Source organism: Vicugna pacos, chromosome 7 (genome assembly GCF_048564905.1).
Source record: "Vicugna pacos chromosome 7, VicPac4, whole genome shotgun sequence".
Taxonomy (NCBI): Eukaryota; Metazoa; Chordata; class Mammalia; order Artiodactyla; family Camelidae; genus Vicugna; species Vicugna pacos.
Window position 1 is genome coordinate 20,252,913 of NC_132993.1, and position 144,179 is coordinate 20,397,091.

Below are 144,179 nucleotides of genomic sequence, written 5' to 3' on the forward strand. Positions count from 1 at the left end.
CATAGGATGGAATAGTTTGCAACAGCTAAAAACAACAATATGAGCATGTGCTCATGGCCTAGTAGATGAAAAAAGTTGATACAAACTCATATAGACTATATACTTCAACTATGTAGAAAATGTGAACTTAAAAATGAAAATATGCCAAATATTAAGGAAGCTTTCTTGGGGAGGTGAGGTCACGGATGACTGTTATTTTCTTAACGTGTTGTAAGTTTTCCCCACTGGGAAGAAATTACCTTTTAAAAATGTTTTTTACTGAAGTATAGTCAGTTTACAATGGTATGTCAGTTTCTGGTGTACAGGCAATGCTTCAGTCATACATATACGTACATATACTCCTTTTCATACTTTTTCATCATAGTGACTAGAAGATATTGACTATAGTTGCCTGTGCTACACGGTATAATCTCGTTGCTAGAAATCACTTTTAAAATAAGAAAAATGTTATTACAAATGAAAAAGAATGATTTCAGGCCTATAAGCAGCTGTGGTTAAATTTTGAATTCTACGTTTTTCTTCCGTTTTCTTCCCTCTTCTTTTTATTTCCATTTGAGGAACTACGGGCCTGTAAGGTAGGGGTGAACATTTGGTTCAATAGACTTTGAGGGGCCTCCTGGCACCGGAAAAGAGCTGCTCCCCTAGGCTTGCCTGCCCTCCCAGGGAGGTGTGTGGGTGACCTCACACACCACATGGGCTGGGCAGCTGGCTTCCTTTAGGCCTCAGGAGGAAGCAAATGGCTCCAAGACTAGTGGGGACCTGGGGAGGGAGCTGAGGCAGGGCAATGAAGGGTCTGGGGTGGGGAGCAGCAGGGAAGGCTTTGGGGACTTTGCAGGCCACCTTTCCTGTTCTCAAGACAGGCATGCCCAGCAGTTACTGACCGCGCTCCTTTTCCTCCCTTTCAAGATAGGGGAGGAATATTTGTGCATCTGGGGGTAACCTAGAAGTCAAGGATGTAACAAGAGAACCATCACGAAGGATAGATAAATCCTGGCTGAGTCTGGGCTGGGCCAAGTGTTGTACCCAACTGGTAATCAGTGACAACTGGTCACCAGCCTGGTTGGTAGGAAGAGGCCAGGCTGGTGGTTCTGAGACCCTTAGGGTGTTTCAGAACCTCCTGGGTGAAGGATGTAGGAGGTCTACCAGCTGTTTATGCACTGGTCAAAAATCTTGGGTGAGAAGATAGTTTAGACAATGTTGTAGGTCCTGGGATCCTTCCACAGTGCAAGAGGGTCTTCTGTCTTTATTCAGTGCCAACAAATACCAGAAAGTTTCCTATCCAGGAGTTCAAAATTCAAGCAGCCCACGGATGAACAGGGCAGCAAACAAAGTCATAGGCAACAACTGAGGGAAGGAGGAGGAAGGTGAGGACTGGCGCCTCTCCAGGGAGAAGGGATAATTTATTTGGAGGCTGGAGGAAAAGGGAACTGGACTCAGGGGACCAGAAAGTCTTCCACTATCTTTAGGGGAGGCAGAGCCAGAACCTCCTCTATGTTATTCCTGCTACTCCTGAGAAAATGGAAATAATGAAGGAAAGGAAGAAAGATCTCTCAGGGGCTGGGGTGGAAAGGCCTGAGGGAAGACTCTGCCGTCCTGCTGTTCTTCCTCCAGCAAACCCTCGTTCTCCCTTGTCTCCCTTTTGCAAATGATCTCTCTACATAATCAGGTAAATTGGGTTTATTTCCCCAGAAGGGACCGCAGGAAGACAAAGGTTGTCTTCATTTTGTGTCATTGATTCTCTGATTTACTCAACAAATATTTTTCTGATCTGCTTCCTTTTTTTTCACTGAAGTATAGTTGATTTACAGTGTTGTGTTAGTTCCTGGTGTACAGCATAGTGATTCAGTCATACACACATATATATACATATTCTTTTTCATATTTTTTGTTATAGGTTATGATAAGATATTGAATAGAGTTCCCTATGCTGTACAGTAGGATCTTGTTGTTTATCTATTTTATATATAGTAGTATGTGTCTGCTAATCTCAAACTCCCAATTTATCCCTTCCCTCCCCATTTCCCTTTGGTAATCATAAGTCTGTTTTCTATGTCTGTAAGTTTGTTTCTGTTTTGCAAATAAGTTCACTTGTCTCATTTTTTTTTGATTTCACATATAAGTGATATCATGTGATATTTGTCTTTCTTTGTCTGACTTACTTCACTTAGTATGATCATCTCTAGGTCCATCCATGTTGCTACAAATGGCATGATTTCATTCTTTTTTATGATTGAGTAGTATTCCACTGTGTATATATACCACAGCTTCTTTATCCAATCCTATCAGTGGACATTTAGGTTGCTTTCACATCTTGGCTATTGTAAGTACTGCTGCTATGAACAGTGGGGTGCATGTATCTTTTTGAATTAAAGTTCCCTCCAGATATATGACCAGGAGTGGGATTGCTGGATCATATGGTAACTATTTTTAGTTTTTTTAAGGAGTTTCCATATGGTTTTCCATAGTAGCTTCACCAAATTACATTCTCACCAACAATATAGGAAGGTTCCCTTTTCACTACACCCTCTCCAGCATTTATCATTTTGACTTTTTAATGATTGCCCTGTTTCTTAGGTTAATAATTTCTAAACATTCTCAATTAGCAGGCCACATCAGGAAAGGCAAAATAGCCTTTATTAAAGTGTGATTTATCTCAGTGCTTGCCAGACTTTTTCACGTCATGGCACACGTTATGGTAAACTGTAATATTTATATGACACAAGGGATAAACTGACTGTGTAAAGCTGGATGCTGTCGTCTAGTGCCAGCTGCTCCAGGACTGCAGGGATTCATCTCCTCTGCAGACCTGTACCCCATGTCTTGGCACACTATTGGGAACCCCCAATCTGACACTTGGATCCTTGCCTAAATTAAAAAAAATCCCTAGAATTAATAAATGGAAGGCATGTCTATCAGCGACACAATGATGACATAAACTGTGTCTTAAATATTGTGAACACATTTTAAATGTATCCCCAAAGCAAAACAAGGACATTTTAAATGATGTTGTTATCCCTATTGCCAGTGCTGTTCCTAAGAAGTCCCCACCCGCTCACTAAGCCTGGACGACGCTGGGAGAGCCCCGGTGGTCTCTGGATGTCTCTTCTAGCCTGTGCGGAGTATTAGGGCTCATTATCATTATTGTAACATAACAGTGTCCTTCCTATCCACCACAGGTTCTGAACCCAATGAGAACAAGGCTTAGGAGTGAGAAAAGTTGAGATGAAAGTAGAGCCTTATTACTGATAAAGCTGGATTGGAAGAAAGTGGCTGGTACGCACATCCAAACGGGCTTCCTATTTTTGTTTCCCAGAATCAGACTTACCCACACAGTCTTCAGCAAAGCAGCTGGATTACTGCAGGGCAAACACCCTCATCCCTCCTGCCAAGACTGGCTGCTTACCCCTTGGAGTGCGGGAGGTCGGGAGAATTCAAGTTATTTTTCCAGTGCCATTCCCTCCCAGAGAAGCCCACAGAAGTTTCTGTTTAATGGGGCAAGGTAGGAATGCAGGGTGGTGAAAATAGCCCAAAGAGCCTTTGAGGGTTTATAAACCTTTTACTCTCAAGTAAATGCTGAGTGTGTCTTGGCTTCCTGGAAAACAGAGCTTGAGACAAAACCTAAAGGTTAATGTTTTAGTGGGGAGGTTGCAAGCCCAGAGCAGCAAGAGGGAAGAAAAGAAAGGTGAGGCAGGGAAGGAAGGGAAGCAAATCCAAGACTGTGCATAACCAAGCTGGCTTTGGCCTCACAAGAAAATACGCAGCATTGCTCGCCAGGAGGCCAGCTGGGTTGGACCTGGATGCTGGAGCTCCTGTGCCCTGGCTCCCCAGGCGGGTTGAGGCTGCACCTGACAGGGCAGCACAGTGACAGCAGCTCTGACTGCAGGGCCACAGAAAGAAGCCCGTGCCTCTCTAGCCAGGAGGCAGGGCAAGACCGGGCAAGATGAGACTGCAGAAAAAGTGGGGCTTAGCCAATCTAGGAAGGTGTATAACTTATGAAAAAACTGTCTTGATTTTGAGTTTGCTTAGGGCCCTGATGCTCTGGGCAGTCAGATATCTTTTGACTGCAACTTTGGTTAAGTGCTGGTTAAAAAAAAAAAAAGAGATGTGCTCTCTCCTTGTGATGAAATGATGCAACTGTCTGCAAGGGCCCAGAGGCCTTGCAAGTTTGAACTGGGCCTGCAACCACACAGCAGCCTGGACCATTGGTCCAACCACTGACCAGACAGCCAAAAACATGGCATTGAAACAGCATCATTTTTATATTTATTTTTTCAAGCTGTATATGGTTTTATTATTATTATGTATTGAAATATAACTTACATACTTTAAAATGCATTCTTCTGTTGGTTTTTTTGTTGTGTTTTGGGGGGAGGGGGAGGGGGAGGTAATTAGGTTTATTTATTTATTTATTTTGATGGGGGTACTGGAGACTGAACCCAGGACCTCGTGCATGCTAAGCATGTGCTCTACCATTGAGCTATACCCTCCCATCTAAAATTCATTCTTTTCACATGTACAATTCAGTAGTTTTAGATCATTCACAAGGTTCTGCAACCCACAGCACAATTAATTTGAGAACATTATTATTACTCCAAAAAGAAACCCCATACCCATTACTAGTCCCTTTCCATTTCCCATTCCCTGCAGGAAACCACTAATTTACTTTCCACTTCTGTGAATTTGCCTGTTCTGGACATTTCATATTAGCAGAAATACTCAATATGTGGCGTGTTGTGACTGGCTTCTTTCATTCAGCCTGTTTTCCAGGTTCATCCATGTTATGACATGTGTCAGAACTTCAGTCTTTTTTTGGGGGGGGTGGATTAGTAGCCCCTTATATGGCTATATCACATTTATTTTTCCACTCATCAATTAATGGACATTTGAGTTGTTTATACTTTTTGGCTTTTATGAATAATGCTGCTATGAATACATATATACAAGTTTTTTTGTGTTTTAATTTCTCTTGGGTATGTACCTAAAAATGGAATGGCTGGGTCATACATTAAGTACATGTTCAACTTTTTGAGGAACTGCCAAACTGCTTTCTAAGTGGCTGTACCATTGTGCCTTCCCACCAGCAATCTATGAGGCTTCTAATTTCTATGTATTTTCACCAGCACTTATTGTCTTTTTGATGAAATTCATTCAAGTGGGGGAGAAGTGATACCTCACTGTGATTTTGATTTGCATTTTCCAAATGACAAATGGTGTTGAGCATCTTTTCATGTGCTTAGTGGCCATGGAGAAATTTCTACTCAAATCCTTTTCCCATATTTAAATTGGGTTATTTGTCTGTGTATTGTTGAATTGTAAGAATTCTTTGCATACTCTGGATAGTATATGTCAGATATATGTTTGCAAATCCTTTCTCCGCTCTGTGGGTGGAGATATGTCCTTTGAAGTACAAAACTTTTAAATTAAAAAAAAGTTGATGCATATCTTCTTATTACTTTATGTATGCATCTATCAGTAGGTACTGTTTAAAATCGAGTTATAATTGACAGAACATTATATTCGTTTCAAATGTACAACACAGTGATTTGATATACGTATGTATTTCGAAATGATCATTTCTAACCAAGAAGAATGTGACTGAATCAAAACAATCATCTTAGAGTTTGGTAACATTCCCTTCTGCCCCAGCCATTGCCGGCCAGTCAGCTGAGGGCCCTTTCCTGGATCCTTTGCCGTGTGACCACTGGAGTAAGGCCAAGGCAGCCAGAGCGCCCTGGGGAAAACCAAACTGCCTCTTGAGACACTGGGAGAAAATCAGAGGAGGGAAATTTAGGAAGGAAAAGGAACAAGGAGTCCTGTTTTCTCACTTTAGCTTTCTTTTTCCTTTGATCAACTCAGCAAATTCATACATATCACTTTCCCCAAATGCAACTCCATTTCTCTTCCAGCAAAATTAGCAGAAGAGACCTGCCTGGTATTGAGAGGAATAAGGAAAATTCAGTTAAGTCTTTTTAGACTTACCCCCCAAATTTTAAAGGTCCTGGCTCAATGTAAACTCTCCAACGTGTGACCTTCCTGGTTTCAAGCAGTTTTCCCCCACAGTCTGTCAAGAGTGAGCAGATGAATTCCCCAGGCACCCCGTGATAGCTGAGACTGGAATTCAGAACCCCAGATTTTGAAGCCGTCTGCCTCAGGGCCAGAGCCTCCCCTTTCCTTCCCAGAGAGCCAGATTGGAGCCCTGGCTATGGAAGCCCTGACTCCACACATTCTGCCTTTAAAGTGCAAATGTCTGTTTTAGGCACAGAAAATATATAGATGTGTAAGAAAATTCCTGCTCACAGTGCAGTAGGGAAGCTGCATCGGAAACGAGTGGTCACTACGACCACACAACACCCACAAGATAGAAGTGCTGGGTACACATGGAACCTGGCAAGCCTGCCTGTGACTCCAGTAGAGGGTCTCAGATGGGCAGCTGTGTCTGCCTTTCCAGGGGACTGGGACCTGCAACAGCCCCACAGGCTGGGGGAAAGGGAACTCTGCCCCAAAGAGGGCAAAGTAGTACATTTAGTAAAAGTAAAATTTGTGCTTCTTCTCAGTTGGCAGACTAGAAGATAAAGGCCTTTCCCCTAAAGTAGGTAAGGCTTCCTTCTCTCCACTCCTTAATACCACGGTTGCCGCATTCAAAGGGGAGAAGAGGACAGAGGAGAGGAGAAGATGGGAGAGTAGGGAAGAGGATGTTTGGTCAACAATTGTTCCCACTGTGACCCAGAGAAACAGGGAAGAATAGGACTTTTTTTTTAAAAAAATAATACCTTTATTGACCTATAACTCACATATCATTAAATGTACTCAAAATGTACAATTCAATTTTTTTTTTAGCATATTCACAGAGTTGTGCAACCATCACCACAATTTTAGAACATTTTCATCACCTTAAAAAGAAACCTGTGCCCCTTAACAGTCACACCTGTCCCTCATATTTCCTATTCCTCCCACCTTAGGCAACTACCAAACTACTCTGTCTCTATACATCGTTCTATTCTGGACATTTGATATAAAAGGAATCATACAGTGTGACCTTTTGTGACTGGCTCATTTCTCTTTGCATAGTAGTTTCAAGGCTCATCTATGGCAAATCAGTATTTCGTTTCTTCTCGTTGCTGAGTAATATTCCATTGTATGGATATACCACTTTTATTTATTCATTCCATCAGTTATGTTTGGGTTATTTCCACTTCTTAGCATTCTAAATAATGGTGCTTATAAACATTTGTGTACAAGTTTTTGTATGGAAGAGTGGACTTTTCAGTTAGTCCTTAGTGATCATGTACTAACTGCCTACCATGTGTATAGCACAGTGATATGTGTAGGGATGAGGGAAGGTATATAGGAGGGCTGAGACACAAAGAACTATAAATATAAAATGTAATGGCCCAGCTGTCCTCTGACTAGAGGGATACACAATCAAAATTCATTCTTTGAATCTTCAATGGACCCTGGCTCCAAAAAAGAAGCCATAGAGGGGACAGTTAAGAATATCTAATTATACTACTCAGCCATAAAAACCGACAACATAATGCCATTTGCAGCGGCATGGATGATCCTGGAGAGTGTCATTCTAAGTGAAGTAAGCCAGAAAGAGAAGGAAAAATATCATATGAGATCGCTCATATGTGGAATCTAAAAAACAAAAACAAACAAAAACAAAAACAAACAAAAACAAAGCATAAATACAGGACAGAAATAGACTCATGGACAGAGAATACAGACTTGTGGTTACCGGGGGGTGGGGGGGGGTGGGGCGGGTAGAGGGTGGGAAGGGATAGACTGGGATTTAAAAATTGTAGAATAGATAAACAAGATTACACTGTATAGCACAGGGAAATATACACAAAATGTTATGATAAATCACAGAGAAAAAAATGTGACAATGAGTGTGTATATGTCCATGAATGACTGAAAAATTGTGCTGAACATTGGAATTTGACACAACACTGTAAAATGATTATGAATCAATAAAAAATGTAAAAAAAAAAGCATCATGAGAAAGGAAAAAAAAATCTAATTATGGACTGGAAACTAGATGATATTAGGGAATCGTTGCTCATTTTCTTATGTTTATGGTTATAAAGGAACATGCCCTTATTTGTAGGATATGCATGCTGAAGTACATAGGGTTGAAGTGTCACGTATCTGAAGATTATTTTCAAAAGGTTTGGCAAAAAAGAAAAAAAAAGTACACACACTCACACATATATGCCTAAACGCAAGTAAAGCAAATATGTTAAAATGTTAACAGTTGTTAAATCTGGGTGGTGGGTAATTGGGTGGTCATTGACCATTTTCTCAAATTTTCAGCATATCTGAGTATTTCCAAAGTAAAAAGCTAAAACAATTACAAAATAAAAAAACCTCAAATAAGGTAAGGAGATAAAAGTTAGAAGGTGTACCTTTCAAAAGAAGGTGGTAGAGGAAGGCCTCTTTGAAGACAGGACATTTGAATAAAGACATGGGTGCAGGAAGAGGGAGTTGGCCACAAGGACCCAGGGGAAGGGCATTCCAGGAAGAGGGAACAGCCAGCTCAGAGGCCCCAAAGTAGAAACGGGCTTCTTGTGTCCCTGGACACAGGCGCAGAGAGAGGCTGAGAGGATGTGAGGGAGGCAGGAAATGGGGTTGAAAACAGCCTCACTCCAGACTACACGGCATCACAGAATTGCGTTTAAGAATGACCTGCTGAAGGACTGTGAGTGGGCAGTGACTTGGGTTGAATTATATTTTAAAACATTTCTCTGGCTCCTGGGTGGAGAATACACTGTGAGGTTAGGGTGGGGATCACAGTGGGCAGAGAGGCTGATAAATAGAATTTATTGCAGAGAAAATGTTATCTCAGATTAGATAATGGCACCGGGCGAAGGGCTCAGGTTTGGCAAATATGTCCAAGAAGGGGAATTCTCGCAGAATTTGCTGATGGACTGGGTGTGGGAATGTGTGTGGGGGGAAAGAGTCAAGGGAGCGCCAAGGTCAGTCTGAGTGACTGGCCGGATGGTGGTGGCCGTTTGCTGGGACAGGGAACACTGTGGGCTGGGGGTTGGCGGGGAGGCACAGACTTTCTCTCTTCAGAGGAACATTAATTTGGTTTAGAATGGCCTGGAAGTCTTCATGGTCATGGAGGAGGTTGAATTTGGGTTGGGCCTTCAAAATGAGGAGTTCATCAATGTCAACAAATTAAGGCTTTCATGTGAGTTGACAAACAGAGTGATGGCTAGAGGCATGGCCTTTGAAGTTGGGGACCTGGATTTGAATCCCGACTGGCTATGTGACATTGGGCAAATTGCTTAACTTCTTTGAACCTGAGGTTCTTCATCTGTGAAATAGGCAAAATAACATGTGTCCTGTCAGGTTGTTAGGTTGTAAAACACCTTGGCACAGGGCCTGGCACAGAGTAGGTGCTCAGCTTGTAATGTTTCCTGCCACTCTGCGGAGATCATCAGGAAGAACTAACTTTGTGAGCTCCCAAGGGACTGCTTTAAGGGACTGTTAATCTTCTGATGCCTTTTCAGCTACAGCAGTCCTTTCCTCCTTTTATTCACCTAGTTTTTGAGCACTTAACTGTGTACCACATGCTGTTCTAGGCATTGGATGTACAGCAGTGAGTTTTAAAAATCCCTGTTTTACAGGGATTTTCTGTTGGAGGGAGCTTACATTCTGGTGGAGGGAGAAGACAAACATAGCCAAGGAATATACAGTATGTAATATATGAGCTGGTAATAAGTCCTAGGGAGAAAAACAAAACAGGAAAGGAGAAGAGGAGGTGCTAGGGTAGAGCTGGGACTGTAATTTTACAGAGGTGCCCAGAGAAGGCTCTAATGAGACAGTGAAATCTCTGCAAAGACCTAAAGGAGAGAAGGGAGTAAGCCGTGTTTTTATCTAGATGAAGAATGTTTCAGGCTGAGAGAATGGCTAGTGCAAAGGCCCTGGGGCAAGAGCATGCTTGGTGTATCTGAGGAACAGCAAGAAGGCCAGTGTGGCTAGAAAGGAGTGAGCTACAGAAAAGGGGAGGGTCAGCTCCTGTAGGGCCTGGGAAGCCTGTGATGGCTTTGGCTTTAACACAGAGTGAAATGGGAAGTCCTTGGAGGGTTTTGAACAGTGGGGAGACAAGGTCTGATTTACAGTTTAAAAGGCTCACTGGCTTCTATAGGAGGGAATTCAGGGGTTAAAGAGAGGAGGCCAGTTGGGAGGTAGTTATAGTAATGATGATGGCTTGGCAGAGGTGGTGGGGAAAAGATTCTGGATATATTTGATAGTAGAGGCAACAAGATTTCCCGATAGATTCAAGGTACAGCATTAGAGAGAGGAGTCAAGGATTTTTAAGTTCAAGGCCTTTGACCTGGGCAGCTGGAAGGAAGTATTTGGTTGAACCAAATGAAGCTGCCAATACTTAACTGTTCTTAACCTTTGAAAAAATGGCAACTTTATATATTTTAACTTAATAGCGGCCATTTACTGAGATGGGGAATGCTCTGTGAGGAAGAGGCGAGGAGGGTATCAGAAGTTTATTTTTGGACAGGCAATGTTCACTAGGCAGCTGCATTCACGTGTCTGGAGCCCAGGAGTGAGGCCCCAGTCAGAAATGTACTCTAGAGAGTCAGAGTATAGCTGGCAGTGAAAGGTCTGAGACTGGATGAGGTCACCTGGGGATAAATGTAGATAAAGAAGAACAGAGGCCTGGGGACTGAGCCTGGGTCTCTAGCATTTCCAGATCAGGGAGATGAGGAAGCAGCAAAGGAAACACAGGAAGTCACGACTGGAAAAACAAAGGTTCCAAACAGAGGTGCTGGCCCAGCTAAGAGCTCCCTAGATGTAGATGTGAATAATTTCCAACCTCACTCTCTCCTTGAGGCTTGGCATTAGGCAGTGTGTGTGTGTGTGTGTGTGTGTGTGTGTGTGACATGATAATATCTTATTCATGATAGAGAGTGCAACATCTCTTCTCCTATTTGATCCATTTCACAGATGAGTAAACTGAGACACAAAGGTTAGGCTATTTGCCCAAGATTCATCAATAACAGGTAGCAGACCTGGGACTAGAAGGGGTCAACTGTTTCTAAGTTCCATACTGTCATTGAATCACACTTGTTTGGTGGGGTTTGGGGGTAGGTGTTTGCCCAGGGGAACTGCTACCAGAGGTAGTAACCAAAGAACCCCCTGGGAATGATAGTAGTGCAGGAGATGCAATCTTGCCGCTGCCAGCTGCTGCCTGAGCTCCCACTGACTGTTTCTGTAGGGGCACATTGTAACAGGGTTACATGGAGATGACTTGAAATGAGTTTTAAGCCTTTATTTCCTGGCAGCAAGGAAACTGCTGATATTACTGCCCTCTTGAGGGATCTGGACCTGTGATCTCAGATACCAAGAGCGCCAGATTAAAATGAACCTATTTCTCAACCGAAATGGTCAGACTGAATCGGGAGGCCTTATTTGGGGGACTTTCACATTTGACAGGGACAGTGATAAATTCACTTTAGTTTTAGAGCCGTTGGGTTAATAGGGAGCTTCAGAGACAGAGTGGCTTCTGGGCTGGGCTCTTCCACTCACTCCATCAAATGATGAATTTCATCTTACTTTCTCTTAGCATCTTGCTCAAATCATAATATTGTCTGGGAACTTATTTTCTTGCCTTTGAGAAGCTGCTCCTGAGATCGGAGGCTCCACTGGTCAAGCTTGGCCCTGCCCTTGGGAGAGATAAACAGGCCTGAATACATTTCCAGATTGCAACACTTGCGAGTCAGGCAGGGCTGGACAGCTGTTCCCTAGCAGCACCCCTGGTTGTCCCTGATAAGGAAGAACACGGCTCATTCCAGCGTACTGCCGTGTGTGCACATATATAAACAGACACTCCCAGGCCCCGGTGTTGTTTTAGAGTAAATTATTGACATTCTGAATGGCTGAAACATTGAGGGGAAAGGTGAACACAAACTCACTCTGCTCAAGAGAAACTCCAGGTTCGTAAGCCAAAAATAAATCAACCAACACTATCATCTGGCAGCACTGTGGAGCCACCTTCTGAACCTACCTGGTCAAGGCTCTGAAGCTCTGGAAAGAGGAGGGAAGGGTTGCAGTGGAGGAAGGGGGAGGAAGTCAGAATAGGGAAGGTGGACTGATGAAGGAGCAGATGGCAAAATGCCCAGAGAGAAAGGTGTATTGTAAAAATGTGAACAAACCTTCACCACAAAGATTGACACTATGACATCTTAAAAACAAAAACAAACAAACAAAAAAAGTGAACACTCTTCTTAAATGACAGTGTGTAAGGAGTGGGGCAAATGGGAGATTGACAATAATAACACCACCACATAACATTATTACACCTTGTAATCAACACTTCATGTAACCTTTAGGAAAACCAATTTACAGTTTACAAGAGGCTTTCACATTCATCTCTTCCATTTACTCCATCAACCCACTCAAGTGGGTAGGGCATTTTAAGTCACATTTTACAGATGAGAAAACTGAGGCTCAGGGAGGATATAAGCAATTAACTGAGGCATAATTAAGAGGTGGGGAGGGGCTTGTTTGTCCTAAGTAATTCAGAGCTAAGATACTTACTAGGAAGGGTGATTCCTTTTCAATGACTGCTCAGAGGCTAAATTGCCATTGCATTCCTAAGTAGAGCAGCTCCCCCTTCTCCAGTGCTGTCCAGTGCTGTCTAACTAAACACTCCTCTGATGATTTTTGCCTGATACTTAGATCACAGCAGCATAACATCTGTGAAGATTAATGTGCCAGGGAAAATGTCTAGATCCACCCTATACCCTTCATTCTCAAATGCCCCATCCTTGACCAGTTCTTTCTGTTTTGGAAAAAAATACCTTGGGTCCTGTAAGCGTGCTACCTCGCTCTCAGGTGGGGCGGAAACATCCTTATTTGTATAGGATATTATGGAAGCACAGGACCCACCTAGAGGGGTCAGGTAGGTGTTTTTGAAAGTGCCTATTGGAATCTTCCAGCAGTGGTTCTCAAACTTTGGCCTGCATCAGAATCACCTGGGGAGCTTGTTAGAGACCTGGATGTCCAAGCCCGACCCCAGACCTTCTGAATCAGAATCCCCAGGGGGTGGGGCCTGGACATTCATGAGCTTAACAAGCTCCCCAGGTGATTCTGGGGAGTACACCAAAGCTTGGGAATCATGGGAGTGGGAGGTACTCAGGTGCAGGAGAGTAGGGAGCAGCAACAGGAGCCTGGAGAGTCCAGAGGAGACACAGTCAGGAACAACCCTCTGCTCTGCCCTTATCTCTATTTCCCTTTAACAAAGTGTCAAGTAAAGAGGGTTAGAAATCTCTTCCTTCAGACACATCCTCCTAACAGAATTGCTATGTGCAGAAGGAAAGAGCAACATACCCCCTTTAGAAGCAGTTAAAATAGACCATATTTTTCAGAAAGAAAAGAGGTTACCAAGGGCTGGGGAGAGTGAGGAATGAGTGAGGAATTATTATTTAATGGGTACAGAGTTTCTGTTTGGGATGATGAGAAAGTTCTGGAAATGGATGGTAGTGATGGTTGTAGAACATTGTGAATGCATTTAATACCACTGAACTGTAAACTTTAAAATGGTTAAAATGGAAACTTTTGTGTTATGTATACACTTACCCCCCGCACATGCACACAGCACACAGAATAGCTGGTCTTTTGAGGGATGGAATGATGGGAGCAAACAACATCCAATTTTATAGCAATTTTACAATCAAACAATGTTGATTGCTGCTGCCCCAGGTGCGTGTGTGTGTGGGTATGTGTGTGTGGTAGGTCACATAAGGGGATCCAACTCATAAAATACAAGTGTATATTCATGGGAACAAGGGAATAGATAAAAATTCTGAAAATAGATGGCAGTGAAAATATGATATAAATACAGAAGCTGCCTAGAACACTCTTTCCTGCCCCCTTTGCCTGGTTTACTCCTGGGTTTCATATCATTTCTTTTGGAGTGCCTTGTAGAGCAGTGTCTCTCAAACTTCACTACACAAAGGAATCACCTGGGGACCTTGTTAAACTGCAAATTGTAATTCAGGAGATCTGAGACAAAGCTCTAGCCTGCATTTGTAACAGGTGATGCTGACACTAGATCTAGACCACATTGGGAGGGCTGTGTAAATTTTAAGTCTTTCTTAGCTCATCAAGATAGTCTCATGTCCAGCAGAGTGATGACCACTCATTAGGTGCTCAATAAATATTTACTGAGTGAATGATGGAGTATATATGGTTGATATAGGAGTTTGGAGGGCAGAGCAATGTTTGTCCTGAACAACAGCATATTTGAGATGTTTCTGCTTTTATCAGTCATTCACTTTGTGAAATCACCTCATACTCTGTAGAGTAAGGATGTTAGTCGTAAATTATTTCTGGCCTTATCGCCTTGCAGCTTCAACTCTAATCCTCGAAAAAGTGACCCTACACGCATGGAGGGTAATGAACCCTGATTTGCAAGCTCTGAGGAGGCCTTGCTACAGTCTACAATCGCTGCAAACAAATTCTCTCCATCCAAGGAGGACGCAGGGAACCTGCTGCTGTAGGAATTTCCAGATTTTGGTGCTTGTCTTGGTTAATTGCCACCTTGGCCTCCTCAAATCAAGTAAACAGACATTTTAACAGTGTATGTGGGAAGGAGGGTCATCACCCTAAAACACATGAATGTAATATTGCCATGATTTAACCATTATCATTTATGATGATGATGTTAACGACACTGGCAGTTGAGCGAGTTAGTGTGTAGGGGAGTTGGGGGAGGGGGCAGAGGGCTGTGAGGGCAGGAGAAAGAGGGACTACAACTCCCAGAATCCCCCGAGAAAGTCCACGCCGCGGCGGCGGCGCCCCACCCCTTTCGCTGGCTGGGCCCGCCCCACCGATGACGTCACAGAGGTTACGTCACGGCGCCCAGAGCGAGGCTAGGGTAGAGAGGCCGACTGAGCAGGAGTCGTCCGCTTGTCGTGGAGGCTGCTAGGGAGCCGGCGAGAGGGAGAGCGGGCGAGCAGGCGAACGAGCTAGAGCAGGCAGGGGGGAGCGTCGCACGGCGCAGAGGAGCGCCGGGGCCGGGCCGAGGCAGAACCTACAGCCGGAGAGGGGCAGCCCGAGCCGGGCGACGCGGAGTCCCCACCCCCACTCGGCCGGACAGTGCCCGGTGTTCCCCCGTGCGGGGGGCGGCGGCAGCGGCTGACGGGTCCCGACAGAACCGTGGGGGTGTTGCCGCCTCCACCGAGGAGCCGGCGCGGCCGCGGGCTCTTCAGAGCCGGGGCCCGGGGCCCGTGACAGACGGGCCGAGGAAGGGAGAGAGGCGTCGGCGGCGGCGCAGGCGACGGGGAGGCAGCGGCGACACCATGTCATCCCCCAGTCCGGGCAAGAGGCGGATGGACACGGACGTGGTCAAGCTGTATCCTTCGTGGAGGGGGGATCCGGGCTGTATGTGGGGGGCGGTGTGGGGATGCCCAGGGCAACCCCTGAAACCTAAGCAGGGGCCCAGGGGCACTCCAGGCCACTGTCCGAGGCTTCCTGCCTCCTCTCCCTCCCCCCAGTGCCTACGGAGGCTCCTTGGCACCTCCCAGGAGCCGAGAGCCTTCTCAGCTCCCCCTTTATCTGCAGCGCCCCGAAATTTGGTGGTTCCACGCTCTTTCTGCACCCCTAATGCTCATGACTTTTATCCACGACGTTTTGACTCCCAAGACGGCTTTTTTTTTTTTTTTTTGGCAGGACCGGCCACCTCTTTTCACTAGCGAGCCCACCTTTTTCCTGTTTGCTCTCCCTGGATTTAGGGACTCGAGATAGAAATTCCCAGGAGTGAAGCCTTTCTCCTTTTCTTGAAATGCCTCCATTCCCTCCACTCACAATGCTTCTTGAACTGGGGTAACTCAAGTGACCTCCTTTATCCCTAATTCCTTTCTATATTAGGAAGAGAGTAGTCTGCTCGGTGCACCCTCTTGCAATAAAGAGCTCTGAGTGTTTTAAATCAGAGACCCTTATTAAGGTCTCTGGTCCCTAGAAGAACCCCACTGTTTTTCTTTGCACCGACAAAGCCTATCCCACCCATAGTTGTATGTGATGAGGACCCCCAGGCCCTCCAGCAAGCCACCCTCCATATTGTGGCAATGACAGCTAGGGGGAGGGAGAGAAAGAGGATCTCCTTGACAAAATAGCCCCTGTACTAACCACTTAAGCAAACTCCCTGTATGGGGATAAGGTTTTGCGGGAATAATTGCCCTGATCTTGCCAAGTGACACCCTTTATTTTCCTACCCCCCGCAACTTTATGTACTCTGGAGGTAGCAGTGGGTAAGCTATAACTGATAAGAGTCCTTCAGGCAGTGGTTTTGGTTGGAGTCCAGACTGATTATTTCATGACCAGCTAGAGAAATTCGCGAAGGTTCCTGTGACAAATCGAGACATTTTTTGAGGGGTAATTTAGAGGGTGGGGGGAAGAGAGGAAATGAGCCCAGTGTTCTGAACAACTAATCCCTGGGGAGAGGGGGAACCGGGGGTGGGGAGTGGTAGTGTGTGAAACGCAGTTAAAAAGTCCTGTCTTCTGCTTCTCTTTCTCCCTCACCCCCATCCCCCCACCATTTCCCCCTGTTGCAGGGTTTTGTTTATATAACTCAAGTTGTTTGGCTAGATTCTTCAGGTGAATTCCTTCTTTCTTCCTTTTATTGTTCCTGTTTTTGATTGGATGTTTTACCTCTTTAAAGAGATCGATGATTATTGTCAAATACTCAGTTATGGAATTCGCTGAAGTTTTTAAAAAGTAGTTTTTGCATTCGGTTTGGAAGTGGGGGATGGGAGGGAAGTTTCCTGGGCAAGTGATTTTTTTTTCCCCCATAATCTTTTCAGGAATAAGGTGTTTTTCTCTTCGCTCAGGAAAACTTGATTAGAAATTAGGCACAGAAGAGGAACTTCTGAGTTTTAGGGTTTGAAGTTTAGAATTTTGGGGGATATAGGAGTGGGGATTGGAAAGAGGAACGAGTAATAAAGTATGTATTATGTACCAAATATATGTCTAGGGACAAGTGAAACTGACTGTAAGCTGTTTGTGGCCGTGATTGAGTTTTGTAAATGTGTAAATGATACCAGTAATGTTGGCTTTTCATAAGGTGACAGGAAAACTTGTAACTATGGCTGTGTGTACATTTTACACAAAGCAGTTTCGGGTTTTATTTTTGTTTAGAAACTAGGAAATGACATGGTGGCAGAACCTGAGTTATTTTTATCTTGAATTGAGACTTACTGTCACACCTAATGCAGATTTCTACCTAATGTTTAATTGGGATGGGGGTGGGAGAGAGAATTCTAGCTGTCTTTGATCAATGTCAGATTCTCAAATTATATACTTATATATTTTTAGAAGACTGAGGATAAAGGGTGAGGCCTAACTTGACCTGATGCCTTTTCCATACAGTGCCTTTTGTTCATTTAGTAGTTGTGGCATCTAGAATGATAATCGTATTTAGGAGTGGGGTGTGGGGGGTGGAGAGGGAGAGGAAAACAGACAAAGAACAGCAGGGTGTCTTTCTTTTTTTTCTTCCCCTAAGTGGCTTATTTCATAGCTTATTTTTAGTAGAAGATGAAGAAAGGCAAAGATACATTGGCCTTCTGTTCTTTCCCCACCTTCCTCCTTTCTGACAAAAGAAACCAGAGGCGCTTTAAAATCGTGGGTGTCTGAGATAGGAGAACAGTCTCGGGATTTAAGAGCCAGATGTTATCTTTGTTTCGGGTTTGTTATTTTCTGGTGTAAGTTAAATTTTCTGTTATTTCCTTTTGTGTGTGTTGTGGGGGTGAGAGATTTTGTGGCCTCCTTTCTCTGTTGAATTCACATTAGTAGGCCCAAATGGAGACCACAATTTTTGAGCAAGGTGTATTTAGCAAAACATTTAAGGAAAAAATTCCCCAACCCACTACTAAAATGAATACACTTGTGTGGAAATGCCGAGGGTTGAAAATGAAAGATGGTGGAGAGGAAGTAGGAGAGGTCTGAAGGAATGTACTTGCTTTTTGCCCCTCAGTGCCCCTTGATGATTTCTTTGGTGTGGAAGCTGATAGCTGGTTTCATTGCAACCTCTTGTTTCAGCCCATTTTTGGATGTCTCCTGAGCATAATTATGCCACCACGATTTACAGCCTGGCAGGGAACCTATATAGTAGGAAAGTAGCGGTGTGGGGGTAGGGAGAGAAAAGGATGTGTAACTAATTGGCCACTGCCTTCCACCCCTAGTTAGGTTTTTTCCGAGACACCGTCTCTGGTTGTTGTTTGGAGCCAGTGATATTTCTTTTGTGATGGGTTGGTAGGAGGAGAGCTGACTCCCAAGTTATGCAGGGAGTGAGTGTTTTGCACCAATGCACTTAATAATCTGCTGGGCGATTATGTTCTGAAACTCTGACTCATTCATTGTTTCTTTTCTGATCCTTTGCTAAGGGTTGTGCAAACCTCTCCAGGAGCCTAGAAACTGATGTACATGACTTTTGGGCCCCGTAGGAATGTGTCCCAATCAAAAAACTTGCAGTGAACCCAACTCCTGTGGAATGGTGGGTTGAATAGTGTTGCCATTTGTTTGCAAAGTCAGGTAGATGGGTGATACTGTGCAGTTCCCAGCCTGGCAAGCTTTGAGGTTTCCATCTCAAACCCGGCTGATTATTTGGATTGTCTGAGAACTGGGACTCTGGTGACCTTAAAGCGTGATTTGCCCTAAAGGAATATCGGTTTAAGTTCTCCTGGGTGGAGGAACAAACAGCTCAGATTACACAGGTTTCCTTGTTAGTGGGGGTTACTTGTCTCACCCTGTTGCACAGCCTAGTGATCCTTTTATCTGTGAACCAGTGGCCCCTGCTGAAGGCTAGAGCTGCTTGTTTTGGAAAGCGTATGCAGGCAAAAGGCCACAGGCACAGCTCCTCACAGCTCATTGGCTGCTCTGTTACTACCCGGAAAAGGAGGAGGGGCGGAGCTACCAAACAGCTGATGGAGTGTGTGACCAGAGTGTGTTTACATACAAAAGAAGTAGGGGCTGGGGAGGCCTTGCGAGTGGTGTTACTGGATCAAGCATATTTTCAAGGGGTAAAAAGAGGAGAGGAAAACCTGACCTGGGAGAGTACAAGATATGTTCAAGAAAAGTGGATCTGGTAATAATGGGGGCTTGGCCTACACTGTGTGTGTTACTCGTGTGAGATTTTGGAACTTCTATAACACCAAGAGTTTTCAGAGTCCCTTTTTCAGAGGGAGTGTGGTTACTTGAAACAGGATAGCCACTGCTTTAAATGTATTTAAGTGACGCCTGCAGGGATTCAAAAGTATGGCAGAAGTGTAAGTTTCTCTTGCAGAAGCTTCAAGAGTAATGGTTAGAGAGGAACAATGTCTTATGCTAAAGTCATTAACAGCATTAGTGAATCTTACAGGATCCTGGGTGACTGCCTTAGGGTTTCAGAAGCTTTCAGTAACAAGTTCATCCCCTCAGATGTTTCTGCACCCTGTTTGTGCCAAGCTTGGGGTGGCAGATAGATGCTGGGGGTTTAGTAGTGAAAAACTCAGTGTGTGTGGTCATGATGCTTATGTAACTAGTTAAAGAATTTTTTAAACGTCAAAGTACAGGCTTTTTATAGCAGGTGAGCACTGTATGTATCATTTTGTTTTTTGAATAACTTGTATTTACTTTGAGAATTGACTTTCCAAAGAATAGAAAGGTTAAAGTGACTTTTACATGATGGGATGTATGGGGATCTATATTCCTGTTAGTTAAAAAACTGAAACAAAAACAAACATTAAAATGAGTAGCCATTTGTCTTTGACTTCAACTTCAGTATTTTGCTGTTAATCGGTAGTTTTTCTATCCCTAGGTTGATAGTCTTTGTTGCTCTTTAATTTGTGCTCAAAGTGTAGACTGTTCTGTAGTCTTTTAACTAACTCCAGTGACAGTTGGGAACCAGTGGTTTGCCTTTTATTTCCTGTGGCCTCTGTTTTAGTGGGATGAGAAGGAAGGTGGAACAGTTTTATGGTCTTCAAGCTTAAAGTTAAATCTTTGGCAACTCCCAGTGTTCTGAATTCGTCTTCTCTGCCTAGATTTTGGTGACAAATATAACATACTGGTACTTATTTTGGTTAAGCAGAACGTACATGAGTAAGCATTCACAGCTTCAGAACATCTGATTCCTGCAATGCAGTTCTAGTAAATTACACACAAGCCTAAAAATTCAGCTTTTAGGGGAGAACAATCTTTTGCAGATGTGATCCATAAAAATCCCTTACCCTGGTTTGTGTGTGTGTGTTTTAAGAACCTGGATTTGTTGGCTTTCTAGTGTTGTGCAAATTCCCCAGCACCTTGACCTGCATTTTATATCTATGTATGTATATAATTATATATATATATATATACATATATATTTTTAATTTAGTATCTTGTTTCAGTCTTAACAGATCTGATGGTTCTAAGAATCATTGGATTTTTAGGCATACAGTTCAGTCCTGCAAAAGTGCTTATAGTGTCATAGCTTTAAAAACTGTAGACCTACGGTGTACATTTTAGTAAAATACTAAAAAAACTTAATTGAATTACACAAGTAGTAAGGTAATTGAGAAAAATAAAGGTTACAGAAACAGAAAGAAAACAGTCACCCATAATCCTATCCTTTATACAGTGGTTTCTCACACTTTAGTGTGATCTTAATTACCTGGAGCATTTGTTAAAACAGGTTGCTAGGTCCTACCCCTGGAATTGTCCAGTTCAGTAGGTCTAGGATGGGGCCTGAGAACTTGCATTTCTGACAAGTTCCCAGATGATGCCGATGCTGTTGGTCCAGGGACCACAGTTCAAGAACCATTGTCCTCTAATGTTAACATTATGGTGTTTTTTTCTTATCAGTCTTGCCTGAATATATATTTTTTCAACCTGCTTATCATGCTGTATGTGCTGTGTTTTTGCTTAATATTTTTGCAACAATTTTTCCCAGTTAAAAAGTCAGGTGGATAGCTCGTGTAATATGCCTTTCCAGGCCTGTACCATTGATTTAATTCTTTGCTTTATTTTCCGTGATAAGTAAGATTGAAATTAACATCTTGTACATAAGGCTTTTCTTACATTATTTGGATTATTTCTATTTCCCATAAATGGGATTCTAGATCAAAGAAGGCAAACTTTTGAATTAAAATATTTAATTAAAAATCTTAGGGTTAGTGGGCTCTCACTTTGTTCTGTTGCATTCTAGTTGGTGTCATTTCAACACTGAAGCAGTCAGCCTGTCATAGTGAAGAAAGATGAGTTCTGATCTCTCTTTAAACTTTCATGTTTTTTGTGATAATGGCGATTCTTAAATTAGGGATACTGCTCGAAGTACCTACTGTGAGTTGGTAGGTTATACATATATTCATGAACAGATAGATCTGACTGGCAAGAGCTACAGAATTAGTTTTTATATTTTGAGTTTTTTTCCTTTTGTTTTTTATTGAGGTATAATTGACGTAAAATGACTGTACATATTTCAAGTGATACATTTGGTAAGATTCAACATAAGTATCACCTATGTCACCTATCACCACGATCAAGGTAGTGACCATATTCATTTTCTCTAAGTTTCTCTTGCCTCTAGGTAGTCTTTCCCTCCTTCCCCTGCATAACCATTGATCTGATTTTTGTCACTGTAGATTAGTTTGCATTGTCTAGAATTTTATATAAATGGAATTATACAGTGTGTACTCTTTTTGTGTGAATTCTCTGTACTTTTGTGAAAAGGTAAGCACACTTTATGTTGATGGTGCCCTTTTCTTTTTGTAAAGTATTGATAAAGAATTTTTAAACATTAGTTTTACTTAGCACCTCCAGTTACGTTTACAGCATTTGCAAATATTTACACAGGACTCTGTTAAGGTTTAAATAGTATCGTCAAGTTTCATGTGGACTAAACTCAGATAAAAGGGACCAAATAGCAACTCAGTGGCAGAACTGGAAACAGATTCTGATAGTTAGGGTATCTCTTAATATGTTTTCCTGGAATCTTTTTTTTAAAGTTAATTTTTTGTGTGTTTTACTTTTTGACATCCTATGTGAATTATTTGATTAGTTAATTAATAGACATTGCCATAATAAGAAATTACACATTGCTTTGTAATAGTTGTTATTATCACATTCTCGTAAATTATGAACATTTGAATCTCTGTGTAGGTGTTTACATGCATGTTGCTTAAAAAGTTAACACCTTATTACTGACAGTTGGAATTTTTAGCTTGGCTAACAAGATGAAAGATAACCCCATTTCATGTTGGAGTCAGTGGCGGTTTATTTGGTGGCTAGACTTTGGTTTGGTCCTCAAACACGAGGATGGTGCTCTGAGCATATATATTAGAGTGTATTATTTCTAGATTGCCAAAGTGTAATTCAAGTGCAATGTAGAAATTTTATTTAATTTTATTTTATTGGTGGGGAGATAATTAGGTTTACTTATTTATTCTTAGAGGAAGTACTGGGGATTGAACCCAAGACCTCAGGTATGATAAGCAAGGGCTCTAACCACTTGAGCTGTACCCTCCCCCTAGAAGTCTTTTAAACACCAGGAAGTCAGTGTGGACTTTTGAGAGGCTGTTGTTACCTTAGTGATTCTCAGGTTGGGTATGAGAAGAATTGTTACATGTTTATGGGGGTCCTGAGGTTATGGTAGTTTCTTCTCTGTACCTCACCAGATGCTTGAGAAAGGTGGCTGGTTGTTGCAGGCTGGTGTTCATGGTGGCATCTGTCCATGCCTGGCAGAACCCAAATCCTCAAGAGCTAGGAGTGGAAAGCCCCGCGGAGCAGTTATTTATATGCACATGAGGGATGAAGGATCCTTATGCCTTCTCCTGCTTTTTAGATATCTAGGGCTTTGAGTAGGTGGTTTAAATAGGTGCTTCTGATCTTTTGACGTGGCCCTCCAGAGAAGTCGTGGAGAAGTAGGAAACTCATGTGAAGTGGAGAGGTTTGGCTGGATTTGGTCATCCTGAGGAAGGTAAGCATGGCTGGTGGGTCTATCTTTGGGTTCACAAAGGTGTCTGGACTGTAGCACTTGGAGGAACCATATTTAGGAATGTAGAATATTATTTAATTGATAGGGAATGGAATCTTTATGTCTTTTGTTCAACTTCCTGGCTTCTAACTTTTAAACTACTTTTAGGGAGGTATTATGTATCAAAGTAAGTAAGAGATAGTCCTTGCATGTATAATTATTATTAATGTTGTAGATTATGCATTTTCTTTTTAGTATTAGGCAAAATGTTTCTTTTTCCTTGTGTTGTGTTTTTTATCTTGTACACTTTTCAAGGTTTCTTGGACTATAAAATCTTAGTTGAGGTAATATAAATAGAAAATTAGATACAGTCTGTGCCTTGTTTGTGTTACCTCAGAAGCAATTGGGTTACTACTCAGCTTAGTGAATGTAAATTTAGTTTTGTCCAAATGGTGCCAGTATAACTTTGGTTATCTGGATATTGCTTTTTAATCAGTTAACTTTCTATTGTGTAGGCAGTTCTGAAAGGTTGATTAATTAAAAAATTTGGGTAAACATTTTCATTGTAGTGTCTTATCTGCAGAAGATTGATTCAGTTAGAATTCTGTCTGTAAGAATTCACCAGGTGTGATATAGTTAGATATATTGTTTTATGGTCTTTTAGCCTACTGAATGTTAGTACCCTTTTGCTAATCTATTTATATAAATCTGTAAATAAATTAGTAAATGTCTTTTTGGCAACAGAGCTTGAAAACTATATCACACTGTTTGTTTCACTCCGAAGGAAAGAAACTGGATTTACTTTTTTCCATTAACAAATGGTCACTTTTATATAACCTTGAGGGTCCCCCAACTGGGAATTGGTGCTTGGTCAGGTCACTAATCCAGACTAAAGCTCCTACAATGAAATCATTCTGTGATGTAGAACTTGGACATTTTGGATTTTTTTTTTACAAATTATATTTACATTGAAATGGATGAACACAGGAGGGAAATGTATTTTAAATGCTTCTGGCATTTTCTGACAAGAGGAGTTAAAACTTTAGCTCTTTATCTTAACTTGGTGGCTGATCTCAATGTTGCTTTAGAGTATATTTGAGTAAATATATTGAAATGTGGAACATAATTTGTTTGATAACAGAATCACTGATGTTGGCAACATAATTTGACATCATTAGCATCTGTCTTTTTTTTTTTTCTAATGATTTTAGCATCTTACCAACTAATTCATTCAATTCCCCACAGCCACCATCTTGATAATAAGCAGGGAAAAAAACCCCTCCATTTCACCTTTCTGTTCATTTGTATCCTTAGAGATTAGAAAAACAAAAACAAAATACTTTTAAGTCAGATTTGTTTTATGAGTGGCAGAGGAGAGGAAGTAGACCTTTGAGTGTGTTCTTTTGGTCTGATTATCTGGATTGCTTCCCATTTCTCCTGGGGGTAAGGAAAGGCTGCTCTTGAATGCTGTCTTTGATTGTCAGTTGACACACATTTGAGTATACCTGTATTGAGTCATTCACCCTTTTGTGAACACTCACTTGCTTTTATGTTTTCTTTCTACAGGCTCTTGGATTAGAACAGTTAGATACCAGATTCTGTCTGTCTTTGAGTAATTAATGTGGCTTTTCCTTTGAGATTTAGCCAATAGTTTTATAACATGTTAACCATAATATATCAGGAAGACTATTGGTAGCTCATAAAGACTAATTTCATTTCATATATTTCAGTCTATATGTCTGTTTTCTATTAGTGTGCCTAGCTTATACTTTGACTAATTTCTAGAAATCCAACAAGAGAATTAAATTTACTGGCAGGAAAGTACACAAGTAAACCTTTAGATAGAAGGTATTTCCAGATCCTTTACAGTATCTTATATTCAAGCTTAATTAAAAAAAAAAGATTCTTTTTTTTAGAAGATTGAAAGTCAAGAGTCTACTTGGCCTATTTCACTTTGTGTAGTTTGGCAATTATTTGTCCAACTTACTTATGCTAAAACTGTATAGTTGTTTACAACTTTGATATACATTCTCTGAATATAAAAATAGGCTATGCCTTAGATTTGCCTTAACTCTGTTCAGTAAAGTGAGACATGATGGAACTTGGCACCTGAATTTAATGTTCTTAAACTTATAAAGTCCTGATCTCTCCTTGGTTTTGGGTTTTTTAAGCCACTTTTATATAATCTGGCCAATGTTTCTGAGATTCAAAGCTGCTAAATGACTGTATTTCCTTTCAGTCCTCAATGTAGGAAGTCTAGAGATCTCTACCACCCAGCATCCTCGTGTGCTCCTCAGGCAAGTTAAATGGGAGTAGTCCCCTGCCCCGCGGGCGTTTATTCCCGGGATTAAGTTTTAGCCCTTTTGCATCTTGTAATTCAAAGAATGACTAATGGAATACAATGTCTACGTGTGCTTTTTTTCATTTTTTGGGGGGTGACCTGGTATATATGCTCAAGCCTTCAAACTGGATTATCTTAATTGACAGAGATACATGTTTTATCTTTCTATTCGCTTAATGGGGAATAGAGTTAGAAATCCTGTTTTTTATAGTCAGAAATTAGTGTATGACTTACGCTTTTTTGTTTGTTTTTTCTTCTGTTTTATTAGGTAGAATTATTACAGTTCGACTGCACATACACATTATGTTTCATGTGAATACATATATGCAATATACTGCACATTTTTAACTTATGCTTTTAAATGGGGGCTTATTAATTCATTTGGATGAATTGGATAAAATGATGATTTTAGTCTGTCACTTCTGGCTGTTTTATTTCTTAAATGTCATTCTTATAGTGTTTTGTCAGCTCTGATGAAGTTCTGATGAAATTTTTTTATTTGAAGTTAAATTTTAGTAGGTATTACGCTTTCATAAATTTTAGCATATTTTTCTACTTGGAGAAGATCTGGAATTCAGATAATAGTATTATACAGCAATGTTGCTTTCTGTATATAAGGGCTTCTTGAATTGAAATTAATAATTGTGTTATTCATAGGCAGTATTGTTTGTGACCTTAAGTAACGATTTGAGAAATACTAACACTTGGCTATAAGTGCTTTAGATTTAGAAAGTAAATTCTGGTAACTTTGTTTTTACTATTGATAGGCAAAATAGAAGCCAAAGTTGAAATAAGGAGTCTGCTTTTCATCTGTGATTTATAAGATCAGTTTTGCTACTTTGTAGTCACATTTGTTATGTGAAAAATAGAATTAAAACAGTATGCTGTAGTTAATCTGATTTTATGAATGTGTCATAAAGAAAAAATCAAAATGACTTAGTAGGTTTTAGCATAAATGTTCTGATATCTCTTTACAATGATAGATTAGATAGCATTGCATTTTGTATTCTTGTCATGTCAGAATTGTATGTGCCCTACCAGTAATTTTGAAACAAAGTAAGCCTTGTAAAAGTGCCTGGTTTATAGAAGTTTTTATCAGGCTAGAATGGCAGCATGCTGTTCCTTTCAAAATTTTGTGTTATTAATTACTTAAATTATATTTTGTTTTTTTAAAAGGTAAACTTAGGGAGTGGGAGTATAATTGAGTAAAAGAATATGCCCAGAGCCAGGATAGGCTCCCATCAGTTTGAAACAGTTTAGTACTTAAAAATCTAAAATACTTTACCTTTGTGTCTTTTTTTTTTCCAGATCATATTTTTAATCTTGATATAGAGGTATTTCTGTTATGAGACCACAAATGCATTACTAAAATATCTTGCATTCTGCAAATAATGAAGTGGAAATAATAGTGCTTAAAGATACCTGCATGCCTTTTAATACTCTCTGGATACTTAAAATACATCTTTCAAAGAAAATTTAGTTGCCAATATTTTTGCTGATATTTAAACTGTCTATAGTGGATCAGTTTTGCTTTGTGTTATGGTAATTTTAATTATTAATCTCAAGACAGCCAAGCATGTACAGAAACTTTAGATCCTTAGTTTTTTAAAAATTGGGATGATTTTTGTAATAGAAGGCTTGGGATGTAAGCTGCCCTTTGCGTTTTCTTCTGTTTTTTGCCTTAATGTTTTGATAGTTTGTTTCTTTTTTTTTTTTTTCAGATAAAATTTTTTTTTCTTTTAGAGGTACTGGGGATAGAACCCAGGACCTTATGCATGCTAAGCACACACTCTACCACTTACTCCCCCAGATAAACTTTTAATTTTAGATTTACAGAAAAGTTGCAGAGATCATGCAAGGAGTTCTTGTACGTTATTTAGTTCTAATTATCCATATGTTGCTATTTTACAGTACTGTAGCATGTGTCAGAGCTGAAAAACCAACACTGATATGTTACTATAAACTGAACTCCAGGCTTTATTTCACCAGTTTTTCCATGAATGGGTGTTTTAGTTTGTTTGTTTTTTTCCTGTTCCAGGCTTCCAGGTAGGACACCACATTACAGTTATTGGTCATGTCTTCTGAGTAGTCTCTTTCTGGCAGTTTCTCACTTTCCTTACATGCATGACCTTGACAGTTTAGGAGTACTGGTCAAGTATTTCTTGGACTGTTCAGTTACAGTTTATCTGATTCCTTCCCCCTCCATGACTAGACCTCATAATAGTGAGGTATTAAAATTTGGTCAAACTCGTTTTGGGTTTTTGGAAAGAATACCAAGTGCCCTTCTTAACACAAACGTGGGGGACATCTATGTCCTCATGACATCATTGGTGATGTTAACTTTGGTTCACTTGGCGTAGGTGGCATTTACCAAGTTTCTCCACTGTAAAGTTACTGTTTTTCCTTTCTGAATTCTATTCTTTGGAAACTAGTCACCAAGTGTAGCTGACACTCAAGGAGGCCAGAGGAGTTAAGTTCCACTTCCTGGAGGGAGTTATTGTTACTGACTTTTGATTATAATGTAATAGTGTATTAATCTTAGTTATTAGTGGATTTTGTACAGAAGTTACATTTGATTTTGAATGAAATGCAAATTGACTCTGCCTTTTTTGAAATAGAAAGGGATGTAAATATATGAGGATGTGGTCTAGGAGCACACAGATTTGATGGGTTTGTTTAGCAATTTGCATGGCATATTTAACTTTCAATATTTGGCTGTTTTTAGACTTGAAATAACATATTGTAAAAGTGAAGATAAACTTAGGATGAGTTGCGAAGGTTAAGAGCCTCATAACTCCAGGAATTCTATAATCTTGAAGAGTTTTTAGACCAGGAAGAGAACTTGGGGGGGGGTGATAAAATGCTATTACATTGTGCTATCTTGTTATTAACTAGTTATATGATTCACTTATAAAAGAAGAATATATTCTTATCAGCTGTGAGTTCTAGTAAAGGGTCATTTCAGCCCATAGAAACATTTTATTCTGTTTTAAAAGAGTGTATTTTTCATCATTTTGGTATCTTAGCTTTTTTCTTTTTAGCAGTTCTAGTTCTAGTTTCAGTGAAAATCTTGATATAATTGTAGTTGGAGGTTTTAACCAGAAATTCAATTATTATAAGAAGATTAACTGTATAGAACTTCACTTTTTCTTGACTTGAGAATTTTCTAAGCAGTTGAAGCTTACTCCTTTAAATGAGAAAACTTGTTTACTTTGACAGTTTTTGGTATATTTTTATTTTGGCTGTGTTTTGTTTTTGTTTTTGTTTTGCTGTTTTCTCCTTTCTCCCTGGGAATAATACTGATTTTCATATGATGAAAGTTTTAAAGTATGTACAATACATTGGTTTCTCGATCAGGGTATATTTATAGTTAAGGTTATTGGGTAAGTGACCTCTGGAAAAGTAATAGTGGGATGTTAAAATTTGGCCAGACCCATTTGGTTTCTAGGTGAAAAAGTTAAGCCAAAGTATTTATCTCTCAGAGGCTTCTTTGAAAATAGTGAGAAAGGTAGAAATTGAATGTTAATGGCAAATACCTTGCTAGTTATAAATATAGTGGTAATACATTCTTTTAAGATTGTAGAGAGTAGTTCAAAATTTGATATCAACTTTTGGGGACACCTGGGCATTCGTGTGATATGTAAGTCAGAAGTGTTTGTAACCAACTGTTTATTGGTTTAGTAACCCTGCTGGTGCATTTTTAGACCTTTGACCTTAAATAATGCAAGCACCTGGATGTCATGTGGGTGCTAAGAGTCAGTAGTGTGGATCTTAGCTCCATCTTACTGGCTTAATGACTCTGGGCAGATGTTCAGCTGGTTCTTTTGTACCAGTTTCCTTTGCTCATTTTCTTAAAGTTTGAGTTCCCTAGAGGGCCTTTTTTTTTTTTTAAATCAAGTCTTTTTTTTTTTAAGAGCAGTTTTAGGTTCACAGCAAAACTGAAGAGAAGGTACAAAGATTACCCTTATTCCTTGCACCTACTCATGGACAGCCTCCTCTCTTATCAACATCCCCCACCAGAGTGGGGCATTTGTTAACAGCTGGTGGACCTACACTGACATTATCACCTAGAGTCCACAATTTACCTTAGCATGTACTCTTAATGTTGTGTATCTGTGGTTTTGGACATATGTATAATAACACGTACCCATCATTGTATCATTCAGAGTATTTTCACTGTCCTAAAAACTCTCTGTGCTCCACCTATTCATTCCTCACCACCCCACCCCTGGTGAGTACTGATATTTTTACTGTCTCTGTAGTTTTTACCTTTTCCAGAATCATGTAGTATGTGGCCTTTTCAGATTGTCCTCTTTCACTTGGTAATATGCATCCAAGTTTCCTTCCTTCCTTGTTTGTTTGGTTTTTGGTGGGTTTTTTTTTTTCTTTTTGGCTCAATAACTCATTTCTTTTTAGAGCCAAATAATAATTCATTGTCTGGATGTACCATAGTTTGTTTAACCATTTACCTTTGTAAGCCATTTTTAGTGAAAAGAGCTAATAACTCTTCAATAGTTTATCATTTTTCTAGATTTGCCTTTATACTTTTTCTCTTAGTAGCAGGTAGCTGAATTTTATACTGCTGGCCCATTCTGTCCTCAGTTATACCTTTCTTGTCCCCTGATACTTGTTCTGTAATGTGCTACTTTTCATTCTAATATATTTCACATTTATTCTGGTAGAATCATTGCTTGGAAATGTTATGACTCTCTTTATATGAGTAAAAAATCTAAACTACACAAATTGGTTGAAAGTGCTGAAATCATAGACTTAAGTCCTTCTAGTAATGAGTCTGGACAGCTTTTCTCATGCTTTTGTCCCTTACAGCACATACATAGCTTTGCATGTGAAGCAGGTGCTCAGGAAGCACCTGTTAAATGAATTTTGATGAATAATATACCACAGGTTTCCACCAAGTCCTTGGATCAGTTTTAGATTAAACTTTGTTTCTATGTAGAAACAATATGGAAATTATGTAGGAGAGAGGCAGATCTTCCTCAAATGATGGGGGCTTTATTCTTTATATGCAGATGCCATTTGCCATTTCATGTACACTGTTCATTTTTCCACATGTAACATGTGCATTTGTGTTCTGAAATTGTCCTAAATGCTAATACTTTAGTTTATCAAATGTCATTTTCAGATGAGTTCTTTTCAAAGATTCTTTGATTGCTGGTTTTATTTAAGATGAAAATAAATGATTAAGGTTGGGGGCTGGGGAAAGAAACAGCTGAAACTTCTATTACTTGTGAAATAGAATACTCATCAGAAATCATATTGCTAATTAGTACTCAATTTTGTACTTTGCAAAATGTTTCAAGTTCCCCCTTACAAGTTAGTGGTTCTGAAGGTGACTTTTACTGGCTTAATATTTGATACTGTGAACATGTTGGTCTGCTCAGGATTTCATTGAAGACCTTTCTTTATTTTGTGTTTGTTTTTACTTTTTACCCAGACTCTGTGAGGAAAGGGATTTTATTAAAGAAATACTTTAACAGCTCACATCTGCTATAAAAATTATATGTGACCTATTTTTAGTTACTCAGAATAATGGGAGAGGTAGTTTGTAATAGCCAGATATTTAAAATCTCATTTTACAGATGCAAAACTTGAGGTTTAGTAATATACTTAAACTGTATATACACATGAGTATACGTTTTACTTTCTGTGTGTGTGCACAGGCTGTTAGGAAAGAAGAATTGTTTGCTCCTTAGGCTATTGGTTAAGTTCTTCAATCATTTGAACCTTCTAGCACAAAGGTTCCAGAAAATGTTGCCTGCAGACCCCTGGGGATCCCCAGGAAACTTTCAGGGGGACTATAAAGTCAAAATTAACTTCATAGTTAACATTAATTAATTTTTTTTGGCTGTATTAACTTTGTGCTGGTGGTACAAAACCAAAACCAACCAATGGATAAAACTGTTGATGCCTTAGCACACCAAAACCATGTTAGTAGTCATCATATTCTTCACCACCACACACCTACAGCTTTTTAAAAAGGCAGTTTCACTTGAACATGCTCTTGAAAACAAGTAAACACAATGAATTTTGTCTCTTGAGTACATGTCTCTTTAATATTCTGCGTGAGAAAATAGGAAGCATCTTTCCTGCCTACTGAAAACATGGTGGTGTTTTCTAGAAAAAGCACTTAGGTGATTTGCCAACCAAACTAGCTGGTTTTTTTTAAGGAACGCCTTTTGTACTTGAAAGTATGACTGACAAACTGTGGTTATTCAGACTTAGATGTTTGGCAGACATTTTCTCAGAAACCAACAAAGTGAGCCCTTCACTCCAAGGAAAGCTGATAATACATGTTGCCAGTGATAAAATACAAGCTTTAAAGTGACAGTCAGATTTGGGGAAAACTTGTATCTGCTGCCACATGCTTGACAGTTGTCTAATACGTAGACATTTCCAATGAGGTCAATGGTGATATTAATGTGATTTTTTGATATTATGTGATGAAATATGTCAGCATTTGGAAGATCTATATAAATTAGTGAACCAGTATTTTCTAAATGGCCAGTGCATGATAAAAAATTGTGCTTAGGTGAAAGAGCCATTTGAAGTGCAAAGTAGACCAGTGGATTTTAATGTAACAGGATGAAAATTTCACTGGAATAATTTAGGAAACTACCACTTTTCTAGTTTTGGTGTAATATTAATGAAGAATGTCCAAAATTATCTGAAAAGCCCATTAAATTACTCTTTTCTGACTACATTCAAAACATACTATGCCAGGTTGAATTTAGAAGGATATTTGAGACTGCAGCTCTATTAAGGCTTCTATTAAGCCAAACATTAAAGAGAGTTGGTAAATTGTTTTTCATTTTAGAAATTAGTTATTTTTCATAAAAATATGTTAACATGCATAAGATTTATTAGTATTTTTAAACAAATTACTGTCTTAAAATTTTTAAATTGTAAAAATTGATAAATATTTCCACATAAAAAAGCTCCTTAGGGTCATCAGTTCTTTAAGTGTAAGGGGTACTGAGACCAAAAGATTTAAGAACTGCTACTCTGACAAATGTGTGTCGATAGAGAAGTTGTCATTTTGTTTCAAAGTCTAGGATGTACTTTATTTGTACCTAGCATAATGTTGGCATAATGGCAGGTTTTTTAATAAAATACTTGAATCAGATTGAATTGAATTATGTAGTACACCATGTAAATACACATTTAGCCAAGAAGGGAAATTGGTGTTGTGCAAAGATGGCAAATGTTTCTATGTTAGTAAATAATGTCAGGCTTACACCATATTTCATAGATTCTAAGACATTTTTCCCCTTAACATCTTCGAAACTGGGATGCCTTAGAATTGATGGTGAGTCAGTTTGATTGTCAGCTTTTTTTTTTCCTTGGTGTGTCATTAATGTGATGAAATAAGGTGGCACTTCTTGTGTGAAGATGAGGAGGAAACACATTGGATAGCAGTTTACTACTTGGGCTACAGGATATGCTGCATTAAATGTTTTTATCAGGCACTGAGTTGACTGTGGGCAGTTGACAATGGGTCCGTTGTTAGAATATTCATAAAGCAGTTACCTCTTTATTCCAAACTAGAAGACTAGACTCTAATGCTGGAATTCAGGCTTTTAAAATAAGATGTAAAACGTGATGTAAATTTTAGGTTTTTATATGCAGAGCTTTTGTTTTCTATTTAATCATTTTGTTGGTGGGAACATAATGGTGAGTCTTGAGTTATTCCCATTTCTGTTGTAAAGCAGGCTTTGATAGGTTTTACTGTGTAACTCTTAGAAAATGAATGAGAAGGGAGCAGAATTAAAATTTTTTTAAAATTTATTTTAATTAAAAAGTTTAAAATCTGTTAATACTTCACTGAAGCTTGAGGAATCCACAGGTTTTCTTTTGGCATCTGTTATTCTTAATCTGAGCATTATTGATATTTATTCTGCATGGTTTTATGAGGACCTGGGAGGTACAGATGCTCATTTTTTCATCTCTAGAGCTTTCTCTGTTCTCTTGAATAGGGCTATTAAAAGATAAGTTACTGCGTTCTGTTATTAACCTTGTGCCTCTGTTTAATTCTGTCTAAAAATGAATAGGACCATAACATGATGATAGAAAGATACTGTACAAACAAATTACATAGTCACCCTTAAAAATAAGCTTAGAAAGAGGATAGTAGCTTGGTAAAGTAAGGAGCTGAGCCTATTAGAAAAGGATTCTGGAGGAAGCTGAATGTCATAGAGACAAGAAGTAAATAAGCAAAAGGGCACCTGTGGGGATGGGAGGTGGTTGATGGCCTAGACTGATGAAAGGATCCGAGGTTGTAAATTAGTCACTGTAAGTATGTGCACACTCGAGTATAGTGTGTGTGACCAAGATTATGTGGGTTGCTATAAGGTAAATAGGCCGAGCTTTTTGCTATTTGTCATCTAATGGACACCAGTAGGTTCACACCTGATATTAGCTGGAGGTATGATCTCTCATCCTTAGTCAACCAAAGAAGGACTCTTGGTAAAGAATTTACTCACGTAGGTTGTTGAAACCTGATCGTGGCAGGTTGGCAGGGTTTTAATGGTGTTAATAGAAGGGAATGCATAGATTTTATGGCATGTTATATATGAGAATGATTAAGATCATATTTTTAAATGCATATACTTTTCCAGGTAGTTTTGAAAAGTGAAATATAGTGGAATGACCATAGGCTTTAGTGACGTATTTGGATTTGCATCTGCGTTTTATTTCCTCATCCAAAAAATGAAGAAAATACCACATTATAGGATTACTTGAAGGATTATTTGAAATAATGTATGTGAATACATTTACTATGTATTTGTTTAGTGGATAGCTCAGGAGTTGTAGTTGGCTGTTAATAACAGATCTGAAATAATGTAGCTGTAGCATGGAGTTAGTAGGTAGGCAGATAAGGGCAAGTTTGATATTGTCAGGGACCCAGATGCCTTCTGTTTTTTTACCCAGCCATCGTTAGGGTATGGCTTACTTTCCTAAAGAGGTTGCTCCTACCATCATGTTAATGTTACATTCAGGAGGAGGAAGAAAGGGCGATGAGTAAGGCAAAGGGATAAGAACTGGTGAAGACTCCCCCATCTCTGACTAAGGAGCTTTTCCGAGCGTCTCTCCCTACAGGTTCACTGACATCCTGGGCAGGAAATGTTGACTGGCCAATCTTACCTGCAGGAGAGGCTGGGAAACATTGCTTTCTGACTGCCTTTAATAAAATCAGAATTTTACTAGTAAGAAAGAAGAGATAATAGGTATTGGGTTGGGTAACCAGCAATGTCTGCCACAGTGAATTTTTTTTAATACATATTTGGGGGTATTATCATTTAGGCTTGGTTTCCCATGCCTTGAATCTTGATTCACAAAATTTATCTCTTACCTTTATTCCATGTCTTTTAGGTTCTGCTTTGCTTGGGGACTGGGCTTACAGCGTAAAATTATTTATTTGGGCATTAAGGGAGAAGAAAAACCATTAACTTGGCTTTTTTCATATACAGTTTAGCTGGTATCTCCAGACTTTCACTCAGAGGACATAATTTGGGAGTTTGGTCATTTATGGGAGTTTGGTAGAGGAGAGGCAGCATGCTAGTGTGAAAAAAGACTGCCTGGAAGACCATCCAGAGTTCATGTCCTTGGCTCTGGTACTCAGTGCTGTGAGACCTTGTGCCTTTCACTACTTGGGTATCTGTTTCCTTACCTGTCAAACAAGGAGTTGGCTTATTAGCTCATTCTAAGTCTTTGCAACTTGAATATTTTTATTTTATCTGAAGACATTTTGCATATAACTCTTAGTGTGTATGTGTGGATGGGTGGATGGATAGATAGATAGAAAAAGACTTTCACAGCCATGTGTTTACCTGGTGTTGCCTTCTAGGGAATAGAAAACAGAAAATAGATTTATAATACAAATTTAAAATCTTATTTTTTGTCAACTATTTTTGCTGATATAGATAGTAAAAATAAACGTTTTGTAGTTTGTTACTTTCTTGGACTTTTTGAAGTTTGAAGTAGAAAGCATTGATATCTTCATTTCTGACTTTGAAATATGGGAGTAGAGTGTTGCTTCATATATAGAAACCTGTATTAATGTTAAATTTGGGTAGGAAAAGCCTCTGTCATATACCCTTTCATTTCTAGAGGTAGATCCCTGGATTAGTTGAAGTATAACGAAGTTTTAATTACTCAAATGCCATTCAATATTAAGTCATCACCTGCTTACCTGAGAATTCAAATGCTTTGTTTACCATATTTAGATCAAACTTTGACCAGCTCTATGAATGAAGCAGTTGTTACCATTATACAGATGATGGAATTAAGGCAAGATGTTATGGTTCTTGACTGATAATGGAGAACAGCCAAGTTAAGAATGTCTTCTGATTTTGTCTTGTAGGGGTGAGTTTATCTGTTCACTGTATATTTCAAGAGAGGGAATCTTGTGGATCCTTCATGTCTTGTTTCAGTTTTGTTTTTCATGTGGAGTATATTTTGAGAGGCAGTATGGTAGATGGGAGAAAGCCTGTGTTAGAATTCTTTTAAACAATTCATGGAATTTCAAGTCAGTAAATTTCTTTCATCTGTATTTCCTGATCCGTGGTGTTAGGAACCAGACTTGAGAATGCATCCATGTTTTAGAACCAGTCCTGTCTAATATCAGTCACCTTAGATATTTGTAATTGATAATTGGGATATTTTTGCTAATAGATAAGAAAAAGATATATTATAAAGCCAAATTTTGGTAAAAGGATTGTTAGCTGGAAAGGTTGTGATTGAGAAAATTGGTTATCAGTTTGATGATTTTTCTAAATTAATGCATAATTTCTAATAACATAAAAGGGGTCTAAGTTTGTCCAGGCTGTTTTAAATTATAATTAGTAATGTTACATAATCAATTCTAGGTTGGCAGTAGTATTTACTGGTTAAAATATTGTGGTAGGCCTTTAATTGGCCATATTGTACATCTTTTTTGTTCAGCTGCCACATTTTTATGAGTAAAACTACAAAAGCATGTAAAACTTTATTTATTCTGAAAGTTAGTTGATAAGGGTAATTCAAATAGAATTGCATGATGTTGGCAATGTTAAGCTTTTTGCTTGACAAATAATGACTGGAAAATTTTCTTTATAGTTTACTATGAAAAATCTCAGATAGATAAACGTGGGAAGAATATAAGTAAATAGCTGTATACCTTCCCACTGTGTAGACTAAATAATAAATATTTTGCCATAATTGTTTCATCATATATATTTTTAGTTGAACCATTTGTAAGTTGCAAAGATAATGACACTTCAGCTTAAATACTTTAACCTTCAGAGAGTCAGGGCTTTTCCTATATAACCATAGTACCATTATCACAGAATATTAATAATAATTCCACTTATATAATATGATTTCCATAGAGGAAATATTCAAGTGATGATGTTAATTTATCTGTTTTCAGAGTAAGAAAGCGTATATTCTTACTCTTTGAACAGTTTAACACTATTAAAAAAGACAAAGTTAGTGCCAAAAGATAACTTTAAAACCAGTGCTATCCTAGTTGGGAAAATATTTTTCGCATAATAATAATTTATAAATTCAGCTTTAAATTAGTTTAAATTAGCTGTTACAGCTGCACATCTTTGAAAAATTTAGCAATTTATGTAGAATGCACTTGAAGTGTACCCATATTCATTGAATTTGTTTTTTAAAGCAAAGCGACCAAATGGAGCCTAGATCAGCATTCATTGTGTGTGTGTATGTGTGTGTACGCACACACACATACACACACATATATGTATTTTTTATACAAACTGCAAAGGTAGGATACAGCTGTGTAATTTTGGATTAGATTCTTTGGGTTAACTGAAAGTTGAACAGAAGGAACCCTTTTCATTTGAATCTATATTAAAATCTTTTCAAAAATAGATTAATCCATTTTTCTACCCTTAGAAAATGTGGAATGGTAAGTGCAATTGGACCCTCAAGATCAAAGGCCAGAGGCAGTGATGCAGTCATCTTGATAGAAAAATAATAGTGTCTGCCACAGAGGCCATTGCACCAGTTAAGTGAGACTGTGTACCTAGGGCCTAACACAGTGTCTGGTATGTAAGCATTCAGATGTTAGCTTAAGAAAATGTGGAATATGTATTGATTTGGAGCTACAGACACCAGGACATTTTCAAGATTGTTTTTTCCCCCTTTGGCTGTATTCTAGTTTTATGTGCTTATTTAAGAGTTTTTTTTAAATGATAAAATATTTTGAGCACCATCACAAATAATGAAGAATAAGATAGTGATAGTAAAAAGAAGATCTGTTACCCAGTTTTGTCAGATCTTAACATTTTGCCTTATTTTATTCAAAAGTTTTATTTTTAAGAGAGAAATAAGACCCAAAGTTACATTTCCCTCTGTGAAATCCTCCCAGATTCTACTTCCCTCCCTTTATTCATGAAATAGAGGTAACTGCTTTTTTGAGTTACCTTTACAATAGTTTAACTTTCTTACATATGTACATATCCATAAATATGTAGCATTGTTTTGCATGTTTACGTAAATGACATTATACATTTTAATTCAGTATTACTTTTGAGATTTGATGTTGATAGGAGTAGCTCTACTTCATTTGTAACTCATTTTTAACTCACTTGTAAAAGTTACATGCATGTACCATATTTTGCTTATCCATTTTGTTAATGTACATTCAGGTTATTTCCAATCTTTCACCATTATATGTAGTGCAGTAAAGAACATTTATGAATGTCGTTGAGCACATATGTGTTTCTCTAGGGCAGTGTTTTTCAGGCTGTTTTGTTCATTGGACACAATAAGAAATGTATGTTTCAGTGAGACCCAGTATATATATAAGTGCACATACATGTAATATATATGTGTACACATAATTATATATAATGTATAATATATGCATGTATATGTGCATAGCAGAAATTGTACTTTTATAAAAATATTTTCTCTGAAAAAAATGTTTACCCATACACCCTTGAGATATCTCTATATATCACCTCATTTTCAAAAATGCTGATCAGGACCTACATTAGACAGATAATGGCTCAGTATATGTAACCTGAAGCAGAATTGCCGGTCTTAACGGTGCACAGCTTTGCCAGAGATGAAAAATATTTACTTTTCAAAGTGGTTGTACCAAACTTTACATTTCAGCAGTATCTGAGACTTCCTGTTTGTTCATATCCACACCAATAGTTGTCTAGCTTTCTAATGCTTGCCAATCTGATGGATGAGAAATGGTATCCCAGTGTGTTTTCTAATCAAATATCTTGAGTACCTTTTCTCTGTCAGACCCTTTGCAAAGCAGGAAAGATGCTAGAAGCAAAACATAGCTTCTGTATTCTAGGAGAGAGAGTGAACTTTGTCAACCAATGAGTGGCAGAGGGACACAGAGGAAGGAGCAGTATGCAGTCTACTTGGAAACTGCTGTTGCAGGAAATGAAGCTTGACCTTGGTCTTGAAAGATGAGTAGCATTTTCAGACAGCACATAAGAGTTGAAGGACATTCCAGGAGGGAACTAGGCAAAGGCATAGAGCTGTAAAACCACATTATTCAAAGAACTTACTGAGTGTTAAACATTGTGCATAGAGTCCCAGGATTGGGAGACCAAGGGAGGGGCAGAGGAGAACCTGCAGACAGGTGGGCAGGCTGAAGGAGTTTAGTACTGCAAGCATCCAAAGTCACTGATGAAAGTTTTAAGCAGGGTAATAATAGGAGATTTTTTTAAGTCTAGAAATGAATTTTGGTACTTTAAAGGTTAATCTAGTTTTTGTTTTAATTTCAGTTTCAATCTCATAGCTTGGCTCTTATTTGTTATTACACCTTTGAAACAGATGGATAATAGAAATTAGTATTTTTCCTTTGAACTGGAGTTGGTCATTTGCTTTCCAAAATAGAAATAATTGTAGTTCAGCTCGAGATGCAGTTGCTATCATCCATGCTTCTTGATTTTAAGTGGGACAGCAGATGATGTTCACAGTATTTTCTATTTTCAAATAGGTATAGGTTTGTACAGGGTTGGTAATTTTAAGAATTTGTGGTTTTGGACAGTGTCTTTCATGAGGATATTTTCAGTCATGGTCTCTCTCGCTACATCCTATCAAAATTGAGTATAGTTGAAAGAACTTCCTTTAGAAAGCTTGAGAGCCTCTTGTTCGTCAACTCTGTGTGTGTGTGTATGTGTGTGTAGATGATTCGAGAGGTCTTTTTGGACTTCTTAGCACTTTGGGCATTCCTGAGCCTCCAGTCCTTTTTAACAGGAGCATTTGTTTTGCTTTAAGGCATGACAGTTGAGACCTGCCAGCACCTAATTTAAGTAGAAGCAATTTTAGAGACCAGATTGGAGAGAGGTAAAGTATTCTGAAATCCTCAGTGCCTTAAAAGAATAAGTGTGAAACATATAGCACAGAACCGTCAACACTTACAATAAATCTCACACTTATGTTGGTTTTAAGGAGAGTATTCAGAGTTGTGTCCATTGAGACTCTGGGGCAACACTGTGTACTACATAGATGTTACTTTTAATTTAGGAAAATCATGCAAGTAGGTTTTTTTATACTTTAGTTTTTAATTAAAAATGAACATTCACTATTTAATAACTGCAAGTTGATTTTTAATAGAACTTTTCTAAACTTTACAGTTCAAAGTTTTTGTTGTCTTTCCTATCTACTTGATACTGTAAAAAGTACCTGCTTCCCTCCATGATACCTCTGAAAGGCTTTTTATTTAGGACTTAATCCAGGGAGAGCTCCTCCAGTTGAGAGAACCATGCCTGAGATTAAAAGAACTAGACAGAAGTTTGTGTTGCCCAGTTATCCTGCCTGCGTTCTTTCCTCTCAGAAACCCTGCAGTGTTGATTCTGTCAGCTTCATCATCTCCTGTCACCCAGTCAGCCTCCAGCGAGCACACACACACACACACACACAGAGTTTAACAGGAGGGGAAGGAGTGGGGATGCGAGGGTCTGTTCTCAGAGTGGGGGCTGGGACTGTTGTATTTACTGACTGCCTTTAGCAGATATAATGCATGTTAACACCTTGGCAGCTGAAGTAGGCTGGATCAGTTAGATGCAGGGTGACTGTTCAAAAATTAAACACAATGAAGCAGCATAATCTTGAATTTGTGGACAACATGTGAGACTGAGCAAATGAGACTTTCGCAGGTGTTTTGACCATTAGCTGTGAGCATGCTAGGAGTGTGTTAGGCAAGTGGACAGGATGTTCTTTGTGTGTACTGTATAACCTTGAAGCCTTGCATCTATTTCCATTTCCCCAGGAATGAAATCTAAAACAGAAAAACTACTTCCCCCTAGCTTTCAAAACAAAAGTAAGGTTTATAAATCTGAACTAGACTGTTGTATAGTCCTGAAAAGGATGGCCCTGATCCTGGATTTGATTTTTGGTAAGGGTTTCTACTTGTTAATAATTCTGTTAGAACTTGAACGTAGATAAATGGTTAAAAAAAAAAAAAGAGGGTGGGGGAAAGCCCAGGACAGTAATCACTGTGCATATTCTTACCAAATGGCTGAGAAATTTAAACCAAATCTGTTAATGTCTATATAAGCTGAGCGTGTTGATTTCTGTGCTAGATAAAGCTAGTGCTGTATCTGAAGACTGTTTTCCTATTTTTCTTAGATCTGCCTGAAACTGGATGTGTTTAATGGCTGAGGACTTCTATGTTAAGCCAGTTATAGTGCCCGTCAAAACTTTGTGTTTAGGATGTGAAAGTCCTGGACTAAATAAATATGATTATCTGCCTATTGAAAAAAGCTGAAGTAATTTGAAGAAGAATGAACAGGTGCAGGAATATAAGCCATTTGAAAATGCACAGTGCATCTGAGAAAGCCTTCTGAGAGTTGGAGGGCTTTATGGATTTCTTCTGTCTTGTCATTAGTAAGGAAACTTGGTGTGGAAGACACATTTCAGCTGGATAGATTTAACAAGGCTGGTAAAGCACAAAGGAAGTTTTTCTTTATAGGTTGTCTTTGCATTTTCTTTGATCTGTTTCTATATCCTGAGCTAATGATTGAAAGAAAAATCTGTGGAACTCAGTATTTTTATGGTTTTTGAGATGGGGGTGGGGCTCAAGGTTGACTTGTGTGTTGGGGCTAGGGGGAGTTCTTTTAAAAGACAGGCAGACTGGGATTGTGAGCCACTTAGCCTGTTTGCTTCTGCTTTGGCCACAGGTGCAGGCAGGCTGTTTTACAAAGAGTTAAAATTCTGCTTCTAAACAGATGCCTTTCCAGTGTTTCTTCCTGGTGCTCTGAAAACCTTATGTGGGGGGGAAATAGTCTTGTTCTGTTTAAAGGTTAAGGGCGTTGCCTGCCTGAAAGCAGCAATAGTATTATTTAATATATATTTTAAAGATTGAGACAAGAGATGGAGAAAACTTCCTGACATTTAACAGAGTGAAGCCAAACCACCTTTTTTGGGGGGTGAGGTGGTTCTACTACTCCTTAAAGCTGTAAAGTTAATTTCATAGCCTCAGGGAAAGGTGTTGCTTCCCTTAAAGATCAGTTCTAATAAGGTTGGAAGTTGACTTGTCATTTGATCTATAACTTAAACTGGTAAGTTTTTGTGAGTATTTACTATGTGCCAGGCACTGTGCTTTTGGCATTTTAGATATCTTGCTTAATCCTCAAAATAACCCCAAGAAGTAGGTGCTGTTGTCATTTATCCTGTTTTACAGATTAGAAACCTGAGCTTTAGCCCCAGTCTCAGGTCAGGTAAGTTGCAGAGCTGGATGATAAACTCAGGCCATCTGACTCTGAGCCACTGAATTTTACACAGTAATACTGTATTTTCCCCAGGCCAGTCCATATGGCAAGGAGCATGGTCTCATTTCCAGGAGGGAGCAGGCTCAGAGAAGAGAAGTAATTTACTGTCATAAGGCTGGTGTTGAAACAGAATTCGAACCTGGGTCAGTTTGAAGTGAAGGCTCATGTTCTTTCCACTGAGTTTATCGTATTACCTCTTAGAGTACATGACTGCAATATCTGATTTACTAAGATCTCTTTATTTTTTGTGTTGCCTGCCCTCAGTTTCTAGAGGGGGTTGTTTAAAAGTTCATTTGTGAGGTGGTGGTTTGGAACTCAGAATACATTGTCTGCTGACAATAAGCGTTGTACTTGGTTATGTGTCTGAGGCCAGAGCCCCTTGGGACAATTGATACGCTTCCACCTGTGATACCAGCCTGGGTTCTAAGACCTGCCTTGAGTTGCAAGGCAGTAAGAGAAGCAGACATGTGGTCCTAGTTGTTTCCAGATTCCATTTGTCCCTTTACAGGTGTTATCTACCATAGCATGGGTAACTATAAAGTGTGGGCTTGAGGCAGAGTATGGATCCTCAGAGGTCAGACCTGGTTCTGGTTGTGTCTGCACAAGTTACTGGTTCTCCCACCCACTCTCTACTAGGTTACCTGAGATGAGGCTCCTAACCTTTCTCAGGCTGTTTCCTCATCTGTAAAATCGGTGAGTACCCTCATTGTAGGGCTTGAATGAGACAAACGGGCATTAGGTGCTCAGCATAGTATGTGGACATCAAAGGTGTTCATGAAGTGATGGCAGTGGTGATGGAGATGGTCGTGATTTATTCTGCTTTGTGGTTCATCTCTTCTGTTACCAAAGGCTTTTTGTAGAGGTGAATGACTGTTTTGTAACATTCAGAATTGGATGTAAAGTTTGGGATTCCCTTTATTTTATAGTCATGCAAATCAGTAAATTGTCCTGAAATTTAAATACTATATTCTCGAATTATATGTTATAAATTTTTATATACTTTAAATTTTTTATTTTAATTGAAAATACATTGGTTGATGAATGGCTTTGATATTAACAACTTTCATGAGCCTTTCAAGTTTTTGTTGCATTTAAACATAACGTACTTTTTGTTTCTCAAATTGGAAAAACTGAGATAGGAAGTAGGGATAGGCTTTGCCCAAAGGCTGTTAATTAACTAAAGCAGGCATGGGCCAAATAGTAAATATTTTAGGCTTTGTGGGCCATGCAGTCTTTTTGCAATGCTACTCAGCTCTGCTATTGTGGCACAGAAGCAGCAATCAGCAGTACTTTAATGGGTGGGCTTGGCATGGTACAGTAAAATTTTATTGAGAGTTGGGATATAGCTCATGTGGTAGAGTGCATACCCAGCATGCACGAGGTCCTGGGTTCAATCCCCAGTACCCCCTATTAAAAAAAATAATTAAATAAATAGACCTAATTACCTCCCCCAACCCCCCCAATTTTATTTGTAACAACACGTGATGAGCTGTAGTTTGTAGACTCCTGGACTAAAGAAACATACTACCTCATTGTGAAGCCCTACCTTGGTCCTGCATCTCTCTGTAGGTTGATGTGGATTTACCAAAGGTTGGTTTTCCCATGGGCTTCATCCTCAGTCTTCTTTTGACTTAACACTTCCTCTACCATAAAATGATTCATGTATATACATCTTCAGTTGAATTGTTTCCCAAACTCCAGATTAGTATAGCTGTCTGACTTCCATCTTCTCTCCAGGAATATTCCAACAAGCCCCTAAACATGTCTGATACTGATTTTAGTACTGTATCCATCAAAATCAGGGTATAGTCTTTTTATGTGTGTTCACTCATCTGTTACCCAAGTGGGAAACCTGGATGTCCCCTTAACTCCACCCGCATCTTGTTTATTCTGTACTCCCCTCTTCTGTCCATCTCTGCCACCGCTGCTTTATTCAGGTGCTGATCATCTACGTGGGCTGTTACAAATCATCTTACCACTTTAGGGCTCCCTCTAACCTCTGTCTCCTTCCAGTCCGCCTTTCATTTTGCTGCTAGAGTGATCCTGTTTTTAGTGTATCTGATCATGCCACTTCCTGCTTAAAACCCCCAGTTGTTCTTCAGTGCCTGTGGTTTAAAAGCCTAACCTTGCTATAAAAGTCATTTTGATAGAGAAGTATTGCCTTCTTACCATGACAGTCCACGCTGCAGGATGCCAGCCTTTTCAGAGGACAGTCCTTAACTATTCTACATAATGCCTTTCTCTCCTTCTGGCTTACTTTGGTTTATTCTGGAGTATTCACTTCAGGCTTTGCATCTTCCTCAAAATCTTTCTTGAGCTCCCTGCCCTGACTCCATGTTTGCCTTGGATGCTTTTCCTGTCTTCTGCATGCTTTAATAGCACCCTTTGTTTTCCCCTCAGATGAGCAGTTACTGCTTTATAAGCAGCCTGTGCTTGTGGCTCCAGCACCCACCTCTTTTAAGCTGCTCCTTGGAGGATAGATCCTGAATCTTCTGTACCTTTGTCCCTAGCTCCTAGAACTGTACCTTGTTCATCTGGGCTTAGACTTTTTTTTTTTTTTTGATTCTAAAGTTTGCAGTATTCAAGTTTGCATTCTCAAGTTTGTAATACTCAATATTTTTTTTAAATTGAAGTATAGTCAATTACAATGTATGTGTCTCTGGTGTACAGCACAATATCCAAGTCATGCATATACATACATGTATTCATTTTCTTATTGGGCTTGGACATTTTGAAGAATGGTAAGTATTCATTAATAAAAAATGTGAGGCCACATGTACAGTTTTCTTTCCTTTTGAGGGGTTCTTATTTCTTCTAAGAGGATTAAAAGTCTAAGGAGAGTGGCAGAAGAAAAAGACCCTTGGGCTGGAGGCTGTGGTACAGAGAATGCTCAGTGGACAGGCCTGGGGCTTAGAACTGTCCCTTGTATGCTCTTCACGGGGGGCAGCTCACTCCCTAGGGCAGTGGTGCTTCAAGGAGTGTAAATGTCTGATGAATACCTACCACCCACTATCCCCACCCAGTTATCAGTGGGGCAGGGAATGTTAATATCCTGGGATTCTTACACATGTGTATTTCTTTGAATTTCCAGTCATTTCTCCAGCCTGTCATTTTCTCCCTGCTTCTTACATTTCATAGTTCTTCATGTTGTGTCTTTTTACGTCTTACTTCCCTTCTGAGACAGGGGCTCTAGACACAGGTTCAAATGATGAAGATGTTAGCATCTCAGCTTACAACTGAATGCATTTGTATTTTGTAATAGAAATACTGTTATCCATGAGGGTTAATAATCCACAGTGAAATAGTGTACTTTAGATACAAGTGAGTTAAATTGGCTTTTATTTATGAGAAATTACATTCTGAGTTTTAAGAAATGATCTTAAGAACTTTTGAAACAGAAGTCTGTTAGCTAAAGACTTACAGAATCAGACCTGCTGTGGTGAAGTGAGTGTCATCCTTACCCTTTGCTGTACCCTCTCCTTTAGTACCCCGATTTCTTAGCTTTGCAGATAGTGACCTAGGAGCTCTGTAAAGGCAGCCTTTCTTGGGAAGATCCCTAGGTTGGCCCCTGGAAGGTGGGTTGGAAAATGGGAAGGAAGTGCACATTTGTATTTCTCTGGAGTTAAATCAAAAAGTTTCAGTTATTTGCTGTCATATTTAGAGTACACTTTGCTGGTTTTGAGATTGAGGCTATGCAGATAGCTGGAGCGTCTAAAGGAGAAACTTCTTTATTCTTAAGTGACTGCTTAGTAATCTACATAACAAATGAGCCATTTTGCTTCAGAGATGTGAAATAGGCATCTATAAATGAATAGTTTTTGAAACTAAAGTTGTTAAGACAAAGTTCATCTTTTCACAGTAGGGTTTCTTCAGAAAACCCTCTTTACTCTATTGAAATGCAGCTAGTTTGAACTAGAAAAGCATATTCCAATAATAGGCTCATGCAATTAGGCTTTACTATAATGGTGTGAATGCTGGAATTTTTTGTGTATTATCATCATCAATTGGTGTTAGTCCCAGGGGAACCACATAATAGCCAGAAAACCTTGATTGAGAGATGCAAACAAAGGTTTCTGTCTTATTCATAGGCTTGCTTTAGTTCTTGAAACTAAATAAATGTTAGGCTCTTAAATCTTACACATTTTTGTAACCATCTGTCGATGGTAAGATTAAGAAATAGTGCTTCTGAACTATGGCATTATTTTGAATTAGAAGAAAATGTTGAGGGACTCTTCGTTTAGTGCCATATTCATGCTAGACCATGTGTAGAAATGACACAGCGGTGTGCTAGTGAACGCTGAACTACCACCCACGGGGGTATAAAGCCCTGATTTGTAGCATTTACTGATTTTTGAGGTATAAAAACTTCAGACTGCAGATACAAGGTCGCTGAACTTGAAGTTGGGAAGAGATGCATATTATCAGCTGGCTTCATTCACCACACTGCTGAATTCGCCTCAGCTGCTAAATGTTCAGAATTTTACAGGCTGTATTTTTCATACTTGTCTCATTCTTGACTTTACCTTTGTCCTTTGCTTTTTGAAAATTAGCCTTACAGATGTATAATTTGTATACAATAAAATTTGACAGTTTCAAGTGTAGAGAGTGATGAGTTTTGACAAATGTATACCCCACCACAATTTTGATACCATATTACCCCTTCTACACATAGTTGCCAGATTAATTTTTACAAAATCTGCTTTGCATCCATCACCCACCTATGCATAAAATCACAACTGGCCATATACTATCCACAGGATAAAGTACAAAACTCCATGGCCTGGTGCTCACCCATCTTGCCTCTTGTCTGCTTCTCTGGCCTTATTTACTACTGCTTGGCTGCATGAATCTTATTCCAAAAAAAGAAAAAGAAAAAAACAAAAGCTGTTCAGCTGGTTCCTAGCACAGTTCCTGCATCTGTGCCTTTGCTCTTATCTGTACCCTACTTGTAATACTGCTGTCACCTCACATTGCTTCTTGTCTTGACTGTCTTGCCTTTCCTTAAAAGTCTTGCTCACATCCTGTTTTCTTCTTGTACAATCCAGTCTTTAGTGATTACTCTCTCATCTGACCTATTGTACCACTTTTGGGCATTTAACTTGAAACTTGTATTGAAATTACAGGTGTTTTCTGGAGTAGTTTGGTTTTCCCCAGCAAAGTTGTAAACTGTGATAGTATAGAAAATGTTATACACCTCAATTTTTAGCATTTGGCTTTGCTTAAAAAAAGACTTAATAAATGGTTCTTGATGATAATAAACTTTTCAGTGACTCTACTCAGTCACAACCATCAGTGACACTGTTGGGGAGAATAGTGCTGTGCTGTATCATAGATCTCTTGGAGAATGAAAGTTTGGTTTGTTAAAGAATATAAATTTATAAATGGGCAGTGAAGTCTCTCAAAACCAGTGTTAGTCATTAAAATGCACATTGGAGCTTTTAACTGTGCCTTGAAAATTCATCCAAAGGTGGCTAGCATCATGGACTTTGAACTCTTGGCAAGATTTAAACATTTAAAGTAGGTCCCAAAAGAAAATTCTTTGTTCCTTTCAACCAGCTCTATTTCACTTTTGAAGTGCTAGTAAGAAGTCAGTGGGGTGCATCTCATTGATTTCCTTCCTGTCCCAGGAAGCCATATTATGGTATTCTGAAAGAACTTTTGTGTCTTTTTCACAAAGTTCTATAGTAACTTTACTATAAGCCAATTGTTTTTCTTTTTGTTTCTTTTACTTACTCTATTAAAAAAAATTGCAGATATGCTTGTTGGAATCTGACATTGAAAGATAACCTAATAAATGTTTAGAACAATTATAGATGCCTGTCTATTTCACAGCCTATCTTAGAGGTTTCGTTTCTTCTGTCCTTTAAACAATGGGTTTATCAGGTTCCACAGTTGGTCCTCATCTCTTGGTAATTGGCATGTCTTTCTTCGGTGATTTCATCTATTATTGCCCAAATACTAGTGTCTCCAGATTTTACAAATGCCCTATCTCTTGAGTTCAGTCTTGGATGGCCAGATGCCTACTGGACATCTCCACTTGGTTGCCCTTCAGAGACCACACATTCAGCGCATCCTCAGTGGGACATCGCCTACAAGTCTTACCTCTCTTCTTGCTGTTGCTCCCTTGCTGAACGATATTGCCAGCCCCAAATAACTTGAGCCTAACACCTTGGAATCATCCTTGGTGTGTCCCTTTTCCTTCACTTGTCAGTTACTGCCTTCCTTCAGTCACTCTTTTCCTTCACTATCAGTCAGATCCACCTTGCATATTTTTCTTAAATCCTTTTCCTTCACTCTGAAGTCAGGCTAACCTCATGCTTTGTTGGGAGGGGGCCTGCCCCACCCCCCAAGTATTTAATTGGTGAATTAAGAGCAGGTCCACTTCCCTGGCCTTAGATTAACCAAGCTCATGAGTCTGACAGGTAAAATTGGAAAGCTAGTATATAATTTTCAGTGTGTACCAGTACGTTCTCTCCTAGACATAGCTAGGAGCCCATTCTATAACTAGGAGGTTATCTGAGAAGGAATCAGAACAAAAGCAGTGAAATGAGTCACATGTTTAATGGCTTGTCACAAACAGATGATGCCACCATCTCATAATAGGGAGCTGCCTTGTGACCAGAAAACTCAGCTCTGAGCAAAGGTGGCTTCTTTCCTGCCCAGTTACTTCAGTGGTCCCTGCCAGTCTTTCTCTGTTATAATTCTTCTTCAGTGCTTGCAGGACAGACCCTTATTGTTGAATACCTTGTTTCTTTCCGTGTATGAATACATTCATTCTGGCTCTCCTTGAATATTGCTATGCGAGAAACCAAGCTTTCTCTTTCACATGGGTTGTGCACCTCTCTTAGTCATTATTTGTTGATCTTAAGTTTAACTTTGAGGGCTTTCTTATTTCTGGTGTTTGGAGAAACCTTCATTGCAGCTGCCATGTAAGAACAAAAGGCTAATCTCCTCTTGGATTCAGCTGGCATTTTTACGTCCTGAAAACACCCTCTTCCTTCCCCACCCTCGTTGGGTTGGAGCACCCTCTGAATGCCTCCTTAGCTCCCGCTGAGTAACCCATAAAATAACACTCATATATTTCACTGTTTGGTGGTGGTTTCCCTGTTTCCCCATTGAACTTGAGCTGTCCTTCCGAGCTGTCTGAGGACAGGACCACTCTTATGTCCAGATCCCGCTGTCTAGCACAGTACCTGGCATCTGTTTACATTGTTCACTTAACCAGTGTTGAGCACCCACTGTATGCTAGACAAAGAACAAGTCAGATATGTTTCCCTGCCCTCATTGGAGCCTGGATTTGTTGGCGGTGAGGGAGGATGTAAACAAAGTAGTGCTGTGGTAAGACCTACAAGGAAACAGGCATTAGGCTGAAGTAGAGAATAGTTGGGGGTCTGTTGGGGTGTGTACCTGATTCAGGTGATGAGAAAGATTGCTGACAAGTGGCTTAAATTGTAAAGGATAAGAAGAAGCAAGCTATCTGTAGAATCAGGGAAGTCAGGGCTCACCAGAAGTAGCCATTGCAAAGGCCTTGAGGAGGGGGAGAGCTTGTATTTCAGGAAATGAGAGACCATTGTGGCCAGAAAGGCAGAGAGGAAGAATGTAGCATGACTGTACTGTCGGTCATACTGTGGGCTCGCTCGCATGAGTGAGATAGAGCTATTGATACAGCGATTCACGTAGGTTAAGATTTGTTTGGAACTAGTACTTAGTTATTTCTTAGAACTTGTGATTCTAAATGTTCTTTTTGCATATTCCTTTCTGGAAAGTTAATTTTCACAAATAATGATTGAAAGAGACCCTAGAATTTCAGTCTTACGTGAAACATAGCCTGCATAAAGTTGGCCAAACACTTGTAGGAAGTTCCTTTTTATGCATGAAACTCTATTCTTCAGGAACCTGTAATGCAGCCAGATAAGCCTTCTGGATCATAGCGAGAATTTTCACTTAGTCTTATTGACCATCATTATTTTCTGCTGGTTGATCTACTATTTCAACTCAACAACAGTTGAGTTAAATACTATTAATGTAATGTGATATCCTCATGTGAAAACCGATTCAGAATAATCACAGCTGAGTCATTTAGGCTGTAGTACATTAAAAAAAATTTGTTGATTGATGTAGCTGTAAAGGACTATTTAAAAAACTATATATTTTTATTTTTAAAACTATTTTTTTGGATTTTCTATGGGGGTAAGACTTCTCTTCTCACAAACCCGTTCTGTACCTTTCCCTGCCCTAGGCTACTTAAACATTATTGGGCTTAATGGGAATCAGAATACTGAGTAGCTAAACATTGAGCAGTAGCTCTATTACTTGTCAGCAGTCTTACCTTGGAAGGTGTCACAGACTGGCCTTTTCTTTTTTTTTTTTTTTAACATTTTTTATTGATTTATAATCATTTTACAGTGTTGTGTCAAATTCCAGTGTTCACAATTTTTCAGTCATTCATGGACATATACACACTCATTGTCACATTTTTTTCTCTGTGATTTATCATAATATTTTGTGTATATTTCCCTGTGCTATACAGTGTAATCTTGTTTATCTATTCTACAATTTTGAAATCCCAGTCTATCCCTTCCCACCCTCTACCCCCCTGGTAACCACAAGTCTGTATTCTCTGTCCATGAGTCTTTAGATTCCACATATGAGCGATCTCATATGGTATTTTTCTTTCTCTTTCTGGCTTACTTCACTTAGAATGACATTCTCTAGGAGCATCCATGTTGCTGCAAATGGCGTTATGTTGTCGGTTTTTATGGCTGAGTAGTATTCCATTGTATAAATATACCACATCTTCTTTATCCAGTCACCTATTGATGGACATTTAGGCTGTTTCCATGTTTTGGCTATTGTAAATAGTGCTGCTATGAACATTGGGGTGCAGGTGTCATCCTGAAGTAGATTTCCTTCTGGATACAAGCCCAGGAGTGGGATTCCTGGGTCATATGGTAAGTCTATTCCTAGTCTTTTGAGGAATCTCCACACTGTTTTCCATAGTGGCTGCACCAAACTGCATTCCCACCAGCAGTGTAGGATGGTTCCCCTTTCTCCACAGCCTCTCCAGCATTTGTCATTTTTGGATTTTTGAATGATGCAGACTGGCCATTTCTTCATCATTGTAGTGGGAAAAAAACACCTGCATGATAAGGTCATTGAGGATTAAATGAAGTAACACATACTAACATCTCTTGGTAGAGGCCTGGTGAGTATTTGGTGCCCATTAATCTTCTGCTATCCTGTGGGGTAAATATGATTATCTCCACTTTTGTACATGGGGGGAAAACAAGCCTTAGAGAATGTCGCTTGTTGTAGGCTGGTGCTTCTCAAACTTTTATATGCATGCAAATTAACGGGGGGACCATTTTAAAATGCAGATTCTGCATTTCTAACAAGCTCACCACCTTGAGTAGTTAGGGCCCTAGGCTACTTACCTAGGAAGTGGTGGAGCTGGGCCTGAAACCCAGGTTTGCTCTATTCCAAAGCTGCCTCCCATCCTATAGAACCTTCCTAACTCTCATTGGTGGAACAAAGGTTTTGTTGAGGGACCTGCAAGTTGGTTATTTAATAATTTCTTAGATTAATAAGAATCTGAAGTTGCATTTTATTTATTAGCTCAACATTTACTTAGAACATTTTATGTGCTATATCTACCCTTTTTAAAGAAGTGTAGGGCTAGATAAAAGGGGAATATTAACTTCATGTTGTCTACTGGACTGTTATTTGGGGTGTCATCACCTTACATGTAGATGTCCCATATTGCTCTTACCCCACCCCCAGTCTGCTCCTCTCCTGCCTTCCCTTTCATTTTTGTTAGAACAGTGTCATCTCCCAGGTTGGAAACAACAGATATTCTTGCCCCTCATGTATAATTAGTCATGAAGTTCGTTCAGTTCTTAGAAATCTCGTTGAAATGTGGCTTCCTCTCTAGCCCTCTGCTCCCCATCAGCTCTTACCTGTTCTTGCTCATCAGTTCCCTACTGGCCTTCCTCCCACCACTGTTTCCTAACTGCTGTGTAGTCTCACTGGAGCTAATCTTCCTAAATCAGGACAAGCCTGAGCACACTACACCCCTCCCCAAAAGCTCTGGTCTGTATAGACAGAAGATACAGACTTTAACTAGACTGCTTGGGTTTCATCCCTAGCTCTCCAGTTTACTGGCTCTGAGAGCCTGAGTGGGTTACTTAGCCTGTCTTTGTAATAATAACTTGTCTCCTTGGGCTGTTGTGAGGGTTATGAGTTAGTGCAAAAGGCTTAGAATGGTGCTCGGTGCATTGTAAGTGCTGAAAGGGCTGGCTGCTGTGAATATTTGTGATGAAAAGCGAAGTAGCAATTGTTTTTAATTGGGAAGGGTCTATACCAGCATAGAAGCTGGGCTGAATGCTATCTTTGGAACAAATTATAAGTTGTTAATACCCTCATTAGCAATTGCTAACATCAGTATATTAAAGACCTTAAGCATATTAATGGTGAAAAGTAATTGCGTACTTAACTTTTTTCAAAATTGAGGAACTGTAATTTCAGCTTTGTAGGTTAGTAACTAAGGTTGATTAGACTAACAGATGTACCTTGTGAAATCTGAGGTTACTGTTTTGGAGTATTAATGATAATAGCAAATACTGAGCCTTTCCTTAATCCTGTAACATATTTGCTGTTACTCCCTTTTTTACATTGAGGACAACCAAGGCCCAGAGAGGTTAAGTGATGCCCAAGACCCATGTGGCATCTTGAGGTTCCTACTAATGAGCCCACTCTTTAACCACTAGAATTCCAGACTTATGGTGAAATCTCTATTCTTGGAAAAGAGCCCTCTTCCTTTGGGGAGGCAGAGCTCTGAAACTCGGTGACTTGGTGAAACTGAGTGGCAGAGAGTTGGTTGATAGCACTTCTCTGCCATCCTGTCAGTCTCCAACATGTGCCTCTTCAGTCCTGGATTTTTCTTTCTAATGCTGGTTAGATACTTTCTGTTTCTTTTAAAGTGATATTAGTGGTTCCTTTTTTAACAAAAGTTCATTATTTCAGGCAGAGTGCAGTCAGGTCCTGTTCCCTGTCTGGCTTCCTTCTGTCAGCTGGAATAATCGTGAGTCACCTTCCTTTGCCGTCCAGCCAGCGTATGCTCAGGGAATGCGTACTACCTGATCAAGCCTAAGCGTGAGGAAGGTAAATTCGCAAGGGACAACATGCAGATACAAGTATTCATCTAGATGTGTTTGAACATGTTGAGACAGTTCTGTCAGTCGAGGGACAAATAGTGATAGATACTTTGGTTTCTTATTTGCATAGTTTTTTGAGGCAGTGATTATTTCCTTGGGGGAAAGAAACCGAAAAGAAAAAACTTAATCATATGATACCATATGGCCCAGCAGTGAATAATATTTACTTGGTCATTAAATTACTACAAGATCTCTCATTTGTCTTAAAAAGTCTATGGCTTTTGGTAAATTGGAGATTAACATATTTCTTTAAATGTTGAATACCTTGTTAAAGGATTCAAATCTATAATTCTTTTGAGAGAATTCATTATTTTGTACGCTGTAACAGCAAAAGTAGTTTGGTCCAAGGAGCTATTTAAAATGTCAGGTCCAGCCAAGAAATAAGAAATTAACCTCACAACCTATTTGGGGCATAAATTTAGAGTTACAAGTGCCTTGGGTATTTAGAGAGGTAGGTAAGATACTGCTCCTGTCTTTTGAGTGGTGACATGTCATACTAAACTTTTCCTGGTTTTCAGCTTTTTCTGCCCAGACTCTGGAGTTAACCTGTCCCGTGAGTTAAGTGAAATTTAATTGGCTAGCCTTGTCTTTGGGATAGTTAATGAAAGGTGCTTCATATCCTAGTGCGTTTTTGTTCATGAATCTTGGAGGGCCACCTTCAGATTCAGGTGTTGTGTTAGAGAGGCAAGAAGGAAGTTCAGTAGAGTTGAATTGGTGAGAAAGAGCACTGAGCAATTTGAAGTGCATATGGCAATTGGGGTAGTGTTTAAAGATTAACTTTGTTTCACTTGAAAAGCTTTAATATCAACGTTGGTGAGAGTATGAGGAAAACAAGTTGGCTTATATGACAGTGGCTAGAAAGTAACTGTACGCAGCCCTTTTTAAGGACATTTAGGTACTATCAAACTTAGGTATATATCCCTTTGACTCAAAAGTTCCAATTATTGAAATTGCAAGCAGAAACTTGAAAAAGTACAGCAAGAGACATGTACTGAAATGTTCATTGTAACATTGTAATAGCAAAACACTGACAACAACCTACCTGTTCACTAATGGGTGCAGGCATTTTTTTTTTAAGGAAGCTGAGATATATGTACTAATAAAGATGTACTCCATATAACATGATGAAAAGTGTTTACAGGACAGTTTACACCTGTGTGTCTGAGTGTACATAATGATATGAATATATATATAAACATTAATATATAAAATATGTAAACAATAGTAATATCTGGGCAGTGGGATTAAAGGGTTAGGGGAATGGGAGGTTGCTCTAAGCTGTACTCACATTTTAAAAGACAAAAAGACTAAAACTCAGTATTTCACCAGATGAGCTTGCTTACTTATATTGAAAGGCATTCTCAGAACTGCACTCTGCCCTGTGGTGGTGGCACCAGCACGCTGTTTGTCTCACTTAGTGGCACCTGAGCCTATCAGTCCTACTTGTCCCCATGGTACAAACGTGGGAGAGGGAAACCTAATAGTTTTGTCACCTTTTCAATGCCAAATTTTCTTGCTATATATACACCACTGTTGTGTATGTCTGGGTTTGTTTTCTCTTTGTTTTGCTGAATAGCTGGGTTTTTCCCCCCAACACTGCTTAATTATTCAGGAAAGACTCCTTGTGAGAAACTTGATTTTTTGGTTTCCTACTAATAGCTCATAACAATACAGCCTTTATTCCCTTACTGTTTGTGCATATTTAAATCTCAAACTTCTGTTTACTTTAAATTATTGGGCTTGTTTCCATATCACTTATCACTTTCGTATCTCTGAACTGTCCCTGACAACCCATTTCTTACTATGTGTTAGTCATTTTTGTGGGTCTCCAGCTAGCAGTCTTACTAGCATGGCAAGAAAGCTTCCTTTCTCAGCTCTATCACCTGTTACTTGTATGATGCTTAAAATATCTCCAGCCACCCTTGTGGTTGTATCACATTACACACCTAGTTTTAAGTCTACTTTCACCTCACATCTCTTGACTTTCCAGGGTTTTCTTTTTTTATTGAAGTACAGTCAGTTACAATGTGTCAATTTCTCGTGGTCAGCACAGTGTCCCAGTCATGCATGCACATACATATATTCATTTTCATATTTTTTTAATTAAAGGTTATTACAAGATATTGAATATAGTTCCCTGTGCTATACAAAAGAAATGAAAAAAATTTTTTTGATCTATTTTTATATATAGTGGCTAACATTTGTAGATCTCAAACTCCCGAATTTATCCCCTTCCACCCCCTTTTCCTGGTAACCATAAGATTGTTTACTAAGTATGCAAGTCTCTTTCTGTTTTGTAGATGAGTTCCTAGTGTCTTTTTTTTTTATTCCACATACGAGTGATATCATACGAAATTTTTTTCTCTTTCTGGCTTCTTCACTTAGAATGACATTCTCCAGATCCATCCATGTTGCTGCAAATGGCATTATTTTATTCTTTTTTATGGCAGAGTAGTATTCCATTCTGTAAATATACCACAACTTCTTTATCCAGTGATCTGTCAGTGGACATTTAGGTTGCTTCCATGTCTTGGCTGTTGAATATAGTGCTGCTATGAACATTGAGATGCATGTATCTTTTCGCATTGGAGTTCCCTCCAGATATATACCCAGAAGTGGGATTGCTGGATCATATGGTAAGTCTATTTTTAGTTTTTTGAGGAATCTCCGTATTGTTTTCCATAATGGCTGCCCCAAACTACATTCCCACCAGCAGTGTAGGAGGGTTCCCTTTTCTCCACACCCTCTCAGCATTTATCGTTCGTGACTTTTCTGGGTTTTCTGCTTATTCAGTCATATTGGTGTTTTCTTATGATAGGGTGTTTTCTTTAAAAGCAACTTTTTCTGTTTTAAAATTTCATTTCTTTTGCTTATTTTCACTATGGACTTTTTTTTTAAAGCAGTATTCCAGTTTCTGTTGAAATTTTTTATCCCAGTTTTTTCATCGTAATTATTCATAAAGATAATAAAGACAGCTTATAATAGCTACTTGAACATATCTAATGGGATATTTGCCTACTAACTATGCTTTCATATAGCTTTTAAGGAGAATTTCAATTAAGAAGACACTGCTGTTTTCCATATCACTTAGATTACTTTTTAATCCTTTTTTTAAATTGAAGTATAGTCGGTTTACAGTGTTGCATTAATTTCTTGTGTGTAGCATTTAATGCTTTTTTAAAAACACTTGTTTTTCCAAGCCTTTATTAAACTTCCAACAGATAATTGCTGCTACCTCTCAAGTCCTCCAAATGAGTAATAGAAACTGGACTCAATTGAATAAAGGCATATTCCTTTGTCTTGGAACACAGAGTTCTCTATGTGGTGGACTGCAGCTTAATTTGGTGTTCTATCCAGTGTATTCATCTGTAGTTCTGCTTTTTTTCAGTATAAAATCTTAACAATGATCTTGAACCTGTTTCTTATTTTTTGTACATGTATTACTTTAAAGACCCTGCGTATGTGCTACTCACTTCCCCCTTATCATTTTTATGAAATAGAGATTTAAGTTATTAATATTTGACACCTGCAATTTCTAGTGACTGTGGAATATTAAAGAGAACAGGAGGCATTGGTCATTCATGTTTTGGAGAAGTGAGGGAGTGAGGAGGCACTGTGACCAGAGCTCTAGAACAGTGGTTTATAAGGACAAACTAGTTGTTATCTCTCCCTCTTTCTTCTGGGTTTAAAGAGCTTGCTTTAAGAAATTCTCTTGGAGGTTATTGAAGTCATAACATTACAGTGGGGAATCCTTGGTCTCTACAGACACATACTCATGATTAGCCAGTACAGGAAAAGAGGAAGAAGAGCTATGGCCTGTGTTGTGGACCTGGGTCTTTCCATAGTTAGCTCCAAGACTTCAAGGTGCATTGACTGTTCTTTTTTGTTTTTTTTAAAGTGGATGACCATATATCCAAGATCTCCTCCTTCTCATTTCTGTGACCCATTGTTTTCCACTTTTCCATAATCTTCATCTGCTGAATGGGTACAACTGCTTGGTGTTAAGTTTTACACATCACTCTGCAGTTGTAATGTACTGTATATCACTTGGAGAGTGCCAAAGAAAGTATTTCCTTTGAAGTGTCACTGTTTACAGTGAGTGATTCACATATGCCTTAATTGGAGTGTCTGTGGGTAAGGATTATTGAACACTTGATTAACTTAATTCTGTTTTCATTGAGTGGCATTATAGCCTGCATACCAGGTGTTAGGGTAAGAACTGGTCTACTGTGTTTAAATTGAGTAAAGGAAGTAAAGTTCTCAAGGATTTTCCAAGAAGAGAACAACACTGGAAACGTGAATACAAATACACTGCATAGGTATTCCATAATGATACTGAGAAGTAAGTGATACTTAACTGAGAAGTTGCTTCATGATGCCCTGTACTGTGAATGGCTTAGTGAAGAAGCATACAGCCCAAAAAGGGGAGGTAGAATGTGTTTTAAATAGATGTTTCCATTGGGATTTTGCAGACAGCCCCTCAACTGTTTTCATGTTTCTGTATCATCTCTGGGGAAATTATATGTTGCCTGTGACTACGAAGTTTTCAGGTGCTGTTGTCATCCATAAGGTTGTGATTCGTTTGTTTTTCTCCTCCAGCCTACTGTGATTAGGTAGTCTGCCTTTGGAATGACAGGGTTCTTCCTGTTTGCCTCCCTGGCATGTGGACATAGTTTCATCTACCGCCACACGGAGGACAGGAAAACCAGAAGCTGTAATTGAGTACTGGTATCTTGTAATGTGTCCTACCTTCTAAAATTTTTCCCCAAAACAGTTTTTAAACAATTTTTCTGGGTCATTTATTTCGATTTTCATTGTGGGCTTGATGTCTCTGGTGTGTCTTGTGTCTTGAGAATCTTGCTAGTTTTAATTTTTTCTGTGTAGTTCAAAGTTGTATTGCAAGTTTACAGATTTAAACTGGATGTTTGATTAGCTGGTAATTCTTTGGCAGTGACTGTCCCTTTTCCACAGAAGTATAGTGTAGTTAAACGTATACAGTCTTCTGATTAAAAAAAAAAGAAATGATAGACATTAGAAAATAAAAAAATAATCTTATTAAAATTTTCAAGTGTACTCAAAATTAAAGATTAGTTTAATGACTCCCCATTACTCAAATTAAAGTTTTGCAATTATCAGTATTTTCTCACACGTCTGTTTTTCTTTCATCTTTCTGAAGTATCTTAGGGCAAATCCCAGACGTTGTTGTTTAACACCTACACATATCAATAGCCCCTCTTAAAAATATGGACATTTTCTTAAATAACCATCATGCCATTATCACACTTAAGAAATAAGCACTTCTTTTGGAAGATGCTTTATTTTTAACATGCCGTGGGTTTTGCCTTGGAATCAAGCTATAACAAGCCAAATTGTGAAAACTAAGCTTTTCATTAATATTTCATGTGTTATTTACAAGTAATATACTGTATAATTAACTAATACATTGTTAATTTATATATATGGATTTGTACATTTTCAGTTAAAAATAAACAAGGCGTTGTTCCCATAAAATAGCAAAGCAGCAAAGTTTGTGTATTAAAAAACGGTTTCTATTTTATCAGTAGCCTCCTAAATATTTGGTGCTTAACTGGAATTTGAACTTCTTAAAAAGTGTAAGTCTTATTTCTATTTTGACTGTATTTTCTTGATCTCAAGATGGTGTCATTTTTTAAAATTTATTTTTTATTGAAATGTTGATTTACAGTTTCAGTTACATAGCAAAGCAATTCAGTTATACATATACATTCATATATATACATATATTTTCAGATTCTTTTCCATTATATCTTATTACAAGAAATTGAATATAGTTCCCTGTGCTGTACAGTAGGTCCTTGTTGTTTATGTATTTTATATATAGTAGTGTGTCTCTGTTAACCCAAGCTCCTAATTTATTCCTCCTCCCCTCTTTCCTCTTTGGTAACCATAGTTTGTTTTCTGTGTCCATGAGTCTATTTCTGGTTTGTAAATAAAAATTTGTATAGATTACACATATAAGTGATATCATATGGTATTTCTTTCTCTGATTTACTTCACTTAATATGATAATCTCTAGGTCTGTCCACGTTGCTGCAAATGACATTATTTCATTATTTTTCTGTATTTCCCTTTGGTTCTCTCTCTCACTTCTGCAGCTGGGTCTGACTTTGTAAACCTGTTGTATACAACATTTTGTTGGGGTTGGAGTGGGGCTTAGATTTTCTGTATATTTTTCTGATACACTTCCTTTTTCTAAAACCTATTTGAAAAAAATGTTTTCCGTAACTTATGACTCTTAATTTTTCTTTTGAGTGTTTTACTTTGTTATTTGGGAATCTGGTAGCAGAATAATGTATCTAGGGAAAAGCTAAGTTATGATTTTCCCATTTAAAAAAATAACATTTTCTTAGATCTTGCCAGTGTTTACTTTGATTTCTGACATGGAAGCTTTAAATGAAAGCATGACTTAAGAACAACAACAAAAAAAAATTCCTTTCCAAAGGCAAGTGTGATTTATAGTCTGCTGGGTGGTAGTGAACATGCATGCTGTTTAAATTTTTGGACATTCTTATGTAAAATTAAATACATGTATGCTACTTTTTATCCCTTAGATAATGAGTATTTAAGTATTCAGTATGGTACAGTAAGTTGTCAGTTTTTTTTTGTTTTGCTTTTGGACAATACGTATTTATTTTGAAAAAGCTTTTTTCTTTCTGCTACTGCACTTCCTTTCTTCTTCCTTTTCTGCTGTTTTTAAAGTCACCTCTCCTTGAAGGGTGGAAAGGAGCTGGGGGCATTTGCCAAGAAGCCCCCAGGCCTGGCAGCCCCAGCTCTGCCTGTCTGGAGGTGGATACATTGGATTGAACTGTGAAAAAACTGTTTTTAAATAAGTGATACCTCCTTCACTTCACAGTTGTTGGGCTTAGTTGCAACCCACAAACAGCTAAAAAATTAGGTATTTTACTTATTGGAGAATGTCTTGTTTAGAATTATTTAACCTTATTTTTTAAATAAAATTTCATCAACTTTGGTTACCTGATTTTTATAGTCTACCATAGATACATTTTAAGGAATAGTGCCCAGTAACAGCTCTGAACCTGTCTAAAGAAGGAAGAGAAACTAGGAAAAGGACTTACCAACCCCTTCAGTCTAGCAGTATGGGGAATATCTGTTTCAGAAATTAAGTATATACCTTGTAGTTCCTAAGGGCATCATTGCATTCTGTAGTACCAAATAACAGCTGTTATTCCTGATGATGACTTAACATCAGGAGAGCAGTTTTTTTGTTTGCTGCTTCTTGTTGTTTTCAGTATTCTGCTTAAGAATGTAGAAGGAAACTTAATTTTTTAGATAATGTTAGAGTAGTGTTACGTAAGTAAATTTTACTCACGTGGAAATTTAGTCAGAATTTTGTATATTTATTTTACATTAAAAAAACTGAATTCTTGTTTTGTCTGTTGCTGGGCCAGGAACCTGTTGTGGATAGGTCATTTCATCTTCAACATTTCTGTGAGTGAGGTAGTAGCCCCTCCCCAAAGCACACCCCTGACTCCCCCCTGCTTTTTATCCTAGAGGTTAGGAAACAGTCTCAGAGTTACGTGATATACAAGATGACTCCTTTTAAATCACGAGGTTTCCAAGCTGCTTATAGCATACTGCCCCTTGGTTTGTCCATTTATACTTCAGATTTAGTGTGTTTGAAACTGAACTTAGCATCTTCCATTAAAAAAAAAGTATTCATTCTGTCCTGTGTTCCACTTTGCCATTAATAGTGTCACATCACTTCTCTGACAAGGCTGAGTCTATACTTAGATCTCAGACTGGCAGCTTCAGGTTAGGCCTGTCTTGCAGCTTCATTCATATATTCATTTTATACATACTGATTGGGTGCCTGCTGTGTGCCAAGTGCTCATCTAGGCTCTAGGAATGTGGCAGTAAACAAAATAGACAATCCCCACCATTACGGAGCTTGCATTATAGTAGTAGGAGACAGATAAACTAAATGGGGTAAAATATGTAGTATATTAGTTGGTAGGAATGTAGCAGTATTGGTTGTACGTAGGGTGGTCCCAGAAGGCTTCAGTGAGAGAGGCATTGGAGCATATCTGTTTTGTTTACATTTAGAAATTAGGAGATTGACATAGAAATCTCCTTTTTTGGTTTCTCATGAAACATTCTAGCAACGTTGGAGCTTTCTGCTGGCTGTGCTAGTGGCTAGTTAGTTGCAAAGCCTGTGAAAGTGTCTGCTTAATCCCTCGCCTCATTCCCATGGCTACTACCTTAGTTGAGGCCTTGAATGTGTCTTTTCTTTTCTGCTTTAATTCTGCTTAACACACCTTCAGCCCATCATACACACCACAGCTTGGTTATCTTTGTAAAGCCCAGCTATGTGCACTATGCATAGAAATATACCAGCTCTCTCTCAGTTCACCAAATAAAATCCATGCTTTGGGGCCCTTTGTAATCTGGTCTTGGTCTACTTTCTAATACTCCCCATGGTCCACTCCTCAAAATAAAAATGCACACTGCTCCCCAGTCTCTGGACCTATCCTGTGCTTTTCTGTCTTTGCTTTTAAATGCCTTCTCCCCACCTCTACATAATCACATGCTATTCTTTGGCCTGTGTAAATCCTTAACCTTCCCATAGCAAACCATCATTCTCTACCTGCAGCCTCTTCCTACTCTAGAAGTGCTTTATGCAAATTCTTTTTTTTGTATTTACTCCTTAACGTACAGATCTCTTGTTCTTTTGCTAAATTTAAAGCTTCTTGAAGGTAGGCTCTGTTTCAGAGTAGTTTTTGTTTGCCCTATGGTGCTTGTGTGGGAAGTTTGTACAATATTTAGTAAACCAACTTTAAATAGAAATGAAACCTGTGGTCTTGCATGGATTTAATTGATGCTAACACTGTATTCTCCATGGCTCAGCTTAATAGATTCCTATTAAGTCACATGAGAAGTATAAATACTTTTGGGGGGGATACAGGCAATAAAATTGCTGAGCTTAGGAGGTAATACATAAGTATGTATTTTTTTTGATTGCTCTTGACATTGTTGCCTCCCAGATTGAGATAAATGAATAAAAATGTGCCCTCATCTTTTATATATGTGTATTTCCCTCTTATTGCCTTTCATCTTTTTTCCTATGCTTATTTTCTCAGTAGCTTTTATTTCTGTTATTTTTATTGTTTCTCCTTTGAGTAAAAGTCTCCCCTCCTCCTAATATGAAGAGCACACATTAAAAAAAAACTATTTAAAAAGAATTTAAACTTTCATCTTAACCAGGAGCCTTTGCTTCTCTGCCATTTTGTTTCTTATAATTTAAACAAAGGCACATCTGTAATTATTGTTTGCCCGGAGGCTATTTATTATGGATATGCAAAAGCCATGCTCATCTTCCTTCATTGTGGTTGGATTTTCCTAGCCATCATTTTGAATCCATTCAAATTTGATTCTTCTGGAATTTGATTTGCTGTCTTGGCAGAGTATTCTCTTTAATCTCTCTTTGTTTTCTTAACAAACTTGCTATTTGTTTTCTTCCTCAAACTAAGTATTGGACCTCAGGAAGATGTTGAATCATTTCATAAGCTCTAAAGAGAGCTATAATAGCTAAATTCTTCTAAATTGTTATGATTGTTAAATGCTAAAATTCTGATAGCTGACTACATTAATTTTTCAGAACTTTTACTATGGAAAATTTCAAACTAGAAAGAACAATATACTGAACCCCCACATACCCATCACTCAGCTTCAGTAATTATTGACTCAAGGTCAGTTTTCTTCTCCTGTACCCCTCCTAACTATCCACACGGGGTTATTTTAAAGCAAATCCTAGATATGTATTTTAATTAGTGAATATTTTGATTTTTATCTCTAAAAGAGGATGCTTTACAAACATAACCCCAAAGTATTATTTTTATAATTTTTGCACATTAATGGATTAATAGACTTACTGTATTTTTTAAACATTTTTATTGCGTTATATTCATTTTACAATGTTGTGTCAAATTCCAGTGTAGAGCACAATTTTTCAGTTATACATGAACATAACCTATATTCATTGTCACATTTTTTTTCACTGTGAGCTACCACAAGATCTTGTATATATTTCCCTGTGCTATACAGTATAATCTTGTTTATCTATTCTACATATGCCTATCAATATCTACAAATTTTGAACTCTCAGTCTGTCCCTTCTCACTTCCCCCACCTTGGCAACCACAAGTTTGTATTCTATGTCTATGAGTCTGTTGCTGTTATGTATTTATTTATTTTTATTTTTTTAGATTCCACATATGAGTGATCTCATATGGTATTTTTCTTTCTCTTTCTCGCTTACTTTACTTAGAATGATTCTCCGGAAACATCCATGTTGCTGCAAACAGCATTATGTTGTCGATTTTTATGGCTGAATAGTATTCCATTGTATAAATATACCACATCTTCTTCATCCAGTCATCTGTTGATGGACATTTAGGCTGTTTCCATGTCTTGGCTATTGTAAATAGTGCTGCTATGAACACTGGGGTGCAGGTGTCTTTTTGAAGTAGCATTCTTTCTGGATATATGCCCAGGAGTGGGATTACTGGGTCATATGGTAATAGACTTACTGTATTTTTTTATCAAGAAAACTAGGTAGTGAATGCTGCTCAGTTTCTTCAGCTTTGTAATGTGACTAACCTCAACGAGAGTTGAAAGCAGACTGGTCTGAACATGTAGAGAGAAAGCCACACAAATTGCTTCTACCTTCTGCACAGATGCCCATTCTTTACCCTAGTCCCTTACTGCCATGGACACAGCTCAGAGAAGTCACTCTCTTTTATAAATGCGTTATCAGTAAACTGTCTGAATCCTAGGTCCTTGACCTGTTAACAGGCTTAGCCCTTGGCTTCCTTTCTGGAAAATTCCAGAACTATATAAAAATCATTTCTAAAATCCCGATAGACACGTTTTGCCAAGAGTGTCAGTTATCTCCTGACAGTTTGGCATTAACCTTTAAATATTAGGTTGTGTAATCATAAAGCCATTCAGGGAAAATAAGGTGGTGGGTGGCTGGCATTTTAAAAGTGACATGAACTTGGGTTCCTGGGAATGTTAATCATTATTCTACTCAAAATGCTGATATTCCTTAATAGTGAAATGCTAAGTAAGTAAAAACAAGTATTTTATGAATAACTTAGAGGTGAGTAAAATGTGACTTTTATCGGTTTACTTAGCATATTTTTATCTGAACAATATCTAAAGGATATTTTATATTTCCAAGCTTTGAAAGAAAGTAATGAAGGAACCTTCTTGTGAGTTCCCGCCAGTCTACTAGCCTGACCAGCACATCTCAGAAATAGATCATTATTTTTGTCACTGTATCCTGCCTTCTCATTTGCCTTCCTTGCCCTTGACTTTGCAGCAGAGAGGAGAAAGAAACTCATAGCCTCTACCATAAATACACATGGTAACAGCAGTCAAGTAATTTTATATTTTTTGTGGGCAAGTCATTCATTCGTGATGATGGAATGGCTTATTTTTAATGCACTGTTTTTCTTTCAACTAAACTTAAATTCCTTTTTTCCATCTGATTTAGTGTCTGGACCATTCCAGGGCATAAATATAGCACAGCTTCTTCATTTTACCAACTTGGTAGAAGTTTTAAAGGTTTCATTCAGTTTACTTCTAGCTTTTCGTATGAAATGGCCTATAAGAATTCTTTAATTCACAGTATAATGTGTAATTAATGACAGACCCAGTGTATCTGCATGTAGGTTGTACCAGGCGTCATGGGAAAGAGGAGGTTTGGAACATTAATTTCTAATCTCATTTTAACATGACTGTTTCGAAAGGAGACTCTTCTTTGGAAAGTAGGTAAAATAGCATGGACTAAATCCCAAACATCACAAGATGGAAGCAACGTAGATTTATTGCACCCACATAAAGGTTAGAAAAGATATCTTCAGTTTTCTGGAAGGGACATTCATGTGCATAACTTATAATTTTAAGTGATTAATTAAGAGTAATTGCTGTAGATGAGTGTCATTCATAGCAAATTAGTCTGTTTGATGGGGAATCCTACTTCTACAGATTTTTGTATTGCAAAATTAGTTTATGACTTCCTGTGTTAAACTCATTCAATCCTCTCCCTTTCTCAATTATTTATTTTCCTTGCAAATTTATTTAGTTTTGTTTAATGTCTGGGATATCTTTATCTGTAGTAATACAGTATATTCATTTCACTACTTCTGGATACCCCAAGGTGAGTAGAAACATAAGTCAGAGGAACAGCTGGGTGGGGAGAAGACCTTAGAAAACGTTAATAAATGCTAGTAGCAGCCTATTGTATAATGGCTTATAATTCATTTAACCAGTTTCCTATTGATAAATATTTAGATTATATCCATTTTTATTTAAAATGTTTATTTAATTTTTATATTAAAAAGCATAAACATATTTCTACATACCAGGTACACAGTCTTATTTTTAGTAAACTTTTTAAAAATAGTAACATATATACAAAAAAATGCACAAATCATTTTTGTAGCTCAGTGATAAATAGAACAGTAAATAGCACCCTAGAAACCCCCCTCAAACCCTATTCCAATTCACAGGTGGTAATTACTATCCTAATTTCTATCACCATAGATTTATTCACTTAGCCTGTTTGAAATGTGTGTAAATGGAATCATGTTGTGTGTGCTCTTTGGTATCTGGTTTCTTTCACTGACTAAAATATCTGTGAGACCTATCCATGTACATGTAGCAATTCATTTTTTATTGCTGTGTAATATTCTGTTGGGTGACCTTACTATGATTTATCCTTTTTATTGTTGATGAACCTTTGGGTTGTAAATTAATTTTTGAATATTACGAATAGCGCTGTTTGTGCTGTTCTTAAACATGTGTTTTGGTGAACATAGCCATCCGTATCTCCCGGGAGTAGTGCTGATGGGCACAGAACATACATGTGTGCAGCTTTACCACACCAGTAGTTTCCAAAGTGGTTGAAACCAAATCACAGTCCCACCAGCAGTGTCTGTTTTTTGTTTGTCTGTTTTTTTAAATAACTTCAAGAAGTGAAATTTGAGTAAAAGAGCAAATTCATTTTGAGTTTTTGAATACAGTGCTTAATTTGTCCTAAGGAATACTAATTTACACTCCACTGAATACTGAGTTTTATCTATCTCTTTCATCTTTATCAATTAATAGTGGAAAACATCTCAGTTTTAAACTACTTTAATGAATTTATAGCTTAATTTTGCTCATTTCAGTTTTCTTAATTTCAGTGTTCTGACCTTTTCTTCCTAGTTTGTCCTTTTTTCTAACTTCTTTTTTTCCTATTTTTTTTTAACAATATAGAAATTTTAAATGTCTGTCTGTGTGCTTACATCTGCTAATGTGTCCCTCTGTGGTTTCTGGCTTTGGTGTCATTCACGAGAAAGCCTTCTTATCTACTTGTTTTCTTTGAGAACTTAATTGTATTTAATTTTGCTTATTGTAACTATGTTTAGCTTCTTTTTCTTTCACTAATACAGAGGAAGTTTTTTGGTTGTTTTTGTTTTAAAATAATTTAAACTTGTACCTTTAATTTATTACATTAGTGTTAGCTTTGGAATATTTTGCAGGGGGACGTCAGAGGGTGACTGGTCAGGAAGAATTTAGTACACCAGAGCATACATGCATGCGTCACTTGGCCATAAGAAATAAAGCCAGTTTTCCAAGGTGGATACTATTTGAATCCTTTCAATGAACATGTTATTAAAGTAGTTAGTTTTCATTTAGAAAAGAATGAGCTCAAATAGACTAAATGATCTTAACACTCTGGTGGATACTGCTCATGGCTCTTGAGCAAGAACTTTGCCAAAAATACACGTGGCCTCTGTCTGCTCTGTGGCCTACAGGACAGAGGATTGGAGAGCCAAATACTTAATTTTGAGCCTTTTTAAAAAAAATACTTTATTTAAGAGATCATTTAAATTTTTCTTTGGCTTTTTTCTCTTTTGTATAATAGTACATATAATTTAATTTACACTACTGTGGGGGAAAAATGAGACCAGTCTATTGTATTTGGTTGTTGTTTTTATTAAATGTTACAGTGGGATTTGAAAGCTCCCCAAAGCCCCCACCACCTAAAATTTCTATCAGTGGAGTCATTATTGGGTTAGACTACAAAGGAAAGACATAAAACAGATGGTAAGCCAGCAGCTTTCTCTTCTAGATGTGGTTTGGTTTGGTTTGGTTTCTATAATTGAATGTTAGTACTTTAAAGGGTTGGGTCTCAGGACAGGTATGTTTTTGAGGAAGAGAGAACAGAAGTGTTACTGCTCTATGATTACAGCCCCAGAGCACGTAAGAATCTAGACATCAGTCTAGGAGGGTAGAGGTTTGGGAGGGAGGAAAAGAGTAGTTGAAAATAAATACTATAAACAATATTTTAAAAAAATTTTTTTTTTTTTTTTGCTGAACTTTTGCATTTGGCAGTACTACTTAGAGTAAGGTTGTATCACTAGTTATTTTGTATTTCTAAGCCAGGGAGAAAACTATGGGAACTTCCTTAACAAATCTATAATTTTAGGAGCCCAGCATTTCATTGATTTCCTGAGTGCTTAAATTTGACTAAAGGGAATGTGGATTTACTTTAAGGGATCATTGGGGTTAGGTTGACGGGGAGAGTACAGAGGGGGAAAAAACTAAAATTAAGTGCCTATTTTTCATTTATGTATGTACAGAATGCAGTCTTCACATGTTTTACATAATTAACCTGTTTAATCCTCACAGAAATTTATAAACTAGTGTTTTCCTGATTTGCGAAGGAGAACAAAGGCCCAGGGAGTAAGTTTACATTATTTCATCTAGGCTCAAACCCAGTAAAGGGCAGTTCTGGGTTTTGAATACGAGTCTCTCAACTAAAGCTCTTTCATATTCTTTGCACGAGAGTATATATTGCCTTCTAAATTACCAGAATTATTATGCATATTTTATATTTTATTGGTTTCATATAAAATGTTGGTGACACTTTAAATGGCATGTCTTGGGGATGCCAGCTTTAGTTCTTCTGGGTATATAAAGCCTGTGTAATTTCCTTTACCTCCATCTTAGCATTGAGAGTAAGCATGAGGTTACGATCCTGGGAGGACTCAATGAATTTGTAGTGAAATTTTATGGACCACAAGGAAGTAAGTATATGTGTTGGTATGTGTTTTTCTATTACAGTCTTTTACTCTGCTCCTTAATAGGCAATGAGAATATCAAAGCAGATGGTGATATGTGTAGTTTTTGAAAAATAAATTTAATTAACTCTAGAACCAGTGAGGGAATCTTGCTCTCATCATAATTACCTTACATGTTTTTCTCTTTTATCTCTGTGTGACAATATTAAACATGAATTGTAAATTCTAGGTTTTGTTATGGATGGTTTTAGGGAAATGTTTTTTGTTGTTATTTTGGCAGGGTATGGAATAGATTGAGATAGTAGGCTATTACTTACCAAATAAGTTAATAGTGTTTAATCTTTTAAGGAATCACACAATACTTTTATAAAGAATCATGTAAATTTGGGGGAGAAAATGAATCTTTGCAAACTCTAGATTTTTTAAAGAAAAGTTTTGTGATTGAACATAGAGTACCTACTAGTTACAAGAATTCCTGACTCTTGAAGGAATTAATTTGCAGGGTTCTCAAAAGAGATTAGAGTTTTAGCGTAACACTCAGATTCATTTTCTAATTTGAAGACATAGTTTTAATGTTCAACATTTTTACTTTTATTTCAGCACCATATGAAGGTGGAGTTTGGAAAGTTAGAGTGGATCTTCCTGATAAATACCCTTTCAAATCTCCATCTATAGGTATGTAACTGCCCAGTTCTCTCCTTAAAGAATTTTGAAATCAGAGAGAAAAAGAAAAAAACACATATGTTTTATGGGAGATAATTAATTGCAGAAATATTTAGTTACTTAACCGAATTTTTCCTTTTTTTCCTTTAATTAGTAACTTTGGGCGGGGGGACTTCCATAGTGTGATAGAAGATGTTTAAATCTCCCCTTTGCATGATTGTAATAACTACAACTCTATAGATTTTTCTGTCTTTCAGAGTCAGATTAAACAGTTTTAAGACCCACTGTCCATTCAGGCTATTAGTGAAATAATAAACATCTTAACTCTCATTTTAAATGCCAGATAGTTGGAATTAATATTATATAGTGTCTATTCTAATTCTTTCATTTAAAAATCCTCTATCATGCTTTGCTTTTTTATTCACTCCATCTCTGGGTACCCCTTTTCATCCTCTTCACTTCCGTCTTTTTAGCCTTCTAAACAGTTAAAGAAGGTAGAGTAGAAACCTCAGTGAGATTGTTTAAAGGGTCCTTTTTCCTCACCTTCATCTTCCTTCTGCCCTAATTGGTGATATTGACCTGTCACCCCCATTAAGGCTTTTAGCGACAATTTAGGTATTTTAGCAGATGCTACAGAGGTATATTTGGTTGAAGGTTGATACCTTTGTGGAATGGTAGTAACTTAGCTAACTTAAATCAACTTCTAAAAGTTTCATTCTGTAGATGATTTTAAAATATTATAAAATACTGACCAATTTTAAGAAGGAAGAAGAAAATAAAATGAATATTTTATGAGTGTTCTCTGCCGCACTGAACCTCATGTTCAGAATTGTCAAGAGTTCAGACATCTTGCTACTGCTGTGGGCTTGCCTTCAGAACTAATGCCAGAACTCTTGGAGTTTAGACTACCCCCTACCCACCCAAAAAAGGTTTGTTTTTTTTTTAAAAGAAGTGGATTAAAGACATTCTTAGCTTTATGTTTTGATTCTAGGCCTTCACATTTCTGTCTAGGATAAATAATGTGGAAAAGTTAGAACAGACTGATTTCCAATCAGATGCCCCAGCCTGTCTGCCTGACATCTATATATGTTTGAGAGTTTTATGCTATAAAAATATTACAGAGCATCTATAATTCCTTCTTAGGCTGGGAACTCTTAGTGCTCATTTTAAGAGTAGACACAACATTGTAAACTGACTATAACTCAGTTAAAAAAAAATGGGAAAAAAAAAAGAATGAACTAGGAATTTCCTCTTAAGTTCCCTTAGGTGAGTTTTCTAAACTCAGTAATTGAGAAGATACTTTATAGATAACTGAATTGAAGATCTCCCCATTGCTACAAGAATCTCCAAGTTTTAGAATTATCAAATGGTGATACAGGAAGAGTGCTGTGAGGTGCTGAGTCTTTGAGACAATCCCTGAGTGTATCTGACTTAATACCTTAGTACAGTTGGCACAGCAGCCCTTTCTCAGTTCCATTCCAGTGTGGTGGAATGTAGGTTCCACTCAGTTTGTGAAGGCTTTTGTGTCATGTCGTGGTTCCCTGTCCCCTGTTTATCTTTTAACTTTAGGGTGTTTCTTTATGTACAGGCATTTTAAACTTGTGTGTAGTTGAGTGGTACGATCTTTAAACCTTTACAAACAGAATGTCCAAACCATATAAATTCATTCAATAATATTTCATAAATACCTATTTACTTAGACTAAAAATTGGCTTGCTAGCTCTAGTTTTGTTACCCTTGATTCTTGGTCAGAAAGGAAATAGAGCCTGTTGAAATTAACAGTGAACCTGTGGACATGCAATTACTATCCTGTAGAAATGTAGTTATTTCTCAAATCTTGTCTTAACATATATTTCCAGGTAATACAATTTTACTTTGACTGTTATGATGAAACAAATATCTAAATTTCAGACATTGTTTATTAACTAATGACGTAACTGAAACCTATGTACTTTCTTCAATTAATGATGTAATATGAACTTGGTTAGGACAAATGACTAGGCTCATTTAACTTCTTCATAATTTCTCCTTTGCCTTTTTGTACTTTAGAACTTGGCAATACCTGCAAGTGTGTACTATCTTCTCTTAGGGAAGTAGATCTAGTTGAAATATTTGTACAAGCTGTCCTTGTTTCCTCCAAAGGAAGATTGCATAAGAGAGTTCTATCGGTTGTGTGGGGTGACCCATTTTCAGGTCATCAACAATGTAATTACTGTTGAAATGTGCTTTAAACATTTCGAGAGGTAGTAGCTCACTTAGAATAGGCAAGGATTCCTTTTTGAATTGTATAGGTAGTTGCAGAATTGTATGGAAGGCCAAGGAGATAAGATAAAGCCAACCTCTTCTTTTTAAACCCTGCCTCTATAGTATCTAGGCAGGCATACCCTTCTTTCTTAAGTATTAAGATGTGTGGATTTAGATTAAGCATCTTAATACTTACGTCTTGGAATTTTAAAACATATATATACTTTTCTGTTTAATATTAATATATTTTTTAAATGTATAAATGCTCCATATCCGTAGTAGGAATGTAAGGAAGTCCAGGTGAGTGAAAATAAAGAAAAATTAAAATGTTTCATAAGCCTATCCCTCAGTGGATATCATTTACATAAAGTTTATGAAAATGTACTTTAAAACATTTTTCTATGTATATTTAAGTATATATTCAATACAATTTGACATGGTCATCTTTAGGATGTACTCCAGATAGTTTCAGAGAGTTTTCAGTAGTTACATGACTGCTTGAAGTTTAACTTAAAATGCTTTTTTAAAAACAATTTACATCTTTAAATAAGTATTTTTTTCTCCCCAAAATAGTAATAAAGCTACCTCAGCTCCTCTTTGAAAAGAGAGAAGGAATATAAACAGACTCTCAGGAAAGTTATGAACTTACTCTTAAAATGCTGTCATTGTTCCAAACATCTTAAGCTCATCTTTTGAGATTTTTACATTCTCTTTGTATATCATGAGTGATGGCAAATCTTGATGCTTTAAAGCTGGATATAAATTTCTGAAATGGTTTAATCATTTAATTATAGAGAATAAGATGAATTGAAAAACCAAGTAACACCAATTGGAGTGTAATATTTGAATCTTTAAGTTCTAATTTATTTGGAAGTTCAGAGTTTTATATTTTTCATTCAGAAACATTTCTCGAATGCTCGCACTGCTGCTGGGTGTGTCACCAGCTTTGTAGGTAGGAGAGTGTGATTGGTCAGTGGACTGGGTATCAGGAAAGAGTGGTTCTGGCCTCAGTTCTCCTTGGCTATTAGAATGATACATATCTGAACTGTTGTTTCCTCTTCTAGAAATTGAGATACTGGAATTAAATGAACTCTGCATGTTTGATATTGACCTGTGTATTAAATACTCAGGATATATAATTAGGAAGGATGTGCAGTGCCTTCACTAGTTAGGAGAAAAAGTCATATATAAAATACTGCATTTGCTTTAAAAGTGACAGCTTTTCATGGCCTTTGGTGGAGGGGTGGGTAGTGGTGTGAGTCAGCACCTCAATTGAGGAAGAGAGAGTATATAGAGGAGACAGGCTTTTACAAGAAAGATTGTGTTTCGTGTATTCAGAGTAATCTTTACAAAGATTCCAAGATGTGATGGTGCGCATGGGACTTTAGAAATACTCTTTCAGAACCTTGAGTGATGCCCAGCCCGTGAAGTGTTGTTCTGTGCAAAGAAGTGGCTACAGAGACTACCTATTCCATGCCTCAGAATCGCAATTTTCAGCCACTTACACGTGTGTTCATCTCCTAAGAAAAAGCTTTTACCCATCAAAGGAAACAGACCTGCAGTTGCTGTTCAGGGGAAATAAAGATGAGCGATTTCATACATAAATAGGGTTATGTAGAGCAATCTTTTATAAAAATTAAAAATAGCCAATAAGCATAGGATACGAAATGGTTTTATGTCTGATCCAAAGAATGCAAAATAAAAACTGAGGGACTGTATGACTTATCAAATTGACAGGTTAAATATTGTTAGCAAAGGTATTATGATATGGCTAACCTATGAGTGACTTTACTTAAATTAAGGGAGTATTCAAAGATGTGCACTAAGGTTAAATTGCAGTGTTATTTTTAAAACTTAAAACTTGGAAGCAACCTAAATGACCCAGTTGATAATAAAGTAGTTAAATTATGGTACATTTTAATGGACAGAATGTTTCACAGCCGTTACTCATGTTTTAACACCAGCTTTAAAGGAACACACAGGAAAATGTCTAACATTATACAGTATATTTAAATACTATAATAAATAATATCTATAATAGTGTTTTTTCCATGCAGATTCCAAGTATGAATGCCAAATTTTGGACATAATTATCCATGGCTGTTAAGGGAATTAAAGATATTTTTTCTGTAGCTTCCAAATATTCTACAATAAGTTCCCTTTTTTTATAAAAGTAAATATTTAAAAACATATGGCAAGTGTGTATCTTTTGAATGTGCTGTTTGCATCTTTGTCTGAGTCTCAGCTTTTCCTATCTTTTGTTCTAGAAAGCCACCAGGCTATCCCTGACCAGAATTCTCACCTGGTAACTTGCTAAGACCCCATGCTGGCCCCCATGTTTTCCACTACCCTCCTTTATTTTTTCCTTTCAGTTTTAATTATATGTGCATGTAAGTGTACATACTGTTTCCTTTGTCTCTCTGCTTACAGTTTAGTTTACTCCTTCGTGGCTATTGTCTTTACACCTTTACATATAGCTATTCTCCACTCCTTTTCTTCCTTCCCCTTTTCCCTTCTGGGCTGTTAGCTCAAGCATTTCTTAACTGCGTCTTTTTTCAGTCTGATTCTCCACTTGTATTCCCCTTCTCTCCTTTTTTCTCTTCATGTGAACCAAAAAGACCCCTGTTCATAGATAATAATAACAGCAATACTTTTGATAAATCTAAACTGGGGGGGCAGGGGGAATTACATCTTCTAGTAAGGTACAGACCTAAAATACTAGATTTCAGGCTTTCAGCCTCTAAAGGTCTTGAAAGTACCTTGAAGTCTCTAGCACTCCAGAGAAAATTTAAAAGTTGTTGCTTAATCTTATTTTTAAGTGATTACTGGCTAGTATATTAATAGACATGAATTCTACTAATGTCAGATAGAACTATAGTGTATTTTAGAATCTTTTGTAAATAGCCTTAATACCAACCTGGGAACTCTCTCACCATTTATACTTTTTTTAAAATAGACAAAACTGTTGTAAGAACCAGCTGACAAGTCTAGAAACCAACTTTTGAAATACTACCTCTGTATATCTCAATGTTAAGTGAGGAGGACCCTCACTCTCCCAGGAGCAAGCTATATGCAATGTGTCTGGATTGCAATTTGATGATACCAAAACTGAGTTGTGTAAGAGGGATGGTTGGTTGAGAACAAGATTCTGGACAGACCACTCAATGGTTTGTTGATAGAATGGCCAGGAAAAAAAACTAAACTCATTATGCAGTGGAATTTTGGCCAAGCACTAGCCAAACCCATTGGAGTAAACAGAGAGAAAATGAAAGAGTCACGGACAATAACAAAAGTTAGAATGCTATATTGAGCTTTACCAACAGTCTGACCTAATTGTAAAGGCTATCATCTGAATAGGATGGTTTTGGGTCATTCTATTCTAAAGGAAACTAGACTAGATAACCTGTCAGAGTTCTTTCTAAATTTCTCAATCTGCCATTGGTTCTTAATTAAAAGATATTCTGATAATCAGTATACCATATTCTTTTTACTTATGCTAGCGATTAAGGGAAGTGATTTAACCTTTTTCATTGATGAAATAGCAGACTCTTCTGGCATTATGCATTTTTTATTTCACTATGACCAGAAATAACTTCACAATATTTTGGAAGGGAGTTTTATAATATGGTATGACTAAACTAACTATAGGGCTTAGAATATTTACCATTTTATTTTGTGTCTTCCTAGATGGAAACATTGTACGATTACTCCCTCAGGAACTAGTGTGAGTAACTTAAGTGAGCAGTGTTTAGTCAGGGGTGGACCAGGATTTCCAGTAGAGAGGAGTGTGTCATTCATGAGAGATTTTGGATTAGTCATTTAACAAAGACCTACTTGAACTACTGAATTTCCACAAATAGCATGAATTCTTAGACTGAGGAAGCAAAATTCCATTAAGATCACTGATACACTTCTCTACTTTCATGACCTTGGGTTTAAATTTAGATTCTGTTTCAAACAGTTAAGTAATTGTTACTGTGTAGTGATCTATATCTTTTGTATATGTGCTGCCGAAGCAAGCACAATATGTCTTTTGAATACCAGTAGAGAGAAACAAGGTTCTAGTAGAAAAATTTCATTAAAAAAATTTTTTTAGATAATGCATTGAGAATGTAAGCCATTGTTAAAATTTCTCTTTTTACTGGTATTCTGAAAATATAATTTTTTCAGGGTAGATTTTTTTTAAATGATTATGTCTGGCAGCTGAGGTAGAACCTGCTTTCTCAGAAAATGGATTCGTCTTACATCATTTCTTCTAATGAGCTCCACAAATACATTGGATACCAGCTGTGTGCAGGGGATCATTCTAGGTGCTAGGAATATAAAAGTGAAAAAATTGCTCTTGTGACCCTTACATTCTTGGTGGTGGGAGGGGTGGGGATAAAGCAAAATTTAAACTGTCTGATAGCTTTATGCAGAGAATTGATGTGATAGAATTGACATAATCACTACCTTAGGTTAGGTATTCAGGAAGGTCTTCCCTGACAAAGCAAATTTAAGCAGAAGTTTAAATGAAGAGGGAATAAAAGCCAGCCCTGATTCTCCAAGATCAGGAATGAGAGCATTTCAGGTAGAAGAAGTTGTAAAGAGACCCCAAGACAGGAGCTTAGTGTGCTTAAGGAAGAGAGATGAGGCTGGGAGGAGAGTGCGACATGGGAAGGGTCCAAGCAGTAGGCAGGGTGAGGTCCTGTAGGGCTTGGTAAGCCAGGTTGCGTTTTATTTTTAGTGTAATGGGAAAAAGTCATTACAATGTTTTAAACAGGTTCAGTCATCACTCTGCTGTTATGGGAAAAGAGTAGAGATACTAGTGGTTTGGATCAAACGGCCAAAGTTAAAAAACTCTGGTGTATGTAGATACACATTGCTTTGAAGAAATCTAGCTATATTGAGGAAAGCATACACACAAGGCTGGTACCTAGAGGAAGATAAAAAAGGAGGCTTTGTTTTTTATTTTATTTTATTTGAATAGGAGTTTCTGTAGCATGTTTATATGCTTGTTTTAGGGAGTTGTCTAGAAAAGAGGGAAACCTTGGTGATGCCAGAGGTCAAGGGGAGGATTAGAGGAGCAGTGTGCCTTTGAGACTGTAGGAAGGGACAAGATCAGAACACAAATAGAAGATTGGTACTTGAGAAGGCCATGAACATTTGAGCGAACTCTTAAGGAAGGAGGAATGAGCACGTATGGGGGGAGGATTTTGTTGGGCAAAGTGAGGGATCCTACCAATTGGTACCCATTTTTCCAAAGAAAATTGACAGGGCTCTCAGGTCAAAGTGAGACATGGAGGACCAAAGGGAATGGGAGATTTGCAGAATAATGGTAAAATGTTCAAGTCATTGGAGGAGGAGGAGCAAGCTACTAGAGAAAGGAGAGGGGAAAATTATAGGAGATGTTGAATCCACAAAAGTTTATAGAGCATACTTTTTAAAGTTGGTATATTTGTTTACTTATTTATGTCTTTCTTCCCTGCCAGCCCAATAAATACAAACTCCATGAAAGCAGTCCCTGGGTCTGTTTTATTAACAGTCCTCCCCAACTGAGGGCCTGATACATTGCCTGTTTCGTAGGAGAATATTTATTGAATGAGTTAATGAATGAATGAGTGAGTGAGTGCCTACTTAGTGGCACCCTCAAATTCAAGTATAGGGAATTGTGAATGATTGGTTTCCCCCAGTTGTCGATGGGAGTTTTGGTGGGAGAGGGCAGGAGATTTGCAGAGGATTGCTAGAAAGAGGTGATGGTAATGGCTCTTAAACCTAGTAAGAAATAGGGAAAATAGAAGGGTGGTAGGTAGGAAGAAAGAGGGAGGGTTAGTGGATTAGAGTTCACAGTTGAAAGGATTGTTTTAGGGTGAGAAGCTCTTTGACAAAGATAGGAGACTGGTGGGTGAGTTTGCAATTTTGAAAGTGAAGCTATTTGTAGAGATGAGAAAGTTCAAGGTATATCCTAGGAGTGTGAATGAAATAGAACAGAGGAAAGATCATTGAGGAGAAGCTGAAGGAACTGAGAGGCCAGGGTGTCAGGAGTGTGGTAATGTCACTAAAAATGACAGACAGGAAGTAGTTGGTGGAGGAGAGACTTTGGAGCTGGGTGCGGAAGTTCTCAGTGATGGGAGAAGCCAGGGGTCAAAATGACCTTATCAATGAAAAACCCCTTAAAAAAAAAAAAGAAAACCCCTTGTTAGCAGTCTAATATGTACATTCATTCAGCTTCATCTTGCTATGTAGCCAGAGTAAAAGTATCAGTTGGCTTTCATTTCCATCCCCAGGCCACCTCTAAGGGGTAACCTTGCCTTTGCTTGCTTCTATGAGAAGATTTGTCCATTTCCTTCTTGAAGCCGGGTCATTATGTCGATTTTAATTCTGCCTTTGGCAATTCATTATTGTATAATCTTTCTATTTGCTGTATAAAAATTCCACCTACCTTGCTGTTTGGGTTAGTTCCTACTTTAACTGTAGTAGGTGACCTCCAGCTTTTAAAAGTTGGTTATTCATTCTGACATCTTTTAGGCATTAAATTCATTCCTTCCCCTTTAGGATTGGAGGTATAATGAAAACATACATCCTTAGCTTCATTTTTCTTCAAACTGAAATTCTTTTAAAAACAAATAACAGTAATATTTTAGTTTCCTTGGAGAAGCTTGTTCACACAGTTGAAGATTTATTCACATTCTTGGTGTTGGTGAAAACCATTTTGCTGAAAGGAACTTTGGAGATTATATCATCCAGTTCCCTTATTTTAAGGTTGGTAAAAATGAGACGCAGGAAGGCGGAGATATATTACTACTGACTAGTTGCAGAGTCTGCCTTCTGGCTTCCAGTCTAGTGTTTTTTCCCTATACCAAATGGAATCGGAATGGTCTCTTGAATAATAAATATTAGAGTAACTGTATTTTCTATTTCCAGTGTGATACAGTTATATAAAGAAGGCCCTAATATCCCAATAATCAAAGTATCTTCTAGTACTCTTGACAATTCCTAAAGGATTAAGAGATGAATATGTAGGGGCAGATATTTTTGTTTTTAGGATGAGGAAAGTAGATGAAATTACTTGCCTGAGCTCGTTAGCTGTAGTAACATCACTGAGTGCTTACTGTTTGCCAGTTACTGGTCAAATGATGTGCGTATATTCGCTTAATCTTGATGATAGTCCTGTGATGTGTGGTTACCATTATTTAGCCTAGCTTTATGAATAAGGAATCAGAAAGGCGAAGAGATTCAGTAGCTCTAACTTGCCCAAGGCTCACAGTGGAACTTAGGCAGTCTGACTGGAGCCTGAGCTTTTAACCACGACTTTGTGTAATAAATGGCAGAGATTTGAAATTGGTCTCAAGATTTCAAGTCCAATGTGTTGTGTCCATACTCTTCTGGCTCTGACCATAGAAAGAAATCCTGCCTGATTCAGTGTGGTTATATGAATGACCAGGAGAGTGAAAGATAAACTATGGAGACAGGAAAGAGATTACAATCTTCCAAAAGCAAAACTGCAGGAGAGTAGATTTAAGGTGCAGGTTTTGGTAATTTGCTAGGTTGGTAGAGGGTTATGCTGTTGAAGGATAACACTCCTTCTCTGAGTTATAAATGAACTTTTCTTATCCATCCAGCCCATTCCTCAGATTCCATATTATCAGAGAGAAAAGAGGACCCCTTGTTGAGTTTAGATCTCCTGAACACACACAGGATCAGTTCAGAAGTTCCCATGACACAGGGCAATGAGAGTGAGCTCCTTGCTTAGTTCCTCACCCAAGAAGAGACCGGCCCAGGTCCATCTCTCCTGAGTAGGAAAGGCTCAGCTCTCGGAAGAGACTTCTGCCCGGGTGCAGGCTACCACGGCCTGGGCCTGGCTGTCTGAGGTAAGATGAAAATCTATCCCAGGGTGCACTAATGCACAAAAGCTGGCAGTAAAGCTGTTGCCAGTGAAGTTGGCAGCATCCCGACTCCTTTTTTAGCTGCAACACCCTAACTGTAATCACTTCCTGCATGCTAGGAATGGAAATCCAAGTTATTGCCCTTAAAAAATTTATAGTCTGAGATACTACTAGGGGAGATGGGACTCAACGTTTAATATATTTTTTTAACAATTACATTTATTTAAAAAAATAGAGAATTAATCAGTTTGATTCTGAATGATCTACTTTATGTGGGCATTTGTCCTCAAGATAGACTATCAGAATAATTTAAGGTATTTACTTACGGTTTTCTCACAGGAATTCATAAGCTTGTAATTAAATTGCATCTGCCTCAGCTGCCTCAGTCCAGGTTCATTTCAGGCCTGGGATAGCGCTGCCATTTTTGCCTTTGGTGCTTTTCACCCCTTTACCTCAGGGCAGATTTACCTTGTTTCATGAGTCACTTGTTTGACCTCTCATTGCTTCAGGATTATTCTGGGTAGGATTTCTGAATAGGTGACTGGCCCTAAGTATTTCATTCTATCCACAAATTTGAACATTAAAAATATCCCCACAATTAAAGGAAACAGAGATGGGAAATACAATTAATTTTTGCCTCTTTTATTTACATATCAATACACTATCAGTTATTTGAAAGTGTGTACAGCTTTGTAAAGATCCAAACCCCTGCCCCAGAATTGGACACAGAAACAGGCTGAAATCAAAACCAGTTTTCAGCATGACTCGGCAAGGCACTATTTACTTTCTCTGCCCATTAGTCTATGGGTCAGGAGATTTGCTATTCTAGAGTGGTTGAATATTTGAGTAGAACAAGCAAAAAAGCATGGCATATTTTCCTGTTTTAATAATCTGTGCTTTTATTTTTAAAGATACATAGTTTTGCATCAACTAAAAGCATGGTTTGGATCTTTCTCCAGAATTACAAATCTCCTGATTCCCTTCTAATAAAAGATAGAGGATAGAGATGGTTAACTTTTTAGCTTAGCATTTGTACCTGTTGTCCCCTTTTCACAAGAGCTTGAGCCACGTCAGAGAATAATTGCCCAAAAGATTTCAAACAACGGAGCTTTGAGTTTTATCTGACCAAATCACTGTGATTTATCGTTAGAAAATGTCTGATAGTGAATAAAATCTTAAATCATGTGGATTAAAAATGACTTGCTGCTTCTACTTATGTTTCCATTACAAACAGTTTTCAAAATATGTTCTCTTAAAATATCTTCAAAATAGTTCCTGGTCGAATGGAAACAAGTGTTGGGAAAATTCTCTTGTTGCAGACATATTCATTAGTGTGGTGATAGCATTGCCAAAAGGAAGGAAAACATGCCAGGGCAAACACGCTCAGTCCTGAGAACGTTCCTTCTCTGAATTCCTAGCCTGTTCTTTCTTCGTCTCCTCCCCTCCTTGTCCAGAAGTTCCATTGTTGTCGTCATGATCCAGAATGTAAATGGCTTTGCCAGAAATGCTGTCCACAGCTTGTCCAAGAACAAATATAAAGGAGATACTTACGCCCCTTTCCATTTATTTGCTTTGGGTATTTTTCTAACAATTGAAAAAGCCTAGCATAGGAAGAGATGGTTATAGTGTGGAAATTGTTTTTTGGTAGAATTGGTCTGGCTATGCTTGTTCCTCAAAGGCAAGGTTATAAACTGTTTCTGCCTACTTTGGAATAGTCAGCGGGTTTTGTGTCTCTTTGCAGTATTTTAGTATGTTGGTAGCTTTGTATTATATTCTCCAGAAGACTTCTGTACTGAAAGTGTGCCTTACATTTCCCCTTAAGTCCTCTATTCTCAGAGCTTTGGCTATTGTTATTAAACCCTAGATATTAGAGTTGATGGTCCTTTTACAAACAGGAAGAGTGGAGATTTTGGAGATCATATAATCCAACTATTTCTCTTTGTAGGTAAAGAAACAGAGCCACAAAAGTATGGTGACCTGCTCAAGGCCTGCAGTTAATAGAGTTGGGACTAGTAGCCAAGTTCCTATTAGTACTTTCCTCTTTCCAGTGCGGGTCTGCCCTCTGTCTCAGAGCTCAGATGGGGCTTTATATTTAGCAGGGGCACTGGGGACTGGGCTCCAACCCATTTATTGCTAGAGAATATGTTTACTAAGCCCTTTTTGGCCCTCTTTATTATGCAGTCTTGGACTCAACCAAACCAAAAGTCTAGATTTAACTGGAAACAGTGTGGAAACTATATTGATTCCAAATGTAATCTCCTTAATCTTTCAGAGACAGTTCTGATAAACATTTAAAGCTCTCTTCACCATAGCTGTTTGCTTATGCCTTTGAGGTTCCCTGTGACAACAGATTATTGAAGCTTATTCTTACTGTAGAAGAGACGGCCCATTCTGTTTTCCTTGAGATCTGCCATTCCCCAGCACTGAGGTGCTGTGACCTGATTGAGCTGTTTCCTGATTAGCCTTTTGTTTTGGAGATAAGCCTGTTGTTAAAAACAAACACAAAAATTTAAAGGATTTGTATGTCGATGTTCTAGCAGCAGTCTCATTGGCTTGCCACCTCCCTCAGAATGAAAGCCAGCATCCTTAATAAGACCACAAATGCTCACCACCTCTCTGACCTCACTTCTTGTCTTCTCCATATTCATTCCACTTCAGTTTCACTAGTCTCTGTGCTGGTCTTCAAACACATCAAGCAGACTCATGATGCACGGTGCACTTGGCTGTTCATGCTTTGTACACACTCTCCCCCCAGATGCTGAATGACTCCTTCACCTCCTTCAAATTGAGCCACCTTCTCAGTAAGGCTCTCCCTCCCCATCCTATTTAAAGATGCAGCTCCCACCTCAGCATTCCTATTCCAGGTCCCCTTCTTTTCTGTGTTTTCCTCCAGAAAACTTGCCACCTTCTCTTAACAGAGCACTTTTGTTTTCTAAAGAACTTTCCAGGTCATTCTTAACCTGGAGGCCGTATTGGGAACTTTTGCCATAGACAAGGTTGCTTCACTTGATATTACTTATGAGAATTCTTATCAGGGGCAGGATTTTAAGTATCAAGAATGAGTTTCAAGTTCTTAATTGTAGCTTCAAGCAAAATATGTTTTGCATAATAGAACAAGTCCCTAAATTAAACCCATATAGTAGCAACATTAATGTTTCCCACTCATCAGGAAGTTTCTGGGCTGTTGTAATAACAGTACATTCCTATATGTATCTAACCTTGAAGACTGCAGACTTTATAACCTGAGGATCTTCTGACTTTTGTAACGAATTAGTATTATTTAAACAAGAGTGTTTAAGATATGAGATCTCAAATAAAATAGCTGATTTTAGTGACTTCCTTAGATGGGTTTAGCACTAGATAACCTATGTATAATTAGGTCTACTTTAGAGTGATTGCTGCTATTCATAATTTTTCAATTGAAAGTTTTTTCCAACTATTAAAATTACACATTATAGAAATTTTGGAAAGTCAGAAGAATAGTAGTAGAAGAAATTATGGGAGAGTCTCTCAGAGTTGACTACTGCTGACGCTTGTTTCCTTGCAGCCTTTTTCCATTGCTGTGCTCCTGCTTCTGGTATAGGAGTGGGAGTGGTTTGAAAAGGATAACAGAGAAAATATTCCCACCAAGAATTAAGTGCTATTAATAGCTGTACATGTTTGCTTCCACTTTTTTATCTATGTGTACATACACACTTTTTTTAAGCAGAGCAAATAATATACAAGCACATTATCTCTTTTTAGTATATGTCCTGCCAAAGCAAGCAGTATCTCTTTTTTAAAGGAATATAGTTTTACAGATAAATTCTTTGATCACCGTTTCTCATTCTGTTCCCTTTTCCCACCATGACCTTGGCCCTGCACCCTCACTGAAGTAATTAACTCTTGTAAATTTGGTTTAAGTTGGTCCAGCACAGTTTTCTATACTTGTTACCATAGAGAATATGTAGTGTTGCTTTGTTTTAGTTTATGTAAATGGTATCATGCTATAAATACATCATTTTGTAACTTATTTTCCCCCCTCAGCTTTGGCTGTATCCAATTTGATACGTACTGACCTAGTTCACTATCTTGGCTGTGTGGGACTCCCAGTATATGGATGTACTACAAGTTGCTCCAGTCCCTTGTTGATGGGGTTGAATTTGGTTCTTGGCTTTTTTAAACAATGCTGCAACAGATATCCTTGTGAATCTTCTTGGACATGTGTGTTAGTGCTTTTCTAGGGTTACATAGAATTTTTATTCTGTTTTTTCTTCTCTTAATATTAAGACATGAAAGTTTCCATTGGCTAAGTATAATCTCTTCAGAAACACATACCTTTTAAATACAGACTTTGAAACATCTTTATGGTAAAATTAGTATGAAATAGTAATTGGGCACAAGTCTTTTTGCATCAGAGTAATTTAAACATGGCATAGGCCTCTCTTGATGTTAGAGGATAAAACATTAAGCTATTTCAACACAAAAGATTAAAAAAACAAAAGTTAGAAGCCTGGTTAGTACTTGGAGTGGCTAGAGCAAGTGAGACTGGAAATACCTCAGATTTCATAGTCTTAGCCTCATTTTCTAAGCTAGAGAATTTTCTTAGATTTTCAGAGATGACCACTGTCACCTCATCCTTGAGGATCCTCCTTTGATGCCACTTGTCTGCATCTTTCCTGACACCTTCCTCTCCCCAAATGTGCTACCCCGACTGTCAGTCACCTCTTTGTGCACATTGCAGTTATTTCTTCATGTCTCTTGTCCCACTGTTCCAGTGACCTCCTCCAGAAGAGTATTCTGTCTTATTTGGTTTTGTACCCAAAATAAACACTGTGCCTGACACATAGGTGTTGACCAAACATATTTTGAATGAATGAAAGAGAACCTATGTGAGGTGAAGGGGTGAGGGTGGGATTGGGACATAGTGATGGGCGCTTTAGTAAAGAACTTCAATTTATTCAAAGGATGGAACAGAATGAGGAAGTTGTAAAAGGAAGTGAGGTGATAAAGATGACAAAGTGACAGCTTTGACAGTGGATCTCTGCTTTAGCATGTTGTCATTTGTTTATACACAGACTGATTAAATCACTAGTTTTAAGTTAGAAAATAAATTAATTTCTCCTTGGAATTTAAATGTCAATATATTTGTTTAAAAGTATGTGTATGTATATACATATATATATACTTGTTTTTCTAGGAACAAATAAAAAAACTTGAATCTCTGACAGATATAGCCATCCTATGGAATTTTTTTTAACTCTTTGCCTAATTTCTTGGTTGCCCCAATTTTAATCAAAACTGGGTTTCCTGGAATGAATAGACTATAAAATTAAAGGAAATATTTTGGTCACTATTCTTATGCAATCATTTGTGGTTTGGAAGAGAACTTCTTTAGCGTTTCAACAGCTTCATTCATGTTCTGCACACGGTATAGCAGAATGATGCCAGTAACTGAGCTACAGAAGGAGAAGTTCAAATGCAGAACCTCCACATTTAGAAGTTGAACAATAAAACTTTTGGAAGGGAAGTCAAGAGTAGCTTAACTTTTTATCATGGCACTAGTTATAAGCCATTTAGTACTATACATCTTCTTGGCAAGTACCTCCATAGCTCAGAAAACAGTTTCTTTTAATGACGTTTTTGTATTAGAAGCCGCATTGCTCTCACTAGAGTTTTGCTCATTTGATTAATAGAACTCTGGTGTACTTTAAGCGACACTGTCAGGGGAGTATGTTCTTACCAGTAAACAAAGATCTAAAATTGAAAGTAATGAGTTACGGGTACCATCACCTTTTCTACTACTGAAATTGTTTCCAGCACTGAAATACTTTAAAACTGGTAATTCTCTGGATACTTTTTGCTGCTAATGAACATCTCTTTTTACAGGATTCATGAATAAAATTTTCCATCCCAACATTGATGAAGCGTAAGTAACTATTTAAAATGTTTAAAACTTAGCAGCAACCACTCTTGATTAGAGTTCATCTCTCTCTTCATTATAAAAAAAAAGCCTCAGTTACCTTTTTGGATTTTATCAACAGATAGAACTGTAAGAATGGTCATTTAAACTGTGGAATTCCGGGAATATGATATTCTAAACCACTTAGTTCAGAATCTACTGTTGGACTGCTTGGATTTTTCCATTGTCATGGATGGGTCCATCATTTCCCTTGATACCCAGCTAACATTTGTAATATTCCACTCTCCATTCTCTTTGTATAGACACAATTCAGAGATCTGTTTTCAGCTTACAGATTATTATTTTCAGCCCTTAAAGTATTTCTCAATTCTTGAGAGTAAAGCAAACATGAATAAGTAGTTTGATTTCAGTTAATGAATCTTAATTGTCCCTTTCTTCTGACATTTTATTAGTGATATTTAAAAATGTGATACTAATGCCTCCCACTTTGCACTTCCAGTGCTGTTTAGAAGACATTATTTGTCCTGCAGTTTTTCTTTCTCGTGCCACTAAATTTTGGTATTATCCACATGCATGTACATGTGAAGTATTACGAACTGTGAGAGTAGGTTTTACATATACATCACACCCCATTGTCCTTTAATGCTTTCCTGTATCAGTCATCCTAATGACAGAGATGTTCTCTTATGTAACCACAGTATCGTCCTCAGATTCAGGAACTGAGTATTAATGCAGTACTTTTTCATCTGCTGCCATATTCCAGTTATGTACTTTTTTAGCACCTTTTTTTTTTCGTTTATTAAAGGATCCAGTCCAGTATCATGTATTACACTTAGTTGCCGTGTTTCTTTAAACTACTTTAACCTGGAACAGTTCCTCACCTTTTTATAAAATTTTTAAAGAATAAAGACCAGTTATTGTATAGATGTCTCTCAGTTTGGGTTTGTGTGATTTTTCCTTCTAAGGTTCAGAGTCTGCGTTTAAGGTGAGAAAACCACACAGTGAGATTGTGTCCTCTTCAGGGTGTCCTGTTCAGAGGCACACAGTCTCTCTGTCCTGATACCTGTGTTAATTCTGACCACCTGGTTAAGGTGTTGTCTGGTTTCTCCGTTGTGTAGTTACGGTTTTTCCCTTTCAATCTGTAAGGAGACACTTAAGACCTTGTATATAGTCTGCTCTTCCTCATACTTTCCCCAACTGGGATTCTTTGGGGGTTTTTTAATATGAACTAATAAAAATATTTTTCCTGATAATAAAATTAGTTGCCAGATATATGCAACTAACTTTCTAATTTTTAAAAAAATGCCGTTCTTTCCATCTGTTTCAGGTCAGGAACTGTGTGTCTAGATGTAATTAATCAAACTTGGACAGCTCTCTATGGTGAGTTTGGCCATGGAATATTTTTTAGAGATGTTGAGACACTGCCTAAAAAAATGTTGTTTGGATTTTCTTCTCTGGTTTAAGATGTTTTGTTGGGAATGGGAAGGGATTTTGAAGTCCTGGTGGGAAAATTTGATCAGTGAAAGAAGTATTTTCTCATGAGTACAAACTTCGGGTTAGCAGTGGAAGTTTACAATCATCTTGTAAGATTCTGAAATAAAGGTATAGTGATACACATATGGAGACACATAAATACATATGCAAACATTTTATATATTTGTGTATTCCAAATACATGTGTATTCCAAAGCACACTGTATACATGTTTATCTGTAATGCCTTTTAGTTTTGTAAAAACTCTTAAGAATGTCCCTGTGAAATGAGATGATATATTAGGAGGTTTGGGGGATCATCTGTTTCAAAGGTCAAAACTTCATTATGAAGCAAAGAATAATTTAGCCTTACCTTCAGTTCTGAAATTGACATCTCACCTCTTAGCAGTGAATTAACACATAAATTGAGATCAGAGAGAGAGATTGTATTAGACTTTCTCCCCATGAGCTCCCCAGTTTGGTTGGGGAGCTAAAAATACTTCTAAATATTTTTAAAGTCAATTAGGGATACAACAAATCTGTCTGTCCTCTCCACGTGTCCAAGTCCTCGGGCTTCATAGACTCTCCATGCTCTCATGCCCCTACCCCATGAAGCGTTCCCTGATGCTCCAGATGGAAGTAATCTCTGGACATGCCTACATTTTATAGCTCTTTTTCTTGTGGCCTGCTTTTACTTTCTACCTTATGTTCGTTGTTTGCACCTACATCTTTTGTGCTACTGGATTATTTCCTGCCCTAAAGGCTGTCAGGATGCCCATCTGATTTGTGTTTAAGTCCTCGCACTCCCAGCACGGTGTCTCACACCAGTGTGTGTAAGAATGAGTGGCCCAGACAACAAGCGGTTGCTGAGAGGTACGGGAGAGGGAATCACTTCAGGTCAGGGTTAACCACAGATGGCTGTCTTTCGTTGAAGAGTTACGAGACCTTTTAGTGATCTTTAAGGTACTCAAGACCCCTTATTCCATCCAGTCTACGAGTCACCTTGTACTAGGACGGTGCGTGAGAATCACAAAGTAAGGCTGATCACCCACAGCACACAGTTAATTCTTTTTATCCCCCTCTCCTCCTGATTCGTTCAGGAGTTATTTCCTCTGCCTGGAGTTACTATCCCTGATCTTTGTGTGCCTGGCACCTTCTTTTCTCATCTGAAACATGCTTCCTCAGAGAAGCCTCCTTTCCTAGACATTCCATTTAAAATAACACCCCTCCATAGCACAGCACCCTCTTTGAAAAACCCTAAAATTTGTTTATTATTTAGCTTGTTCTATCGGATTGTAAGCTCCACAAGAGCAGGGACTTTGTCTCTCGTATAAGTGTGCATGTGTGGGCAAGTGCCTAAAACAGTGGCTAGTATGCAGTAAGGGTTCAGATATTTGTTGAATTAATGAGTGAATTGATCATGCCCAGTACTGTTATTAACATGAGCATTTTAAGGAAACAACAGCTTATGAGGAGATGAGGTGACAAGAAAGAACATATACTCTGAGATTGATTAAATGGATTCCTTTTAAGATGATATTTTTGGTAAAAATATCTTATGGCAGGCTGCCTGGAATATCTGATGTAATGATGTGTTTTCTTAAATTGCATTCACATTTTAGAAATATACATAAGGAAATACTGCAAGCTGGTTCCAATTACAATAAAGTAAATTGGATTTTAGTTTAACTAATTCTTTTACTATTGACCAGAAAAGCTTTGTGGAAGAGGTTTGCTTATTTTCAAGTACTTCACGTCTCAGAACACTTTTAAAAAAATAACAGTTTTATTAAATTATAATTCACATATGTAAAATATGCCATTTAGGTAGTTTTTAGTATATTCAGTTATGTACAACCATTACCACATTGTTATCATAGAACATTTTCATCACCTCAAAAGGAAACCCTGTACCCTTTAGCTGTCAACCCCTTATCTCTGGGCCCTAGGCAACAACTAACCTACTTTCTGTTTGTATAGATTTGCCTATTCTGGACATTTCTTATAAATGGAATTATACAATACATGCACTTTTGTGACTTTTTTTCATTTCATATGATGTTTTCAGCATCCATCAATGTTGTAGCATGTATCAACACTTCTTTCTTTTTTTATGGCCAAATAATCCTGCATTGTACGGATGTCATTTTTATCTGTCAGGTCATAATTTGGATTGTTTACACCTTTTTAGCCATTATGGATAGTACCTCTATAAATATTTGTGCACAAGTTTCTATGTAGACCTATGTTTTCATTTCTCTTGGGTATGTACCTAGGCATAGAATTGCTGGATGATATGGCAGCTTTGTTTAACCATTTGAGGAACTGACCTTTTTTCAAAGCAGTACTATTGTACATTCCCGCCAGCAGGTGTATGAGGTTCACAATAGACTTTGAAGCGAAAGGCCAACATGACTTAAGGTTTCATCACATCTATAAAATGTTAGAATATGTTCTTGTATTACCTTGCAAAGCATTTAGTAAGTAACAAGAATTAAACCACATTGGTCAAAGCGAATTTTGATTTCCATGTTACATGTGTATGAGTTACCGATAAGTGTTCATAATACAAGAGCACGGACACACAGGTAAGTTTAGGAAACCACAGAGAAAATATTTTTAGAGTGTAGTCAAAATTATACTCAGCATGGGAGAATTGTTTTGACATTTTGCACAAACCCAAACTATTCCTCAAGAAAATTCAATATTTCTTTCATGGAAAGTTTTAGGAACAGGTAAATACAATTTATGTGAATGTACTGGTAGAAAGGGTTGCTTCAAATAACCTTGAAGTTTCTTTTAGACCTATCTGATCTTGAGATCTAAACTGAATTTTTATTGCAAGCTGCTAAACCCTCTGGCATCGAAGGTTAGTTCATAATTGGTGAATTTTGAATCATTCAATTTCCTGCTGTGATTCTTGAGAGAATTTTAGTTCAAAGGACAAAAAAATTAATTTAATATGAAACAACTAATAGGAGAAAATTGGCAAGTTAACACGAATATTCAACTGAAAAGCAGAAGGCTTAGCTTGGTAACTAAAACTTGTTCCAACACCTCTACTGTATAATATGGTAGGGAGCAGGGAGTTACTTGTGAAATTTCCTGCAATTAACTTTGCTGCAGGGCATGTACTGTGCAATAGATATTCGTATTTTTTTATTATAACAGCAATTCCCAGTTGAAATCTCAGCTTTATACTCATCATAACCTGATAATAAACCATGTTTATGTTTATAGCAAATTTAGTCCTCTGTTCTTTACCTCCACCACCACCACCCGGAAAAAGAAAATTGATTTCTGGCAGCCCATTTGACTCATTGCTTCTGTTCTCCTCCTGTTTTCCTTTGCCAAGTGTACATGCAGTTTGTTCATTCAGAAGCTCAGAATTGGTATACTTGTAGTTTAATCACCCAGTAATTTTTAATTTTATGTTATTTAACCGTGTAAGAGAGCTAGTTATAGTGGGTAATATGGTTAATTTTGTAAAGATGTTTGTCATCAATATAAAGTTATCTATTGAGTATAAAGTTTCTATTGTTACTCTTTGTGACGTTAAAAGGAAAGTAGCAGATGCCATCACAAAATTGATTCATTTTGGCTTCTGGGATGATAACATCTTTTTTCACTTCTTTTTTTTTTTTTTTTAAATATCCCTTCCTGCTCTTCCAGACAGCAATGATAAAAGCTCTGGAAAACTTAAAATTCAGCCAAGGGGATCTAGATTTCAGTTTCAGAAGCAACTGTAATTTTAAAGGCTGATGAAAGGAAAGTTCATCAAGTCATAGGTAGCTTTATAAGATCCCCTTCTGTTTTCCTCTTTACTCTGAAATATAGTTTATCCATAGTTGTGTTTTTAGCCCACACTCCTGGAAACACCTTCACTGCAATGCACCTTCAGTTTCCCTGCTGCCCTTCTGGGCCACACATAACTCGACCCTCGCAAATTGTGCTTCTCTTGCCAGTCATTTTACTCATTTCTCGACTGACTCTGTAAATTACCTGTTTTGTGGATTAAGTTGTGGACAAGTAATATGGAAGACAATTTTCTTATGAAATTGAGCAGTTTATAATTTTATTCTCACCCTTAGGGTTGCTAGCCAATGGAGTGGATACTCCTCTTATTTTGCCAGTGAGAAAAATCAACATTTTGGAAATTACTTCCCCTCAAGTCATCTGAGGAGTCAATAACAGACAAATGAAGTTGACTGCAACAAAAGGAATGCTTCAGGGACTTTGAGATTGGAATTAGACAAGAGAAGCTGCTTTTTTTTTTTTTACTAGGCATTCAGAAACATTTTAAGTCATAAACTCATTTAATAGTACTGTGGCCTAATGATTTTAAACTGCTAAGTGAATTTAGGCCTCTCCATGTTGGAAATAAGTTGTTATTACGTCCCTCTTTTTAGTTAGGTAGCCAGTGAATCTTTCTAAACAATTCAGATTTTGGCTGAGGGTAACTATATCTTAAAATAATGCTTTATGTTGCATTAGTGTTTGCTAGCAATGTTTCTAGACATTTTAGTGTAGTTATACAGACAAGAGATACATTTATCTGCATGGATGATTGATTGGCCAACAACTAATGTTTGAACAGGCTTGAGAACTCAGTATTGATCCATCCATGTTGGAATCTCACAAACATCATCCTACTTTTGGAACAGCTGGATGTCATTATGAGTCTCCTAGAAAGAGGCCAGGTAGAGCAGTTTCTTTCTAGTGCTATGGGAGAAATAGCTGTAGTAGATAAAGAAGAAATACGCTGAGTTTTAGATTTGATGATTTGAACAGTGCTTGCTAGCTCCGTGATCCACCTCCTTTGTCTGCTTTTAGATATTCAGATTTGGTGTTGGTACGTGGCCCAAGAGTTTAATTAGCTGTACACAGAAAAATGGAGACTTCCTGGGTTGAACAACTTAGTGGAAATTCATTAAAAACACCAAATTCACATTCACTGGTGTTCAGCACTAGAACCGTGGAGTGGTTCAGGCCTTGTGGATCGTGGGACATGAACCAGGGTATGGCCCTGAAGGACAGCCACAGCTGTGTTCTTTTCTTTGGAGCTGTAGTTTCAGAGCTCAGTTGTGATTATATGGATTTGTTTTCTCTTCGTTTGTTTGTCATCACTATGTGTAAGGAAAGCCTTTCCCCCAAGCATGGCCACTTATTTTATAATTGCATCTTGTTTTTTTCTGACATTAAAGACAAACTAAATTATTGTCTAGTAATATAAAACTTTAATAATGAGTTTTAGTATGACTGTAAGAATACCCAACTAGCTAATTATACATTAACTGCCCTCATTTCTAGAAGGATAATAACAAATCCTATTACTGTGGTTTAGCTTGCACTTTTTTAAGGTAGTCAGGATCATACCAGGTTTAAACTAGGATGAATGACCTCTAAAGTACACCTAAGTAAGGTGGGAAGTGTTTTGAGATTGACATGGCAAGCGTTTTTGATGTACAAGAGCCTGTTTTCTTCATTCTGATCGGTGTAGTAGCATTCATTTCCTCTTGCAGATCTCTACAGTTTAAATACATTGGGAGGAGGGAGTTGCAGTTAGGCAGTGGGTGAGAGAGGATTTTCTCAGTAAGTGGAATTCTTTAAAATGTTCTGTGTTCTGAAATTACATACCTCTGATAGGTGACCTGGTGATCTGGCACTTCAAGGTATGTATCTGGTATTCCTCCAGGCTTTAGTACCCTGTGTCTTTCACAGTCCTCCTTCCTACATATAAAACAGGAGTACCTGTTTTTAGCTTGGAATACTTAAAAGCCTGTAATGCTGTCAGTGGTGAGATTAAGTATATCTGTCATGAATATTGCTGAGGGGAGGGTATAGCTCAGTGGTAGAGTGTGCTTAGCATGCACAAGGTCCTGGATTCAATCCCCAGTACCTCCATTTAAAAAATAATAATAATAAATAAATGCAGATAAAACCTAATAACCTTCCTCCCCTCTGTGGGGAGAAGGGGAAATAACAAGTGTAAAATACTGGGCTTTAAAAAGAAAAAAAAATAGAGGAAAAAAGAATAAAAAAAGTTCTTTTAAATGAAGTGACAATATAAATTGTCAAATTAAAAAATATAGCAAAAATTCTTCAGATGTTTAATTCTTACTAATTCTGCTAATTGCATACTCTCTTTTAAAAGGTGTGAGAAAGGAAGAGTTTTGTTTTATGCAGGCATGACCCTCTTTATGAGACGTTATTCTGTCTTTAAAAGATATCTATGGATTAACATGAGAACACGTGTAAATCTAATGAGTTCAGACCTTTTATATACTTTTATCCACGCGGGAGACCCTCTCAGTTAAGTGATAGGGTACATTCTTGAACATATCATCTAGCACAGTGGTTTGCTGGATTTCATTGAAGCATGTTGGAATTTGGTGAACTAAACACAGCATGGCAAGCCTTGTGGCCAGCTGGTTCTGTGCCACAGTGCCACAGCAAGTCTTTGTCGTGGTCTGCTTCAGCTTGCCATGTTTGTGCCCTCAAAAAGGCTTTCCTCATTGAAGTTAGGTTCAAATTAGTTAGTGTTTAGTCTCAAAGCCATTTCTTTTTAAAAGCCCGCCTGCCTATCTGAGGGCATTTCTCCTGATTGGCTTTATTGAAGTCTTCCTCTATGGGATGTCTGTCACCTTTTAGGACCCTCTGCTTACTCAGTCTTTCATACATAACACCTGCTTGGTCAAACGCAGTGCTGATCCTCCAGCTGAAGAGAGAGGTTTCTGGCTCCCCCTCCTTTTGTGAGGGTAGAATTTCACTGTTTTTAGTATTCACAGACTATAAGTAGAAGAAAAATTAAAGTGAAAAACTCAAACTCATCATTAATAGTACAACTTCTTAAGGGCTGACAAAAGAGTAGAAAAGTAAGGATCTGTTAATTAACCCCAAATTATTAAATAACCGGAGGAAATCTGGAGATTTTATTTTGCCCTGTTTCAATCTTATAAACTTGGACTACACGTATGTTAGTTAGTACATGTGTTTTTATACATATAGTAGATCCCCCCCAAAAAAAAAACTTGAATGAATGAAATGGAATTTTATGATTGGTTTTATTTTGAACACACGGCTATAAATCCATGGCTTGCTTAGCAATCATGATGAATTAGTTTCTTATAAGATGAGCAAAGTCAATCAATGGGATTTTGAAAGGTCAGCTGCTAATTTTCTCTAGCAAATCAAGGATAACATGGTTTTAACTCCTAGATAATCTCAACTTATTTAGCCATAAACTTCAACTATAATGGCCAAAAGCCATGGAAATAAGGAAGTCATAGAGTTACCAGTTCTGGGCCACTAGAATCGACTCCTTGTGGGTTTTGACCGTCTTTTTACTTCTTTAATTGTGGGGTTTTTCTTTCTCTTTTTGCAGCCCTGCTCCCTATTGATATGAAACATAGAATGTCTTAGGGAGCTGTGGCTAGCTCAGTGATTGTCACCTTGGGAGGCCAGGGGTCCTTCTCCAGGAGGGAGGGGGTCAGTGAAATATAAGTCTGTTTGGATAGCATGCTTCTGGAGTATGAGGTTTTGAAGGAAAACAAGAACTTGCTATTGATGAGAAATGACCTGAGTGATTGTTTTAAGGACATGTTCTCTGATTGCAAAGGCAAGAGTTTGGAGCCTGGAAGGCCATCCAGAGACGGTTGTCCTGATCCATGTCTGGAAAGATATATTGGGCTTGATGTAGTTACATGCCAGGGGAAACGGAAGGGGAACTAGAGGCATTTCATTAGGACAAGTAGTGACTCTGAGAAGTTGGCTGAGTACAAGGAATAAAAGAGGAAGGCCTAACTGAGGTCCTTCCAGAGATTCAGAGCCTAGGGACAAGGATGTTGCAGGAGAAAGGTAATAGGTTTTCAGAGAAATAATTTTAGGTGTGTCAAGTTTAAGAAGAGAAATATAAAGGACTGATTAGGAGGTTTGGTAGTTATCAACATAGACTTATTTCTTTGAAATTGAAAGATGATGAGCTTCCTGGAGTAACAGTATATAAAATATACTGTGTATTAATACAAAGACCACAGAATTCACACTGCTGTGCAAGTGGCTGATGTCTTTCCAAACAAGTTTTTCTGCATGTTACTTGTTTGGCTTTAAAAAGAAGGAACCCAGGGCATTGGGCATCTGGGGGACAAGGAGTAGGGTGAGAAAAGGGGGCAGGATAGGCGGTACTGGAGAAGGGAGGAGTGGCTTTGATGGCTGGTGGTGCCTGGCTGTGACTGTACTGTATGATGGTGTATTTTCTGAGTTACAGCATTTGGGGTGTTAAATATGAAAAAACAAGTGAAGATTATGTAAGTTCCAGTCTCTGAGAGGACTGCCTGGTAATTGTGGTTCCTGGTAGGGCTGACCACATCAGGCTTCAGCATCCACAGGGTTTTAACCTGAAGATAGCAGCATGCTTTGTAAAAGTTTCCATTTTAATGTTCAAAGGAAATAGAGGAAGAAGAAATAACTTATGGTCACTGGTTCGTAAACAACCGAGAATAAAACATGAGATATGTGATTCATCCCCTCCTGTGTTTTCTTTAAGCCTTGTACCCGTCTTTTTGTGAGTCACCTGGAGTAGGGTGGCTATACTTTAAGAATTGGTGCATTTGTGTGTGTGTGACTCATTTTAATTAACATGTATTCCTTGAGGGATACAAGTAGCTGAAATTTCTTCTGAGAAGATGGCATATCTGTATTAATATTTTAGTCTAGTCCTTTGATGCAGTTTGAAACCTGTTTTATAGTCATTTTTAGTAACGTGTACTACTTCTTGCAGTATTATACTTCTCTTTTTGCAGATGAAGAAATTGAGATGCAGAGAGGAAGAGACCTGCTTTCCTACCTATAGTTTGGAATACCTCCACCTGGAGGAAGTGATGGTGATAGCAGTGTGCAGAAAAAGAATGATGAGAGGGTCAGGGAGGGCTACTAAATTAGAGCCTCTTGTCAGCTTAGCTGCCAAGACCTCTGAACATTTTCTTGAGCTAGAGAACCTACAAGCAAATAGCTCTTTCCATTTGGTCTCTGAGGACAGGGATGTGTAAGGGAGGTAGTGCATTTCTGCACACACATCACACATGCAGATGCCAGCCTGTCCTAAGTCAGAATCTCTGGGGTAGGTTTGAGGCCTCAGCATGCATATTTGAAAAAAAAACTCCATGCGTAATTCTTATGGACAGTCAGGACCGAGACTCGCCCAAGACTCTGGACTGAGTAGGGTAAATGATGCTGCTTTAGATGAGAGATCAGTATGATCTGAGTGTTTTTAAAAATTAAATATGAATATAAATCATAATGTGCTTCAGCTGAAGTCTGAGTGTTGTAACATTGTTAACATTAATACTATAAGGTTAGGCTGAAGAATCAGTCTTAATGGACTGTATTTTGAGAAGTGCTGATTTAGTCCAAGGCAAAAGTAAGAGCTGTTTGCTCATCAGAATTTAGACTTCTCAGGGATCTTGGGACTTCCTTTAAAAATTAAGGCAGCCAGTAATGGAGCCAGCTGACTAATCTCTAGGTTGGGTAGCCTATGTCAGGCGCTCTCCCTTTCAAAAAAATGAAAGGTTAATGTTTTTCTAAAAAGAGTTGAACTGATTTATTAACAATTTCAGGGGAAAAAATGTTTATTATGATGGATTTTTTTCCAAAGATGAGTATCTTTAGTTCATTCTTGGTTTATAGTTTATGTCTCTTCTACCAGAACACTTATCTTGAAAGCAGATTTTGTGCACATCTGCATGTCTGAGAGATGTTTCTTTGTGGAGGACCCTCTCAATGGTAGTCACTCTGTTAGCCACTTTCAGGAATACTTTACTGTTTTAAAATGGCCATGACCACAACATCCTGGCCTTCAGAAGCTGTCATCTTCACCCCAAACTGGGCTGCGTACTTTTCCTTTTCTGCTCTTCTGTTTTAGAGTTATGACTCAGCACTTCTGTAAAATGGATCAAAAGTATGTTAATGCCTGAAGACAGTAGACACAGGAAGGAAAAACCAATCACTGAGGGTTCTTTTATTTGTTTTGGACAAATATGTAAGGCAAAGCCACTTATTGGTAGTTTGAAAACCTTGAAAGTAGTGGGGAAGGGTATAAAATCTTTTCCTGGAACACATGAAACACCTAGTTATGAGACATGTCTGCAGTATTTCTCAAATCCTGAAGGACTTCTGAACTGAAAGAGAGTAAAACCTGCACTTTATTGTTTTCTTCAAGTTCTTTGTTGTTTGATAGGAACATTCAGCTATTAAATCTTTTGGGAGCAGCACCTGTAATGCTGATATGGCAGGAGAGGCCCCCAGTTCAGTATGTGTGGGTATCTGTGAACAGCCACAGGCTGTTTCCTGTGTTTGAGCTACTTGAAAACAAGCCACACTGCCTCTGTGAAATACCTGACAGTTCAGCCAAGAAACTCTTGAACATTCTCTGCTTAGGGACCATCCTGTTGGCCTTGAACTTGTGAGAAAGGAAAACTTTGGGGAGGGAGGTGACCATGCCTGAAGGTATACAATTCTGATGCAGGGATGTGGGGAGCTTGTCCCTTCATGGTTGAGACAGTGTTCCTTTTATCTATTAAGAGAAGCAGTGTAATTGAAAAGCCCAGGTTTGAAACCCAGTTCCTTGGGTAAGTTACCTAACCTCTCTGTGCTTCATTTTCCCCATATGCAGAATGGAGATAGTAATGGTACCTATCTCATTGGCTGTAGTAAAATTAAGAGTGTCTATGTGAAGTGTTTACAGGGCCTGGCTTACAGTAAGGGCTGTGTAAGTGTAAACTGTTGCCGCTGTTACTATTACTGTTACTGTTACTAATGTTACTCTAAACTCTTCCCTGCTCTGAGGTCATGTTCAATTTGTAAAACTTCTGATTCACACTTTTTGTTCTCCTTAATTTGCTTACCGTTTGGCATTTTCTGCCACTGCCTTGGTAGCCCATCCACTTAAGGATAAAGAGAGGAAAATTTTTTTCAGAATTTTTGTGTTTTATTAAATGTTTCAAACATACGCAAAAGTTGAAAGGACATATTTATAGGAAAATGCTATTTTTACAGGTAAACGAAGTAAAATGTCATTTGAAGTGTGAAATGTAGAAATTACAAGCCTGTTGCTTTAACATAACTTTTAAAATATTCTTATACACACTGTGTACATCATAATTCTAGAGAATATACTATTTTACAGACTTTCCACTCAGAGTGTGAGCATTTTTCTCTGTCCCTTAGCCTTTACAGATAGTTCACAATGATTTTGTACAATGAATAATTATTGGTTTGTTAAATATGTTGCTTCATTTTTTTAAAAAAAAAAAAGTAAAACAGTGGTGAAAATCCTGCCACAAATTGTTGGGGTTGTCTTGGAATATCATTTTTCTGTGCTTTTAGATTAAGAATCTCTGCATTTGTTTCCTGGTATGTGAGAATTTTACTATAATGTGGTTCTTTAGAAAGCTAGCCTTATCAATAATACCAAGTCCTTAACTTGGGGTTGAAGGTAAACCTGCTCTTTGTACTGACAGATGAATGAGAACAGGACTGCTGGCTGTCATGGGATTGTCCATCCATCACTCTCTGAGTTGTTCAGTATGAGATCTGTGAGCCACATGTAGTTATTTAAGATTAATTTGGTTAGAATTAAATGAAATGAAAAATTCAGTTCCTCACAGTCAAACCAGCTGTATTTCACATGCTCAACAGCCACATGTGGCTAGTGGCTGCCATACTGGTAGCAGATACAGAACATTTTTGTCATTGGAGAAAGTTCTGTTAAATAGTGCAGCTCTAGGTCATTCTGACTGCTCAGTTTCTTAACTTTATAGCGACAAGGAAGAGCTGCTTCTTGCTTGTAGGATTTTCTAGAGCAGAGGTCAGGAAATGTTGACTGCCTGGTTTTGTGTATAAAGTTTTATTGGAACATAGCCACACCCACTTGTTTATCTGTTATTTGTGGCTGCTTTTGTGCTGCGGTGGTGGAGCTGAGTGTTGAGTAGCTGTGACAGACCAAATGTGGCCCACAAAGCCTAAGTTAGTATTTACTCTGGCCCTTTACGAAAAAGTTGGCTGACCCTTTTTATCTAGACCAGGGTTTTTGAACCTCTGCATTATTGACATTGTGGTTGTGCAGGGCTATCCTGTGCATTGTACTGTAGTAGGGTGTTAGCAGCGTCCTGGCCTCTGTCCACTAGGTGCTGGTGGCACCACCTACCCCCTCCCTCACCCAGTTGTGACAACCACATCTCTCTCCACGCATTGCCAAGTGGCCATGGGGGGGAGCAAAATCACCCCTGGCTGAGAACTACTAATCTAAAGTGATGTGGCTTGACAGAACATTCCCTTGTAATACTGTGTGAGAGTGCTCACTCTAGAACAAAATTCATTAAAAGAGCAGAGTAAATTAAAAGAGTAGTTTTTATGCTACTGTTCTTTAGCATTCCCTCCAGAAACAGAAGTGTTTTTTATAAAACATGATGAGTAACTAGAGTGGGCAGAGAAATGGAAGCCTGCTTTCTTTGTAAAACACTAGGTGACTGCAGGGGTTTTGTTGTTTGCACTGTATGTGTAGATGTCATCGGTGTACACCCAGCTGAATCAGGCAAGAAGGGAGTTAATAAATGTTTATTAAAATTAATATGAATAAATACAGTAAATTGGTACTTATCTGTGTTACAATTGTTTATGATTTTAAGTGTCCATATAGGTTCCCACCCTTATTACCCAGAATAATTGAAGAACTGGTTATATTCATCTCCATTAGAAATTAGAAGAATTGAATTAAATGTTAAGGCCTATAAAATTGTGTTCAGTTCTTTTAAGATGTGATGCTTGAATACTTCTCAGGGTGGGGATTTTTTTTCAAAGTTGTAGAAATGGTGATGTTAAGACATTACTCAGTTTGTGAGAATGTGGAGTACTATAGCATATTGGGCACAGGTTTTAATTCATAAGCACTGTATAGTAATGTTTCTCAATTCTCAGTTTAGAAAGTAGAGCGAATTAGAATTGGGACAACTGCCTTTCAAAGAGAGTATCAAGTGTACCTCTATCTGATTCTTCAAATTAAGTTTAAAGATTGGTTTTGAAAGGAGTATGTAAAATATAAGTCACAGGTAATGGAGCACTTTTATGGAAAAACATCCATGTGATTAAATACCTAGGAAGGTAAGACATTTTGACTACTAAATTCACATGAATTTTAGGTGAACTTGCTTGTTCCGTGCATGACGTATTTCTGTTTGTTTTTCAGATCTTACCAATATATTTGAGTCCTTCCTGCCCCAGTTGTTGGCCTATCCCAACCCCATAGATCCTCTCAATGGTGACGCTGCAGCTATGTACCTCCATCGACCAGAAGAATACAAGCAGAAAATTAAAGGTAAGGCAAATAGTTGAGCCTGGGGACAGAAGAACTTAAGTCTGTTGTGTTTTGATCATTAAAACCCTTCTTAGTTATTCATAATTTTTCTCAGGCATAAAAAGAGACGGCTGTGGGCTGGAGCAGAGTTCACTGGCCTCGGTAGCTAGGTTCGAGGGTCAGAGACACCTTTAAAAAGCTGGAGGTTTCAGCAAGGAAGAAGGGAAATAGAGAGAGAGGGAAAAAAAAAGGGAAGTTGAGGAAGAGGGGTGTTTACTAACTGGGTGGTAGTAGACATAGCCCTGCCCAGAAATCCCTGTGACCACCTGTATGGAAGAACCTTTGCCTTCATTTGCTTCCTCTTGTCGTGTAAAATTAGAAAATTGGACTTGAGAGTAAAGGATTAATTGAAAGGCATAATCTCACATTTGTTTACAAATGGAATTGTCCTGGCCCATCAGGACAGCAGTTAACTTTAGGAGTTGGGGAATAATTACCGAATTCATTATTAGACTTTTAAAAAATTATATCATGTTATCTGTTGAATAAAAAGTACCCAACTGGCTAACTGGCTGCTTTTCTTGGTCTCATACTGATATGCTTGTATATTGGGGAGTTTACATCTAGGCACATTTCTCTTCTACTGGCCCCAGTGCCCTGGAGCTGTGGATTTTTCTATTAAAACTTAAAATGTGCTATCAAAGTTTAGAAATGCGCGGCACTACTACATTTAGAAATTTGGTAGCACTAGTTGGCTCATCCTGTAAGATTTAGAATCCTGTTTTCCCATTCTTAGTTTACATGCTCATGGGAACAAACTTCGTTAAGATGAAAACGTGGTTCTGAAAGGACAGCTAAAGCTACACACAAGGTTGCCCTGTTCATCACATTGTCCTTTTATCTCTGTGTATGTTTGAGAACTTTCATAGTGAAAAGTCTAGATACATAAAGCTCCACCAGAAAGGAGAGAAATTTAAAGTCCATGAAAATAGGCCTGCTCTTCTTAACAAATGGCTTAGCATGACTTGTTCATCTGCATAACCATTCAGAACGTCAGCTTCTACAAGGTATATGGCCCCTCTGAGCACGTTTGCAAGAGATGGTAGTAGAAATAATTTATGAAAGCCCAGAATACATCGGTCTTCCCTCTTCTGTGATGGTATGAGACGAATGGGAGCATCTGAGGCTACTGAACTGTAGTTTTCCTTTTCTTCATTTTTTCATTCTTCCCTGGTCTCCTAGGATTTCATTTGGTACTTTTGTTGAGAATAAAGTAAAAATAAATTTACTGTAATTAATTTACTTAGGGCTCAGGTGCTTTGCAAATTAATATCTAATTTATGTAGCAAAATATCGATAAAGGCAAAGAAACATATATTTAAAGAAAAACGTAGTCATTTTCGACCAGATAAAATTCTGTTATGAGACTGTATTAAAATTTTGACATAGCAGTCACTTAACAGTGTCTGCAACCCACAGATACCTCGGTGCAGAGCATATTTCTATAGTTCTTATATTCATTATGCCTCACTGTTTAACACTATTCCTGTTTTAGTTCCTATCTGCTATAGTCCCAATTACAAATGGAACCCAAACTACGTTTTTATCTTAGAACAGCAAGCTCTAGCTTAGGCTCTAGATTTCTGAAACATTAGTGTTGGCTATCATTAGTGATCTGAGGTCTGTCAGACCTGAGCTCACCCCAACTTCCTACTGCTCCTTTATATATATTCCCCCCACCATCTTTTCTTTGTTGCTTCCTATGGAAAATAAGAGAGCCTGTCTTATTTCTCAGACCCAGGCCTCCACCAACCTGTGATCTTGGTCTCCCATTTATCCCCTTCTTCCTAGCATGTTGGTCTTCCTCCTCCTCCATGTTACCGCCTCAGAGGTATCCCCATGTCAGAAGCCTTTATCTGCTCCTGTGGACTCCTTTAAGTCTTGCTGTTTATTTCCTTTAGTTTTCAAACTTCTCACTTCCTTGCCTTAAACTCCTGGGGTCTAGTTTTGTTTCTCCTCCCCTTCTGAATTTGTGACCCTCTCTCTCCCTAATCATTTAGACTTTTCTCAAGACCCGTTTTCCTGGACCTCTCTGCAAATATGGCCTTCCTGGCTCTCACAGGCTGCAGTCCTTTCCTCCTGCTTCCTTCTGATGGCACTTAGCAGCTGACTGTTTTTATCTTTGTCTGTGACTCCTGCTTATTAGTGACCTTGCTGTTCATTTTTCTATCTCCTGAAAGGCCTTGTCCCAGTAAGCACTTACGACACATTGGTCTCTTTGAATGTACTGAAGAAGGCGCATAGCATCAAATTACAGTGTCAGAGTGCAGCAGCTTCTCTCTACAAAGGAAGAAAAAGTAGCCAATTTTAGAGAGTAAAAATAAAATTTCTAAGACTTTAATAAACACTTTTCTCACTCTAAAAAGTAAATTAAGGTAAGTTTCTACCTAGCCAGGGGCTTTTGAAGTCTCATTATCTCAGCATAAAATTTTGTTATAATGAATTTGTAGGGCTCTAAGTCAGAAGTCTGCAAACTTCTTCTGTAAATGCCCAGATTTGGCCACATACAGTCTCTGTCATGCACTCTTCTTTTTCTCTTCCTTTTTTTAACAACCCTTTGAAAATATAAAAAACATTCTTAGCTGGCCCTGCACTAAATTGTTCGGACTTGATCCTTTTACCTTCTCTTCTAGTCCCTGCAACTCCATAGGACGAAAAACAAAGCACGAGGACACGAGGATATATTTTTCTGGATAGGATTCTGTCTCGTCTTTTCCTATTGTGTGAATAGGCTATTTACTTAAACTGTCTGCACCTGGACTTTTAGGAAAAAGCTTAATTGTTTATTTGGCAGTTCTTAAATTTTTTTTTCAGCTAACCTAGATTCAGCCTAGGCTATAGCAGCATAAATCTTTAGGTAAATAAATAATAGGTAGTAATGTCACTCGGGCTAGCTGTGTCCCCAGAGAGCAGCTTGTTCCTGAGCAGCTGAGAGACTTTTTACCAGCTGCTTCAAAAACCTGACGGCAGGATCTGTTTAGACTCAAATCTCTTCCTAAAATAATAGACTTGGGCTGATGGTAATTATATAACTGTAGATCTAAATTGATGTGGGATTTCCTTGTAAATTACTGTGGAATCATAACTAGTCCTGTTCTATCTGGGGGGTGAATAGTTTAGTTAACCCAGAAAGTAAAAAGAAAGTGTAGGGCTTGCATTTCCCCAGTGCATCAAGTTTGGAGGAGTGCAGTAGCGTATCAGTAAGCAACAAGGGGCGAGTGAGAGGACGCCCTGGCTGGAGAACTGGGGGTTCTTCAACCCCAGACATCATCCTGGATGTCTGCCAGCTTTCCTGGGTCTTGCAGCCAAGGCCCGGGGTGGTCAGGCTGTCTTGTACACGTCTGTGAGGGAGGTGATGGCCCAGTGGTGATGCAGTGTATTTATTCCCCTGCAGATCAAGTGTTAAGCTTTGCCTCTTCTTACTTAAGGGGGCAAAGAGCATCAACTCCAAAGGCATCTCCCTGTGCAATTTTCCCCTTAGCTTTAGTGACTAGAATAACTGTCATCGTCTGCTTCCCCCCTGCCCACACCGCACGGGGAAAGCTTGGGGACTTGTCAGCTTTGGGGTTGTTGAAGCACAGGCCCACCTGCTCACTACCTTTGTGTTTTTTTTTATCCCCCAACCCTGTGCAGAGTACATCCAGAAATATGCAACGGAGGAGGCACTAAAAGAGCAGGAAGAGGGCACCGGTGACAGCTCGTCGGAGAGTTCTATGTCTGACTTTTCGGAAGATGAGGCCCAGGATATGGAGTTGTAGTAGAAAAAGCACCTGCTTTTCAGAAAGACTATTATTTCCTAACCATGAGAAGCAGACTATAATATTCATATTTAAACAAAGCAATTTTTTTTATTACTAAACAAGGTTTTTATGAATAATAGCATTGATATATATATATTATATATCACCCTTTAGATCTTGATTTCTTGGTCATTTCTCAACCTGAGGTGCATAGCATATTCCCACATTCCATTTTGGTAGCAATATGCGGTCTGGATGCATGCATTCATAAGTCCATTTGGCCAAGTCAGCCTGTGTGCTACTGAACTGTCAAAAGAAATAGCCGCTCTGATAGATAGACATGAGTAAAAATAACAGGAAAAAGTTGCTTCTTTTATTGATGGTTCCAAAGAAACATACCAAACCAACCAGCTCTTGGACGTGAAGATAGAATAGTGCTTTTTCAAAATGGAAAGGAAAAAACTGGGGAGGAAAAGGCCTGCTGTGGGAGCATTTAGAGCCAGCCACATCAGAACTGGAGCTGCTCCTTCCTGTGTGCATCCTAGGTGGCCCCATTTCTGTGGAGTAACAATATAAAACAGGGAGCTAATTGGAGGATTGAAACTGAAAACAACTTTTTGACTTGGATTTTAAGTACATTTTTATATGTAGATTCCTGCCCTTCTCACTACCCGGCCCTGCAACCACAAGTGTTTTGCTTTGGAGAACCTTTTGGAAGTGTTTTCTGAACCTGATTCTTTTTCTTGGGGGTAGAACTTGTAATCCAGACCTTTTTTGAGAGGACAGGACAGAAGGAGAAAAGTGACTGGGAAGATGTTTCCTTTCATCCAACACGTGCAGAGTCACATCCTCACCCTTTGCTGGCCACTTTGAGACTGCCACCCTGGACTGAGAGCTTTACATTTGAAGGAGGTTGTGGGGTTTTTGTTTCAGTTGTTTGGGGGGTTTTTTGTTTGTTTTTTTGGTGTGTGTGTGAATTGTGCTTAGACAGGTTGCAAATTTAATCCTCACTTACCAAGAGATGGCCTCCTCCTTGGACAGCTGCTCAGTGGACCATTAGACTTGGGAAGAAGACCCTTCTGGTGGCCGTGACTCCTAGGCACTCTTTCACGTTTTGATTTTGTTTTCCCTTCTGCTGCTGCTCTTGGCAGCAGCCTGGTCATCATCTGCTTGTGGGAGTGGGAAATGGGTATTTCAGACCCAACACACATTCTAAATTTAAAATGAGTAATAATTGGAATAAATAAAGGTTCTTGTACCCAAAGTGACTCTACATGAGAAAAACAAACACAGCTTTTTTTTCAGAGTGAGACTGAATAAGAGGAAAGGATTCAGAAATAGGATGTAGTAGAACAGGTTTTGAAGGAAGAAAATTTTCTCTCCTGTATATGTCAAGAGGAAATAAGACAGTTTAAATGCCTGCTAATCAGATGTTTACTCAGCTAACCATATGTCCAGGTTGCTGGCAGAGTTTCTCCCAGATCCAAGTGTTGCCTGCTGAATTTGGAGAACTTCAGACAGTAGCTGTGTATTCTTTTTTGCCACAACCAGTAGGACAATAGCAGAATTAGCCAATCCTAAAATCTTCTAAAGATGATTTTGAATGTCCCACTGGGATAATTTTTCTTTCTGATGTGTGTTTTTTAGTTTAGAAGTGCTATATTCCACAAGATTTGAGTCAGTAAGGTTGGAAGATATCCTATCTTTTTTTATTCAAAAAGCACAATCAATCTTTTCTTTGAAAATCTATATAAAATACAACTTGCTTTTAGCATGATTATTTTCCTAAATAAAAAGCAAAGAATTTACTTATTTTATGTTAATTACGGGCATGAAGCAAAAGGTTTTCTTTTTAAAAAAAATTAAAAGTGAGTTATGTAGGGCTGTGGTTAGTTAACTGTACTGAGGTATCTATCTAGCATTTGTGGCTTGTTGGAAGGGTAGTATTAACTATTTAACATGTAATGGTGTACTTTAACTCTTATCTAGCACGTTGTCTTCTCATTACTTGGGGGAGGGAGGGTCTGTCTGCTGGCACTGTCTAACTTGCTTCCCTGCTGAACTAGCAGTTTGCTTGTGCTATAACCGTTATTTGTAGGTGCGACTTAGGGTAGGCTTAAAGTGCTGGGTGGTGATTTGAGTTCAAACAATAAAAAATTGTATTTTTTCAATATTGTATAAACAATAGTGTTCTAATTACCTTTCAAAAATAATGTCCATATAATAATTGCCTTTAATCTTGTCAAAAAAAAAAAAAAAACTAGTAGAACCAAGTTTAGGAAAGGTATGTGAGCAGTGCCACAGCTCTGCTCCCCGACTAAATCCATGTTTCTCTAACCTAAAGACATCAGCTTGCCTGCAATCAAGAGCTCCAGCACTAGGAGTCTGGTGGTACAGAATTTCCAAATGAAGATTTGTTGGGGGAGGTTGCAGGGGTTAAGAAGCAGACCTGAACATGGCTGCAGTGTGTGTGCACGTGTGTGTGTGTCCATTCCAAGTCTGTGTGATGAAGGCAGAATTAGGCTTCTATGTTAGCACTGGAAGCTAACGAATTGCTACCCAAATCACGCTGTACCCTCTCGTCCTGTGCAGGTCTGTCCTTTCTGGGCACTAACCTTGGTCCAATGCATGTTTTTGGCTCTGTGTGGAGCTCTTCCTCTCCACTGGGAAATTGACTTTTGGTGAGTTGAACGGAATCCCTTCTCACAGTAACTTTTTATCCCTTCTCTGTGCCTAGGAGAGGTAGGAGTAGAAAGGAAGCTGGAAGAAGGCCTGGCTGTGACTGTGAGGACATTGGGCCCCCAATAATAGACGGTAGAGTGAGTCTGGAGCAGGGAATGGTATGACATCAAAAGCCTTTCTAGGCTGTCCCATCATAACACTCAGAAGAAGCGTCCAGAGCCCCTCAGAAAGGCTGAACATTACTGCTCTTAAAGGTGGTGGTGGTGGGTCAGAGCTGCTTCTGGCAGTTTCCTTTCCCTTCCTTTCTTTAGTAGCCATCGTTGTTGACATCCTACCTTGTGGTTTATCAGCGCAAGCCATTCTTTGCCCCTGTTCAAAGAACTAAGCTCAAGCTCTCGCCGAACATCAACAAGCAGGAAGGCTGCACCACAGCAGCGTGGGATCGCTGCCCTCCAGCAGCCCCGCACCGGGGCCTCGTGGGTTGTTTCACAGCAGCCAACCTAGACACTGGCATTTTTGCTTTTCTGTCTTCAGTCACATCGCCCTCCTTGAGGTTACTGTGCAGTTTCAACCAGCATTTTATACTAGTGAGATAACTGTCAAAAGTTGCCATATCTCTCTCCAATACCTAATATTTTTCTTCCACTTCAAAAGCTGTTCTGATTGCCAACTGGCTGATCTAAGCTCCAGAAGAGTGTCTCCCCTCGAAGGAATTTTTTCCCTCAAAAGACTCCCTGAAGCCCTAACTGGCCTTGGCCTGGCACTTGCTTTTTATTAGGCCTCCTATTGGGATGACTGAGAATCATGAAAGACAGATCCTCTGCTGGCCTCCATGGTGAAGTTGTTAGACAACCAAGTTTCCAGGAACTAGTGTTTGATTTTAAATGGCATGTGACCCTCTATGTTCTAGGGAATCAATTAGGAAATTTGAAAGCCACTAACAAAAGTTAGTAAGAATTTTATTCATCTCATCAACTTCCTAACTGGGTTCATGGCCTTGTTGACTGAAAACAAGTCATTTCTGATTGGGTGCAAAGACCTGCATTTCTTTGGACTTCTGAATCCATGTTCATATTTTCTCTGGCCAGTGAAGATCTTGGCGATTCCATTAGGGCCTGGATGGAGTGGAGGCCCCTTGGGGAAGGGGGAGTTAGCCCTCAGGTGTGCAGGCTCTCCACTCACCTGAGGAAGGGCCAGGACTCAATTCAGCAAATACTTGTCTTGGCTGTGGGCTTGGGAAGAAATGGCCATTATTTACTGATTGTATTTGGTACATATTGTGTGATACTTGAAGAGATAAAAGGGACTTACCAGCCCTTAATTGAAATCTAAGCTTTTTATCACATTTTTTCCTTGCCCGCCCTCCTCCCTTCCACCTTTTTCCTTGCATTGTGATGATATAGTGGGCACTTCTGTCAACAGGACAAATGCCTCCTCTGACTATAACCTCTTAATAGTTGTGTATAATGAAAACTGTAAACTTTTTTAAATAAAATGTGTATATACCTTGGCAAATGGCTGGACCTTGATCAATAAGATAATAGCCCCAGTGATTACTAAGCCTGATTTTAAAAACATCCTCCCTGTTCATCCAGCTCCTCTGAGCAATGGACTTTGGCTTTTTTTTTTTTTTTTTTAACTGAGAACTCTTAGAAGGCAGGTGACTGGGTTAGTTTGGGAAGGGAGTGTCACGTGTAAGCAGCAGTAACTGAGAGACCTTGTCTGTAGTCCTACCCCTGTACCTGGAGTGACAGGTGACTACTGGCTGTAAACAGCTGGCTCTGAGGCTTCACCAGAACCTTGAAAAGCCATCTGTTCTGTGATGTCCTGTAGCCTGAAGGACCCCACCTCCCCCCAGGTGGATCAGTATGACTCCTGTGTTGCTGTTCAGCCCAAACCTCTAGGCCATGTCAAGTAATGCTGAGGAAAGGGTACCCACCTGGCCTGGAGTTCACAGACAGTACAGCTTCCTGCCGGGCTGATCTGCCTCAACAGGGAAGAGGGAAGCCATGAGTGTTACATCTGATGCCGATCACTGGATTTCAATTCCTCTCTAAAGTGTATGCCCACAACAGCCACCAGATGGCGATGTTGCCTCTTTAGCCTACAGGAGAAACTACCTGTGTTTTGCTTAAGACAAAGGTTAGACAGTTTTCCTTTGGTCATGTGCTCACTCCCCCAACCCTCTTCCACTGTTTCCTTCTCCGTACTTGTTTCCCCCACACTCCACTTTTTCCCTCACTGCATCCTGATACATTCTACAGTAGGTGCAGCTCTGTAGCCACCAGAGAGGAGGAGGGTAAGGCCGTTCTGGTGCCAACAAACAGCCCCAGCTCCACCTGGCTGCCTCCAGTGCTCAGATACAAAAGTCAGCAGGCTTTACTGTTGGTCCTCATGGACTCCTCAGCCAGCGGCAGAACGGACCAAAGGACTGAACCAGCGCTGTGAGTCCTGGTCCCATCTCTTCTGTTCAGCTGCGTGTGGCCTTGGGCTCTAGGCCTCAGGTTCATCTGTGACATGAGATCCCTAAACCAGTAAGTTCTAACTCTGACACTCCATGACTCAGAGCTCTGTCCAGGCTCTGAAACAACACCGTATCATAAGCTTTAGTATCCAGAGAGAGGATAGTATGTCAACCCCCAAAATACCAAGGTTTTAAGACCAGAGCTTAGAGTTTTGGAACCCAAGGAGCTTTGGGGGTTTAGAGCACCCATTTTTCCAGTTGAAAGGAGAATTAAGAGATCTGTGGGTCACGTGAACAGTCATTCTGTTGATCTCACACAAGGCAACTGCTTTAAAAACTCCATGGGAAGTCCAGGTGAATTCAGTGGGCCTGAGTCCACCAAATACCAGTCATCTCACCCAGCATCACTCTTACTGCAGCCTCAGTCCAGCTGCTTCCCGAGGGGCAGGTGGCTCTTCGCTGCCTGCCTGGGGCTCTGCCCCTTTCCTTGGAAGGGGGACCCAGGGTTTCCGAAGTATGTTGTCCTGGAACAGAAATCCGTAAGCTCAGAACCTCAGAAGTTTTACTCACTTTTAACTCTTGCTATCTCTGAAGGCTGCTCTCTACCCAAGGAAGTAATTCGTGTGACACTGGATCTTGGTGTTTCCCGCTCCCCAACTAGAACCAGCGCAGATGATTTGTCTGACTCACATGCTCAGACCTGCAGAGAACCTGGATTCACCTAAGAGACTGAGCACCCTCGCTTCTGAGGAGCCCACAGGCTTCTCAGGGACTCAGATGCCCTGATGAAGCTGGGACAGTCTACCTTGGGCCAGCCCTGCAATCCAGTGCCTCACATTGTAGGGTTTGTGCACCCAGAACTTCTTAGAACTGAAGAGTTACCCTTACTTGGGATTTAATATTAGAAGGTAAAAGACACAGCATTTCCTCTCTCACTTTGTGTGTGTGTAGATGCATGCATGTCTATAGTGAAGGATGCTTAATTTTGAAAAAAGACCAGGGTACTTCTGTGCACCTGGGTTCCTCAGAGGTCTTTGGGGCTCAAACTTGGTTCTTGGTGTCAAGTGATTGGGGTGGCAGGAACAGACTTGGGCTCCCCAACAGAAAAACTTGGCCCTTCTGGCTGTCCCATCATTGATGATTAACCTGGAGAGGGGCTGCTGGACATTGGTGGGGTTTGGCCATCAGATCTCTTTGCTCCCCTTCCCTTGGCTCCTACCCACTGTCAGCTGGCACAGGGCAAGCAGCTCCCTTTGAGAAGCTTCAATCTAAATTCTGTTCTCTCCAGCTCTGTAAACAGTGGATCAGGTGCCTGCTACAGTCCACTGATGTGCATGTCAAAGTGTGAAACAGCTTTTAAAAGATGCGCTTCAGATTTCAAAAGAATTCTATGTGCTGGTAATAAATCAGCATTCCAGAAACCAGTGTAAGTCCTCCATGGTGCTCTCCTCAGGAGAGAACCACTATTAGCAACAGCTGGAGAGGGCTTCCCTTGTGATCCTCACACTGGCTTTGGGAGCCCCTCTGGAAGCAGACCAGGACTTGGCCCCACTTCATATTAACTGCTTGTGAGGTGCCTAGAGACCTGGGCACAGAGTGCCACACCAGTGCTGGACCCACATCTTCAGGCCATAGATGAGTGTTCTCGCCACAAGCTCCCGCTGTGCCAAGTTGCGTGCTCTACTGGGGTTGTGGGCACCTGTGTCTCTGAGCCTCCTCCTGCCACCTGGGCTCCTATGAGATGCCTCCTGGTTGACCCCGTGAACCTGGCTCACCCTGCTCGGAGGCCCCATGGGCTTGGTCCCTGACGGTCAGAGCCTCTCCACACACACACCCCAATTTACACTGATCTCAGTGTCCCCAAGCTCAGGGGCCTGCAGTGGAGTCACGAAACTTAGACTGAGCCCAACCCACTCCTTACAGCAGAAATATAGAAGCAGGATGCCATCTAGATAAATAATTTAAAACTTTCTAGTAGCCACATTTTTAAAAAAGTAAAATTAACGTTTTAACTCTACATCCAAAATATTATTTCAGTGTGTAATTACCATTATTAAATGAATAAGATATTTTGTATTCTTATTTCTGTACTAACTCTTTGAAATCCAGTATGTATTTTACACAGCACATATCAATTTGGACACTTAACATTTTCAACATTGAAAGTACCAGGTAGTCCTACCAAAACAAAGTTATGTTACAGAAAAATTTCCACTGCTTGTTTTTAAATTTAAATTAATTACAACTAAATATGAAAAAGTCGGTTCCTCAGTCACCACCCTTCAAGGGCTCAAGTGCCACATGTGGCTCGTGGCCACCTACTGGAAGGCGCAGCCCTGGAAGCCTCTAAGTAGAGCACGAATTTTTAGAAGATACTAAATCACAGCAGCGACTTTTATCGGGGATTTGGAGTAGAAGCAGAACCTTACACTCCGCAGAGAATGTTCTGGAGTCCCGCGGTTCCCGCGTCGAGTCAGCGAAGCGCACCCAGTTCTGGCCCCGCGTGCTGCCCCCGCCGGCTGTGGGCGAATGCCGGCGGCGGCCGCTGAGCCCCCCAGGCCCCGGGGGCGTGGCTTCCCCTGGCCGTGCGCCCCGCCGTCCGCTGCTGGCTGGACCCCGCGACCTCGCGCTACAGTCACTCCGGGGGCTCGCAGGTGTCACCTGCGGGGACGTAAGTGGCTCCTCCGCGGGTCGCGGGACTTTTCCTCGAGAGGGTTGGGGCGGAGGGGTGCGGCCCACCTCCAGCCATCTTGGCCCGTCCCGCCTCAGGCACCAGGGGGCGCGCGGGCTTCGCGCGGCGGCTCCAGGTCCCGGGCAGACGGGCTCTTCAGCACCTGCGCCGGCCCAGCCCGCAGGAGTGGGACCGGGAGGCCCCGGGGCATCTTGCCTGCCGGAGACCCCTGGCCCCGCCCGAGGTGCCCGGCAGTCGCCAGAAAGGAAACCGCCGAGGCCGCCCAAACGCCGACCGTGGGATCCCAGCCCCACCCAGCGTGACCCGTTAGTGCCGCAGAGGCCGTCCCCCTCCCACCGCGTCCCCGCCCCAGGCCTGGAACCTCCTTGACCATCTTAGTAAGAACCAGAGCCTTCCAGCCTGCCTGTTTCCTCGGCTAGGCTCCTGGTGGCCAGCGACAGATGTGAGTGCTTAAGCAAGCAGTGGCATTTGGAAGGTCAAGGCGAGGCCCCATAATTGTGGGGAGGCTGTACGACCAGACTTGGAAAGTGAGCAGAGGGACTCCGGAGGCCCGGCCTCAGGAGCACCCGGCCAGAACAAGACCACTCCAGCAGACAGCCCCGTGCCCGGCTTGAATCTAACCATCCCTCCTCTCTGTATCACGTGCTGAAGAAGGAAGAGCCCCCGCAGGAGCCAGAACCCTGTCCTACTGGGTGCAGACCTAGGGGAAGAGCTCTCAGAGTGGAAAGCGAGGTAAGCCCAGACACCAAGGGCCACGTGCTTACTGCCACTGTGCGCGCCACTCTGCAAACCCTTTCGCCCCACCTCATCTCGCCTCCCCAACTGACCCTTTGGACAGAGAGGATAAAGGTCTTGAAAGAACCACAAACCATAAGGAGGGGGGCTTCCTGGAGGGGGTGCGGCTTGATCCAGGCCCTGCTAGATGGGAATGGTTTGGATAAGAAGAAAAAGGGGCAGGGCAGCCCAGGTAAGGGAGTGGCCAGGGGTATGCAGGGAGGTGGGAGTAGAAAGAGGGGAAGATGAAGGAGGTGGGTCTCAGGGTTCTGGCTGGGCTGGAGGTCAAGGTGGGAAAGGAAGTTGAAAGGTGGGAAAGGAAGTTGAAAGGCACAAAACCAAAATATAAGAAGAGAGAGACAGAGAAGTGGACAGGGACCTGAAGCAAGAGGGCTGGGCAAGGAGGGATGATGGCACAGGCTGCAAGGACAGGAGGGCCAGGATGCATGGGGGGATGGAGCACAAGGGCAGGAGAAAGGAGCAGGAAGGATAAGAGAGGACCAGGAAGTGTTGCTTCCGAGATGGAGCAGAAGACCACAGCCTCCACCTCCAGTGCCCTCTGTCTTGCTGCTTTTTTCCACCTTGAGTCTCTTGCTCTAGGAGAAGTCAGCTGCCCTTTGGAGAGACCCGCATGGCTGGGAATTGGTGCCCGAAACCTATGGCTCCTCCAGACCCAGTCACGCTAGAATGACTGCAGCCCAGGACTCGTGAATCCTAGATTCCTGACCCTCAGAAACTGAAACAGAGGAACAATGTCCATACTTCTAAGCTTCTAAGTTTTGGGTGTAATTACTTACACAGCCATAGATATCTAGTAGGCTGTGACCTTGAGGAATCACTGTATTAGCCCTGGACTGCTTATCTCAAGACTTATTTTAAATGAGAGAGAAAAATAATTTCTATCATGTTTAAGCCATGAAAAGTTGAAAATTTTTGTTCTGTTTTGTTTTCTATTTCTTACAACAGACCCTAATATTAAATTACTGGATAAAAAAGACTAGAAATAACAGTGGTGTGGGAAATTAGGTTCCTGTTCTCTGTCTGTCATCTAGCTTTGGCTTCCACTTTCCACATGTCACCTCATAGTCCAAGATAGCTGCTGGAGCTTCAGAAATCATATCCCAAGTTCCAGGCAGTAGGAAGAAGGAAGGACGGAAGAATAAAAGGTCTTTCTTTCCCACCTGACAACTCTTTTTAAGGAGTCTTCTTGGACGCCTCTTCCACACTTCCACTTCCGAGGCCAAACTGGGACACAGGGAAGTGGGGACATGTACTTCTTCAGCTGGGCATATTGCCCCCTTGAATAAAATTAGGGTTCTACTAATGCAATATGTGGATCTTATGTTTGGGGAGTCTGTTGGAGCAAGTCAGCTCTTTAAAAAATTGTGAGACAGTTGGGGAAATTTGAACAGTGAATGGATATATGATGATATTAAGAAATTATTGTTTTTATAGGTGAGAAAAATATTGTGTTTTATATTGTACTGTATATAGATATATATGGTCAAAGACTACCTTTTTGAAATATGTACTGAATTTATGGATGAAATAATATGATATTTGGCTGTGTTTCAAAATAACTCAATGGTGGGAGGGGTATAATAGATGAAGCAGGATTAGCTCTGTGTTAATTGCTGAAACTGAGTGATGATGGGTACATAGGAGTTCGTTATACCATTCTCTCTACCATTCTCTATAGGTTATACATTTTTCATGACAGAAAATTTTTTAAAGTTCTGCTATTAAATAAGAGAATTGAGATTTGTATTTTAAAAATTGGAGTTCTAAAACATTGGAGTAAGGAATAGGGGAGGTTAGCTCTGGGAACACACAGAGCAGTCTCTGCCAGTCCTAGCAGCCTTGCTCAATTCCTCACTGGCAGAGAAGGCCTGAATGGCCTATGATCTGATGTCCCTGTGGGCCGTGATACCAGCTAGACACCTTGATTGCCGAGTACTTACTGGATCCTGCTGTGTTCCCAGATTTGCATTATGGGTCAGGGAGGAAAAGGGTATAACTAAAGGTCTATGATACTCAGGCCCTGATCCCAAGCAACTTATAATTTATTTCAGCATACAGTGCCAACACAAGACACCTATGCTCCATGTAGTCACTCCAAGATAGGAGAAAAATAGGTGGGAAATTGTTCCATGTGTGTTCCTTCAGCAAGAAGGATGAGGACAAGGTGTGCAGGGGGGCTGCATGGAGATGGAGGTGGGGATGAACTGGTCCTTGATTTGACCTGATCAGGAGAGAAAGCCCATCTGGTGAGAGGAGCATGAGATCAGGAGACCTTACTCAACCTCGCCACCAACTGCATGTCTAAGGGGGCTGAGGGCAGCTACAGGCTGTGCCTGTTTCTGACCCTGGCAAAGGAGTTAGTTCTTAAGGATTAAAAGTCAAGCCACAAAATCTCCCCGTTAATTATGATAATAGTAACAATAGCAACAACAGCGAATGTTTTAAGATTCCAGGCATCAAGCTCAGGGTTTAATTTACATCAAGGCTGTGAGGCTGGTGTGAAGACACCACAGTGGACACCTGTTACTCTTGCCTGCCCAGCATCTGTTCCTTCTTCTTCTGGTATCAGTGCCGCTATGCTGTTTCAAAATTACCCCTCCTCACTCACTCTCGTCCTTGGGGTTTTTGGAGGCTGACACCCCCTTCCACTCCCTCCAGTGGTGGCCCCCTTTGACCCTGCCAGCAAGTCAGATGCCCTACCCTGAGTTTAGAGAAGAGCCAGTGGCTGGTACTTCTGCTGACACCACTGGGGAGGAGGTCGTTTTCCCTCTGGGGTTGCTAAGCTGGCAGGAGGTGAGCCTGAGGCAGGGCTGGGAGAACCTCCTCCCTGAACTTTCCCTCTAGATGAGAATGTCAAAGCCCTTTTTTATTAAAGCCTGTTAATCTGTCTCTCTGTCATTTGCAATCAAGATCTTGACTAATATGCACCTCCAGTATTCAGGTGGGGAACTAGAAGGTGTAGTTATACGCTCAAGGTTAGAATTTATAATAGCCATACCCTGGGCCTTAGAAGACAGACTTCCAAAAGTACAGATGAAAGAATAGATTTATACCAGAGCCTTAAGTAGAAGATGATGGCCTCCAGTTAAGATGACCAATTGACCATACAGGTAACCCCAGTCCTTACCAAATCCCCCAGTGCTTGGTGGCTCCAGGTTCCTTTGATCTTGAGGGTGAAGGAAGGGCTGCAATAGGAAAAGAGAGGTTCAAAGTTTATGTGTTGGTCACCTAGATCTCCTGCCAATTCTGTGCAGCCAGAGCACTGATCCTCTTCCAACTAAGCAACCAGAAGATTTTGCTACAGAAGAGCAGACCAGAGGTATACAAGCAAAAACCAAGGGGAAGTTGCCATATCAAAAAACAGGGTTTAAAGTGAAAGTTAACATCCTGAACAGTGTGACCTCAACCTCCTTCCCCCATCCAGCCCCCAAAAGCCTGGCAGCCAAGCTTATTCCATCCAGGCAGGAAGTGGAAGGATTTCTGTATAAGCACTCTTACCAACTCAAGAGGAAGGAGTTTCCCAAGGAAATGGTCCAGTTAGACCACAGCTGGTGAAGGCCACAGATGTCAAGCTCATCTATGCACTCAGAGCTTCTAATCAGCTTTTTAATGTCCCTCTTTGAAATACAAATTGAACAAGGTCCAACCATATGCTACCTACAGGAGACACATTTTAGATTCAAAGATACAAATAGGTTGAAAACAAACAACAAAAAAAATGAATCATGCAAGCAGCAACCATAAGAAAGCTAGAGTGACTGTATTAATATGAGATAAAGTAGACTTGGAAACAAAATTTATTACTAGAGGTAATTGCTACTCATTATAATGTTAAAAGTGTCAATCCATCAGGAAGATACAACATGAAGAAAAAAATGGACAGAATTGAAAGAAGAAATGGACAAATTAACTGTAAAGTTGGTGACTTCAGTACCTCATTTTCAATAATGGATAGATCAAGTAGGCAGAAGATCAACCAGGAAATGGAACACTTGAGCAACACTGTAAACCAGCTAGACCTAAAAGACATCGATGGAACAGCCCACCCGACAGCAGCAGAATACATATTCTTCCCAAATGCATGTGGAGCGTCCTCAAGGATAGGTCACGTTAGGGCATAAAACAGGCCTAAATAAATTTGAAAGAATTGAAATTGTATAAAGTATGTTCTCTGATCACAACAGAGTGAATTTAAAAATAAATAACAGAAAGAAATTTGGGAAATTGATAAATATGTGAAAATTAAACGATACACTCCTAATTAGCCAATTGACCAGGGAAATTAAGAAATACTTTAAAATGAAGGAACATAATTTGTAGATAAACATGCCAAAACTTAAAGGATGCAGCTAAAGCAGTGCTTAGAGGAAAAGTTATACATTCAAAAAAAAAAAAAAAGACAGTTAAACACAGATAATTCTCCTGGAGAAATGAACAATTATTGGTGGATCCTCTTACACAATGTTCCAATATGACATGGAAAAGACACTCAGCCATTCTTTCATCTTATTTCCGTGTTTTGGATAATTTGTCTTTACACTCATTATTTCATTTGTATCAATATAGTTGAATGTGTTACTGAAATGAAAAATACTGTTTTAAAAAAGGCGTAGTATTTCTTCAATGTGCTTGTGTGTTCCAAACTCTAATGTTTGGTTTTAGGGAATGCTTATAAAGAACCTTGTATTAGAAAATCAGAAATAATGCCATTAATTTTGTTAGACATCAAGACCAAACTTTTTCAATAATTTTAATGAAAGAGAAAAGCATAAGAACTAGTCTGCCAGCTGGCAAATAATTTTATTTTTGCTTAAAGGAAGAGAAAATATTAAAAACTTTATTAGATGAAATTAAAGGATTCTCATTGGAATATTATTTTCAAGTAATAGTTTATGATGACTTGATAAGACAGTGTTTTTTTAAAATACATTTTGAATAAAGCACACTTTAATTTGGGGGAAAAAAGTCATGTACAATTTTTTAAAATGGGTTTTGGCCAGTCTGTCTTGAAAGAATATGCTATCCCTCCCCGCCCCCCAAATCCTACAATCCCAGTTAGAAGAATCAGTGTTACTAACTTACATTGCTTCAGTTCTTTTAAGGAGATGTTCTCAGACAATAATTTATGAAGAGATACTGAGACTAGGCTAAAAATAATTCCTTACATTTAAATGTGGTGGGTTGTGGGGAGCCATTTATTGTATTCAGTATTTGATACTAATGCTGGCTTTGTCTTTGCCTCACAGGACTTTGTCTCGTGAGCACTAACTCCAGCTAGAGTATGCGAGAGGCAACATGGCATCACTCTCACCCCCCATCCTATAATAATCCCGAATTCTGAGACCCCCAACAAGGGCCAAGATACAGTTATCAACACCTGCTTCACCCTTACCAGATACACATAGATGACAAAGGAAGACCAGAGCCAGAAGACAGGCTTTTTAGGTCTGAGTAAGCTTAAAGAAGGCTTTCCCCAAAGTAGACTTTCGAACCGTGCCTCTGTCTGCATCTCTGAAGCTTTTCATATCCGAAGTCAATGTACCTTAAGATTCCCAAAGACGGGAGTGTGCAGTGGGAGCCGGGCAGTAGTGGAAGTGGGTGTGGGAAATATTTTAAATATCTAACTCTGGTCTCTGTGTGGGAAACAAGGGCAGGAGTGGAAGGTAGAGGCTAGTGCCAAAATCCAAGCTGGAGACATGGTGGCCTGGACCAGGCTTGGGCAGTGGAGGTGGGGCTTGCTGGGGACTGGATGTGGTGGGAGGGAAAGAGAAGAGCTGAGTATGAAGCATGGACTTCTGCCTGAGGACCTGCGTAGTAAGGATTCCATGTCCTGACCTGGGGAAGGTGGGGGAGGAGGAGTCTGGGGAGGGAAGGAGTTGATGAGTTCAAGAGGATCTCTCAGCAAGTGGAAGTGTCAAATAGGAAGTTGTATAAATGAGGCTGGTTTCAGGGGCCAGGCCTAGTAGATATGTCCAGTTTGGGAGTCACTGAATGAGGTTACCTTGGGGGAAAGATAGATGGAGATGCTATTACTTACCCACTTGCTTTTAAAAACATTCTTTATTGCATATCAAGTTCCTATGTTCATTAGATCTATTTCCAAACCCTTTGTTTTGTTTCATTTATTGACGCTCCTGTTTTCTTTAATGTTTTTATTTTTTTTAATTTTATTTTTTATTGAAGAGTAGTTGACTTACATTAGTTTTAGGTGTACAGCAAAGCAATTCAGTTTTACATATACATACATTTATGTATATTTTTCAGATTCTTTTTCATTATATGTTATTACAAGAAATTGAATGTAGTTCCTTGTGCTATACAGTAGGTCCTTGTTGTTTATCTATTTTATACTTATAATTCATTTTTATATTTATACTTATAATCAAAAGGAAGCCAGAGTCACAATACTTGTATTGGACAAAATTGACTTTAAAATAAAGACTATTACAAGAGACAGAGAAGGACACTACATGATGATCAAGGGATCAATCCACAAAGAAGATATAACATTGTAAATATATATAAACCCAACATAGGTGCATCTCAATATATAAGCAAATATTAACAGACATAAAAGGAGAAATGGACAGTAACACAATAATAATGGGGTAATTTAACACCCCACTCACATCAATGGACAGATCATCCAGACAGAAAATCAATAAGAAAACACAGGCCTTAAATGACACATTAGACCAGATGGACTTAACAGATATTTATAGAGCATCCCATCTGAAAGCAGCAGAATACACATTCTTCTCAAGTGCACGTGGAACATTCTCCAGGATAGATCACATGTTGGCCCACAAAGCAAGCCTTGGTAAATTTAAGAAAGTTGAAATCGTATCAAGCATCTTTTCTGACCACAACACTATGAGATTAGAAGTCAGCTACAAGGGGAAAAACTGCAAAGACCACAAACACATGGAGGCTAAACAATATGCTACTAAACAATTTGATCACTGAAGAAATTGAAGAGGAAATCAAAAAATACTTAGAAACAAATGAAAATGAAAACACAAAGATCCAAAACATCTGGGACTCAGCAAAAGCAGTTCTAAGAGGGAAGTTTATAATGATACAAGCTTACCTCAGGAAACAAGAAAAAGCTTAAAGAAACAAGGTAACCTGACACCTAAAGCAATTAGAGAAAGAAGAACAAACAAAACCCAAAGTTAGTGTTTATTTTTTATTTGTTTATTTTAATAGAAGTACTAGAGGATTGAACCCAGGACCTCATGCATGTGCTCTACCACTGAGCTATACCCACCCTCCCTGATGCTCCTGTTTTTGCTCAGCACCATACTATTTAAAATACTGTTTCTTTATCATACATTCTGATGGTATTAACACATGCTTTAGGATTGGACCACCAGTTTTTAACTTAAAAAAAAAATCAGAAATTATTGCCTACTCACATTTCCAAATAAATTGTAGAAGTATTTTGTCAAGACTCAGATACTTGTTGAGATTTTCATTAAAATTATAAAATATTTAAATTTGTTTAAGGCAGTAGCTATCTTCACATTCTATTTAGTTTAGTCTTTTCATTCAGGAACCATGTTTAGTTTTTTAAAATACTTTTGAATTGGTAACACAGTACATAAACACAGTACAAAATTTCAAAAAGTTACAATTATATGGTGAAACGTAAATCTCTTGGCTGTTTCTCACAAAAGTAAACAAATCTTACCATACAGTCCAGCAGTCGCGCTCCGTTGTAGTTACCCAAAGATGCTGAAGTTTTATGTCTACAAAAAAACCTGCACATAAATGTTTATAGCAGCTTTATTCATAACTGCTGAATCTTAGGAGTGAACAAGATGTCCTTCAGTAACTGAATGGATAAATAAACTGGTATATCCAGACAGTGGAATATTATTCAGTGCTGAAAAGAAGTGAGCTATGAAGCCATGAAAAGACATGCAGGAATCTTAAATGCATATTACTAAGTGGAAAAAGCCCTGTGAAAATCTATATGCTGTACGATTTCAACTATATGATATTCCAGACAAAGCAAAACTATGGAGGCAATAAAATGATCAGTGATTGTCAGGGGTTGGGCTTGGGAGGGAAGAGGAGGGATGAATAGGTGGAGCACAGAGGATTTTTAGGGCAGTGAAGCTATTCTGTATGAGACCATGATGGTGGATACACGTCATCATACATCTGTCCAAACCCAGACAGTGTGCAACACCAAGAGTGAACCCAAGTGTAAACTATGGACTTTGGGTGATAATGATGTGTCAGTGTGGGTTCATCAATTGTAATTAATGCACCCCTCTGGTGGGGAAGGTTGGTAATGCGGCAAGCTATGCATTCATGAGTCAGGGCAGAGAAATTTCTGTACCATCCCCTCAATTTTGCTGTGAACCTTAAACTGCTCTTAAAAATTAGTCTTGATTTTTAAATTTAAATTTAAATTTTTTAAAAAAGTAAGCCTCTTTGTCTCTCTACTACTCCATATTCAGTTTCCTTTCACAGAGGCAATGACAATTGGCAGTTTCATGGCGCCCTCCTGGAGCCGGGTCCTGTGTCTGGAAGCATAAAGTAACGACTCTTCATATAAAATTGGAAGCAAGTTACACACACTGCTTGGCACCTTGCTTTGCTTTACAAAGTAATCATTTCATATCGGCACATACAGAGCTGCCTCAATCTTTTTAATAGTGTATAATAAATTGTTGTAAGATATACTTAACCAATCCTTTAATGTATTGAAGTTTTAGAAGCTCTAGTTGGTTCTTTTCATATCTACTATGTCACTTAAAAAAATAATTTCCTGTTCCTTGCAGATCTCTTTAAGTTTGTCTTTAATGTCTATAAACAGAGTGTGCATGTTTTTTATAGATTGGGTCTCATAATCCCAGTATCTGAAGTCTTTGTGCGACTGTTTGTGTTTCTGTGATTTTTGCTGAGTGTCTTCTACATGTTTTCCTTATTCCCTTGATGCATCATCTCTGGTGCAAGAAGGTCTGAGGTAAAAGAAGGAACGGTGAGCACAAAAGCTTTGTAACACGAAGGCAAATCCAAGTGAGCACTGACATGCAAAACAACAGTTAATAACTGTGGTGCATTTAAAAAATGTAGAATTGAGGTGGGGACGGTATAGTTCAGTGGTAGAGCATGTGCTTAGCATGTGTGAAGGCTGGGTTCAATCCTCAGTACTTCCATTAAAAAAATTTTTTTAAATAGATAAACCTAATTATCTCCCCCTCCACAAAACAACCAAAAAAAAAAAAAAAACCAGAGAATTAAAATACATGACTGCACACTGGCTTGTACATTTAAAAAATGGTTAAAAAGATAAACTTTATATTATGCATGTTTTATCACAAACACACACAAAATACATGACTATATTAGTATGTAGATCAAGAGGAGGAAGAGTTAGAGGTACAGGGTTCCAAGATCTTTAAATTGTCCAAGAAGAGGGTAAAGTGTTGATGAACTCAAGATTTGATAAGGTATGTATATATGTTATGATTTCTAGGGAAACCACTAAGCAGATAGAAATAGAGTATAACTTCCAAGTTAATAAAGGAAATAAAATGGAAGAAGAAAAATATCCAAAAGAAAGAAAAAAAGGAAAGGAAAAAACCCTGGAGTATGTGGACAAATAGAAAGTAGAGGGGAGAGAGGCCACCAGTCTCCCTGCTCCCATCCTGTGGCCACAAGTGGTGGTGAGGATGTGGAGAATTTGGAACCCTGGTACTTTACTGGTAAGAATGTAAAATGGTGCAGCAGCTGTGGAAAAGTTTGGTGGTTCCTCAAAATGTTAAACATAGAATTAGCATATAAGCCAGCAATTCCACTCTTAGGTATAGACTCAAGAGAATTGAAAGCAGGGACTCCAACAGATACCTGTACACCCAGGTTCATAACAGTATTATTTACAATAGCCAAAGGGTGGAAGCAACCCAAGCGTTCATTGGTAGATAAATAGATAAACAAAATGTGCTGTATACATACAATGGAATACGACCTGGCCTTTAAAGGAAAAAGAATCTGATACAAGCTACAACACGGATGAGCCTTGAAAACATCATACTAAGTGAAAAAAGCCAGACAGAAAGGGACAAATACTGCATGATTCCTCTTTTATGAGGTACCTAGAATAGACAAATTCATGGAGACAGAAAGTAGGATAGAAGTTATCAAGGGCTGAGGCCGAGGAGAGAATGGGGAGTGATTGTGTAAGAGGTACAGAGTGTATGTCTGGGATGATAAAAAACGAAATGGATAGTGGTGATGGCTTTATAACATTGTGAATGTCCTTAATACCATTGAACAGTACATTTAAACATAGTAAAAATGGTAAATTTTATGTTATGTGCATCTCAACCAAAAAAAGAAATAAAAAATTTTAAAAAAGAGAGAAAAGAAAAGTAGAACACCTCATAAAATCACATGAGGAAAAGTAAATACATTCATGTTCCACATGCTGGTGGAGAAAACAGACACGGGACTGGTCAGTTATAAACTTTGCGGAAAGGGCTGTGATGGAAACACAGGCAGGGCAGCATGGGGCCCTGATGTTCAAGGAAGGCTCCCTGGAGAAGGGAGACCTGAGCTGAGTCCTCAGAGCTGAGTGGTGGCTGGGAAGGGTGGGGGCAATATCCCAGGCAGAGGAAGAGGCCTAAGTAAATGCAGAGAAGCTGGAGCAGCCTGAGGGGAAGCACAGAGGGTGTTGTTCCGGGATCCTGAAGTGTGAGGGGGTGAAAGGCTCAGGGATGGAGATGCAGGTGGGGTCAGGGAGGCAGGCGGGGTTGCAGAACCAGGGTAGGAAGTGGGACTTGATTCTAAGACAGGGGAACCCTGAATGCCCTAAGTGGGGGAGGATATGGCGAGCCCGGGTTCTAAGTAATTGTGTGCAGAACGAGTGGGTGCCATTTGCAGGCAGGGCCTAGTCAGGGGCCGTTGCGTGTCCAGGATGGTGTTGGCTTGGACCAGGGTAGAGGCCAGGCAAATGTATCTCATAAAAAGGGCTTTCTGAGATGGAACTGGAAACACCTGGTGCCGCGGGAAGAGGAGGGGGAGACAACAAAGAAGGCTCTGGAGGATCACAGCTGTAGGAAGGCAGGGGTCGGGGAGCAGATTTGGACCCGGTGAGACCCTCTGGGGTGTGGAGAAGCTCAGGGGAGGCCGGGGCTCTGCTTCGCTGCCCAGGTGGAGGGCTGCGGGGCCAGCTGCAGTTGGCATCCCACAGGGAAGGAAGATAGGCCTCCCACAGAGAATGAAGATACCCAGGTCTGCTGAATTATTCAGGGGCTGCCTCTCAGCCGTGACTGCACTACAGGGCCATGGTGGGTGCTTGAAACTCAGGCTACTCTGCTGGTGCCTGGGAAGGAGGGGACAGGATTGCCCGGAGCTGGAGCCTCCAGGGAGAGAACCCACCCCTCGCTTGCTGCCTGGCCTCTGAGCCTGCTGGGCTGGGGCACGCTCTCCCTGACCTCCTCCCTCCTGCCCAGGGGCCTGGAGCCGTGGATGGGCCAACGAGAACCAAGCTCCAAGGGCAGGTTGTCTCAGCTCCCACCACCCATCTGCTTATCACTCTGGAACCCAGTTCTATCACCTGGGGCGCCAGGCAAGGTAGCAGCTGGGGCGAGGCCAGCCAGGTGAGACAGCCTCTGGTCCTGACTCCTGGGGCCTGATGTTGGGCAGTCAGTTGAAACTCTGGGCTCTTGTGAAAGCTTCAGCCCGAGAAGACACCTCTGGTCATCCTGCCCCCAAGACCCGTGACTCTGTCCTGTGGCCTACACACGATGTGGACCCAGATGTCAGCCTCCCCAGCTGAAAGTCTCTCTGTTCAGAGCCGTCCCAAGGTACACTCAGGGCCGCGGGCGGGTGGGCAGGAAGTGGGCTGACTGTCCTTCTCGAGGGTCATGATTTCCCTGAGGTCATACAGCTGGTCACCCAAGGAGCCTGGGCTGGCCCCACCCTTCCCCTTCCCTCTTGTCTGCACTTTCTCAGTGTCTTTGGGCTGCCCCCAGCCCCTACTCGCTCCACCTAGAATATGTCCCCTCCCCACAAAGTGTCCCTTTCTGCCCAGGCCTACCCATCCCCTCATGGATGTCCTAATTCTTGGAGGTGGTATTTTTCACCAGTGTGATATGTGTGCAGGTAACAATGCCTTATCTCTCGCGGGGAGAATACAGGGCTCCTAGGAGAGGCATTTTGGGGTGGCCAGGACCTTCCCACCCAAGGACAGCTGCTTGAGATGGGTCCCAGGCCCCAGGACAGGGCCGGAGCCTCTCAGGGACATCCCAGAGCAGCTGAGGGAGTGAAAGAACCACCCGGTGGTGCAGGGGGAGAGGCAGGGCCAGAACCTCAGCCCCTGGAAACGGAAGAGGAGCTTCCTGCAGTCCCAGAGTGGGACGAGTTTCCCAAGGCCTCCTTCCTCCCTTTGCTTGGGCTGAGGATGGCGGGGGTGTGAGCAGTGCCTCCTGCACCCCGCCTGCCCCCTGAGCTGCCCCCACCCCCACCACTCTCCTTGAATCTTACCAACTTCCAGGCCTAGTTGGTCTAGGATGCCCCTCAGGAGGCCCTGCAGCTGGGGCACTATCATTTTTTGGCACACATAGTTAGCCCGCCGTGGTCTGACTGTGTCCCTGCTATGCCCCACCCTCACCCCACTTGGAGACCCTCATTAGGGCAGGGACCAAGTCCCAGGGCCCCGGGACATCAGCCTCAGAACAGACATGAACACTGCTGGTGAGAAAACTGAGGCCCAGCGCAGGAAGGCCTTGCCCGCCGGCCAAGGTTCCATAAGAGGCCTCCCAGGTCACCTCCTAACACCTCCATCTTGGGGAAACCTCGGAAAAAGTGACAATGTGAATAAGGAATACTCAGGATGTCAAAAGAGAAATAAATTATTTGCTTTTAATTTTGATGTGCAGACTGAGGCCCAGGGAAAGAGGAGGTATCCAGTGGCCCCACCATAGGGTGGAGTCTGGAAAGCAGTGGGCACCTGGGCTCAGGTTACTGCCCCTCTCTGGAAACAGGGCACAGGGCCAGCAGGGTCGGTGGCCATTATTAATGCATGTGCTGGCGGTGGCCAAGCGGCCGTCTCAGCCTCCGCAGCTGGGCCCAGTGAGTGAGGGTTCTGGAGCCCATGTTCACCCCAGCCCTGGCCCCAGAAACAGTCCTGGGGAAATGCCAGACCCATCTGCAGAGACAACCAGCCCCTACGTTCTGAGAGCTCAGACCAGCAAAAAGGAGGGGTCAGGCGGAATCCCTGTCCAGTGCTGTCATGTGACGTGACCACCTGCCCCCACAGCCTCCCCAGGCACATCTGTGTTCAGCTGTCTTTCCTACTTTGATACCACCGCAGATCTGAATTTCAGTTTTGCAAGGGAAATGATTTGCATTCCTGCCAGGGCTTCTATCCTGGACAATCCTGGCTCTTCCTAAGGTGCCCAGGACCCGACAGTCCACTCTGTTCCACACAGCCCTGCAATAGGCAGCTTGCTCCCCCTTGAGCCAGGGTCACGATGCTCCCAGGATCCTTGCGCACATGGCTTTCCTGGGCTGGGCCTCACTGACCAGTATGTCTGTCTGTCTGTTTATATCCTGCCTTGTTGCAGAAAGGATTTTAGGCATTGATGCTTTATACCTAGTAATGCACTCGGGCCTGTGAGATTCGGAGGGCGTGTTCCTGCCCTGTGGGATGTGATGCAGTTGCAGGTACTTTGGCACAGAGTTTGAGCGGCTTGCTCAAGGCCAGACAAAACTCATCCAAGGTCACACACCAGCCTCCTTATCACCAGTCCAGGCTTCTTTCCACTGGACTCTGTACCTCCCCATGAATAATTTGCACGGCTGGCAGGGCAGTCATCGAACATATCCCTCTTCTCACTTTTCTGGAACATCAACACCAGTCTCTCTGCTCTCCCTCTGGCAGCTCCCTGCCCACGCCTGTGAGCTGGAGGACCTGTGTGTTCAAAGTTCTTAGCCAATTCCTTCCCCTCCTGGAAGAAGACAGCCAAATAATGTCTCCCTCCTCCTAGGGCAGGCATCTCATCTCCTGAAGCTGCCTTGCGTCATCATGATTAGAGTCTCATTCATAAAATCATTCATCCAGGTCTGGCCCACATGCAAACGTGAGACATTCACACACACACACACACACACACACACACATTCATTTTGCAAAAGCACCTACCATAAAACATCTTTAATTCATAATTTGACATTTGTGATAACACAAGAAAGAGGAAATATACCTTTGCACCCTATCTGCAAAAAAAAGTGCTGACTAAATAGCATGACTGAGATAAAAGCCTTATTTAATATCCTATGAGAATCGTGCACACAGGGTTCTCCGAGGCTGCCTCTGGAGTTTGTGGCAGAGCGACCAGCTGACGGGAGGTTGTCTCCTCAGCTGAACCCTGGGTCCTGAGACTCCTCTTTTGGAACAAATCCCAGGGCCATTTGGGTACAGCCAGAGGACTTGTGACCTTCCTCTGTATATGCTAAAGGAATTCATGCTTCCTGAAACAGAGGCTCTGGTCGGATCCCTGGTCATCTTCCAACCTGGAGAGCCCCAACAGGGCAGTCTGTCTCCATATCTCCTCAAATGCTCTTGGTCTCCCTGACATCTGGTCTGTGGTTCAGTGTCTGGTCAGGCTGGTGAGGGGGATTTCTCTGAAGTCCAGGGCATGTTCCAACAGGAGCACCTGGTGGAAGGCACAGAACAGGGCTGTGGGTACAGAACCTCTAAAATACCAGACTTGATCGTTTCCAGATGCTTTAGAAATTTAGCTGACAACTATTTATAATAGCAAAACATTAGAAACTATTCAAATGACCACCACAAGGGAGCAATTGAATCAAGTCTGTGAATGTATTACCTCTTCAAAAATGAAAACTGATTAAAACACCATTTAAAAATAAAGTGTAGAAAGAAAGAAATTCCTAAAAACCAGAAGTGGAATAAAACAAAGGAACCCTTCTATCTAAAGGGCATATCCACAAAGAGAGACTATAGCAAGTAACTTTAAACGCCGTATGTAAGCGGACTCATATCTTCCTCGTGGAACATCCTCAACGGACAAAAGAACTGAAAACACTTAAATTTAGCAATCGTGTTGGTGGTGGTGGGTTTGGCTTTGTTACCCTGAGCCTGTTTTGTGTGTATTCTGCACAGTTATGTTGGTGTCATTGAGAACCGACATGGTTTTGGCATGGTTGAAAGGAAACACAGAAGATCAATAAAGTGAATTAAAAACACTTTGGTCTTAAATTTGAATAGAAATTTTCTTTTTTAAAAGAATTTTTTAATTTTTTTTTAAACAAACAGTATTTTCTAGCTCTGCTGACTGAAAAGGACTAGAAACAATGACCAAATCAGTAGCAACAAGCACCCCTGACATCCAGATTCTAGACTCAGAATATTATCTCCCAGTGAAAGAGAAACAGGTGTCCTTGGAGGAATTCTTGATTCCAGATTTGGGGCAGAAAATGTCCAAGATGAATCTAGAACTTAACCAGAAAGCCAAACTGCTCTGGAGGAACAAGACTGAGTCAAAAGGCCTCAGGAGCCAGCCTGATAGCTGCAGTGAGTGAAATCTCATCAGGGCCATCCCATCCTTCCCCCAACAAAAAAAGCCTCGCTGATCATCTAGGGAGGATGTTAGGGGACCACTTCACTCTGAAAACTGGCAAATGAAGAGAAAGAATCAAGCATGCATCCTGCCTTTCCCATGTGAACTGTACCAAGCAGCTAATTAAATATTAGGGGAGGGGAGACCCTTCTTTACGGAAGTAGCGCTGTGAATAAAGGGAGAAGGAGTGATACAATCAGCCAATCACCGTTTTGAAACCCTTAATGAAGCAGCAGATCCAGGACAGCAGTTCTCAACACAGGGGCCACAAGGTTCTAGAATTGCCTTCATTTATTTTAACACAAACACCATCTTACAACAGACTGATTAATGCAGAAGCTGATAGGAGAGTCCAGATATTAAAGAGATTTTCAAAAATGTAAGACAATGCCATTATTATTATTAAGTACATTTTTTTTGAAAATGGTTATTTTCATAAAATGTTATTTTTGTTAACATATAATAGACTTAGTATTGTTATTTTAAAAGAATCAATGGTTTTTAAATTTCTAAGTTTTAATTTCTAATAAGGTAAATACAAATAGATAGAACTCATATAAATAAAAACTCCTGGGGCCCTAAAAAATTTTTAATAGAAGGATTCTAAGACCAAAGATTTTGAGAGCCACTGATCTAGCAAACGTCATCAATGGTTGGTAACATCTGATGAAAGTCTTTGATACCACCTAGAAAGTATCTTGCTTAAATAGATAAAACCTGGATATGATCAAAATACCAATTTATAGGAAATAAACAACAAAAGAGAACAAAAGAACATGTTAAATGACACCATGGGGTTGCAATTGACAAATCTTGACTGTGAGAAACTCTACAAGATAAGTGACCAGATTTCTTCAACTAGAAACTGGAAAGCATCTACAGAAAAAAGAAATGGAGGGCAAGAGGGTAGAGCTCCTATGTTAAGTGTTCTTATCACAACAAAAGAATAAGATATAAAATAAAATATTTTTTAAAAAGGAAATGGAGGAGCACTTGTCTTGGAATTGATTTAAAGAGACTTAAGAGACATGTCAATCAATAGCTATGAATGGATCACACCTGGATCCCAACAGAGGGGTGTTATGGACTGAATGTTTGTGTCCCCCCAAATTCACATGCTGAAGCCCTAATCCCCAAAGTGATGTATTTGGAGGTGGGCCTTTGGGAGGTGATTAGGTGTAGATGAGGGAATGAGGATGGGTTGTGTCCTGAAAAGAAGAGGGGGAGCCCAGAGTTCTCTCTCCCTGCCGTGTGAGCACAGAGAGAAAGTCGCCGTCTGCAAAGAGAGCCCTCACTTGACACCAAATCTGCCAGCACCTTGATCGTGGGCTCCCAGCCTCCAGAACTGCTGTTTAAGCCACCCAGTTTATAGTACTTTGTTAAAGTGGCCTGAGCTGAGACAAGGGGCCTTAAGACTGGGGAAAGCAGGAAAAGCTTGCTAGCTGAGACAATGCTAGCTCTGAGCTTTGAAAGATCAGGAGGAATTATCCAGGCAAAGAATTGGGAGCAGGTGTTCCAGAAGAAGTACCAACCAGCCTCATTCAGGGAACTGCAGCAGGTGAAGCCGAAGGTCAGGAAGCATTAGGGAGTGGGAGGTGAGAGGGCGGGGTAGGCAGGGCCAGGTTGTGCCGTGTGTGTGCCCCAGCCATGGGGAGACGTGCTCAGCTCTGCTTCAGGAAGCTCGCTCTGACGGCAGTGTGGAAAGTGGATCAGAGGGCCTGGGTGGACCCTGCCATGCCCACCATGCTCCATCCCCCTGACTCCTGGCCACACAGGGGACAGTGACAGCCAGGTCCACCGGTGGTAACAGTGGACTGTGCCTATGGGACATCTGGCCATTGTTATAGAACCTTCGAAGGGTGTGGCAGGAAGCAGTGGTGGCATGCTAGAGAATCCTAACCTTCAAGGTGGGTGACACAGTGTGGTTATGGCAGTTTGGAGAACAATATAAAACAATTATGCTGAGGTTTCAAGGTGACATACTAGAGGGATAGAGGCTTGATAAGCCCCCACGTGGCATTTCCTATAGAACCTCATTTGGGACAGGCTAAGTCCCATAGCCACCAACTGGAACATGTCCCCCAGGAGCCAAGGAAGGAGCCTGGAGGAGGCCCATCTCACCAGCAGATATCCTGGAGTCTTTTGCTGAACATATATCCTTCGCGCTGGACACAGTAAGTTGCATGAGAAAGAAGTGTCTGAGTGTCATCTTCACCGATCCTTAGTATTGCGGGGCTAATTCCAAGTGGTAGAGTATAAACAGAGAGGTCAGCTAGGCGGTCACTCCCGAAGAGAACTGCGGGTGACCCACACGAGGGTGCAGTCCTGGAGGTGGGAGGACGTGGAAGGACTGGGAGCTCTTTGGGCTGCCTGCATGTGGGGCAAGGAGGGCCTCTGGGTTAGAGGGAGCTGCGCCATTCATGGGAAGTGAAGCCTGGGAGAAAGAGCAGGTTATGGGTTTCTTGTTTGTTTTTAAGATGGGTTTATTTGGGATCAGCAGGGAATTGCAATTTGGGGTCTGCAAACAGCGTGAGCCATGTGCAAGTCCCCAAGTTAAGGGTTTTTGAGGTTCCTGTGGGAACGGCAGGTGTCCACGAGACCACTGGGAGTAGAGGTCTGAACCTCAGGATGGAGATCTGCCGAGAGAAACAGACTTGGCTGCCGACAGCCTGCAGTGGGCGGTGGTGGAGGATGGGGCTCTAGGAGACCTTTTAGAACACCAGCTGTATTCGTGTCATGAGGCTGCTGTGAAAATGACCACAACTGGATAGCTAAAAACAACAGAAACATACTCTCGGTTCCGGGGCCAGAAGGCCGAAATCAAGTCGGCAGGACCCTCCCTCCTGAGACTGGGAGAAAATCAGCCCCAAGCCTCTCTCCCAGTTTGGGGTGGCGGCCAGCAGCCCGCGGCCTTCCTAGTACACACGGCACCCCAACCTCTGCCTCTGTCATCTCACTGCCGCCTCCTCTGCTGTGTCTGTCTCCTCTGTGTCTCTTGTAAGGACACTTGTCACTGGATTTAGGGCCCCCAGGATAATCCAGGATGATCTCCTGGTCTCAAAATCCTTAACTTGATTACATCTGCAAAGACCCTTTTTCCAAATAAGGTAACATTCACAGGTTCTAGGGATTAGGGTGTGGATGGACATCTTTCTGAGGGGCCACCAGTCACCCCACCACACCATCCTTTAAAAAGAAGAAACAGGCAAGAGCCCCGAGAGCGGGAGCCTCCCTGTGGGGCTGGACCCCAAATGCCGCAGGACCGCAGAGGGACCCACTCGGGGACGAGGGAAGGTGGGAGCGGATATTTCTACTTTGTTTGCTTTGATGCTACTTCTATTCTTCAGGGTTATTTCCCCTAGAGTTTAACAAGTCCCTTTTGAAAGTTCTAGTCAGTGTTTGCTGTGTTGCAGGGACCCTGGTTCTTGGCCCAAAGTGACAGAGGGGGCTCAGCTCATCAGGGCCAAGGCGGTGTCAGCAGCATCAAAGTGAGAGACCAACTGTGGGGACAGGAAATGAGGGCACAGTACACTCCTTGAGGCAGACGGTCCTGCCCTCCCGGGTCAGCGTTGGAAGGTGGTGTCGTTTACACAAAGCTTCCAGCCTGGGAACAGGACGGCCTGTGGACACTGATGGTGCTGATACAGAAATAAAGAAGGCAGACAAGAGGCAGAGGTGGGTGGGGTGGGGAGGGGAAGAGGAGGGGCCAGATGGAACAAACCCTGTAAGTTCTGGGTGCCCCCTCGCCCAGGGAAAAGCTCTTGTAGACTGTGAATCCCAAGAAGGCTGGGAGCAGCCCCTTCCTCACCCTCAGCATCCCTGGAGGCTCAGCCGCACAGGGTGCTGGCAAATGTGCACCTGTGCCCCATGTGAGCCGTCCAGGGTGGTGGTGAGGGAGGGAAGGTGCCCAGGGCCAGGCCTGCCATGGTTCTCTCTTAGCTGGAGGCTGGAGGTGGGGAAGGAGCTGACACTTGAGAGCCTGGACAGAGCCAGGCAGCCCACCTTCCAGGTCAGACCCCAGAATCTCAGACCTCTAATGAAAAATGCACTAATAGTGCCTATCTTGAGGGCGACTGTTTGGGGAGTAAAATGGGTTATTGCTTGACGTTTTAAACACACACATACTGAGTGGTCACTAATGGTCATAACTAAATGTTACAGCTGTAAACACCTAGGGGGAGGAAGTAGACTGGCGAGGCCAGCAGGGAAATTCCAGCACCTCTACAGGGACAGGGGTGACAGGAACAAGAATTTGGGGGATGGCGCTGAGAGGCACTGCGGTGATAATCCATCTCTCTGAAGTTCCCCCTCACCTAGGAAAAAGTGGGATTTCATGTCCTGAAAGCAGAGAAGCCCCTTGAAGGAGGAATACCTTAGTGAATCTCACAATTCAGGTGACAGGGGGCATCATGCAGATTAGTAGGTACCCAGGGGAAAGCTCCCTTATTCCATTCTGATTCCCCAGGCCCAACAGTGCTTTCCAGAAGAACTTAGGGAGAAGATACATCGGCCTTCCTTGTGTTCCAGTTGCCTGTCATCAGGAAGTTCTGCTTGGTATCTCTCCTAATGCCTTCATGCTGCAGATCTGGCAGGTGCCCTGTGTTAGGCTGGGAGACATAGGCAGAGGGTCTTTTGGGAAAACACACACACACACACACACACGCGCGCGCGCGCGCGCCAGGATCGGAGGACCCTGCCCAGCTCCATGGTGGCAACTAAACACTCTTGGCTTTGCGGGGGGCAGGCAGAGGGGTGGGGACCTGCAGGAGACAGGGCTGGTCTTAGACCTCCATCCTCAGTCTCTGTCAACTTCAGAAGCAATTTCCTTTATTGCCGGCACCATTGGCTGGAACTCTGCTTCCAAATTAATGTTGGAAGCAGGTGGGCACAGTTAATACCTGCAGACGGTTTTATATTCTCTCAGCAGTAAACAAAGATAACCTGAACTCTAAACAGCCAGGTCCAAGCTGCCCACGTGGTCCTCCCCACCCACTTTTCTAGGTGGGGGGACCTCAGGCTGCTTACCACTCCAACTCCCCTCTCCCAGACCCCATGGCCCTGCGGCCAGGACACCGCCATAACTCAGCAGGCCCTTCCAGGGGCTGACAGCGCAGAGCCCCTCAAGGACACCCTGTGGCATCCGAGGCTGACCACACGCGGGTCCCAGAGAGGCCCCACTGACGCCTGGAGGTAAGAATACCAGTTACCCGCTTTTGAACACTAACTATGCATGTGCTGAATGCCTCATGTACCTGGGCCCACTTCACTCTCCCAAAAACAGCCCTGTGAGGTGGGCACCATGATCCCCATTTACTTCAGGTGAGGAAACTGAAACTCAGAGGTGGTGCCAGTTCACAGGCACTGAGTGGTCCCTGCGCTTCCTCCCCTTTGCCTCATTTGACGGCGCACAGACCCTGGAGGTGGGTACCCTTGTTGTCCCCCATGTGTAGTTCAGGAAATGGGGTACTTTGCCTGAGGTCAGTCAACCAGGACATGGGCTCATTTGAACTCTGGTGGCCTGAATCCTGAGCCTTCCCTGGCCCTGGTCACCATGGTGCCATGAGGCCCTCAGACTCACAGCCAGTCGCTGAAGGAGCCAGATTTCAACCCAGTATGTCTGGCTTGGGACACTTGGACAGGGAACTTCTGACTCCTTTCTCAGTTCTGGCCGCCTTCTTTCCATAAAACCCTGGGGGCTCCCTCTGGCTATGCCCACAGCCAGCATTCTTGGGGACCGTCCTTACCAGCTCCCCTCCTCCTGCTGACTTGGTTCCAGGTCACCCCCCACCTTCTGCCACTGCCGTCCCCTTTACGGCAGGGTCCCCCACTGCAGGCAGAATCACATGGAAAGTCCCCAGCCTCCAAGACCTACCACAGCTTTCTTTCCCAGGCTTCTTGTCCCGACAAGCAAGGCTCCCACCAAACCAGGCCTCAGGCCCAGACCCCAGGAAGGAGGGGCCACCCCCAGCCTCAGGTCTGGTCCAGGTGCTGCAGGAAGGAGAAAGCACTTCTGGCTAGGGAACAGGGGAGGCTTCCAGGAGGGAGCAGCTCTTAAGGTAGGTCCTGAAGGAGAGGCGGGCTGGGAGTAGGGCGGCAGCATTGAGGCAGAATCGGCAGCGTAGGGAAGCTGAGGCAGGATGGCTGGGCCTGCGGCCTCTGGCCAGGAAACGGGGTCATTCAGAGCAGCCCCTCAGAACACGGGAGCAGGTGCTGCCCTCCCTAAAACCTTCAGGAGGGGCCTGGAAGGGCACGTGGGCAGTGGGGTGAACTGAGGGCTGCGGTGCTGACAACTTTCCCTCAGGTGGAGGTTTCAAAGTGCCTGCGGGTGGCTGAGGGCCGGAGTCCAGTTCTATCACCAGGTGTTACTAACCTGCTGTTGCCTTAACCATGTCACTCCTCTCACTTAGTCTCAGGGTTCTCATCTGTAAAATCGGGGAATGGGTTGGGGCAAATTAAGCCAGCAGTCATTTTTCCAGATTTGTTGTTGTTGTTTAGCATTAGAGCCTGGAAGCTCTTCTTAAAGGAGGTCCTTTTGGGAGTCTTAAGAACAATGGATAAAAATGGAGCTGTGTGAACTGATGCGGGAGGGAGGGGCCCAGGGGCTGATCAGCTTCCCCTCTTGTGTCTGCTCTGTGAGGATGTTTGACAACCTCTCAGTTTGGTATCTGTCATGACAGGGATTCCGCGGTTCTGACACCCCCTCACCCATGCCGTGATGGTCCCCTGACTGCCACTGCCCATCCCCAGCTCAAGGCTGGGGCCCCGCCTTCACGCTAGTCCCTCCGGGGCTGTCGCTGGCCTTAGAAGGGGCCTTAAGTCCCAGCCAGGGAAAAGAAGGAGGAACTCAAGTCTCCCGGGAATCAGTACTGAATTATCCGCATTTCTGTGCGCCTAAGTCCTGGCGTGGGGGAGGGGACAGCCTCCAGGGACCAAGAACGTGCGCGTGCGCAGTACCACAGGGCCTTGGGAACCAGGTCCAGCAGTCGGGTCGCCCATCCAGAGCACCTACTGCATACACGACCTGCTTGTGGGCATTTATGACAGCAAGTGTGTCTGTACCAGTGTGTGGCTTCTGCGACATGAACCAATAATGTTTTAAATGTGCACAACCTTTGACCTAGAAATACTATTTATCAAAGTATACACCTTTCTAAGAAAAAACATAAATTTGGGTAATAACAGAAAATTGGAAACTGCTTAAATGTCCTTAAGATAAGCTTGATAAATTAAGGGGTAACCATAGGATGAAATAACTCAGCAACCGTCAGAGAATCCAATCTTTCCAAGAGGCACAGGTGAGAAAACATACAAAACAGTGTATGCAAAACCATCTCTCTCTCTCTCTCTCTCTTTTTTTTTTTTTGGTTAAAACAAAATGCATGTCAGAAAAAGGAGGTGATGATGACTTTCTGGGGTTTGTCTGTGTGGTCTTCTCTGTCTGCAGTCTAGGGGTCACTTCTATGATGATGGGGCAGCAACCAGTTTTAAAAGAAAATTAGAGGAAAAGGGAAAACAAAAATCCAAAGCACCCACACAAATTCTGCTGAGTGGCCCACCCATGGCACACAGGGATGTGAGGGCCTGGCACCTCACGGCTGCCCTCTCCTCCCCTTTTTCCTTGGCTTCTCTATCACTCAGGTAATGTGACCCCCCTGGAGAGTCTCCATCCCCTGGGCTCCTCTTTCTAAGGCCAACTGCATTTCCTGGGCTCAGGGCTCAGACTTGAAGAGGGAGAGGCTGCCTTAGGCCTTAGGCTGTGGCTGAGAGGAAAATCATCTGTCCAACACTCAGTGCGTCCAGGAATTGGAGTGGGTCCGCAGGACCCTCTGAGATTGGGTGGTCCTGTCTGCCAAGGGTTTCTGCCTCTTCAGTCAGTTATCCTGTAGTAAGACACTGCAGATGGCCCTTGGTCTGCAGAGAGACAGCAGAAACATACGTCAAGGGTCTCGCATTTCCACGCCCTGTGCTCAAAGGTCTATGTAGATTATTGAAGTTAAGCCTAACGTTCCTATGAGGTAGATATGTTTTTATTCTGATGTTGCAGATGAGGAAACTGAGGCTCACAGAGGCGAGGTAACACCAGTCAGGACAGGAAAGCCAGCAGCCACTCCTAGCCGCTGGCAGGGCTCAGCCCCAGTCTCCTAGATTTGTTCCAGTGGGGCCAGGTCTTAACCCTTTCCTGGATCAGGAAGGCAGTGGGAGGTCCCTTCTATGGCTGCTCAGCTGGACCCCTGGTTGGGACAGGTCCGACCAGGCCCTCTGCTCCCAGGCCCAGCCAGCCCTGCCACAGGTGGGCGGAGCCGGAGCCTGGGCATGGACAGGCTGTTCCTGCTGCCTGCCCCTCACCGCGTACAGAATGGACAGTTTTACCCCTTTAGGGCACATGGCCAGCCGCCCTTGGATGGGCCCCAGCCTGTTCCTGGGTGAAGAACGGTCTCCCAAAGGGCCGGGGTGGATGGGGGTGTGGCCTGGAGGCCTGGGCTTATGTTCCTTGCATTCACGGGGAGCCAGGCCTGATCCCGCCATGCTCCCTTCACCCACCAGGGTCTCACTTTCCTGGCTGTGGGGGCTGCCCCTTGAGGTGGGTCTGCGTCCTGAGTAGCAGGTGTTCTGAGTTGGTCTGACCAGCGTCACCTTGTAAGACAGCAGGGTATGGAGGAGGGGAGGAGGGCCAAGGAGGGAACGTCTGGGACAGACAGTGCAGGACAAGAGGGCAAGAACTGAGCAGACAGACAAGAATGAGAGCTGGAAACAGAGTCAGCAAAAGCAGGCAACAGAAAATTCAGAGAGACTCATGGAGAACACAGGAGGATGCCCAGTGGGTGCAGCAGCTGTGGGACTGGGGCAGGGTGAGGGGTGGAGCCCAGGGAGAGTTGTCAGATATAGCAAATAAAAATGTAAGATTCCAGGGGGGGTGGTGTAGCTCGGTGGTGGAGCATATATGCTTGGCACACACGGGGTCCTGGCTTCAATCTCCAGTTCCTCCGTTAAAACAACAACAACAACAACAACAACAAAAAGATTCTCAGTCCAAGTTCAATTTCAAAGAAACAATGAATACTTTTTTGTAGTATAAGTATGTCCTATGCGATCCGTTGATCCTTGAATAATACGAATTTGAACTGCCCGGCCCCACTTATATGTGGATTTTTGTCAGTAGTAAATACTACCGTACCATGCGATTCGCGTTTGGTTGGATCCTCCGAGAACCTTGGATACGGAGGAAGCACGTATGTAGAGGGCCGACTATAAGTTGGATTGGGTGGAGGGTTGGTGGCCCTAATCCCTACGTTGTTCGTGTATTTGGGACATGTTTATACAAGAAAAAGGATTCACTGTTCTCAGAAATTCCTAACTGACTGGCATTGTGTGTTTTATATGGCAACCCTAAACCCAGGACCTACGATTTTCTCAGCTGAAGAGGCCACTGGGAAGGCATCTAATTGCGCCCTCTGGCCACTGACACCCATCTCTACACAGCCAGGAAGGGATCCTCCTTGTCCTGTGACACACTCACTTTTGTGGGGGCCAGGCCTTGCCCCAGCACAGGGAAACGCTGACCCACAACAGGGCTCCTCCCTCAAATGCCAGCTCGGAGTTTTAGAAGCCACTCTACCCAGACCTGTGACATACCAGCCTGTGCGCCCATAAACCACCCAAGGAGCACAGGTGGGCTGAGGAGCTGAGCCTGGAGGTTCCTCAAGAGATGAATGGCAGTGGATCATCTGGTACAAGTGCTCAGAGGATGCACAGCCTCTGCTAAGGGTATCCAGGCACGAGGGGCCAGACCAGGGAAATACCCCAGCCCACCCCAGGCAGTCTGTTGGAACAACATGGAACCCCTTGGCTGGAAGGGATTTCCAACTCTGCTTTCTGAATGAGTGTCTGGAGGCCCAGAAGGGCAGTTCTGGGTAAGAGCCCAGGCCCTTTGGCCCCCAGGGCTGTGCTCGCCACTGTGGTGTGGAGTGTCACCACAGCACTGTGGCCGGTGGCCATGACATATTACTGAACCTCATGAGGATCTAGCATTTTCTATTTAGCAAAACAAAGTTCTCTCCCCTCCTTTGTCTCATTTGAGATGCACAGCCAGTCCAGATGCAGATGGAACCACCAGCATTGGCCTTGCTTTTACAAATGCAGGCACTAAGGTGCTTACAAGAAACCAGCCCAAAGTACTCCAAAGAGGTGGTGGTAGAGCTCCAGCCAGAACCGGAGCCATCTTGGCTGGAGGCAAAATGAGGAGCCCCAGGGCCACTTGTTGCTAATTCTTCAGCCAGTCCTGTTAGGGACCCAGAGAAATTACCTAGCTTCTACAGACAGAAACTCAAGTTCATGGGCATGCTTTGGATGCTGAAATATTTTGTGTATTTGCACACAGCATCCCCACCACCACCCCCGCTCCAGTCTTGGTAGATTCCAATTTGTGCTAGAAGGGACTCTGTAAACTTAAGATAACAGAGGGGCCTCCAGCAACCCCTCCCCCTCCCCCTGGCAAGCTGAGCCCCCACCCTGCCCTCTGCAAAGGTTCTGGCTGGCCTTGGAGCCCAGGGCTCTGAATTCCCCACTGCCTGCTTGGCTTGAATGGATTACTTCTGCTTCTCCCTGCACCTCAGTTTCCCCACCAGTGTAGTGGGTGGAAATAGCTGTCATCTCAGGCTCCTAGTGGCCCAGAGTGATGCCCTGTTTGATTACAAAGTGGATTAAAAGTCTTGTGTACTTGATACAAGTAACTGGATCGCTGTACATGGATAGTTTCGTTGAAAAGCGGCCTCAGGTGGCCTTTCACCAGGCTCCCTACCCCTCCCTTCAAGCCCCCATGGAAAGGGCTGAGAAGGAAAGAGAGAAAGATGATAGGCTCCTCCTGGCGCCCTGAGGTATCACTGTTGGCAGCTCATTCCTGCAAGAGCTCCCGGGAAGACCCAGCAGGCCTGGGCGCCTAGGACAGGCGGGCCCCTGTTCAGCCCTCATTCCTCCCAAGCTGGGGGCTGGACTCTCCCTAAAAGGGCCGTGATGGCCAGACAGTGGGCTCAGACCAGAGGGCAGGGTTCCTGCAGAACGCATGGAGGTGTTCAGATGCCCGAGCATGGAACACAAGGTCAGATCTGGCCTCTGGTCAAGACCTAGTCCACTCCTGTCCCCTGGACATCCAGGTAGAGGAAAAGTGTAAGCTGCCCCAAGGGAAGCTGCCACCCTGTTGCAAGGCCACTGTTAGTCAGTCCTTGACATACAAGGAGTAAGGACTCACTGGGACCCCTGAGGTCAGTGCATGGATAAGTGTTCAGTCACCGCCTTTATGTTAGCTGGTGGTTCAATGTGCTTCTGTCCCCTCCTTTGTGGGTTAAACAAAGGAGGCTGCTCTTTTTCTGCACACAGCTCTTTTGTAGACGGTCTTCTATCGTCTGCTCCTTCTGAAAGAGGCCTCAAATAAACAAATGCATAAGTGACATGTGTCCTGGTGGTTTTCAGGAAGCTGGACTTTAATGGAGTAGCATTCTCATGACGAACACCAGCTTCCCCTCCCAGGTGACAGGGAAGCATAATGCCAATACCAAGTCTTCAGGTGGCCCCAGCCAGTTGAAGCCACAGGCTGCAAATGGCTGCTGTGTGTGGCCCAAGGCTTGTGTGGACTGGGACATCTGGGCTGGCTTGTTTGACTTCAAATGGATAGAAAGTCTACCAGATTCTAAACTTTGCAGCAGGGTGACATTCTCCATGGTTATGGCTGATGCTGGATTTGGGGGCTGTAGAAGAAAGTTTGAAATTCATAGTTTTATTACCAGCATAGTTTTGTCACTGGCAAAGTTGGCCAGATGGGGTCAAGGTCCATCTAGAGCTCAGGATGTGGGGCTACTTCCCCCTCTGCTGGGAGCCTCAGGGCCCTTCCAGAATATCCACACTCCTTCTCGTCATATACAATAGACAGAGGGTTGGCAGGGCATTAAGACAGAACGGTTGAGTCCTAGCCCTGTCCCACCTGAGCTGAGTGACCAAATGACTGAAACTTTAACACCACACTTTCCTCATCCATAAAATGGGCCCAATAATGCTTACCTCACACAGCTGTGGGGAGGACTGTACAGCACCCTCCTGGGTGTTGTTTTTTTTTTTAATGAATTATAGTCCAGAAAAAGAAACTGTGTTCATTAACAAATGTCATTTATTTATTTGACAAACATTTAACGAGTGCCTATCATGTGCCAGACAGGTATTGTCAACACCTGCGCTCTCAGACAATCCGAGGTGGGGGCCTGAGCTCGCAGGTAAGGAGCGCACACAGCAACACGCAGCCTGTGTGGTCCTGAGGCATTTCGTGTCTGAATTTTTGTGAGGAAAATAGAAGGTACAGCAAATGTGATTAGAGTCTTCAGGAGGAATTTCTTGGTTTTTTAACCTCTTGACTGAGTTCAACAGAAGCAACAGTCCAGGGGTCTGGAAGCCAAGATCAAAGCCACTGTGTTAGGAGAACAGTTCTCTAAACGTGTCTCAGCTAGAACTAGCCAGTGGCTGGCTGAGGCCTACTCTGGCCCCCAGGAGACGTAAGTGGGCAGAGCGGACTCCTTGGATTCGACAGCCAAAGATCTAGGGTTCAAGCCTCAGCTCCGCCCTTCTCTAGCTTGGGACTTGAATGAGTCACTCAGTCTCCTGGAGCCTCAGTTTCCTCACCGGTGGAGTGGGATTGTCCTGAGAATCCGAGGAGATGAAGGTGTGAAAACTCTCTGTAAATAGCCAGGTGGCATTGTGGGCCTAGGAGTGAGGAAACCTGGGTCTGAGCCTGCGTCCACCAAGTGCCTTTAGCGGGAACTTGGAAAATGCACACTCTCATCAAATCTCAGATCTTCCCAAACAACTAGGGTTTGAAGGGAAAAATTTTGTAAACCATGATCTATCTGGTCTCTGTCAAGGCCGCTGGCTTCCTAGGCCCACCCCTGGCCCAGGCTCCCTAGGTGTCCCTGGTGGCTCCAAGGTGCCTGGGGTCCTTCACTATGGCACTTCACTCCACGACATTTCCTCATGACACTCCAGAGCCAGGCCCTTGTTCCTAGCCTCCTCAAAACATACCCATCCAGGCACCCACGCACATGAAATGTGCTCAGCATTGCTAGGTATCAGGGAAATGCAAACTGAAACCACAAGATGTAGCCTCTGATGCTAAAACTGAAACGACTGGCAGGTCAAGTGCTAGCAAGGATGTGGAGCAACTGGAACTCGCATTTCTCTCATTAGTCAAGGGAAATGAAAATTGGTGGTAGCTTGTTGATAGCTTCAGATTGCCACGAGGGGAGAATTTATACCTCAGAAACCAGCAAAGGCTCCAGATCAGGGCTTCCCCCCATCCCAGAGAGCTGGTTGTTAAATATTTAGCAGCCACAGTCTCTGATGAAAACGCGCCCACAAAGAGATTTGTACATGAATGTTCATAGTAACATAGTATTCATGATAGCCCCAAATTGGAAATAACCCCAGTGTAACCAACTGGTGAATAGATGAACAAACTGTGGCACCTCCAGACGATGGAATACGACTCAGTAATAAAAAGGAGCGAACAAGTAATACATGTAACCTGGATGAATCTCAAAGGCATTATCTAAGTGAAAGTGGCCAGATGCGAAAGATTACACACTATATAATTGCATTTATATTAAATTCTAGAAAAGGCAAAACAGCAATAGAAAGCAGATCAGTAGTTTCCAGGGGCTGATGGGGTGATGGGTGGGGAGGTAGGGGAGATAGGACATTGACCTGGAAGGGGCATGAGGCAAATTATAGGGGTGATGGAAATGTTCTATGTTCTAATTGTGGTGGTGGTTACATGGGTGCATATACCTGTCAAAGCTCATGTAATTGTAGGCTTAAAATTGATTAATTTTATTGTATGAAAATTATATCTCAACAAAGTTGTCCCCAAACACCCCAAATCTAAAAACTTATCCATTCTATGTCCCGTGGCTTTAGATCCTACTGTCTGCTGACACAGATGTGATACTGTGGGTGCAGGTCTCAGTACTAATCTTAGGGAAAACTCCTCACCTGATGACTGTCTATGGGATAGGCCAATGGGGAAGCAATTTTGAAGCAGGAGACATACCTCAAATTATCCCTCCTCCAAGGTAGGCCAGGGTCTGCTGGAGTCAAGGATGGCAAGACTGGGCAGAAGCTCCTCCTCTGTTCAGTGGCCATCCTCTCCCCTTCTGCCCTCTGCCTGGAGAAGTTGCTAACCTGTGGTTGCTGACGGGTAAATCTTGTGTCTTTTTCCCCAAAGCCTGGTGGGACGGACAGAACTGAGGACATTGAAGCTTAGAGGAAAGATAATGGGAGGAGTGTGAGGGCAGAGAGGGACCAGGACCATGTGTGCTTAGAGGGTTAGCATATGGCAAATAATGACCAGCTGTTCTCTGGTTCCAGATGGATTCAGAGAAAAATGGTCTTCATCAGTAGCAGGAAAGATTTAGGTGAGACACAGTGATGAACTTCCTGAGAGAGTTCTTGAGAAAGTGGACATGTGTGTGCTTACCCACGTAGGTGAATGTGTGTGTGAGAGTGCACATGTGTTGTAAAACCAGAGCAGGGGAACAGGGCACTGGATATACATCATTCCTGCTCTGGAGCACTTTAGGAATTAGACAAACCTCATTCTGAAATGAGCCTGGGTCCCTCCTGGCTGGGGACAGAGAGATGGACTCAGGCCCTTTCTTTAGGTACCTCGGAGGGCAATTAACTGGCTGGTCCATCAGTAAGACCCCCAAACCAGAAGTCTGTGGAGCCAGATGGGTACTTACTTCCATGGTTTGACCCCCTCCCAGACGGCCGTGTGCACTCTCTTCCCCATTAGGGCAGAAAAGACCATCTATCACCAGCGGGGATGGTGATGTCACAGCTGCAGGCATCCGAGTGCACAGGAAGACTGTTCCAGCCCCTCTGAGGTGCTAAATCATTCATGGGGTAGAGAGGCGGGGGGCAGGAGATTTACTGCCAAGGAAACACTTTAGGGACTTGTGGAAATCAATTCTTTAAAGAGACCCCATCAGCTAGCAGGTGGCCTAAGTCTGAAGCCTGGGCGAGTAATGGGGACCCAATGAAGTAGGAACTGGGGGGTGGGGTGACTTCCTTATTCCAAAACAGACGATGGGAGCCCAAGGCTTGGGGCACAGGGTATGTCCAGATTGAAGGTAGATTCCCAGCACCCTGGGGAGGGGGCATCCAGATCTCCGGCTCTGTTGCACACACTCACCCTGTCACCCCATGGGGCTTCACCCCTTACCCATGGAGGCTCTGCAGGTCAATAAGACAGAATAAGGAACGTTGCTGGGATGTGTTTGCTGAGCCTCTTGGCTCTTTGATCTTGGACCAACAGTCCACCCAATCTCTGCTGTAAGGGGAGTTCTAAGCCAGCTTTGGTTTCTCTGAGGTGGAATTTGGAGGGTTACTCAGTATTCATCCTCTTGTCTCAAAGAGAATGTGAGCTCCTTGAATGCCCAGTCTGTTATATGGTCTAGAATTTCAGGACCTGATGATTCAACTCCTGGAGGTACTGTGTGTTAACTTATGTGACATTGAGAAGCAGACTGGGACTTCTGCTGCCCCACACCACACAGCACACAGTGGGAGCTTCATATCTAGCACAGTAGGGTTCTTCCAGTCCAAGTCTTCCCCAGCTCATCTACCTCTGTGTCTATGGCTACAGCACACTTCCTCCATGTGTCTTAAATAAGGAAAATGAAGGGATTGAGGAGAAAAAGAACAGCATTTTCAGTTCAGTTTTGGAAAAGCAGATATAGCTCGAGGGTTTCCTTTACAGATGAGGAAACTAAAGCCTAGGGGGGCATTCAATTTTCCAAAGCCCATGAGATGGGAAAATGGGAAGAGAAAAGGCCCCCAGAAGTCACACTGAGCAGTTTCCACCTCCCTTGAAATGACTTTGGTCATTACTAGCTAAAATGGGTGATATAGAGCAGGTGGCTGTTACGGAGAAAGGGACCTGGGATAGGTTCTGGTCCCTATTCTGCTGCCTGGCTCCTCTGCAAGATGGTTCTCACTGTGATAGGGGGATTCCTGTGGGACCCTGGTTGTGACTGCACTCTGTACCCTGCCTGTTTATTCACTCAGACACATATTTATGGAGTGCCTTCCAAGAGTCAGGCATGTTCACAGCAGTGAACAAGACAGGCATGACTCTTGCCTTCCTGGAGCTTGCATTTTATGTTACCTGTGACTAGTGCTAAAGCCCTGGGCTGGTAATTCCCCC

The 144,179-nt window shown here is 40.8% G+C and overlaps 1 protein-coding gene across 2 annotated transcripts; it reads left to right on the forward strand.

Annotated features, from left to right (window-relative positions):
- Positions 1-14,885: 14,885 nt before the first annotated feature.
- Positions 14,886-105,869, forward strand: UBE2H (ubiquitin conjugating enzyme E2 H). 2 transcript variants are annotated; one of them, XM_031674134.2, is made up of 7 exons: positions 14,886-15,382; positions 68,335-68,411; positions 69,006-69,080; positions 85,046-85,085; positions 86,407-86,459; positions 99,791-99,919; positions 103,592-105,869. In XM_031674134.2, exons 1-7 carry the CDS (start codon positions 15,330-15,332, stop codon positions 103,714-103,716), a joined length of 552 nt encoding a protein of 183 aa, XP_031529994.2. In that variant the 5' UTR covers positions 14,886-15,329; the 3' UTR covers positions 103,717-105,869. The 2 variants fall into 2 exon arrangements, with proteins under 2 accessions (XP_031529994.2, XP_031529995.2); XM_031674135.2 differs by lacking the exons at positions 85,046-85,085; positions 86,407-86,459.
- The last annotated feature ends 38,310 nt before the right edge of the window (positions 105,870-144,179 follow it).

Bases quoted from the DNA above. Each gene is read 5' to 3' on its own strand.
- UBE2H (XM_031674134.2), top strand. From the start codon at position 15,330: ATGTCATCCCCCAGTCCGGGCAAGAGGCGGATGGACACGGACGTGGTC. The intron at 68,412-69,005 runs GTAAGTATATGT...CTTTTATTTCAG, and splicing joins ATTTTATGGACCACAAGGAA to CACCATATGAAGGTGGAGTT. The intron at 69,081-85,045 runs GTATGTAACTGC...CTCTTTTTACAG, and splicing joins TTTCAAATCTCCATCTATAG to GATTCATGAATAAAATTTTC.